A 143022-nucleotide genomic window follows, 5' to 3' on the forward strand; every position below is an offset into this window, starting at 1 on the left:
TTAATTCATTTTTATAAGCGAACAATGTAAAATACATGTTACACAACCGATTAAAAATATCAACCAAGCTTAATGAAACGCAAGAACATTGTTATTAATTAATGCGAGTATATAGAGTTTGCTTAAATAACAAGCATTTAATAAAATATTCAATAAAATTGTTACAGTATTAACGTTTTTGCAGTATTTTGACTGCAACTATTTAATTTGTCAGTAAATGAATTACAACTGTTCTCATTTGTCCTCACTCGCTAGCGGCAAACCGCTGTTCGTCCGATAACGCTTCACTACACACTATTTAAATGAAAACCCTAAATACACGCCCACACACACAAAGCATTCGTGTAATCTTTTACATGTCACAGAAATGGTGCATTGCCGATCGGTAATCGATTTTTGAGCGCTGTTTGATCGGAAATAAATTTATTCCTGCTTCGGTAACATGAAATTGACCTTAATCCTACCCTTTCGTTCGATGTGATGTCACTGCCTATCGTTTTACGCTCACCTCACCGATGTCATCGGCTTTAGGGCTGACTCTATACGAATGTAGGTACCTACATTCTAGAGTCATGGAACCCATTTACTAAGCCCAAAATGTAAGTATTTACCGAAGGACGTCTCATCTAGCACATTTAATGCTAGATGAGACGTCCTTCGGTAATACTAAGGTCTATCACAAGCTCTTCTAAGTTCTAACTCAAAACTTGATCTAGGAAGCTCTAGTATTTGTTACCGAAATAAAAACAATAAGAGCGTTCATTTCCAATCGCTTTTGTTACAGTAGGAAGTAATAAATCTGTTTATACATGGTATACAGCTTCCTATACGTATATAGTACGTAGTGGACTATCCCGGGACCACAGCGCAAACATGCCTTCCAGCGGTTCCAATTCAGTTTGTGTTTATATAACTCGGAACCTTTACGCCCAGAAAGCTAAAGCACCGCAGCGTCTACAAACACAAATAGCTTCGATTGCTCGCACTGAAGGCATAAAAACCACTCGTTCATTAGTTCCCTATAGATACGAATGTGGAACATCTTAAATAAACTGAGAACTGAGCTGTTTAACTTTCACGAAACTACAACAATTCTGTCGCTGAGTTGTCGTTTTATTTGCACGAAGTTTTTCTACGGATTGTTTTATGTGAAACGTTCATTTGAATCTCAACTTTCATATTCAAGATTCTTAAGTTCATATTCTTATATTACGCCATTTATTAATGAAAACGTTATTTTAGTTTCTTTTTTCATTTTAAACAACAGATAGAGTTCCTCAACTAAAAGTTCCAAACAATTTTCAGTATTTAGTACGCAAATTTATGCATCGGTGTTCACGTGTAAAAATCCTTAAATTTTATCGTTTTATTTTTGATATGAGCACGAAATTACATCACGTTGCCTACGTTAATTTTGGAGGCAGAATTATATTAATCAAGCAGGGAGGGATATAAATGTAGCATGTGTATGGTATGCCAAGCTGTTTCGGCTTGTTCGGTATGTGTGGGTTGGTAAAAATACTTATATGTATAAGAAATATACAAGTGCGGAATAAATTAACTCAAGATAAAGATTTTAGGGATGAACAATTAGTATAATATGTATGTCATAATGTTTACTTTTAACTGTAGTAGATGGTCGTTCATTCAATTTTGACGTTAAGAATTGTAAGGTAATACAAGATTGACTTTTTAATTGCAAAAAAAATAAAAAGCAAAATATATAGCCATTTACGTGTAATTCAAGCAAATAGCAGTCACAATCCCTCAATATTCAAATATTGATTCCATCGATATTGGTATGAGTCAGCTTTCAAAAGAGGTTCGACATCTATAAAAGGGTCCAAGTAAGCGTTTCAGTTTTCTTTTGATAGAACTTTAAGATATACGCTATTTCAATGACGAATCGTTCTTGGACTAAGCGATTTTATTGCCTTAACTAAATCAACAGAAGTGAACGGAAGGTGTTTCCGACAGGTCTGTAGTTAGTTATTACTTTCTGTGGTTTGTTACTTCATATCCAATCTGAATAATTAAACTTAAGGAAAAAGCAAAACAAGACCACAAGAGACGTCACAGGAACGAGAAAAATGGACAACGCTACACCGATGCCAAACACTTAAATTTTATGAAGCTTGACAAAGTCTGACTACTCGTTCCCTATCACATAATACCTCTTACATTGCAGTTTCTTATATCACCAACGGCCATTTTGTGTCAGAAAATTTCCAGTTGGCACAAACATACGCTGAAAATCTAAACACGAAATTCGTTATGAACGTCTCTGAGATAATGTTTATGATGTTGCATGTTCCTCTCGCGGGCACGACGCAGAACGGAATCAAATTATTTTCATGTTGACATTGCTCGCGACTTGGTATGTAACGCTGGAGTGGGGTTATTTACTTGATACAAGACGGAGTAGCTAGTAGGTAAATTAGTGACATACGAGCACTGTACAGAGGTGAATTCAGTTATTATGGGAAAAAATATTGAAGACTGACTATTTCATGTCACTAAAACCTGAATAGGAGTTGAATCATGGAAATAGTAAAGTAACGTTGGGAAAATAAATGACATTTCAGTTACTTTTCAAAAGCGACTATTAGTTAAATAAACGAAAATTATTTATTCTCATAATTGTCAGTTTCCCTTTCCTCAATACCGTTGCTAAGCCCTCTCCGAGAAGCGAAAACGACCGTCTGAAAATCCAATTGAATATAAAACTAAATCAAAAACAGCATCCATAAAATGAAATTACAGATAATCAGAAACTCATCATGATTCAATATTCAAATACTGTAGGAGCCTCAACTGCCTCAAGTTTAAATGTATATTGAATTAAGACTTAAAGGCTTTAAATAATCGTTATACGAAGTAATTCACAACAAAGTACTCACTTAGTGCGTGTGAGGCTCTCAGCGTTACTTATGGCAACAAGGATAATCTTGAGTGGAAAGTTGTGAAGACGGATCGAGAAAGCTGCGTACGATTTAGTTCATACGTTGACTTAAATATGAAGTTTCGAGTTAAATACTTCGTGTATTTGAGAAAACTTCGAACTTTGAAAACTTTGTTTTGATTGGTTTTGAAAAGTATTTATATATCAGAAACATCAATATTGGTAACAATAAAATAATACCAGCCCTTAAGTAAACCGTTATTAAATGAATAAAAAAAATTGCGTTACCCGATCAAACTTAATAAAAACATGTAATATTGAACAGGGGCCATTTTGTACTGCTCAATAAAATAAGCCCATTGGTTGAACCGGCTGAACTCAGTATTTACACAATAAGCGGAACCTTCTAACTAAACTTCTAATAGCTTCAAGAGAAAAGTTAAAGGTCATCCTTCGATCATAACTTAGTCATAACACAGTTGCTCTAACTAACGTTAAGAGTGATGTTACTTAGTGTTGCTTGTATCTCTTGAAACTACTCTCTTTTTTCAGGAAACCCTGTTGAATTATTAAGTTTTTATTATTACAAGGACGTTTTAATATCAATGTGAACTTTACGAATCAAACGCTTTAATATTTTATTCAATTAAAAAAACAGTACCCTTTGAAGCAAGCGAACTATTAAAATTGTACCATAAATTGTTAACAGGATTAAGAACCATTTAATGTTAGAATTAGATCATTAAATTCTCAGATTCAGATGTCAAATACACACTTCAAGTTAGACAAATAAACGTAGTAACTCAACGGTCATTATTAAACGTGTGTTTCTATTAATGTTGAGTTGTCTTTTAAAAATGTTTAGATTTTGAAACTGGTTTTGTTTTTGATTCTATAAAATAAAAATCGGTTCTAAAATGTGTTGTTAATATTGAGCTGTCGATAAAGCGTAGTTCTAATTCCTGCTATCGCCCGATTTAGTTTAGAGTCAGGTCCTAAGGTACCTACTGGATCTCAATTCGATTGAAACTAATCTCCATTCTGTTGGGAACAACCCTACGAAAGGTAGACACATGTACTGTAGGTACCTCCAAGTTTCCTTTTGGGCGTATTTCCTAACAATATTTTCGTCAACTCATTCTTATCTGCAGTATTCTACTAAGTAACCAATTGTTTTGGGTAACGTGACTCATGTAAAAACAATAGCTGTGACTGTTGTTGAAGGTATCACTTAAATATATTTCCTTCTGTACAGTTAACTCCTCCATAATACAATATGCCTCCTTTTTCTAAAGAAAACTATATAGCAAATAGCTTAGAGCTCTGATAATTTGCGAGGACGTTTAATATAAGCAGGCACATGGTACAAACGTGAAACCATTAGGTAGCTTTCGTCAGCGATTACGCTTAGTTATTATGCTATGCGTAGTATAATGTTCACGCGTAGTATAATGTCTACGCGTAGCATAATGTCTACGCGTAATACAGTGTCTATGCGTAGTATAATGTCTACGCGTAGCATAATGACTACGCGTAGCACAGTTACTACGCGTCTCGCGTTTGAAGAGAACGACAAAGAAAATAAATTGCGTAACTCTTGCTCAGTCAGAGGCTGGCTATATGTTTGGTGTAAAAGCAGAATACAGTAATGATTTCTTTGAATAACCTACTTTTTCATGTCTCATAATACGGAATGAAGTATTTACCCCGAGTTATCTTAAAGGCGCACATTTATTACTGAGTCGTTAAACGCAACACGACTTCAAGTCGGAAAATCATAAAGTATGCTTATATTGGATACATTACCATAAATATTTGCCCATAAAATATATTTTTGAAAATTTAATGTTTTCCGCGTCACTGTGTGAAACTCGTAGCGAGAAAACATGTCGCGTTTTTCCCTTTCTGAATATTTTACTCACACTCGGATTCAAAATATGTACCATGTCAGTTATAATTAATGCGAACCATTGCATTTTCGTAAATTCTTACGTTGGACAGAAATAAAAGGAAGTGAAGATTAGAAAATGCCGAAACCTTCTGTTTTTACTTTAAATGAAATTATGATTAAAGTTTCAAGTATTTATTATAAAATCTTAAACTATATTCTTCTACTCGTATCACAATGTATCTGGCACGCATTCTTTGAGGCAAATCTGTTTTCGTTGCCGCCGCAGCCTGAGTAAAACATTCTCATGCATTGTCGCCTCACTACATCATAGAACCACACAAGTTGCATGTGGGTACATGGTCCCTTGCTTGGCACTTGATAGCAATTGTATGGCATGTTTCTTAGACTTGAAGGAAAAGGGCCATCCACAGGGCCTGTAAAGCACGGAAAACTTTTATATTACAACAATCATATTAAATATTTCGCAATGCTTTCTTTGACTACAAAAAGCAATCCCTGTGAGTCACAAGTTTCAAAAGATTTGATGCACTTGAACTGCTTAGATACTACTTAAACTCATGCTTTAAGAAATCTCAGAATTAATATAAATTTTAGAAGGTAAAGCCTCAACAACTGGGTTCTAGTATACAAAGTACAAATTCTCTAAAAATAAAATCCACTTACGTCCATCCTTAACGTAATCATGAATATAACTCCTAAAACCAGCGGTCGTGATCTCGATGATAGTCGCTAAACAAAGTAATATGCGAGCCGTCCGCATTGTCTGATCCAATTACGTCTTCCCGATCACGTGGTCCAAATATGGCGGCACAGCAATCAAACACAATGACAATTAGGGTCATCACTCATCAATTTCAATTCTCATGGAATAAAGTTATTCATCAGTTTCGTGTACGGTTGCTTTTTCAGTCATATGGGCTAAGTCATTTGTCGTATATAAAGATAATTTAGTACTGAACACGACATTTCACTAGTACTTTACAAGGTAAACGGTATCGTGGGACTACTTTCTGCAAACCATATGTATAGCTCCAAAAAAGGGCTGTTTCATGGCTAATCTCAATATAAATCATGAAAGCTGTTGTTGCTGTTAAAAAACGCTGCTTTCTCTGTACTTTAACGACAATTTCACAATTTTTGTTACTATGTTCCGTCTATAAGGCAGTTACATCATGCATCTTAATATTTATTTACGAATTCCAGCGAAGGCAACCCTGGACGCAATCAGAAACAATCAACCGTTATATTGATGTTGCCCGTTTTATTACCAGTCTGTATGAATTTTAGATAACGGGAAGATTGCTCTTTTATTGCGTTCTGTATTTACACAACTTGCATACAAAACCACTCAGTTTTCAATAAAAAAACGATTAATAATTTCAGTTCATCTTGGACGTTTGAACCTTCGACAAAAGTAAGTTAAAGTTTTTCTTCTTGATGTTGATTTCTTTGTATGCTTTTTCAGAAGATATATATCTTAGAGTTACTGAAGCGAACAATGAAAAGGTATTTCACGTTGTTGTATATGGAAGTTTGGACTGGACTTTTAATTAACTTGATCAGTTTAAAACACGAAGAATTTAATTGTTTAGTTTTTTATTTTAATTTTCATTTCAAATAGTAATTTCACATAATAGGGCTTATACCACAACGCATTATTTTAGAACAAAAACAAAAAGGTTTTGAATTAAAAATGATCAGAATTTCAGGTCGAATGTCGAATAAATGCGAACGATTTATAAGCAGAATTGATTACACAGAAATTCTAACTTCAAATACTGGAAATTAGTTTCAGCGAACAACAGAATTACATGTGAACCTTCTACATAAAGCTTCATTTTCCAATTTGCTTGTTATAACAAAGGCTTATTGTAAAATAATAAAATGCCGATCGATGGCGGTATATAAGCAAACACCAGACACTTGGGTGAAGTGCCCATCCAAAAATCTAATAATGTAGTTTATTTGATAACACTCATTACGTAGTAGTTCTGAAATAATACCTTATACGAAACACGACAATTCGTCGCACTAAAGACATCGTGAAAAGACTAAAGGAACTTAAATGAAGCTGGGCAAGACACGTAGAAAGACGTGATGCTGGTAGATGGAATAAATTTAAAACTAAATGACTGGGACGGCGATGTCCCAGTAGGCTGAGGATGAGATGCATAGAAGATATATAAAAGATAGCAGGAATAGGATGGATGCGGAGGGCAAGATAGAAGAGAACAACATAGACAGAGACCAAATTTAAAAACTGTTTCAAATAAAAAGAAAAAATAAACAATCGACTGATAAAATGTGCAAAAAAAGACGAATCTCTTCACAACAATTACGTGTGAAGAAACTATTTGTGATAAACCAAAACCATTATCTTGATTAGAACATTAAAGCCACAGCAAAAACACCAACAAACAAGGAATCCACAAAGCCGTTTATCAAGGGTAACATTTTCAGCAATTAATCAATAAGACAGAATCTGGGCTCTTCTGTTGTCATGACAACGACCATTCTCTCCAAAAATAAAATGAACAAACGAAATTGTGGGGGCATAGATTGTGAGTCGCACTAATGTAGTGATTAAAAGTTTTCTACTCGAATATTTTATACCTCTTTAGTCCCGTTACCTGGAGTTGAAGGCTCAACGTTCAGTTTATGAATAAATGTAGTTATAAGTTGGCAACTCTCGCCCTCCGCCCACGCTACCGCCGAGCCCTTTTGAGGTCAAAAGAATTTGTTTCGCTGAAGCTTATTCATCATACGTCGGATACAGATCTTATTCATCACACTTTTCATTTGATACATTAATGTAATTTGATCGACATGAGCACAATTTAGAAGTATGGAAGGACCTTGTGGTAGGGCGATTTCATTTTACAAACAAAATTTAATTATAAATTTGGTCAGGTTAAAAAGTTGTGTTAATAAATCATTCAAATTAGCCCGAAATCCATCAATTTTATATTAGTCTAAAGAGTGTTATAATTTGAAAACTTGAACAACCCTTATTCGGTAGGTATTGTTATACATTTGTGATTAAAACACAGTTACTTTTTTACATTGGCATTGCACGCCACTACAGGATTTTTTGGTTATCTTATTTTTCATTTAGACAAAGCAGGACTTGACTTAACTAAATATTTATTATAAACCTTGTGGGATTAAGTTAAGGATCGTAAGTCATGCTGCCAGTCAGTGTCTGCAGTATAGTACCTTGTGTACCTACGTATGTCTGTAGCAACATAAAACCTTTAATCTTAAAACTTTTTCGTAATCACACGCTGAATAGTTCAAACAGAACGTCGAGATAATTGGAATACTTCATGAACTAAACTAGTTTAATACTGGTGTACGTGTGGATACGTATGTCGGACGTAAAGTTATTAGTTCTACATATCTTTGCTGCTCCGAGTTTGTGATATGCCACTTGAAACTCAGGTTATTAGTAGTTGTACGAGTTTGTACGAATAGTTTATATGTAGGTACAATTGATAATATTGTGGAGAAACGCGAGCGCGTTATTTATCCATCATTCCTACTTTAACGATAGTGAATTGAAGTTAGAACTTAATTGTACTTAAAAAACTGTGATGTTGTACCTTAAAATCAAAGCTCTCAATTAGATATTCATAATTCGTTGCAATCTCGGAAACGTAGTTTAAGATTATCTTGCACCACTGTCTTACTCCTGGAATAATTCGGGAATACAATTATATACGTGACTCAAATAAATCAAATTTCAAATAAGACATGTTTATTCACGATCCAGACAATATGTATCTGTGCGAAATCATTCAACTGGGAAACAGATACGCAAACATTGTGCAAATTATTGTGAAGACAGACTTGTATCTTGTTGAAGATAATCAGGCACACTTGAGAGAGCACTAGACGATAAATAAGAAAAAGGTTTTACTTATTTAAACAAGCTTATAAATAATTCTAGAGTACCTATATTTCCGATTCTACGAAGGTGTAGAAATTACATACAAGGATTGTCAAAATCAGCAGTAATAGCTTAGTGGTATGACCGTTCGTTTATCAAGTCCCAGTTCGTAGGTTCGAACGAAGGAGCACGTCATGTACCAACGACTTTGAATTTGTGCGCATATTAGGTACACAACATGATAAAGAAATCAGCACATCGGAATTTTTCAGGGTGTATTATGACAGGTGTGCGGTGTTAGGGGCCTTAACTCAGGCACCAGAATTAACGTCAAACTATATGAAAAGAAACAAAATAAAAGAAAAAATCATACACAAAGAGTATGATATTCATATGCGAGAGATGTGGCACTTAAATTTAACACAAAATACGTCATCACTTTAACAATTTTAGACTGGAACGAAACAAGATCCGCTCAAATTTCAAAGACAAAGCATAATTGTAATCGTTAGGGTAAGAAACTTTGTGAATGGTTGGTACGTCAATCAAGTTTGATAAGGGCTTTCTTATTATTAGATTTTTGAGTAAAATTATTTTACATTCAACTCTTAAATTCGTTTATAAATTTCAAGTGGCTCATCAGTCTCGTCACCAAACCTTTCGAGTAATGTGATTATGATTTTGAATTAAAAGAAAAACCGGTCAAGTGCGAGTAGGACTCGCGACACTATAGGTTTCGTATAAACATAGTCTAGATGTCTTTGTTCATGTGGCTTGAATGTTTGTGAAACCTCTAGCAACACAAAGCGACAAATACAAAACACAAATTTCTTACACCAGGAGCCGTTTTTTTTTTATTTAAAAAACAATGGCTGCAAAACGTTACGTCGGTTAGCTGACAAATTTGTGGGAACCGAACAAGTTAATGATTTTGATACGTTATGCCTAACCTAGACCCTTATTTTCAGTTACATTTATTTGTTGTTACTGTAAAAATTATAACTTATGTACGTTTTACCCTTTGGGTATCGATTCCTACAAATGCGAGGCATGGAAGTCATGGTTTAACTTTACCCATCTGATTTGTAGAGATTTCCTCTTCAGGGCGAATTAAACATATGGAGGGAGGCGACAAACGTTTTTTAAGACCACAAAGCTGCCCTTTAATAACAATAACAGCGTACATAAACCTGGCAAGTTGTCAGATAATTTAATAACGAGCGTACCGGCCAACGGCCATGGTCGTAAAAGCAACAAGGTATGAAACTATTAGTAACAGGCCGTAATGTCACTTACCACTTAGTCATATTTGGTGTTACTCGCATGAACCTACCGGTAATGTACAGGACAAGACAGTTATAGACGATATAAATCCTGCTTAATTTAATAACAATTGTAGTCAATACTTCAGACTAAAATTTGCTGTAAGAAATTTCTCCTAACGATATTGTAACAGAAAGAAAATTGCTATGACTAAAAAGGTTGTTTAGAGTCAAAGAGAATTGAAAAAGTTCTAGAAAGCATTTGAAAATTCAACAAAGCGACGAAGAGAGAAAAGAATAAGAAAATTTTTAATAGAAACGAAGCAGAAAAACTGACAGTGTCATTAAAGACACGAAACTAATTACTAGAGCGTGAATCACCCTATTGGTTCAACATCAGTGGTGTTCGGACAATATAGTACAAATTACCAAAGATATACATCTTGATGAGCTCCGAAGCAAATAACTTACATAATAGGATCGAAGTCGTGACCAACATCAGGAACGCAAACGATAAATGAGGTAACACGTAACTAATATACATACATACCTACATATATGTATCTCCTATCTTTTGCTCGCGACTTTCCCACTTGGTTGTTGGTTATATAAGAAAAAACTAACCATTCTGTAGCGACGTCAGATAAAAGTCTAAGAATTCATTAATTTTGCATATACGAGGTGTTTACATCAATTTCATCGAAATTGGTCTAGCCGTTTGAACGTATAGCGGTAAAAACTATACAAACACACTCACATAATATAACATTTATAATATTGGTGGATTGAGTCTTGCATTTTTTTGTGGTGGATCTCGAAATACTGAATGAAGACTGAAAATCCCTTCTTTCCAAATGGCTGTTTTTTTTTAATACTAATTCTTTATTTCTCTGTTCACAAAGGTTCACAGTACATTAGTCAAGACTTATAGCTTGAATTTGAATAAAGACAGTGTCAGAAATATAATAGAAAATCTTCTGAACGAAAAATCTAATGTCTAAATTTCAAACTAACATTAATAAACAAGATTCAGCGTGAAACATGTTAATGTCTCTCGACACTTAAGAACATAAGCGACCTTTGGCTTGACCTTTGGAAAGGTTAGATTCTGTCCTGAGTTTACCGCAAACCAACAGAAACATCAGGAGTAACACGTTCCTCTAACATAATCTGTCAACTGTACAAAATATCACCAGAGAGATATAGAAGATTTGAAAACAGATTACAGAACTTTTTAAAACTAAAACATGGCTACTATAAGCTAAAAGCTGTTACTTATGCTGTTAACTATAGTTTAACTGTTCATGCCTATTCAAAAGAACTTACAAAATTTAAATTGTATGGAAAATTTAATATTCCTTTATTTTTTTGTTTTTTCTTTGATCTTCCAGATAATATGTTTCGTGCAGTCTTTCTTAGATGTCAAGCTATTTAGAAAAATAATGATGTCATATATCATACAAAGTGAAGTTTTGGCTCACATTCGAGGAAAGTTTTTATTGTGTGTGGCCGTTTTCGCTCTTCCATTGTCGTTTTAAAGCTTGAGATAGTGATAGAAGCTTGCCAAGGAACTATCTTATATCTTTCAACTAAGAGTTATAAGGACAGAGATAGGTTACTTTTTATTTTGTTATTAGACAAGAAAAATATTCGCTGAAGGTATTAAAGCAAAAATGAAAACTCGCCAATTCTTCTCCTTACTATGGGAGTCGTTTTTTAAAACGACTACCTCAGTGAGGACTTAATCCTTGTATCACGGGTTTTAGAAACATAAAAATCACGTAGGTACACAAAGACACCCAGACTCAGAACAAGCATTCGTAGATCACACAAATGCTTGCCCTACTCAGGGATCGAACCCGTGACACGATGCGCACATTGAGTTTGGCGTGGTGACCTCAACCACTTGGCTATCCGTGCAGTGCGTCATTTGTTTTGTGAACAATTAAATTAATACTCACATAAGCGTGAAATCAGACTAATAAATTTTATGCTGTGGTAATCTGTGATATGCCTCAATAGTTTGCCAGAATTAGGCCGGCTTTGGGAAAAGCGAAATCACTGACTGTTAGTACAATATGATTTCATGAAAACGAGAATATTTCATTGTTTAACAAACTAATTATATATTTTGTTAGTATTCCAAATAATAAATAAATAAACGAGTGATATATTTAATTTGGTAATCTTTAAGGAAGTAGACACAAAGATACAGAGTTGATTGATATAGTGAATGCTGGACAAAATCTATTAGTATAAAGTACCTAAACTGTGTTCATTAAACATAATGCATTTTAAAAGATATTATGTTTTTACTATGAAGCTATAAAATATCGAAAATATCTACGTTTTGATACGTAGATATATATACGTACTACAGCCATACAAACCAGCATGAACCCAAACACATTAAACTGACACAAATAGGTAGTCAGGTAGTAACTGTTACAAAATTAATTTTACATAAATACCAATGTGGAGTAAACATATAACGACTATTAGATTAATAAGCACTAAAAGGAAATGTACGTTAGCGACGATGGCGTAGCTTTCAAATTTCCCCCGTGGTTTCATACAGCTTCATTAAAATTTCACGTAGGATACGAATACTGGTTTTATTAGTTGACCGTAGATTGGAAATGGACTTGGAACGAACGCTAAAGAGCTTTACGGGCAAAGCTATGAATTTTACGTAAAATAATTAAAGATTTTAAAGTGGACTGCACAATACCAAGAGTAAAATCGCAGATTAAAAGTAATCTTTAATGTATATTTGACATTGAAATATTTGGATTTATAATAATCAGTACTTGCATAATCTTTAATCTAAATGGTCATCTAGAATTGTGAGGCACTGAAAACGCCCATGTGAAAAAATTTGCATTTTCAGACTCATCATCATCATTCCCCGCTCTTATCAGATTTTTATTTTGGTGTCGGCGCATCATTTCTTCTATCTGACGTCATCTCACAAGAGGCACTATTTGCAGCTACATATATCGTCTTTCACTTAAGTCTAAATTTTCAACTAACAAAAAAAAATTGTGAAAGCTGAAGGCACTTCACAAACTAAAATCCATCGAACCGTTTAGCTTAGACGGAGTGTCAAAGAAATATACAAAACTACTCGAAAACATGACTTTCCTTTTGGTACTGTTGAGTAAAAAATAATAATATCGAATATACTTTTTAGAACCCTACGAGTTTCTGAATTCTCGATATCACAGATTTTCTTACATAGCTTCATTGGGTTGGGTGGCTAAGAGCACTAGTCGATTTCATTATAGTAAGCGACCCGAAAGGTTCTTAAAATATATACTAGATATGGATCGGTACGATCAATAGAGACGTTCTTGTACGACTTAGTACAAGTAGTATAATAATAATAATATTTGAGAATGAGAGTTACTTAGTCACTGTGGTAGCTGTTTTGAAAGGTTTAATATATACAAGATAAATTAAAGAAGTAACCTGGTAGAGAGTAGACGTATATCAACGGCAATAGCATACGGCACAATCCAAACTAATATTATAAATGCGAAAGTAACTCTGTCTGTCTGTCTGTCTGTCTTTCTGTCTGTCTGTCTTTTCTTCACGCCTAAACTACTGAACCGATTTGTGTGAAATTTGGTACAGACATAGTTTGAAACTTGAGAAAGGACATAGGATAGTTTTTATTACAAAAAATAAAAATAAAATTTATTACGGACATACTATATAATAGTGCCATCTATTGGTCAAATGTCGAGCTGTTCCTATGCTCCGTAGATAGATGGCGTTAATCGCGCAATGGTGTCATTACACGTGTTCGGTTCATGTTATTGTTTTAATTCATCGGAAAATCCACCAGAAAAATGTAAATAAACAGTAAAAAGGTGTAAAAAAATAATATTAATATAATAAAAGTTTTACTACAAAGAAAATGCTCTAACGGAGTATAGATAATTCTATTAGTACTACGCGCAATGGTGTCGATCGTTACACGAGTTCGGTTCATGTTGTTTTAATTCATCGGAAAAAAGTAAATAAATACTAAAAAGGTATGAAAAAAATAATAAAATAACATATAAAAAATATAATACTACTTTTAGTACAAAGAAAATGCCCGAACGGAGTATAGATAAATAATCCGAGTTGTCACTATGGTCGATAGATGGCGTTGGGATCGAAATAGATCGCGCTATGGTTTCGTTACACGCATTTGGTTGGGTATCGGCCGAGCGCTTCGGTACTGTCGTGGTAAAATTGTATTGTCGGTTGTATGGTCGTTTATGTGGATTGGTCCTGTTTCGTAAATTCTAAATTGAGAACCTCCTCCTTTTTTTGCAGTGGGTTAAAAACTTTCTGCTCAAAATAAATTTACGGACGAAGTCGCGGGCAAAACTACCCATGCTAAAAATGCGATAATAACTCTGTCTATCTGTCTTTCCGTCACGCCTAAACTACTGAACCGATTTGGATGAAATTTGGTTCAGACATAGTTTGGAACTCGAGAAAGGACATAGGATAGTTTTTATCCCAAAAATCCTGCGGGAGCGGGAACTTCTCAAAAATCCCGCGAGATCGGGAACTATGTGAGTAAAACCAAAAATCTGCCGGAAGTCACTGTTCCACGCGAACGAAGTCGCGGGCAAAAGCTAGTGGGTAATAAATGAAACAGACACTTCCTTTCCTGCTCGCAGTCTTTTATTTTTTGGAACATATATCATGGGTACAAAAAGTATCGGCAAGCAAGCCATGAAAATCGCTGCTCTGTCTGTTTACCTTAAGGATCTGACCAATAAGTGCAAAAAACCTTCGCAGAGCTACTGTCTAGTAACAGTCGTCTTTATTTCATGTCAAATATACTTCTACACATTCAAGTATTCTTATAAACATAAAAATAACAAATGTATAAAAATCTCATACGCAGTTATGGCATTATAACAGTTAAATAATATTCGTTTATACGTAATACATACACAGGTAGACTCGACCAGCAGTTATAAAATTATTCTTTTCATTTTTAGAGTAACAATAAGAATCTGCGTTTTAAGCAAATTTCATCCAAGTAAAAAGACATTTTATTTAAATTCTTTCTTTTGCATTCAATATGAATTTAATACCGAGAAGTGCATCACCAAAGTTATTGAATAATTCAACTTTTTAAAAGGTGTTATTGACCGATAGACTACTTCGAAGACTTTACGTTTCATCAAATTGAATCTTCATAAAAGTTTTACGTTGAATTCACTGAAGACCAATTCAAAAAAGAGCTTCTCTCTCGTATTTACAGTTTATATTTCAGTAAAATCTCGCAATACCTAAAGCGTTATCTATACTTCTATACTAATCTATATCTATATCTATACTAATATCTATATCTATACTAATATCTATACTCTATACTAATATATAAAGCTGAAGAGTTTGTTTGTTTGATTGTTTGTTTGATTGAACGCGCTAATCTCAGGAACTACTGGTTTAAATTGAAAAATTCTTTTTGTGTTCAATAGATCATTCATTGAGGAAGGTTTTAGGCTATAAACTATCACGCTGCGACTAATAGGAGCGAAGATACAATGGAAAATGTGGAAAAAAACAGGGTAGATATAAAGCATAACTTATACGAGTATCTTCTACCCACAGGACGAAGTCGCGGGCAACAGCTAGAGTTTTATAAAAACTCTGAGGTCCTATAAACAAAATCACTGCATTCAAAATGACATGAGTAGAAATTAATTAATAAAATTAATTTTCAATTGTCACTCATTTTCATAGTAACAATACGTTGTGAAAAATAATATACTCATTTCACAATTAACTGGTATCAGGCTTTGATACATCTGTCATCGAAAATCCAGTTATAAATAACATTTGTATTATGATTGCCAATTTATTTTGATAACTTTGTGACTGGGTATTGTTAATTTCAGACCGCATTTATTTTTACTCATTATTCATAGCCACATTTAATTTGAGGATTAACATCATTACACAAATTAATATAACGGTAATTTAATTTAGTTGAAATGCTTGTTATTGGAAGGTTTTGGTCGATTTTCTCTTGTGAGACTATAGTGTTGAAGATTTCTATTGATTCGTTATTATTATTTTCCTCGCTTCGTTTCTTCGTATTGAACACGGAACGTCTTTAGCGATAAGCTTTTCTTTTCCTTCTCTTTAAAAAGCAATTTTGGTTTCACAGTAGCTATTGCCACATACCAGTCTCAAGAAAACGTTAAGAAAGGATTATTTTAGCTTCACGCACTTTTATACGAATTTGATTTCAATGAATTACTCATTTTGTATTTGAATTTCGTCGTTACGGGACATTTATTTAAACTGTCGAGAAAATTTGTGAAAGTCTAATTGTAAAAATTTGATTCAGATGACTGAATGATTAATTTATTTATAGGAAAATCAAACTTTTGTAAGTAATTTTGAATATCAAAACTCATTCTGAACCTTTAAAATGAAATGTTTATCGATTTAACGAATGAAATGTTTAAATAATGTTTGAAACTAAATATTGTAATACTTTGTGCTACCGGAAGCTATAAATAGTTTCATTTATAGTCCATCCTGACGCAATCCATCCTCATACGATCCGAATGGCTTCCTTAATACATCAATCTCTCTACATTATGTTATATTATGTACTAAGTCCCCATCAATCAAGAGCAGCTGCTGTACAACCCTGGTATCATATTGGAATTATATAATACGATCAACTCGAACGACGAGTTGAAAAATTTCGGTGGAAAAAAGCACACTGGCTTAGAGTAGGTACTGTTATTGGAAAATACAATTTTATTTTTAGCATGTTGTAACATGATTTTACAGTAGATACATTATTTACCAATAATGATGACCCTCAACAGCAAGCAAAACTTTTATGCTGTATACCTACACAAAAAAAACATATAAATGCTTATCTCCAGTAACAGGAGTCATCATGTAAATCGAACCATTTGTCGTGTTATCAAAAATTGGGGAAAAACTTCCCGCGCGAGTATTACGCGGGTTATAGGATATTTTATCATCATCTTTGCGTCGAGCGAAGAGCAATCGCGAGATGCAAATCTGTCATTGAAAATGTGCTTTCCTCCGTCGAAGGCATCCACTTGTAATAAATTAGGTGCAGGTGCCGCCACCTCGTGACTCGGTTTCGCAAATTGTTCGCGCGTTCGACTTAGCTCGACTGATAGCATCGACTACTAAGTCAGCATACCTCATACAGAAAGGATTCATCAATCATCACTTCAAGCAAAAATGTCACGTGTGAAATCTTTAGTACTAGACGTAATAAAACATGCTATTGCACTGTTGGTAGTAAAAATACTTTTACGAATAGAACTCTGCAAGTAGTAAAGAAGACTAATATAAGGTACCTGTGAATGTGCGGCACAATACTCTGGCGTTGGTTGCCTGAAGGGGCTGTGCACGGGGCATGAGGTGGCGTGCTGCGCGTGCGGCGCGTGCTGCATGTGGTGGGCGTGCGCGTGCTGGTGCGCGTGCGCGTGAGCGTGCGCATGGGGGGGATGACGGTGCGCGAGCCGCGCCGGCTGGGGCGCGTGCCTCGCACACAGGTGCGTAGCGCTGCCATGATGCTCCGCGAGCGACAGCGTCGAGCAAGATGGCCGCCAGTAGCCACCCTCCTCCATGTCAGGCCCAGGGGGGCATCGCGCCGCGCCGCAGCACGCGCAGCGCCGTGCACACGTCAGCGCATGCCGGCGCGCCTCGTGCGGGCACCAGTCGTCGCGCTCGCGGCCCGACACCCTTTCCGATCGCCGTAACCTCTCCCGCTAGCGTCTCCGCTGAGCGGACAACCGCCAGTCGCGCATCCTCTCATTCGCACAAATAGGCCAGAACACTTGGAACTCCTTTTCTTATTACACGATAATAGTTCCCACTTTTTGTTAAATCACTTCACTAAGTATATTATTAGCGAGTAGTTCTTTTATCGGCTCTGCATTTCAATACAGCACAATTTTCGCAAAAATAATCACAAGACTCCATCACTTAATCCTAATTCCGGAATCGTGTCGACCTTTTCAAAAACAGCAAAAAGTTTAGCTTTAATTAAATTTTGGTAACATTTATAAGTTTGGCTAATTTCTTAAACGGTGCAAACAAAAACCAAGTTCTCAGGTAGTTGCAAATTACATAGAGAACCTAATAACTGCATTTCATGTTCTGTTCACAATGACTTCAGTTTATCTTTCCACTCGAAGAAGCAACCGCGGAGACCTGTTTTAGTTTGGGGCAAACAAAATTCGCCACTATGCTTCCAAGTTTCTATTCGAGAGCATGAAAGCCACAATTTAGATTCGATATCAAAACGTCTAAATTAAGTTAGTTTAACAAGAAACTTTGAGATCTGAACTAAAATCTCAAGATCGCAATTTACAGAAGAATCCTTGAAAGTTTTAATAAATTATTGTATTAGAATTTAAAAACGTTCAAATATTTACGTACCTACTTTAAATGCACATGAACTGTGTCACATAAATGGTAATTATGCCGTTAGTTCTAAGAGCAATAAGTAATTATTTATGTGGAACGTACAGGTGTGCGAAATATAAAGCATTTATTTCGAAGCCGGAGCTGTATTAATGAGAATTTAGGCTCCGATTTGGCTCAGGATTTTCACCCAAAGTTCCAAAGCTTCGCAGCTATCAGTTTCGTTTCCAACCACGCAGTCATGGGTCGTTATTCTACATTACGTACAAATATTTTGGTAGAATGGCTTTTCCGCTTTAAAGATTATAAAAATTGAAGCTTTGTCATAATATAGATGGATTTATTACTTTCGAAAAATGACGCACTGATATCAAATCACAAAATGAAATAAATAAATATCAGTTACAAGTGATCCTTGTTAACTTAAGTGGAAAATTGAGTCTTTGGGTGATATAAATACAATTGACAGTTGGTGGGTCTTTTAATATCTTTCACGAATTATGAAAAATGAAAGAAAGTTCAACCGTGAATGAAACTTACTATTAAGGAATTAGACTTTTCATCAAATCTTTCTCCGATAAAAGCTAAGCTATAAATTAAAATTTGAGACGAAAAGTATCGATAGACACAGTAAGTCTTTTTCAGGTTGTAAAACCAATGACCTGAGGCAGTAATGTGAACAGAGCTGACTCAATGTGAACGTAGTCCAAAGTAAAACTTCAATCACAGCGGGCGTTTAAAAATGTATCGAAAGGTGAGAAGAGTAGATTGCGCAGCACGTAGTTTACGCACCAAATTGTTGTTACATCAGGCTCGGTCAATAAATAAGGGACTCACGTACGCAGCAAGTGCGATAGTGGAATAATAGGGTATGGAGCGACGAGAGTCCCCCAGGTACTCGACTAGCGTGCGGTAAGCCGCTGTTTAGGACTAAGTAGTAGGCCTACCTGAGGAATCCAATTCCCTTTTTGATATAACTCCCAAGAGCGTTACCAGCTTTACAGATTCGGTTCTTGTTCGTTCGAAGTAACACAAATACTTTCCTAAAGTTAACCATATAATCATGTTCCATTTAAAATGTTACAATTGTTATGAAGTGATGAGAAATACATATCTAGAGCAGTTAAAAATTTAGGTCAAGTAATCAAGGCTAAAATCCTCAAAATCGCATCCTTAAAATTCTAACGGACAACACGAAAGAAAAATCTTAACCACAATGGTTTAGTGCACCTAGCATAAATTTCCCGCGAGACTGCAGGCATAAAATATTTAAGTCGTGAACAGGCCAAAGAATTCGCTAACGGTTCACGTTTTTTAATTGGGAAAAGGAAAACACTATAACAACCATTCCATGGACTTAACGATCAATATTAGGCAATTCAATTAGTCGATTTGGAATTGTCGCTGAAGTGTAAACACTAGAGATAGCAAAAAGGAAATTTGATCTATTGAAAACAAACATTCCGTTTGAGCGAAAACATCACTGGGCGGCTTCCGCTCGCCCGCAGAAAGGTCTTGGCTACGTTTGACCAACCCGACCCGTACTTAATTGTTTTCTGTAGTACACTTTACTACGAGAACTTATGAATGTTTAAAACAATAGTCTATTGTACTGGTCCAATTAAAGCAATTATCCATATTCCAAAATTCTTGATGCAAAATTCAAACTGAAGTGTCGTCGGTGCCTGTGTAAACGAAAGCCTTGACCCGAATGTGGTTCATTAAATTTCACTGCCTCGCTTATGCCAATTGCTGAATGACAATTAAAGGGAACCTTGGAAGTAATGGCAAAATGGAAGCAGTCTTTTTTTATTACCCTCATACACATTTTTATGAGGTCTTCAAATACATATTTTGATGACGGTAAAACATCAACGTTAACTGACTTTAATGTAAGTAATATTAATGTCATATTCAATGAATAGCAAATGAACTTAACCCTCTATTATGCTCACACTAACGTTTAAGGTCTTATGTGTCACTTCAAGGATTTGTTAATCTAAATAAATAGACGATGCTCAAACTAAACCCATATCCCAACATCGATATTATAGAATAGAATTTATTTCTCAGAAAAAAAAAATATAAATAGTTGTATATCAATCTGGACAAAAATAATAAAACTAAACAAAACATACAATTCTGGAAACAATAAATCACAACATATCATATGTTTTCGTTATATGACAAAGTTATCATACATCAACTCAAGTACCTACATCATCTAGCCATTGAATAACAATATTAAATTTATAAATGAATAAACAAACTAAACCGCCCTCAAAACAATATAAATCATATTTTACTTTTTATCTTGTAATTGATCTATGAATTCATATTGTTAGACGTTCGCTTGAATTGGATCCCGAATAACTTTTCTTTACAAAAACAAATGCCGATTTAGTATAAAATATACACACCGATATTAATAATGTTGACAGCAATTAAACAACTATAAATATTACGTGCATAATGCTTACTGTTTAATATTCACAGGTTCTAATCAACTCGGTGAATTAATGACACAATTCATTATTAATGTGTACTAGGTATAAGGGGATGGTTAGTGACATAGTCGAACAATGTTATCAGCATGGGATGTTGATTTGATTTAGGGTATAAGGGCATTCAACACTTTTCGAGGTCATGGCATAAATGATAGTAAGAAGAATAAATTACCAAACAAGACATGGGGACATACGAATGAATTATTTTCACTTGGATTTACCTAAAACGGCAAAATATCTGATGTAAGATTATTTTAAGAACTTTTTGAGGAAACTCATTTACATAAATACGGGAGTTAACAAGCAAGAGACAATAGCTTTCCTTGGTAAACATAAACAGTTATAATGAATGCATATTCTTATTAATATCCATGGAAACAAACATGTTTACACGACTTCAGCGAGTAATTGAACATGTGAGCTAGAAAGGGAATGAAATTCAGAAAACGCGCGTGTTATTGGTATTCCCGTAGGTTTCTTTAATATATGAAAGAACTCCTTTGTTTCAAACGACCACGAAAAACAAACAAAGACTAATGCAAAAGATTAGGCAACAAATGATGAATATTTAATTCTCCCAATTAAAATTTACTTCCTACTAAAACACCGGAAAATCCCCTGAAGAATTGCACAACATCATGAATATGTATTAGTTGGGTGGGAATCACTGCCAGAACTCGAAACAAATAGTAAGGTATACAGATCGCTGACTGCTGCAGTCCAGAATTGGGTCAGTGGGTCATCAGTTCGCAGTTGCTGTCATACAATGAGATATCTCTGCAGAGCCGACCGGGTTTTGCATCAGCTGTCCGTTGCCGAATTCCCCTGGCTCTAAGGGTAGGAGGAAAATCAAACTTGCGACAGACGGTGGCTGCTGCGATGAAAATTGAAAATTTCTTAAACGTCGATGACAATATTGGTTTGTTAATTTTAGTCACGATTTCCTTTCTAATCTGATTTGGCGAAAATATCGCCCGCGGTACTGCTGAACACGATATTGGAAATAAATCAAGGTGACGCGGCGTGGCCGTGCATCGTAAAACCTTCGATACGTGCTCGGGCCACTTCGGCGAGCCGCGGAAAAACCGCAGTCACCGTTCACTGTTCGAGGGTTAAGTCAACAAGCTCTAATGGAAACATAATACACCCATGAGGTATGAGGTCCCTCTATTTCTGGGTCGCGACACAAAAAATGATGCGGGTTGTGTTGTTTCTTTTATTTGTTCCCATTGAAGTGCGGGTTCAGCATTTTTCTATACATAGGGAACTCTTCCAGACATTTTTTTTCATAAAAAAAAAATATTCTTTGATACTATGATATTCGTTCCATTATTTCACATTAACTTGAATTGAACATTGTTGTAAAAAATAACAGCGCAAAAAATCGGGGTGAAATTGTGAGTAAGTACCTACGTGTAGGTATTTCTGGCAATGGGCATGATTTCACATAAAAGCAATAAAGGTAAATATCAGAGTACGAATTAAAGCGCTCATTCCCAGTTGTGACACATAAAAAAATGATCCTACAGGTACGAAGGGTACGGTAAAACTTTTATTTTTACAGCAATGCATAAAAGACACTTTATGTCGGCCGCGTATTGAAAAGGGGGTGTCACCTCAGGCGATAGAGAAAATAGGTCATGGTCCATGGAACAGTTAGGTAAATGTACCATCAGCTGAAATAATAAGATACAATGAAGTCAAAGATCTTTTAGGCTAAGTAACTCTAATCCTGATTTTATAGTGATAACTTGCCATATAATAGGACGTCCACAAAAAAAAGGTTTCCAAAAACTATTATTTAAACGAAGGACCTAATGATGGTAAAGTAAACAACTACAACACATATTGTAATCACAATAGCTTCATGAAGCAAGAAAGATAACAGACGTTGTTAGTATTAGCAATGATGTTTTAAAGAAATTGAGGCAAATTGGTTCAGATAATGGCGGCATATACAATTAAGGACGAATTAGGTGTTTAAGAAAATATAAGACTAGCCGCCTACGTCGATCCAGCTTTCCATATACCCGTACATATTTGCTCGGCTATTGGAAAGCTATTTAATTATAAGCTAGTTTTTTTATTTAAAGTGGTACTTTTTTCGGTTCTTCAGCAATAATTTGTTCATATATTAATTAAAGGTAGAAAACGTTTTTACAACTCTCAAGCAAAACGGATCAATTGTTACAAAAGTAATAATCGAGATAGGTCCTCAAGATTATAATCTAATTAAATGGATTTGCGGAGTTTTTTGGAAAGGAACGTAAAATGAATTATTTTCTTTTGTTATATCTATCGAGCAATCCTTGGTTTGCAAACTAAGCCAATTTAATCCGACAAACGGGCTCACTCGGGCTAACTAAATCCTTTTCAATTTCTCCAACGCTTATCGCTTCGCTGTAGCACTTGGGTGAGGCAAGAAAGCGAGTCGAGCGAAATCGTTGCCCGATAAAAAAATTCGTACGAATTACGTTTTAGGAAAATTTTGGAATAATCTATGTCGACGAAATTTTATCAAATCTTAAGCCAGCATTGCCATTATAAGTATCGTTTTTAATGAAATCTCATCAACTGGCTTTATTATTTGAATAATGTAAATACTTTTGTTATAATTTAAAATCCATAAAGTTTACATTAGAACCTGGAGTACCTAGAACGGGATAATGGAGATCTGATAAGTTTTGTAATATTAGCAAAAAAGGATTTAATTCAAGGCTTAGCGAGCTTCGGTCTCACTTATAGTTGAAATTTAGAAAATGAGAGGACTTAGATGGGTCAGCATTAGATTATACCTTGAAAACGTATCAACGAAAACTCTCATGAAGAGGGTAACGTAATGAGGTTATACATTTGCGAGCAGAATTAAGTTTGCTGAGGAATGTTAATTTGAAAATGTAAAGTGCTCGTTTTATAGAATAATAAGGAAAATGTTCTTGTCAGTAGTTTCTTTTTTCAATCTTCGGTAGGCTTTAAAGCCTTACTAAAAATTCAACTGTAAAATTAGCCAAATATGTCGATTTTATCAATCTATTACGTTGGTGTTATATTTTCTGAGTATCCTCATACTATTCCTACACATATCAAAATTACGTACCATATTAAAGTTTTCAATCGATTGACTTCCCGAAGCAACAAAAGTTCCACAAATTCCCAAAAGGCATATAATATAAACTAGATACGAGCTTACACGACGGGATTACGGTAGTTAACAGGGACTTACAGCCGATCCCGCCCGATATATAGGCGATCTACAAAGAGAGTACCAAATGTCAGTGCTTGCCAACTGATACAATTACCGTACACGGAGATTTATCGCTTATAGGAAGAGTTATGAGGTTAACAGAAGCTATTGAAGGAGCAAGAGGAAAATATATTTGAGAAAGAACATCGTTTTCAATAAGAGTAATGACCCGCAAGAACAGCTTATAACAATTGACAAAGCTTTCCTTTTGTAAGATAAAGACGACGAAAGGACGTATTTTGAAAGCCAACTTTTACGGTACATTTATCATTAGACCCTTCTATGCAATTTCAAAATAGTTCAGCTAGTCAAAGATCTATCGTTAGCTCTTTAAAGGGTTCTAATACACCGAATTCGTAGAAAGTGAAGACAGTTCTAACAATCCACGTGATTGGCGCGCACACAATTGTAGCTCACTGACATCGCCTTCGCGACGACCTCTAGACATCTCAGGTGACTACGGACAAATTGTATATAGAAAATACATCACATTTCGCCACGGCAACGACTGTAATTGCCATTTAACGAACAAAAAAGCTATAAGAAGCTTTAGCCGGTAGCGTAAACGTTAAAATTAATGTTTTTGAAAAGGTCGATACGATGAAGCACTTTTGAAATCCAAATTTTATTTGTTTGCAACGTTACTTACAATATTGAAGTTTAGTACATATAAATGCCACTATTGGTTAGTTGAGGAGCGTATTATGAGCGGGTAGCGCGTGGTGGTGCCCGCTTGGCGCGACGTCGACTGGCAGGAGAGCGGGCGCTTCGGAGGCTGCGCGGACCTGCCGCCCCCGCCTTCATTCACTCCACTGTCGAGGCCCAGCTCAAAACAGCCGGACTTTTAATGCGGCATGTGCTCTTTTCACACAAAACAGAGGTCCAACTCGTGTCAGCATTAGACATTCGTGATCAGCTAAATATGATTTATGATATACAGATATTTTAATAATACAAAGCCATTTTTTTATCAATATTTTAGCCAACTGTACAATATGCACAGCAAACGTTTATTATTTAAACAGTTTTAACAATCAGATAAATAAAGACAGTTGCCATAGAAATGTTATTACGCAAGTGATTGTTTAGTCCCAAGTTAATTATTATTCGGCCTTAACCTCATTTCAGAAATTACGGAGCTGAAGATTATGAATACTTATCAGTTCACTTCTTGATTGAATTAGATAATATTAATGGTAAAGCATAGTCTTTTTTTTTTAAATGACTTTAAGATAACCCTCTGTAATTGATATATCTTCTGCATTAGTATGGATCCATAATTAATTACAACAAAGGTATAAATTTATTTACGCGAACTCATCATACGCAATGAGTATTGTACTGGTAGAATTGTTATTAAGAACGCAAAATATCGCGCAAGAAAATACTTATTATTATTACCACCGTGCACCTAATGGAGTTTTCTTGCTTTTCAGTGAGAGCTCCTTCAGCCCTTCAACCGCAACTTTCTGTTAAACAGTTTTCCGTAAAATTTTACATATTTTATAACCCAATACATACCCGGGTTCGTGTATAAAAAGTTCGACAGCATCTGCTTGTTAGATTCAATAAAAAGAAAAATCCAAGCAGCTGACCCGATTACTGCAAGAACTCAAGCTCAGGCCCACAAAAACCGACAGGCGCCGGCGCTAGTTCCATATAAATCAAATGTTCGTTATAACACCGTAACAGGGCAACTATGCAAATTGCGTATACTACGATTCACGTTCATGGATCAGCCGCAGGGGGGAGTCGGGTTGGAAATAATTCAATTTTAGGGCCGATCATACGAGCGGGCACTCTCTAACCAACCCCCGATTTATTCATAAATAAAACAACAAAGCCGCCACCCCGGTACATCGAGCGTTACGTCTAAAATGGAGGTTTTAGTGCGATTCGATCAGGAGCGCGTTGTGACGCTCAATCCTAGCCAATGAGATATAAATTCCATTTTAGTACAAATATCCTATAATTTATTCTAACACCCGAGACGTATTGGCTTCCGTTGTTTTTGTGATGTCTGAATATTGCAAGACACTATTCTTCTGGTAAAATTTATACGCAGTAAGGTTACATAGTGGTTTCTTAGGTTTACGCGAATATTAGACATTGAAATGAAACTACTTTTACGGATTTTATCGCGGTTTAATTTTAGATTTTAGTTCCCGACGTTTCGAAACCTTTGCAGGTATCATGGTCACGGGCAGACTGAGATGGCGTTCGTCTTGACAGGAGATGTTGCTCGTTCTACCTTCATATTTTAATTAATTATTTGTGATCCGACCTACGCAGTATGAGCTCACTGTGTCTTGATGTCTTGCAGCGCTGCTCTTGGGTTTGGCCTTGAGTTTATTTATTATTGGATCCCAAGTAGGTGATATCTTCCAGCCATCTTCTCTATTGAAATTAGGGTGTTTTTTAATCTCAATAGCCTCGCGAAACATCCTAGGTAGGAATTTGGATTCTTTAGCGAGGATCTGTGGTTGGTCAAATCTAATATAATGGCTGGAACCTTCAGCATGTTCGGCGACTGCAGACTTCGTTGAGCGGCGGTGTTTCACGTCAGCTATGTGTTCTTTAACGCGGGTCCCTAACCGATGTAAGAGAGGCCGCAGTCACAATCTAGTTTGTACATCGGTCAAACCAAACGAAGCATAGGGACCCGCGTTAAAGAACACATAGCTGACGTGAAACACCGCCGCTCAACGAAGTCTGCAGTCGCCGAACATGCTGAAGGTTCCAGCCATTATATTAGATTTGACCAACCACAGATCCTCGCTAAAGAATCCAAATTCCTACCTAGGATGTTTCGCGAGGCTATTGAGATTAAAAAACACCCTAATTTCAATAGAGAAGATGGCTGGAAGATATCACCTACTTGGGATCCAATAATAAATAAACTCAAGGCCAAACCCAAGAGCAGCGCTGCAAGACATCAAGACACAGTGAGCTCATACTGCGTAGGTCGGACCACAAATAATTAATTAAAATATGAAGGTAGAACGAGCAACATCTCCTGTCAAGACGAACGCCATCTCAGTCTGCCCGTGACCATGATACCTGCAAAGGTTTCGAAACGTCGGGAACTAAAATCTAAAATTAAACCGCGATAAAATCCGTAAAAGTAGTTTCATTTCAACGCAGTAAGGTTCTTACTGCGTATAAATTTTTGTTTAGTAGAAAATGTCCTTATACATATATTTTACTGTACTATGTATTCAGACACGCACTTGACTCTATTAAAATTAATGTTTACACTGTTCATGCTAAGCGTATTTCAATTTAAGCTCTTTAAAATTCCAGCTAGATGCTATAAGTCTTAAACTTCAAAAGATGTTCTCCAGGATCAAGCATTAAGATTTCAAACGTGCGCGAAAACGGGTACTTTAAAGCACTTACAAGACAGGTTTATTTACGCCTACGGAATTAATTAGCAATATATTTAGACAACAAGCAAGCTGTAGGTTTCTTGGCACCTTTCACCTGTTTTGCATTAACATAACACTGCTTTTATTCCTCGCTATCATTTATCACTTTTCTTGATTTGCTGCTATAAATCATTTTAATACGAAAGAGAAATATAACATCTGTTTCATGTTTTTCTTTTGAACCTTTTTACACGATCGTAGTGGCGATAAACCGGTGAAGAAAATCAATTTCCCGGATAAAATGTCAACTTCCTATGACTAGCTAGGATAGAATCCATCAAGAACAGAAAACAGAATATAAAATTATTTGTGAACATTTTTTTGTTACATTTTAATATGACAGTTATTCTATTATAACGATCTGTATTAAATGAGCTACTAATTTAATCTCAAACCTTTTTCATATTATGGACTTCAAGTTTTATCTTACAATAGAAGAAAACGTAAAATGTACAAGGTTTTAGTTCCGCTAATTGCAAGTGGAGATAAGGGGAGGATCCTATTAAACTATTTCTTGAAACATACTTAGGTAAATTAGACATGCACTCGAATTTCCCGGTCGCGATTGCATTTGAAATAGGACTAACTGTACCAGGTTTTTGTTTGATTTCGAGACCAAGCGGAGAACGAACATTGAATAGGATTATAAGGGGCACGGTTACCTTGACCTACATAGCCCGGAGACTAGCGGTTGACCCGTGATGCACTCGTTACAATTGAAGGGAACGATTTGCTAGACGGAGTGGTCGGCGAAATTTCCGTGAACATGACAATTATGGAAAGGCCACCAGTTTATACTAGAGGGAGTTGTTTTATGGTTGTCTCTTGAAACTGTTAGAAAAAAAAATACAAACTGGAACAAAGATAACTGATAGATCTCCAATTTAAATATACCATTTTCACGCGTCACAAACATTTTCAATAACGCGATACGACTTGTACGAATCCATTAATTTACCTTTCCACATCCTGGCTGAAATACTAAAAACAAAGATACGTGCCATGCCCCAGTAACATCTAGTGGTTAATAAACTTAGTAGGTACCTTACACGTAATTTTAAATTAGTTGGCAGAGAATTTCCAAGGACTGGTAAAAGTTGTTGCGGAATTTTCAGCGAAATAGTAATTAAATTTATTTGTACGTTAAAAACTTTAAATGGGAAATTTGTCTTCAGTTTATTTCATATAATTAAGAAACACTATTTTGCCGATTTTGTTATCTATTACTGTCTTTTGGCTATTTTCGAAAGCTTTGTGGAGATCGACTTGTAATCCTTCAGCTAACCAGCCGTTGCGTAAAACAATTTTTCATCGAATTCACTGAATATCCGACCTCCACAGCCAAATTTTCTGGGAACCAGTCTCGATACAGTATCCCAAACTAAGCTGGTTGTCGGAATTGTAATATTGTTACCATGAAATGTAGTAAAACACTTATTTAGATTCAGAATAGGATGTCATATAAAGGTTAATATATGAGGCGATGAAGCGAAAGTAAAATCCAAGAGAAAAATAAGGGAGAACACTAAAGGTAAAATACATTTTAATGCAAAATATTCTCCGAGGTGGAAACTGTTATGTTAAATATTCATAGTGACCTTGAGACCTTCCCGTGTGGCGTGTCATAATCTTTATTCAAACCACCCAAAACTTAGTGTTTTAATATTCAGTGTAAAGCCGATTACAGTAGTTTCAGACACATATTCTCTTTTCTTTTCTCTGTCTGGTAGATCTGTTCATTAAGCGATATATGATCCAGATGACGCTTTTGGGGTGGTTAATCGATTTAAATTATTGAATCAATCGTTGGGAAACCGTAAATATCTAATGTTTACGTATAAAGACCAGTAGTGTAAGACAGCAATGAAATAGGTATACGTGCTTCTTCAGAAGCATCAAATTCGCAATGGCTATACGGCGGATTGAAGATATCCCACTTAGCTAATTAGATTTGATGCGGACAACTTGCGCAATCTTATCTTTAAGAGAAAATCATATCAAATACTATCAGATAAAATATATCAAATTATGGTTTTACGGGGATATCTTGATAATGCTTGTGAGATATGGGGTCAGTAGCCACGACAGTCAAGTTATTGACACTGGACCATAAAACTAATACAAACGAGTTTTATAATACATTTATAATCGATGAACTATGTTCTTCTTAACGAGTTGACACTTTAGAAATCGTTAAGTATTTGAAGAGTTACGGAATGAGAAACAAATTTTAACAACAGTCATATCGAATGAATATTTTACTAGTTTTGAAGTATAGTTACTGAGTTTCAATACAAGAATAGCAAGTTTTCGTTTAACATTCGAATTAAGCAACAAAACTTTTAACATGGTTTAAACACGTACTATATTTTTGTATCCACAAAGAAAGCCATCAACAAAGTACGTTGATACCGTTACAGCTATATCTCAAGCATCCATGAAAATTTACACCGCGTACACTGCGCAAAGAAATCATTTCCATGGCATTAATTCAACGTTCATGCCTCCACGGCCACACCCAACATTCATGCGCAGGCATAAGTGTACACCGTTCTATTGTGAAAACCACTGCACTATTCCCATTATTTATACAGCACCACTAATTTCTTACCTTTATTTTATTTTTCTTTGTTCTTATTTAACCTCAAAATTTTCTCACATTATAATTAATCTTTCACGTGTTCTAAAACAAGCGTTTGAGAAGAAATTCGTTGACTGTAGGCGGATGAGATTATGGAAGATATTTAAAAACTTTTGACTGATAAGGCAAGTATTATGGGGAGCAGTTTACGCAAAGTGAATTAATTATTTGAGCTGAGCCCGTCCCACTGAAGAATAAAGGTCTTTTAATTAATTGGGAACATAATGTAGACGAATTTTACCACCCACGGTCCGCGTAAATATAATGTGAAGAAAGAATTGTTCTGTTAGGTCAGTTTACTGAGGAACAAAGCCACTCTAACAACGAACTATCGTGGAGTGTTAAACTATTAAATATAATAGGTATAAAGGATATATGAATTAGAGGCAACTGGCGCGCTATTGTGAAAGCCACACACGAAGTTACCTCGTAAAAATAACTTGACTTCTCTATTGCGGCATGTGGCGAACTTTTGTGGGAGCGGCGAAAGTGCGGTCTCATATCCATGGTAATGTTAGGAATATTCACAAGTCCAGAGCGCCAGTTTAGCTTAAAGACCATTCTGTTTTAATTGGTCGCTCTTTTGTTTGTCATTTTCGAGCGGAAATAACAATTATGCAGTACGACCTAGGAACTGCATGAGGATTTTCTACGAAAATTATAAAGTAATTTTACGTTCTATTGTATTTATTCGTTAACCGTCGAAGTTGAATAAGTCACTCATTAGCTTGTACAAAATGAAACAACTTCTAATCCACACATAGTATTAACATATATAACATACCGTTAAAAGAAAAATTACTGAAAAAGAAGACTAAACATGACGTGTCTTTTGTAAGTGATAAAGGAAAAAATCAGCTAAACATTACTTCTAGTTACAAAACTGCAATGTTCACCGTCGCCGCGTCGGGATTATCTTTGTAACTAATGTGTCTGCGAAACTTAGCATGTACTTAATAATAATCAAAAAGTTGACATTAGCAACAACATTTATAATACATGATCATAAGATTCTCAAAGTGACTTTCTTAGAAAACAAAAAAACCTACCGTACCCAAAGGGTAAAGTCGGAATCCTCATACTAAGAATCTGCAGTCCGTTTCCTCAAATTGTATCTCATGAATTGTTACAGGTGGACAGTTGAAGTTCTTATGGATGAAGAACAGAAAAAAAAACAATATCAAAGTAAAGCAACGATGGTTCGGTTGTGAATTTAAAAGGTATGTTTGTTATTCTTAATCCTTTTTATACGGAAAACTGTCACGGGTCCGTCTCGCAATTGACAATATTTTTAAATTCATCCGGTAAAAGGTTCCTAACATAAAGCGCCGTGTACAGTGTATTTCGTAACATACAGCATGTACAAAATACGACATTAGCGGAATCTTTTAACATTACTACTTGGAATACCATAAGGCGGTGTATGTTTGCAAGCAATGCGCAACATTTAATTTATAAATGGTTGAATTTAAAATATATGCGAACACGTAAAGCCCGAGGTTTCTTACAATGTTGAAAAACGCGGCCGCCGTTTATTTTTACAGTAAGAACATTCTAGAACTTCCCTTAATGCTACAGATAATATAATTTAAAATAAGATTACTAGCCTTGAGTCGAACACTCGAAACCAGCATATTATTGTCAAACAGGCTACTTCAGATGACGACAAAATAATGTTAAGCTTGACAGTTCAAATATTCTTCAGCCGTTACTCAGAACTCCTAAAACGAGACAGTTTCTAATGTGAAAGTGAGACAGGGCACGTAGTAACTTCTTGCTCTTTCAACTACGAGAACACCAATCCTGCTATATGAGCTAAAAGTAAATGTGCAAGTACCTCACCTTGCATATAACAAGTGTAACCTAATCTAATAAACCTATATCTAAAAATAGGGTAATCAATAACATTGTGGTTACACAAACCGCATTACCGATGTACGCTTTATTTATTTACAGCATTAAATCATATTGTGGTTACTAACTAATTATCAACAAAGCGTTTATTCAATGTTATTTTCACCAACATGTCGGTATTCAAACACGCGCCATTAGTTACTTTACCAAATGATATTAGTGCTCGGTTTTTGTAACATGCTGTATAAGCACTCTCGTATAATTTATCTAACATGGAAAATAAAACATGAGGACAAAATTGTGGGTACGTTTCTGAATGTTGTGAAATTCAGTGATTTTTTCTAACATTTTTTTTATATAAATTAGAGTGAAATTCGATCTCATAACGAGAATGTGAAGTCAGCATACGCTCACACACACTGCGTGGCTTCAAACGACACAACAAGTAGCCCCGTAAAATGGAAATACCGAATGAATATTTCTTTCCGTTTACGGTATACTGCGGTCAACTCCCTACAAGCGACGACGAGCGTAGTCCACAATACTTTTTTGTTTGATAATGGAGTGCCTTCATAATGGCTGATACCTAACTTGAATATGGGTTCTCGTTTTTCTGAAACTTTTTAGCTTTGCTGGCAAAAAGTTGTTACTAATTTCGCTCTAAATATCCAAGTTGCGAAGTATTTAATAAGCGAGTAAAAACTACTAAGTAGTAAGATTTTTATATTTAAGCATCACAGGGCAAAGTTTTCAAAGCTGTCTAGATCAAAACACATTTTTCCAGACGCTTGAAAACAAAAGAACGTCGTAGTTACGAAATATTTATGAACGAACAACCAAGGCGCTAGAATAACTAAAACAATGAGGATCCCGTGGGAACCAAACGTGCCAATGCTCAGACTGATTCGTATTTCAGACGACGAACAAACTGCTAACTCAACTCAGTCTGTACACAACAAAGTTAGGATATATTTGAATGTTCGAAGCGAGCGTATTAAAGTGATCATTAATCAACATTCATAAAACATTACGCGGAATGTGATGAATGAGGCTGATTACGCCAATTAAATGCTCGATTTTAGACAGTTCCAATGCGAGCGCGATAACTTTATTGTTGCTTTCATTTCCGAGTGTTATTTTGTATTCGAGATTTATATTAAACGGGCTGAACTACATTAAATGTGGAATTATTTTGTACTGATTTTAAGATGATTATGTGAAATCAATTTTAATGGTCACGTATGTAATTATGGGTTGTAGTGTTAACGGAATAAATTAAATATGTTATGGAAATTATTTTGTATTAATTAAATTACACAATACACTAACCTTGGTAATTTTTTCAATGCTTGCTTTGGTGTGTGCAAAATAATTTCGATTTTTAGGATATTATATGGTAGGTCAAATCTTCATATAAATAAAAAAAATTGGTTGAGTATCTAAGTAAAATAAGACGGCGATTTCAGGTATAGATATAAATAGATGATAATTCCTTGCGTAATAAAAATAAAGACAAGGAAAACTCTTAACGTAATAAGCAAGTCAAATTCGCGAGTGAACTACATCAAAATCAGACATTCATCAAAAATAAAATCCCCATAAGGGAAATTCATATTCACGTTGTTTTCTCATGTGGAAACCGAATGGCGGCGGGCGGCGTGAACAGGTGAATTATCATATTTATTGTTGGTCGTAAATTCATACATTAGATATTTCTTGACTTTCTACCAGTTGTCAAGCGAATAACATGTATGTGAGAAACCTGAGAAACAATATTAACATTAAAAAAAGAGCTATAGATATTTAGGGTAGACACAAACTGGTTCCTTTCTAGCCTCTTTCTTCGAAAGATCAGTCCAAAAGATGCTGTAATTAGTTGTTTGATATGGAAAATCTGCATACAATGTCTGGACTTTAAATGTGGCGATGACCCCTGAGTTTGTTTCGATATTTCTTTTCAAGGAAGCCACTTAGGAAATGCCAACTCTAACTAGCTTAAAAATAATCTGTTTAAGTAGGTACGTCTACTCTAGAATTATTTTTTTCATTCCTATCACACTCATCGTCTACAACGACTTCGCTTTCGATAAGCGTATTACTATTGTTTAGTTTATCACACAAAATCTAAGTCTAGATACATGTGTCTCCAACTAAAGTGTCTCCCGAACTAGACTGTTCGAAGGATACATTTCATTTAAGAGAAATGTCCCAATACGTTACTTTAATTAAAACGTTCAAGGGTTTAAATATCGATATAAATGCTTGTGCTCATGGTACTGCGAAATTAAGATTTTTAGGACAAAATAATTACATTCTTCCCTTAGGGTTCGTAAACGTCTTATTAATGAAAATTCACGTTATTATTTGTTATTTTGTTCCTTCTTAAATATCTTGAAAATACGGCTTCCAAACTGACTATGTACTACGATTGATTTACTTTGAAAATTATTGAAGTTTTAATACAATACGATTATATTCGAATGTTTAAAGTTTAACACATAATTATTTTAATGGAAACTTTATTTTGATGACCAATGAAGAATTTTGTCAAATGACTACATATGACAGTTGGTAAATATATCGCTACACACGAAAAGAAAAACAGTTTATATATTTACCTACATACATTCTGTACATACATCTAATTTATTTAAATCTTTCTGATGTCTTTTTCCGATTGCAAGCCATTTCTCATATCCGCGAAATGTCTTTGATCTTCACAATTTCGCAAAAAAAGGTAGAGAAATCGATTCCTTTAAAATCCCATGTTATAACCATGGGACTTAAAAGGCCGTTTCGGTAAAGGTTGATTAGATTCCCAACGGCAATGAAAACCGAGACAATCCAATATTATGTTACTACGTGATTGTTCCGATTCGAAATTCTGTTTACAATCAAACGTACTTAGATATAAGACACACTTTTGTTAGTGTAAACAGTATACTAATTTGAAGGTATAATATAAAAATAATTTATAATCTTATATATCTTAATTATATAAAAAAAAGATAAAATCCCCAATTCTTTTATTTCAAATGTCATTGAGACATATGTACCAACTTATATTTATTGTTTTGTATATTATTTATTTTATTAGTTTTCATTTATAAGTTCACGCCTAACCCCATCCATTTTTTTTTCTAAATGTATAATATAGCTACGAGTTAAAAGTTTTCTACAAAACACTAGACATTTGCAAAAAACTAGTATCAATATATAAAAACCAACGATTACCGTTACAGTACAAGAAGTCAAGCTAGAGCATATATTTCACGGCCTTGCTTTTGTGGGCTTGTGGCGTGTCTCCGACATCCGTGACCCTCATCAGTTTCAGAGGTGGATGTCAGGCCGACGGGTATAACGCGAGCTCTGTACTCTGTATAGTCAGCAACGAAGTACATGGAACGAAAATGTTGAAAGAACCAAAATGTTTGACATGACAGACGTTTCTGCAACCAAAAAAATATTGTGTTTTACAGTGATATTGGGGTTTGAATTTTTGTTTTAGTTAAATATTTTTGTTGCCGACTGTACCCACCGAGACATGTATTATATGAAAAACTTAGCTATTAGCTAATGCTGACGTTTTTGTTGGCGAATGTGACAGTTATAACCTTACGACGAAATGTAAGTAAAAGTAAGGGTTGCTTTAGTTTTTTGTCATTTTAATGGAGATGTAATTTATGTATGTCTCGGGTTAATGTTACAATGGACACATTGTTAAGTTTGTAAGTTTGATGGGTGTTGATTACTTCTTTAATTCTCAGATATTTATAAATAACCAGCGAGACGGTACAAAACGGTTTTTACTATTATGTACAACTAACAATTAAATCTAGAAATTCGAAGAAAAAAGATGCAGCAAGATGAAAAAAACGGTGTCTCAACTTTAAAATCATGGTGAATCACACCAACCTGATACGATAAAAGAGACAGAGCGTCCGAAGCAATATTAAAGCCAGGACTTCGTATTTTATCGACTGTTTACTAGCAATAATCAGGCTCTTAAAAAGGTCCACATCGAAATTAGCTTTAAAAAGATCAGAACGACACCATAAAAATAAATGCACTGGTATGGACCAAGCATTGGTCGTAAAGTTTTATCTAAACACACTCTCATTTGTCACATCACTGGTTTTATAACTTCCACAGACGAAGCTTTATAAATCAAACTGTCTTTTCTGAGATGAAGTTCTCCGATTCCTCTTGGCTATATAGATTCTAATCAAGTAGGTTTAGTGAATTTGGTAGTAATAAATTCGTTACAATACTCTGCAAAGATAACTTAATTTCGTTCGAAATTACGAATATGATGTGTCCAATTTCGACCGTCGCAATAATAATCGGTATAAACGGACTCCCGGACATAGTCCCGTTCCATTTAGATTATGTTTTAAAGGGTCCCCGCTTTCGACCCATGTCCCAACGTAAGCTTACGACAGACCGCGTATCTTCACAAAGAAGATTTACTGAAAGCAACACAACGACAAAAGTAGAAAAATATAGAAAACAAAAACAAAAATGGTCGATTTAGCGATTTATAAAAGTATGAAGAGGAAAATATAGTCAGCGGAAAACATTTGGCATACCGAGCGTACGACTTCGTTAACGACATGGCGCATTAAACGCAGCAATTAGTCAATCGAGCTCCAAATCCGACATCGAGCCGACTACGGATTTTAGGGCAATTTGTTAAAAACATAAAACCCATGGCTTTATAGCACTTCATGCAGGCTGTAGACTACGGGCCTACGTTAAAAGATAACAGCAAAATCTGTTCTCATAATTCGATTATGAGGATGAACAACAAACTAGCAACAAATTTATTAATGCCTCAACTTCGGCGTTGGATAATCTGACCCTAAACTAATAGGTGGCACCGGTGTTGCATACATAACGTCATTCATTAATCAATTATTCGTAGCGCTGCACAAACTTTGAGAAGCACAATTTAATGTTCACGATTACTAAACAGCGTCGGTGTTGGATCTAACTTCATTTCAATGACAGTTCATTAAATCGTACAGTATGTCTGACAGAAGTACAACTGAGAGAGAATAATTTGTGTTATGAGTATCACACGTAGTCTTCGTAAACGTTTTGTTTATGACAGACGTATCTGGGAATTGTATGTTGGTGGAAATAACTTAAACTGGAGAACAATAACAAAAATTTTTCGAAGCTTTTTCATACAGTTCGTTGAAATATAATCTACGTAACCTCTGACAAAGAAAGCAATACATATGCATAATGTGAAAAACTTTTAAGAGCCCCGCGAGATTCCGAACATAATCTTAATAGCATTTTCCAACACAATCAAAGACTTTGGGTGCTACAATAAAATTCCTTACTTATTCTAATTGCTAACATTAAAAGATATCCCTAACAAAAGGGGCCTTCCGTTTGTAAGAACCGGCATTAAAAAGGAAAAGTGATGATCATAAAACCCAGGGGAGAGCTTCACCTTAGACCCTGACTATATGTTTAACGAGCACTTCCAGTAATCGAACGCTATTCCAGATATTGGATCTTGGTCTTATTAGAAAGCGCAAACTCATCTCGATGTGTTAAAAATCAATATTCCGCCCTTAGGCTTGATGACTAAAATCCTTCTCGTGACATGGGTTTCCCGTAGATTCCCTGATAAAATAATGAAATGAGGGGGAAATAGGTCCGTGATTAATTATGCAGAAGGTTGCTTCTAAATGTCACGGAAATGATTCATATAAACGAGACGGACAGCATTTCTACTGCTCGATAAATCACAGCAACGTTATGGTATGTTTTATTTTATCTAAATCAAACTCGCCATTTTAGGTATTCAGACTATTTGGCTAAATAAAAATACAACAAATATTTTTAGCTGTCAATTCGAATTTCGTTCGTGTGTATACCAACAGAAATTATTGCGCTATAGTTCATCTCTGCCAGGTGGTTTAAAATGAAATAGTGTTTCCGCTTCCCGTTGGTACTCATCTAATCCTGGTCCGAGCTGGCGGTAGTAACTCAGCGAAAATACCTGGGGATAACCAAACTGGATACTTTACTACACCTGGGTATAAATCCGAATGGATATATCATTATGATTCCTATCTATATACAGATATTTGACGTCATAAATCAAAGTATTGAAAAATATTTAATGTCAGCCAAATTGAGCTACCTTCGTTAAACGGAATCACGAATTGAAAGAGGGTCAACCGACAGCTGCCTAATGCAACCTGTCGATACTGGGATCAGGCATTTTTTTTATAAATTGCTTTTTATCTTTCCAGTGGACGGATCACGGTAAGCTTTGTAACGCAATCAAGCTTAATGCAACATTGATTAATGCAAACATATTTAATGATAATGATGGCACGAATTGAACGATGAACGTCGCAACGATTACGAAGTTCGATTATTTTAATGCCAATGGTAAAAGTTTTTATTTACGTTTTTTTATTTGTAAAACGGGACCAGTAAAATAATTATTTTCAGTACATTAGAGCATAATTTCAAATTTATAAACATCACTCAGTTACTTTTCTCGTTACTTTGCCCTTCGAAATAATTTATCAAAAATTGAGTTGGTAGCCTACAGATTTATTCAAACAAGATGACCCTTTGAAGTCAATCAAACTTTTTGAATCAAGTCAAATGATTTACTAATGCAAATCGTAATTACAACGAGAACTCTAAAATGAAAACACAAATGAGTTTTTGAAAAGTGAACTATCCACGGCTGCGACCTACATTTTACAGGCAAAGGACCACAAGCGTTCAAAAGGCGAACATTGCGACGCAACTACTTCACTTATTACTAGAGTAAAAAGGACAGAGATAGAACGAACGCATTAGAAGCAGTAAATTCTGAAAGTATTACAAGTATTTTCATTTAATGCAAGAGAGATGAGGATGCAAAAATAAAAGAGAAACTTTCATGTATCCATTAGAACACGGAACAAGAAATGAGGAAATAATGTAATACGAAACTTTACAAAATGGTAATTTAAAGATGAAATATTATATGAGTATATTTTATTTAAGTACAGAAACAATTTGAGTGGATTCCTCTGTTTGAAAAAAAGGTCTCATGTTTAACTAACTGCGAGAAAGACAAATAAGTAAGGGCATCCCAACAAATCGGTTCCATCAATCTGTTGATCGAATTACGATGTTAACGCCCCCTTTAATCACCAAGTCAACCTTTGGGAACGATTTAATACCTCTAAAGCCTAAATCCTCTAAGCACTACAGCCATTTGATTGCTGACACTTAGTTTGTAAAATTAACATTCGATTTCCTATATCAGTTCAATGAGTTTCATACTTCATTTTTTTCAAGAAAAAAAATAACTCGAAATAAACTTATAACGTATTTAATGCGAGAAAACATGTTAGTTAAACAAAAACGAGCTCGGAGCAATCTAGCGAGACATTTTAAAGTGCACTATGAAATATGGCTTCGAACTTGCCATGTTTCTCGTTACAGGACATCGTATAAACTTATTATAGTCAGAAATTAAGTTTATTGTAGCTTTCAACTTAGATTACTTTTGCATAACATGGGAGATCCACGAGTTTCAAAATAGAGCTTTAGCAGATAACCAAGATTTTTAAACGTCTTTTTCATTACATACCTATAAAGAGATAAAGTTTGACAGTATCAAGGTTTTCTTTAAAACGTCGCTACGGGCTACACAAATATATCAAGTCACATGCACAAGACACCCAGCTTGGGATCACCAGATCACTCAAATTAATGCTTGCGCTACGCGGGGATGAAACCGGCGACACGCCAACGGAGGGTTTGTCTTGAAGACCACTCGGCTACGTGTGTAGTAAAATGGTGTTAAATACCACATAATTTCTGATAAATCCATTTCTTTTGTACTGTATGTAGTGTATGTATACAGTATGTACCATATTCTCTCTACTGATTACTAGTAACATATTATTATTCACCTTGAACATTCTCGTACGAACTTTATACCTCACGCCGAGGTAACTTGATCTTGCAGAGAAAATTACACAAGATTTTACGAAAATACTTCGTTCAAAAATTAAGTAAAATCTTTAGTCAAGAGAAACCTGAGATTACTGGTATGGAACAATAATGCAAATGAGATTCGCCTTCAGTAAATACAGAAAGGAAAGCTAATGATTCAAAATATACAAACCCTTTCTGATGCTTATTAACATTTTATTTTACTTTTTGCTCAAAAAAAGGTAACGCTTTGGAATTGAAGAGGTTTGTGTTACTACCCAAAAAATATATAATTTTACTCAAGCGATCTGAAAGTTTGAATATGAAACTCAAAAGTAGCTCTAATCACACATCTTGGTTTGATCATTTCCATGTTATCGGTTTCCCATATTACAGAGAGAGTACCGACCGATATTCTCGAATCCATGTATATTTATAGGGTTTGCTTTCAACCAGCCGTCTTTGTTCTTCGATCGCGTCGATGATATACGTTGAATTTAGTGAGCCCGGTTCGTACAAGGACAGCGTTTCATTAGCGTTCAGAATCTTAGTGCTCTAGGACATTGTTCAGATGCCAGGAAGCCTGAGGTAGATTTGTTGAGCGTTGAACATGCCAAGGACATAACTGAAATTACTTTTATAATTGATGATTATTTAAAAACGGTATATATTTATTTAGTAGACTATCTGACCCAGCAAACGTTGGTTCGCCATTGGTGCAGAAAGAAAGGGAAGTGAAAAAAGTTGTCGATTCTCAAACTTAATCAATATGCACAAAATTTCATAAGAATCGGTAGAGCTCTTTTGGAGGACTTCAATTACGTAGGTACACAGTGATACGGGAATTTCATATATTACATTAATCGCAACATGTTATTAACGCAAAAAGTTATCTTAAATGCGGTGTAGCAATAAGTTTCCTGACAGGAACACAATCAAACCGTTTACTAACAGTGACTTTCACTTTCCCTTGCACACGGCAGAAATGGGGGCAGCGAAGTGTTACTGCCATTTCCCACACAGTTGGATGAAAGCTATCCACTAGTATAACCAGTTATCGAGATTTTCTTGAACATTAAATTGTTGCGTTTTAAAGCCACACGTGTTTCCAATACGAGACCTTGTATTTGTTGAGGATAGCATAAGCCACAAATTAAATGTTACGTTACAGGATTATTTGTATGTCATAATCAGTACTAAGAAATATCTAAAGCAAGGTTAGAAAGTTTGGCAGATATCCAAATATAACGTAATGAATTAGGTAAGTATATGGTCGGTAGGTTAGGGGTATGATAAAAACAAAACAGTTCATTCCTGCTTTAGCAGACGTGGTTGTAAAATTTGTGTGTACCGACCATAAAGTTCACGAAGAAAATGTACAGTACGCCTGTGGTAAGACTTCATCACAATAAGTAAAAACATACGAAGGAACCGATCGTCTTTGGAGCATAATGAAGCATGGGGAGGACCACAGAAACAATAGATCGTAAAACAAAAGGCTCATTTCGCCAGGACGCGCCGGCACATGCAATATCTATTCCTGAAATATATATTCCTGTAGTCGTTGAGTTCGGAGGCCTGAATAGAGGCCCGTATGTTTGCTGAGACTGAATTGCGAGCGCCTCGGGCTCTAGGTCGCCTATGTTAACCGCGGACGCGAACTCTTTAGATGTGTAGACGATGATTTTTTTTTCTTCTTGCCGACAAATTGGAACAGAGGAGGAGGAAAACAATAAGCAATGTTTTTGAAACATGAATATTTTACGGATAACATACCCTAGATGTTTATTTTGTGACTAAAGAACTCTCACTTAATTGTAACAGACATTCATACTGCCTTCAAACCTACATCATAAACAATACAAGTAATATACTCACTAAATCTTATGTAACAATTAATTAATGTTACATAGATCTTACACAGTCCCGTTTCAGAACCATAATTTACAATCTCATTTAACAAACTATTAGGATTACACGATGTATGTCATGGCTTCAGGTACCCATGTTTAGTGCGAACCCTTGTCGTCTGTATATGCATAGCAAACAATTATAACGGAATTGAAATTTCAATCTATTTAGGCTAAACAGGTTAACGTTGCTACAAGGGAGTTGAACGGAAGAATTAATGGCACCATGCCTGAGATGAGTTAATCCTTTTCGTAATGACCTCATAAATAATAATTCGCGATTATCCATGGAGATGAGATCATTTAGGATCAAGTAAGAAATGGATTTTTAATACAATTTAATGACATCCTTGAACTCTCATAATTTAAAATAGAAAATAATTTCATTTATGAAAAATCTTGAGATAATATTACTTTATTATAGTTGTAAAATGTATGAGATAGTACTAAAATATTCTTACCGATCCCAAAAGCGGAATCAAAGTGACGGTATGTTAACGATCAAATCGTTAAAATATAATAAAAGCATCGAAATCAATTTTGATAACGGGCGTCATTTGAAGTAATAGACTTCTTTAATGGTTTCTGGTCCGCTTTTAACGTTTCACTATGGATCGACGGTTTTAATGAATAAAAAATTGTCGTACTCACCGAACGGCGACTGATGGGAGACTTACCTGAAATAAAATAAAAAAAAGGGTTTTTAAAGGAATAATAAAATCGTTTTCCATTAAAATTCAAAAAGAATACGTTATTATAAACCAATTAAAAAGAAGAGTTGAAGCTTTTTGTGTTCAGCTTTGAATTTAAAACAAACATTAATTGACAAAGAGCTTAGAATTACTTTACAAAAACACGCTAGTCATTTAAACATTAATACGTTTACTACTATATAAACTAACAGCGACTAGTAGACAAAACACAAGAAAATAAACCGAAAGAAAAAATTCGATCGAGACAAAAAAATCATACTAGGACCTATAGGTCACTGAAAAATAGACTATTAAGAAAAAACAAGTGGAATACAATTTTCCAAGCATCGAAACTAAGGCAATCTCCACGTTTATTAAAAAGCTAGCTAATCAAGTGAAACCGACAAAAATGTCCAGTGTCACGAGCATAAAACTTTTCACAGGGTGCCGGTACTATGAGCCTATAAAGCAAGTTTGTACCCATTGTGGAAGCGAGACGGAGCACTACATTAGGCGTATCGGCATCTCTCTCCCACAACAGTAACAGTTTTGTTAAAAAAGCTTATAGTAGACGTGTATAACTTGAATGAAGCGGCACTGCGAAAAAAATCCTCGAAGCATGTTTCATTGCGCTGTTTTTTTACGTTTTTACTTCGTGGTGCAATATTTTTTAGACTGAACATTCTGAACTACATAGCGCTTTGGTTGCAAAGCTCCTTTTCACGCGGCGAAGTAAGGCCTGATCATAATGAATATTGCACATATTTTAAAGGGAGTAATGAATCCGTAAATGTGTTAATAATTTATTTTTCACAGATATTTTGTTTGGGTTTAAGTCATTTTAATATCTGTTTGCTTAGCAGCTTACTTCACTTTACATTTTTTTACTTTAATCGACATTTTTAACACATATTAATTTATAACCTCATTACGCAAATTCTAGATCTTAATCTGCGAAACAAGAAAATCAAAATAAAAGCAGAAAAACCGAAGTAAAGCGAAATTAATTTACCTAAAATAATTTGACATCTCAATCTACTTAAGAGACCTTTTCACGAGTATAATTACATTCAAATTATGGTAAACTTCAAGATAATAAAGTGGAAAGAGGAAATGCGAAGAAAGTTCTACAGACCACAATACAATTTAAAATAACGCCGCCTTTATGATTCAGCTCTTACGGAAACGTCTTAAATAAAAACCCCTTTGTCACCCGCAAACAATTGTCTAGTACAATGGGTTGGCAAAATCTTAGTGCTAGCGAAGACGATCTCGCCGTTGCAAAAATAGTTTTCAATACATCGAACTTGGTTTTTTTTTTAAGTGAATGAAAGAATTTCTTAACGAAGTCGAGTCATACTTTTATTCAGTCATATTATTATATGGTGCAATCACTGATATGGTTGATCTTCACGACAAAATCGTATGCTTCATGTGCTATAATAAATCAGTATATTAATGTAGATGATCGTATCGAATGATTCATTTTTTTTCCTAGGGAAACCCCAGCAACAAGTTATGACAAAAAGAAACAAATTTGATAGTGAAGTTAGAAATTTATTTGAGACCACACAAATTCATGACTGTTACAATCGTGGCTTAATTTTAATCTTATATTTTTAGTTTTAGTTATTGTAGCGGCAACTGAATGACATCTGTGATAATTCGATTTTCACTTGTTCTATTAAGACGATTGTGTGTCGAGTTCCTGGCAAGCCTTAGGTAACGGTTGTGCAACGTTAAGATCGCCCAGTCCTGCTATGAAATGACCGGATGAGGTATGCGAGGGGCGCAATGAATGTCATTGCAAATTCCTTTCGTGATGCTTAGGTTAGAAATGGACTATCAGATTACTTATAGCATTTCGAATATAGGACATTCAAAATAAAATCTTATTTATTACCAACGCTTAATATTGTAATGAAAAAGTAATCTCTTCCCGTAGATAATTTAACTTTTGCGATCATAACCATACTTCTGCAAAGAACAGAAATTACGTCCGGAACAGTATACAATTACCCAAATCACCGACGACATTCTTTTATAAAACATGAGGCATTATTAAAGAATCAATATAGATGGCTTATATCTGCTCTTCACACAGCTGTAATCCTGTGTCAAAGGCGGAGTCGGGGATCCCTGATATAAAGCTAATAACGTTATATTGGTTACTACGAGCCTGTTTTATGATAATACTCAATATTTTGCAAGTAAACCGGGAAGAACATCGAAACCTTGTTTTAATATCGGTATTGGCTGATAAAACAATATATCGCTTGAAACATCGAGGTTAATTCAATTCTAAATCAAAATTTAGAGTATATTAAACCACGTCGAAGTTAAATGTTGAACAAAACATTCAAAATCAAATACAAACGAAATAACATACATTGTTCAGTTAATTACCAAACAACGGAGCGCAATTAGGTTTATCAACACACAAGAAAGTTTTATTAACTGTGTAACTATTTGCCATACCTGTTTATTTCATTTGCAACCCTCACCTATTTTTTTCATAGAACAAATAAGTACCGTATGGAGGGTGAGTTATTTGTTTTCTTGAGAAACGGCATACTATTGTTGTGCATTGTTCCAGCTAATGGGTCTAGTACACAGCTTGTTCGTGTTAATTGATCGTTATTATAATTAAGCTCAATACCTCACCTCCAGTGATTATGCAGACCTTTGATGACAGGTTTTGTTCTCAAATCAAGTGTGCGTATTAATGTGGTCACTGGTACACTGGATTGCAATTAATGTTACGAGCTGTTTGAGCAGGGCTGTTGCTGTTTCTAGAGCGAGAAAACACTACAGTACACCTAGTGGCGTCTCACTTCTACAAAGGCAACATAATATTTCGAAGCTGAAACGAAGTTTGTTTAGATCGTTAAACGAGGATGACAGATAATAGGTTCAGTCTACTTACTCAATAACAATTTCTTTAATAGATGACCGCATTACCTAAATTAACTTCACAAAAGATTTTATCAGCATCTACCTCAAACATGTCTCGAAGAAATTCGGTATCGGGTATCGGTATTTCAATATTAAAGTACAAGGTTTTAGAGCCCGGAACGAGAATTCATTGCCTTAAGATCCTGTCTAGGTAAGTTTTACGACGGTCTTAAAACAAAAACCGATACCTATGCGAAGTAACACTATATTTCTTGAAGGTTTAAAACACGTGAAAGTGGGCGAAACTACTAAAAAGGGAAGACTCGTAATGTTTTCCAATAGATTTAGTGTTAAGCTTTTATACGCTTGACTTGCACTAAACATTTCATACATGATTTTGATAAAACGGTTTTTGGTGAGTTTTTAATAAGTTCTATATATCATGATTTGTTTTAAAGGTTATGCTGATTTACTTGAATAACATGAATTGATTCCAACCTTAATTGGTTTCGATTCCAGTTAAATCTTAATTGAATGAAAACGCAGTTGAGAAAGGATCAATTCGATACCAGGAAGTAAACATCGACAAATAAACTTTAAACTTATTAGCCGAAGTTTAAATAAACCCATTGTGTATAAGCAAAAATCCGAACGTAACAAGTGAATCCGATTACAATGGACGAAACTTTTGCATCGTGGATTATACAAGCTTCCTGTTTGTGTCACGTGGCTGTATCGATGAAAGAACTTTGGAAAATTATTGGCGTTTCGTTCAAACGAATATACTTCGAGATGAACATGCGCTTTTACTTCATGAAGTTCAGTTTTATTTATGAGAACTTTTGGCAATATTGCTGTCTTTGGCAGGGTTTTTGTGCAATCAATTTTATTTGCATACATTGAAACTTTTGAAAATATAAGTAAATATTTATGCAAGACGTAGTTTTGAGTTCGCCTCAAAACAAATGTTCAAACACGTTAAGTGATTTAATGTGAGCTGAAAGTTGATATTGTAAAATTTATATAAACCTATCATTAGCAAAAAAAAAATAATTAAATCGATTCAGCAGATAATGCAGCAGAAAAATGGTACGATAAAAACAAAATAACATATCTGACTAATCATAATATATTTTATTTGATTCACCTTAGTTTACACTCCAGTCTAACTAAACGCACCCTAAACTTTCAGAGCGGTCACACTAATACAAGCAACCCTCCATTACCATCCATATACGTAGTGGAAAGTTTAAAAATTGAATTTCCCCCGACCCAGTTCATATTGTTCGGTTAATCAACGTTAATCTTGTTAGCAGTCGACGCGTACCTCGTGCAGTACATTTATCATGGCGAATCTAGTTAGTGTCTCGTCTGGGGAACAATGCTCCCACATATTAATACCATCGCGTCTTCTTCCGGGTTTTCTTGGCTGTAAAGCTGCATGCATAAAACGTTGATAAGGAAAGATCCTCTTTGTTCAAATCGTCTCATTTCATCTTCGTTTCAAGTTTTACTAAAGATCTAACGGTTGGTTAGCAAAAACTGAAATTTGTTTTTTTTTTGTTTTCACATTGGCCTTATATCAGACCTATATTTCCTTGATTCACGTAATGAATCAATTACAGCTTAATATAATTACGCAATAAATAAGACCCATACAACATATTACCTAATAATTATACCTACCCACCATTAATTATCTACCTAATCCTTGGATTACATTAAAACCTTTAGTGCCTTAAGTTGTAATTTAATGCTAAACACAATTTACTTAGTTATATGCTTAGTTTTAACGGGCATAGTAACAAATTAAGCAATCAAAGAAATACGTAATACCTATTCAGTAAAACTTTTATGTGATCATAGTCAAATTCTTCCGACGTTTATTTGTCTGGGCTGTCTACCTGATGCTATCTCCACATACATTAGCTTTGTTATAAAAGTTCTGACGGTTTTATGATCTCCCATAGATCCATTTCCGTTCCATATGAATATGACTCCATCATAACTACGATTATCATCCTAAACCTAGTGCTGAACTTTACCCTATCTGCTATGACTAAGTATTTGTTATCTTTATGAACAGCGCCAGCCTGCTTTAGTCACTTCATTACACCGAGCCTGCGTTTAACGAGGATCGCATGCAAATTGATGTTTGCAAGAAGAATTCCCTTTGCAATTAAAACAGAGTTCTTAATAGTTCCTATCACCACAAAAGCTAGGGAACGTGGTTACGTCAACGGTACTCCTAAATTCTGATATATGACCATTGAAATTGCCTTTGTATTGTGTCTCGTACTCTACATTTATCATGTCGAATCTAGCTGCCGACATGTCCCGCGAACAAAGCTTCTTATTTAACGACGCTATATTATTGAAGACTAGCTATAACCCGAGCTACTTTGTGCTATTTTCCCGTTATTACATAAAAACCGAACAGCGAGTTAGTGTAGTTGTTAAAGGAAGTTATGACAGCACATTTACCGTTGTTACTTGTTTTGTTTTTATAGAGAAACATTAAAATCATCATATTGTTGTATTGACTGGGGGTAGACGGAATATTGTTGCTATTAAATCATGCTCGTTCACTTTGAGAGATTGGCAGCTTTACATATCCTCTAGTACTTATCCGATGGACACGTTTGGATTTGCTTACAGTAGCGGCCTGTAGGGTAGGCTGATGTTCAGATGTGTACATTTACAGGCTGATTCATACGAGGATAAGAGCCCATCGACTAGGAAGCACCACATTAACCCGTTTCCCGGCAAACAGCGCAACAACGAAAATAGAACTAGGAAACCTAACGAGAACTCAGGCATTAGTGCTTATGGAATTTATGGAAAGAGCTTAATGGTAAAGGTTGGTAAGTTAAGACAATGATTGAAAAGGTGATTAATGGAAGAATTCGTGGAAAAATAATACCTTCAACCCTTGAACTTCCGAATCAGTAACGAGCACCCAACAAAGACAATCCTTAACTGAATTGAATATAAATTCCATCCGGTTCACATTCATCTCCTTCGAAACAATGACCGGCTGTGATTCAATTAAAATTAGATTTTAGTTTGCTAGGAAACAATTAAATGAGAGATGGCAGTTCCCTACCGCTTCAGTTACATAAGTCAAATTAAAATCAATTAATTGAAAGGGTTCAAGACCATTTACGGTCAGAACTTATGTCAAGGATTGCTTCGAGATCCAATCAAGTTGATTACAACGAAATCAATCTATACCATTAAGCTTATAATATTTTAGCGTTATTTAACTTTGAGAAAGTTTTGTACAGTAATAACGAAGCTTTAAAACGTAACTGTTGTAGAATTCAATTGGTTGAAAACAAACTGATTTATGTTCATAGATGAAAATATCTGCAGTGGCGGTAACTTTGTAAATAACTTGAATCTATAATTTATACGTTTGTTCGCAAGTCGTACAAACGGTGACGATTTTCAACATCACAAAGAAACTCGCTCAATTTAAGTTCTACAGTTCGAGATGGCAAACTAATCTCGGAGTGCATTTAAGGCGGAGTCAAACGCAGTATCTAAGCTTAGGTCAGCATTCAGGGCATGTGGAGGCCACAATCTAAAGTCGTTAGCGTTTGATTAATGAGCCGGCGAGCGTTCGGATTATGCGCTAATTCCGCAGAAAAAACCCTATCTCGAGTTGAAAATAACCGTCGTCCAAGTCGTTTTTATTTGAAACTTTTTAAATTTAATACGAAAGAATGTTGAGAGTTCTATGCTTAATTTACAGGATGGAGTGTCGGTTGAATATTAAACAGTTGAAATTAACTTCGAAAGATGAATTACGTTTGTTTTATTTCTGTAATAAAACTTACGTGGTTTACATTTTTAATTTTTGTTAAGAATTACTTTACTCGTTTCGCGAATTGATTTGATATTAACAAATGCATTACCAAACATTTTATGACACGAGTTCAGTTATATTGGACTTTGTAACACATTTTAGAACGTACCATGTACATTTATAACAAATCAATGAAAAATGATAAAATAATAAAAACTATCCACGCTCTACTAAGTATCCTTATCCAAAATATTATCCATATAATGTAATACATCAGAGAAAAGCATGCAAAACGAAACAAATGCAATATTAAAACGAAATCCACTAAACGTAACATCAAAACTGAAATTTCAAACAATATAAAAGTTTGGAAAGACGTAACATTTCTCAACTCGCTCCTCTAACACAACTGAGACACGAGAATCCAGCATATGACGCACTTCAAGACATATTTCTCATGGACGTGTTACAAACAGATGCTGCTTGGAATTTTTTAACATCCCCCTATATTCTCTCGTTGAGTCCAATACAGAAAACTTCATGAAACTGCTGTATAAATTAGCATGTCCTATGTTCTTGACTTGTGATGATAATTTGAAGTGATAACCTTTATAAGAACAGGTCTCATTGAACGTGCTATGTATGCCAAAAGAAAAACGATGCTATCATTTCATTCTTCCGAGAAACCTAATTACATTCGTTTGGTCTTTAAATTGGATGATTACCTTATTCACGACCAGCCTTCCGTAAGATTGTTGGCCGCATTTCAATATCCAGAAAAACCTACAAACACGCCCCATTAATTTTGCGGGGAAAACTAGGTTAAGGAAAAACTGGAACTGTGCTATACGAGTACTAGACTGCAGTATTTTCTGTAATGTTTGTGAATAGTATGATATTTCTACTTAAGTATAAGTCGTCACAGTAATAACTTGTCTTGTTTTTACAGCGTTTGTGGGTCATGTTTTAGGTCAAAAGGTCGTATTAGAAAATCTCTTAATCAAACTAGGAATAATGGTTGAAACACAAGGGGACAAACATTTCATCAAACGATAAGGCTTCCAAACTTGATCCCATTCATTAAATGAAATAGGGTTGACACTTCGGAAAGTTTGTCGGATAAATTATATTTGCGGGGAACGAGTGAGTGCAGTATTCATTAATAATGTGTTAAGTTTAGGCATACAAAGGAGGCTTATTTTAATTGTTTGAATGTTTTGTTAAAAGAGAGAAGCATTAATGAATTGTTGAGGCACTTTATATCTGCTTAGAAGGTTTATCAGGTACAAAGTTTCGTCATGAAATCCGAGTCGGTTGGTGATGTGTTGACTTGTTTTCAAGACAGTAATTGGCTTTAAACACGGGAATGTGATCATGTCAGTGTCTTTAATTGAAGTTGTTTTATAAACCCTTGGTCGCGAATTAAACATCTAACAAGGCATTTATGAGGAATTCCACGCATTGAATTACTGTATGTGATACGTGGAGATATTGCACCTACCTTTGTGCTATAGACATTAGCCGTGAATCCATATAAGTATAGGACTTATAGGCCAAATAAATTTTCCGTCACCTGATATAGCACGAACAGCGTATTACTTAGGCATAATGACTATAGGTGTCTGAGTATTGTTCCTACCACGTATTGTAATTCAATTCAATGAGCCATTCCGCGCGAACATCTGCTTTACAGCGCGATACAGGTAATGTACTGAACACAACGTTACATCACCGTAATATATTTGGGTACTTTATCAAAGGAGGATTGAGTGAGCTTTACCTGCACAGAGAATAGAATCCATGTACACCCATTGAATGAATCCTCGTATTTTCTACATCCATTACAGAGAACAGGGGACGTCGAAAGGCAACGAGACTATATTCGGACGGACTTACGACATTTCAATGAAACTCGGAAAGGTTTATTTTCCTTTTTGATAAATATTCATTAGTTCGAAACGAACGGGGATTTCTGTGGCAGAATTTGATTAACATTTTGTAGAACAAATTGTAGCAATATGTTCCGTAGAGTCCGGCTTTTACCGAAGAATAGCCGAGCACTCTGGGTGTAGGTATCAAGCGACTAAGGGATTATGTCACGTAAACACAACACGCTGAGCGCTAATATCACAATGGTGCGAACACCAATCTCTTTGTCTAAACTAAGACCGTTAATAGAATTGCTACATCCGTAGATCCGTGTTGAGCGGAGAACACTTTGTCTTGGCTTAGATATAGATACTACAGAGCACTGGCTGTAGGTCTCACTTTAGGAGAATACTATTTGGATCTATTTTTACGGTTCCTTACCAAAAGGGTAAGAACGGAATGGAAATGAGGTTCAGCTATCTGTCCGTCCTTCCATCACCACTCATCTCACGAATCGTAAACTAGATAGTTGATATATATATCAATTACATACATAAAATACTGTTGTCGCTATAATAAACAATTATAAAACAAAGATCTTAGTTTAAAAAACGTTGTTTCGGACAAATTAGAAGGAGAGTATGCAAAATTGGTAAGTCAACAGATTTGTTTTCTTTAGCCTACGGAAATCTGTGTCGCGAGTCCGACTTGCATTTGATCGATTGTTATGTGTATTGTGAGAGTAAGCTCGCCGTTAGTAGACGACTAATTACATAACGTTGACGTTTTATATCGCTAAATGGTTTAATTACGCTGCAGGTCGTAACACTTTTATGTTCCAAAGCATAGCTAAACTATTAATTTTAAAGATGATTTATTTTATCTACATCTATACTAATATATAAAGCTGAAGAATTTGTTTGTTTCAACGCGCTAATCTCAGGAACTACTGGTTCAAATTGAAAAAATATTGAATTGGCCATTAATCGAGGAAGGTTTTAGGTTTTACGCTGCGACTAATAGAAGCGAAGATACAACGGAAAATGTGGAAAAAACAGGGCAATTATACATCATAACTTATATCTCCTTACCACGCGGACGAAGTTGCGGACAACAGCTAGTTCTATAATAAAATTCCACAACTCTTTGCTCGTACTCTACTCATCCTTCACATCCATCCACCTTTTCTTTAGCACCTACTAAAGAATTCTCAACAGCACCAAAATTCAAATATTATTTTTCAGGAGTTTTCTCGCTGCGCTTAAAATTCTGGCACTAATTTGGTCGACCAAATTGAGTCTCAGGCAAACGACATCACGTTAAAATAAAGGCAAATAGTCCTAAGCCTGATGTCCGTTCCACCATTCCTCTTTTAGAACAATAAATCCCAACAGTAACCCTCGATTTTCCTGTTTTAGGTCCACCCGCAGGGGAAACGTACTCTTTTACACAATAAAATCTAGACTGATGCGGACGCTCTCGGCCGTAACAGGCGTACGGGCCCCATCCGCATGGGAGAACGAATCAAAGGGTTCCTAAGTGCATAGAGGTGTCAATAGAATGGACTACGAAATGTAAATAAAGAAACAAGACTGGGATAGAAATGCGCGCTAACCATGCTCCAGTTGCGTGCAATCCATTCTCTTTATTAAACTCGTTTGGATTGTGAGACTCAGTTCTGTGATGACTGCACGAATTTATTTCTAGAATATAACAAAATATTGGTACCTTTATTTATTAAATAATAAAAAAAAAATTTAATATAAATTCTATCGTTGTCGATATTTTGCATCCTGTTATGATACAAAATCCTCTGAGTTACCAACTATTGGTTTCAGGACTTCAGGTCCATCAGCTTAACAGGAAAGTGACTTTTGGGCAAAGCTGAAACAAAAGAAGCTGCTTCTCCGATAGTATTAATTAGCGTTTTTTTAAGAACCGTGGCCATTTCAGCCGGCTTGCACGATCCATATTATATACATTTTGCCAATATCCTATAAATTACTAAATACTTTGGTTGCCCGGTTTGTTACTAAGCTAGCGGAGAGCTTTTCTTCTCTTTAGACTAAGTACCTTCTTTACAGGAACATTTCAGCATCAGCCGACACTTTGTGCAGGTTTATTTGGTACGTTGAATTATTTTATTTATGTATTTAGTAGTTTATTTACACAAACAAAAAACAGAACATCAAAGAAAATATGTACGAGGACTGCGTAGTAAAAACTCTCAGTCAGAATTGCTATATTGTAAAGTGAAGAATCCTGCTACAATAAACAAAGAAATACTATAAACTATGTTCATCATGAAACACTCAAACGAGGATGGCACTAAAAATATAGCGCCCAATTTAATGAAGTATAAAACTTCACATATTCATGGCGAGATGAACAACACCCGCTTTTATCTACACTTTAAAACTTTCCAATAAAATCGTCCAATATTTTACAGGTATCGCTGCTGTTGTACTAGTCAATAGGGGTGTAAAACTTTATGATACTTTTATCACAACAAAGAAAACGAGGCCAATATTCAGATTCACAGCCACGTCCTAGACTTTATATTATATAGATTCAAGTCTGTCGTGCAACCATGAATTTTGAAGAACAGCCCCGGTTCGCTTTGTTGTTTGCAAGTCCGGTTTACATTGATAATAGGAATCGTAGAGAAATGCTACAAGTCCAACACTACAGACGGTAGAATTTATTTATTTATTTACAGTTCCTGTACAAAAAAATGTCCAATTGTGGACTTCATGCCAGAGCCATTCTCAACTAGTCAATAATTTTAAGTTCCCAAAATTTCATGGACGATTGACATGTATCTTTTAAAATACATGTAAGTACTATCTATGTTAGAACGCATGAAATAAAACAACGCATTTTAGAAACCGCTGCAATGAAAATTAATGACACGTAATTAGTGCTACTAGCTCTACGTCACGTCGCGTTCTCGGCCAAAGTTAAAAAACAACAAGACTAAAATAATTATATAGTTTCAAACAATTTTAAAATTTATTACGCCTTAACATACACGTGGTTTTGTGTTACAGCTTTTTTTTGAAGAAGTCAGAGGATACTCAACATTGGGGTTTTCGTCAACTATCTGCAGTTGACCAAAGAACCATAAAGTTAGAAAACACGAGTGCAAAAAATAAATATAGCTTTTAGAGCAAATAAGGATATAAAACCCTTACAATTCCCATCCCAATAACTAAAACGGCGACATGCCCTCAATAAACCCTAAAACCATAAATACAAAAACCCTGAAACTAAACGTATAGTTTGATCCTTCAATCTCGAACGATGCATTTCCTAGCCTTTTCGTGAATAAGTAAAACACGACACCCAAGAAACCTGTCCATCATTGTGAGCTATGTGGTGACCCCACTAAAACATGCAAATGACGAAGTACGGGGGTACAATATGAAACTTTCACAAGGCCGCCAAGTAAATATTGTACATACAAGGTATGATTTGATACACTTATGTGAATTCGTTTTCCACGCGCGTAGCTTTGATATTGTAAGGAACAAAATGTTTTTTGTGTACCTGTGCTTTTCGGGCTTCCTTTTACATTACGATAAAAGAATGTATTCGTACATCCTTTTTTGTATAAGAGTTATGTTTTAGTAATATATTCATACTAAGCTATTCAGATACAAAACCCAAAGTGATGACGGCTAGCCCATTTTTGGAGGTCACCACGCCAAACCCACCAACGCGACGTGTCGCGGGTTCGAACTCGGTAGGACAAGCGTATGTGTGATTCACAAATTCGTCTCCTGAATCTGGGTGTCTATGTGCATATGACGTGAATGTTTGTGAAACCCCCGTGCAAGAGTCAATCTTTTCTCTTGAACCAAAAAAAATGCTAATTAGCTTTCGTACCGACACATGAGAAAACTAACTAAGTAGCACATGTGTTTGTTATAAAACGTCATATAAAAACAAAATGGAGGCACCCTTAACCCAGTCAGGGAACCTATCAAAAACTATCGTTCTAAAATTCAACATACACGACGGAAGAGCAACTTTCCACTCGTAAAACTTTCAACTCCACACTCTATCAACTTTACGTACAAAATAAAGACTATCAGTGGGATAGTTACCTTCGAGACCGTTTCAACAGAAATCTATGTTGTTTATGCTCTCAAGTTATAAACAACGTAGGATATGGATATTGAATTTTGTTTGAATAAGACCAGCCACCAGCCACCGGGCTCATTCAGAATTCCCGACACGCGCGGTCTAATAAAACTTTTGTAAGGGGATGAAATATTTTGTAAATATACGTAAGATCAATAAAATTGGTTCCCTGTGTACAACGATTTTGTGGTGGACGTGACGCGTGAGCTAAGTTAGTCGTGCGAAGGTAGTTATTGTTTTATTTGAAGGTACGGATCGTCTTTGACTAGTGTGTACTAGATTAAAGGCTTTTCAGTTCTATAGCAGTTATTATTTGGGAGCCTTATAAATGTAAGATTCAGCTGCAGCAAAAAAAAACTGATATCATGAACGATATGAATATATAATTCTCGTCGACTCCAGCTTGCTTCACAATTATGAAAGTGATGACGTCTATTCTATTTTAAGAATAAATGTTTGTATTGGTTTCGTTTGGGTGACAAAGCAATTCTTGTGTAGGTCCCCCCCCCCTTTATTTTCATTTGTCAACCACTATCGATTTATGAACGTAACGTTGCTTAACTTCGATTTATATTTAGATTTTCCTGCCGCAACAAATACATACATCATCATACAGACGGACAGTACGGACAGACAACAGAGCCTCAGTAATAGAATTTCGTTTTTACATTCCATTCGATTTCATAACCCTAAAAATGTACAATGTAAAAATGTTATTGACGTATATGCATTCTTTGAAAATATTCCAAAATGAGACAACGCATCTAACTTACACCTCACATACATAGCAACCTTTTTACAGTAGACATAAAACTTGGCAAATACATTTTATTACATACAGCTAGTTTTTCTGTTAGCTATTTTAACAAGGCAACAGGTGGTCCATATCACAACGGTTATATCTCTCTGACACCTTACGGCTTTCGAGGTATTTCAATATTCGATTCGGTTGTGCAAATATTTAATAGAGGATTGTGGTTACTTTTTGCGTTAACGTAACTAAGGTGTAGGTATTCATGTCAGTGTATTTTACGTTACATTGTTATTGGCCTGAAATGGTAATCGAATTACAATTTAAACGAGATGGTATTCTTGGTTTGATGTATGGAACTTTGAAGTACTACATAATACTTTTTTTTGTACTCATACATTGTACTAGACCATGTTTGGTGGTAATAGGTTCGTATATTAAATGCCCTCTATAAAGTGATTTGACAGAATCAAAATGCTGTCATAGTTCTGTTTTTATTTGTCTTTGACAAAAAGGATGAATCGCGAATTATATTCTTTCCAATATTTAACACCGTATAATATATAAAACGATAGAACTATTAAACCTTGGCACTCATACTCGACCTTAAGTACAATATTTAGTGATTCAGCCATAAAACAATGCGTTTACCTATACCGTGTTTTTCAAATTTCTCAAAATTTGTTCTGAATATATCCTCTTGATTTTCTTATTGCTGTTGGTTGTGATCAATTGAAACACATGACGCAATTGACCATATGTAGTGAAGTACTGGTGGCTAGCGAATCTTAAGGATATTAGAAATTGTCCCGAAGGTAGCGAGAACCCCGTTTTTTTTTTTGAATAACTTAAAAAATAGATTCTTAATTTACGAAAGATCTATAAGACGCCTCAAAGTAAGGTAAGGTGTCTGGAATCAGCATTGCCATAAATAGCGCAACGAATAACACCTTTCTAAAGCGCGATCCGCATTCACGATCCGCACCACCCATTAAAAGCCGATCTCTGTTCATTCTAAGGCATATGTTCTCTTTTTTTCCCGAGGAAATACCTATAGACTCCGCCCTGGGGAAGGCGGAGAGGTGTGCCGGACTCGTACCGGCTAAAACCTCCGGAGACCTTCACGATTCCCTTGTACCTGAGATCACGGGAACGCAATATAAGCTATTTCGGAGGGTATTATATTCGCCTACCTTGATATGCGGCAGCGCCAGCAGGCGGCGCAGCTCGTGCACGGCGGCGGGCGCGGCGGGCGCGGGCGCGGGCGCGGCGCCGGGCGGCGGCCCCATGCGCAGGCGCGCCGCCGCCTCCAGCGCCTGGCGCCCGCGCGCGCGGCCCTCCGCGGCCGGCGCGCGCCCGCTCGTCACTACTACTGTGCACGCGATGCGGTCGTATATCTACAGAGAGATAATGTATTGTTATGAGTGTTTATTTAAAATATGAGTGGTGGCCAGATAGTTAGATAATATAGAAACAATGCTTGAATATTTGTTACTCAGTGACTTTAGTGTGATTCTGTGATTTGCGACCCCGCAGCGTCAGCTCATGATAAAGGACTCCGGTTGGGTCCAAAACTAGTTGGGTAATATCGATAAATACGCGTCAGTAAACCGTTGCATCATTGGATAGTGATTGAAATACTGTTTATTGTTGAAAAATAAACAGTTTGGTAAGCATATTAACAAATATTGAACGTAGAGCTCCAAGCTGAATAATTAATTACAATCATTGCATTTAATTACAAAAAAACAGTCATGGATCTATTTTCTATTCTTATGATATATTTATTTTTACTTTATTACTGATCATTATATAAATTTACCTCTAAAAGAGCTCTCAACTGTAGGTCATCAAGCACGCTGTGGAACAGATCAGGATCCATAACAGTCGGCCCGTCTTGCAGAACCGATACATCGTCCAAGGACTCCACAATCAAATTCACAGCTGTAACAAACAGTCATATGAAAATAGAGCTGAAAAAAAAAAGCACAAATCCTAAGGTTACAAAGCCGTTGTTATCGTTTGTCTTGTTCACCGTCACTAGATGGCGCTATTTGAAGTAATAGTCTAAAACAGCGCCATCTATGATATTTTAAACCAACTACGAAGACGACTCGTGTTTCTACTTTGACTCTCTAGTTTATCAACGTCGCCACGTTCGGCGGATGTAGTCTTACCCATTAACTATACCATTTTTTGTATACAATTTCACAACCATTACCTTGAATATAGGCCATAAAGATATTCAGACTATTATAAATCCACGAGTTTTGTAATACACTACTTTCAACAACAGCAACACAGTATACAGATTATATTACAGTTTTTTTTCAATGAACACTTCCAGACATATTTTTACTATAAATAGTTGATAGACTACGACTTACCAGCGGCATTAGCCTCTTCTAGCAACACGGCCCGTCTAGCAGGTTGTTCTTCATCTTCCTCATCATCGGCGGCGGCAGCGGCTAACGTAGCGGCGCGGAGTCGGCGGCGACTGTTGAACTTCTTGAGTTCTTCTACAGTACCCGCTAAGTGAATGCGGTTCTGTTTCTCGCGGTCCTGTCATAAATGTTCATTTGAGGAATAAGTTTGCAGTATTATTTTGTTAAGAGTTGGTTAAACTGGTACTACATTGTAAAAACTTCTTCGGTGTCTTAAAATATCTCAATTATGTTTGCATCTTATATAAAATCCTTATGAAGTATAGAAAGAAAATATATTTACATTAATTATTTTGTACAAACTAGATAACATCTGCCACTTCCAGTTGAGACAAACTGAAAGTGTAGTAACTCATACTTACGAACAACGAAAAAAGATAGCTCTTTTTTCCAGTTTGTCTCAACTGGAAGTGGCAGATGTTATCTAGTTTGTACAAAATAATTTCTCGCTCGGATTGGATGCGTAAGACTGGGAGATTTTGGGCAACTTGAAGGAGACCTATGTCCAGCAGTGAACCGCGATAAGACCGTTGATTGATATATTGAACTGTTGGTACAATCGATTATCAGTGTCGTTCATACGTACCCTTATCCATCGATGATTGAGAACTTCTTGTATATTGATTCTTTGAGTGTGGTCTACAGTTAGCATTCTCTGGACGAGATCCTTCGCGGCATCGCTGACGTCATCCCAAAGAGGAGCATCGAACTGTTACAAACAAAAACACGTTAAACGAGTAGGTAAAAAAGGTCTCGAACAAATAGTTTGTAAAGCTTTGCGATCTCTGCCAAGGAATTTCATCCGTGCGTAGCGGGATGTAACATGCTCAAGACGCCCCGACTCAAATCAGGTCACACAAATGCTTGTCTTAAGCGAAACCGCGACATGTCACAAATAGATTTAGCGTGGTGCTTATACCGCGTGTAGTCTATTAGTATAAAATAGTCGTTTAATTTAGTCTGATCACGTCTTCTTTAATGTAATAAATATAATTTGTCATTGGTGACTTTTCAAACAAAAAATACAGACACTATTACTACATCTTCGTACAAGACTTCGTCCTAAAATATTACTTGGATCTGTCTTTCTACGTCCAATAGACAGATCCAGGAACTTGTAAAAATATCTTACCCTCAACCGTCCCCGACAGATAGCTTCAAACAATCTCTCCCTCGTGCCAGTAAAGGGTAGATACCCCACCAGTAGGACATGCAATAGTATCCCAGCCGCCCATACATCGACCGGCTTCCCGTACAACTGGCTCGACACGACCTCCGGAGCCATGTAATGTGGAGTTCCGATGCGACCTGGAATATCATCAAGTTTAGGATAGTTTGTATGGATATTATGTGTTTGCGAAATGGGGTAATGTAAGCTGGGGTAAATATGATCAGAACAGTGAAAATATATTTTATTTTTATTTTACATACAGATTTATTTTTATTTTTACATTAATACAAAGATACCTATTTTTTAATAAACCCGTTTAATCTATTTCGGTAAAGATAATCAAAAGTATTATCGTTTTACCCCAACTTACAAAATTGTGAATGAATTATTATATTTTAGTAACAGAACCGTTTATATTTACAACACCAAATTCTTAGTAGCCAATGACAGAACATTTTAAACGCCAGTGGCGCCATTAGTTACAAATTCCCAAATAGTTTTCATGCTCTAGACCTTCACCTAATAGTTTATAATTTTATATTTTTAAATAACTTCTTCAAAATATGACTTCTGTAAAGTTTCAAGTTGCTTAACAAATATATCCGACTGAAAACCTTAACTTTTATAATATTGACTTATTAACACAATTTTCTATTTTTACCATATTTACCTAGGTAAAGGGTAAACTTTACATACTTAAAACCATTGAGTAAACTTACCATATTCTATAAATATTAACAATTAACCAACACCAGGATAAGTGTTATAACTAATAGTAAGAAGTTACGTGATAGTGCATCGTTTATCTTGATACAGGATTCAGTGCAGAATAGATTTACAGCGTGTCATTACACTAATATATTAATATTTATTTAACATCATATATTGAATTTCAATTTATTTTAGATCTATATTTTATGGAAATTACGGGATTTTTTCAATACATAAGACTTTGCAATCTATTACTTTTTGCTCGTTACATCTAAATAGCTCTGTATCACATTGAAATGGAGAAGAAATACTAATATTCGAGCTTTAGTTATGCACAAAGCATGTGCGTTAAGCAGGTAGGCGTACACATAAATAATGTTTTTATAATGACACTACTAACTACTTCAACATACTCTACTAGCTCTATCGCGCCGCAAAGCGACTGCAAGGAGAATTCTGATATTCAATTCCTATGTAACACTTACTTCCAATAACTAAAATTATTTTTACACACATTTTATTTATAACTTAAGTTTTATTAGTGATTTATTCACAGCATTTTAATATGAACGTAAACAACACCAAAATTATAGAACGGGGTAAGAACGATCAAATGTGTTAATATGAACAAAATGTGCCATTACTTGAAAATCGACTGATACTGTGATTGGAAGCGACTGTCTGTCGTAAAAGACATTATGGTGACATCACGAAATAAGGTACTGGTTCCACTCTAAACAATTATGGGCAAACATCAACAGCAAAATTGGATTTTATGCGCTTTGAAGTGTTTTTTTTTTGCCTTTGACAAAAAATTAGACTAATTATATAAATGCGAAAGTATGCGAGTGTGTTGAGTTTGGGTGTGTGTTGGTTACCTCTGCACGCCCAAACGGCCGGATCCATTATCAATGAAGTTTGTACGGGGGTGTCGGCTGACTGCAGCTGACCCCTTGAGTATACATATGAGCTCCTTTAATCCGACTTAAAGGAGGGTTACCTACATCCAGGCGGCGAAGCTACAACAAAACTAATTTGACATAGAAAAAAAATCCTTACTTAATTAAGTACGGCTAATTATCATATTTTTCTAGGGTTTCATGGAGACGTATGCAGGTAATTTTCTTTGACATATCAAATAAAACTAATGAAACACCCAACACCAATAAAAACAGCAGTCTGAAGAAGTGTAGAGGGATGAAGGGATGATTTAAGTTGATTAACAAAGTAAAATTGTGAGCTTGAACGAAATCTATTAGTAAGAAAACTTAATATTGTAGAGAGTGGACCAAGTACCATTATATTAAGTGTGAATGTGAGACACAGTGCTGATGGTACCGCACATGTCCATGCATTGAGGGCACTCCAACCGGACGTCTCACCGTACTCGTCTGATTTCAGATAGGCTTGGCCCATCGGACCCATTAGCGGGCGAGTGTCCATCACCAGTTCTGTATAATACAACCTACTGTCATCAACTAGATACTGTATATTAATCAAAAGTTGGTAAATAGTAGTTGTAGGTGGTAAAGTGAGTTTTAATGTTGAGTATTTAGAGTTTTGTTTTGCCTAAACATTTATACAGCGGACAAAATAACTATTTATCACATATGTAGAGCACACAACCAATATTATTCAAGAATTTCTTGTATGCTTAGGCCAAACACGTTTAGATAACAGTTAATGGTTTATGTCGGTGAACTAAAGTCGAAGAGCACGAATAGAATCTTTACTTTACATTATTCAAAATGGATAAACTATTAAATTGATTTTACGAAAAAAAAATAACTACAAGCACAAATAATTGATGATAATATATAATATAAAAAACGCCTACACTACGTGTATATTTGTATGACAAGCGAAACATCACTTATTCGTGCTTTGCCCATTAGATTAAACTATAACAAACCAAGCTTATCAAAATTATTACCCTTGAACATTACTAGCGTATACATAAAATAAAAAAAATAAGTGGCAATGACAAATTGCAAGTAATGTGGGTTAATACTATTCTCCTACTATTTTACTATATCAAACAATTATGTTTTATTGATAATTTAATCTTTCTTCTTAACCACGTAGTTAGCCTGGTTTAAGGGACTATCAAAAGATTAAATCTTTCACGTCCTTAAATATGAATTATTTTAAATGATCTTATATCCTGTCCTCGCAAAAACATCTACTGATCATAACCCCAATCAGTTTGACGAAGCAAAAACAACAGGCACACCTTATTTAATAACGTTTTGAACTACTTATTATAACCTAAATTGGTTTTAATGAACAGAAGATTCAATGAAGTTATTAAGTGATGCAATGGTTTACTCACGCATATGTATTACGATTGCCCAACTAGTTAGTCTGAGTAAACCATTCCATCATTCAATCATTAATCAGACTCACGATGCTTACTATAAAAAACGATTTATAATGAGGTTTGACCAGTCACTCAATATCTTCTCCCATTCATTAATCTCGTCAGTTGTCCCCACTATAAGCTAGATAGTAGGGTCCTTATCCCTGGCCACTTAATATTTTTCTCCAGTTTATTCATCTCGTCACAAAGTCCCTTGTATTAACTAGATAGTAGGATCCTAATCCTCGACCCCTCAATGTCTTCTCCCATTCAGTAATTTCGTCAGTAAGTTATCCCCTGTCCCTACATTGGCCGTGAGTACGTACCGGGCGGCGCCCTGTGCGCGGTGGGCGTGGGCAGCTGCGCGGCGACGCCGAAGCCGCCGAGCTTGACGGGCGCGCAGTTGTCGCGGCCCGCCAGCAGCACGCAGTGCGGCCGCACGTCGCGGTGCACGATGTCGTTCTCGTGGCAGTAGCGCAGCGCCTCCAGGATCTGCCGCATGTAGTGGCTGCAACCACACGACACATGCTGAGGCCCAATAGCTTAACATTTAAGGGATGGAATGAGATATGTATGATATAATCCGGGGAAAAGTCTAATAGGTGCTGTTTGCTAACGCTCATTCAGTTATACAAAGGTTAAAAGAAAATATACTGGGGATTTTAAGTTTCTTTTTTCTTTCGTCTTTGACAGTATAGATATTGGGCACAAAATTTTGAGACACTTTTAAATAAAATGTGTTTTTTCATGTCATAAGTTATTGTTTTTTATCTTGGTATTCTAATAAAAAAATAAAATAACCTTTGATAATTTTGACCAGTATTCATTAATTAGATTAGATTAGAATAGATTAGAATATTCTTTATTGTACACCATGGAATTACAGCAGTGATTCTTAATACATACAATGTTAGGGTACAATGGCGGTCTTATCGCTAAAAGCGATATCTTCCAGACAACCTTTGGATGGACAGGAAAAATATCAGTATGTACAGAGGTAGGTGGTGCACTATTGTTAAAAACATGTAAAGGTATACATAAACATACATAACATAGAAATAAGAAATAAAATGAATACATACAATAATCAGATAATCAGTGTTTATGATGACTTTAAAGAAAGGATTAATACCAGACACATAAATAAAACTTTTGGTAGTACAAATAAACGCCAACAACGACACTGTATAATTAATCTATTAAATTGAAATTACCAACCCTAGCATTCATCAGGTCATAAAACATCATCTATTACTCACCATGCCACAGCCTCACTGTAGACGAAACCAGCGGTCGCTCTTCGAACAACTTCGAAGCAGAGATCAGAACCATCCATGCTGAAAATAGAAAGCAATACATTAAGTCTGCATACTTGACCAATTTTACATTTCTTCCTACTAGCTACATTGCAATACACACTCTATTACCTTTAAATAAGTATTGAAATGTATTAACAGACTACACACTTCACTAACCTAACATTTCTTTCTACTAGCTACATTGCAATACACACTCTATTGCCTTTAGATAAGTATTGAAATCAAATCGAATACTAATTTCCTGATACCTTATGGGGACATGTATGGGCCCCTTGAGATTACGCCATGAATATTAGCAGTAATAAGTGACTTTACTATAGAAAGAAATATCTTTTACATACAGAATGCCATTAAGATATACCTAACACAACTTTTTTACTTACTTGATTTGAATTTAACTGCAATTATTAGATCATTTATTGTTTAATAGTCATTTTGTATAACATAACAAGGGTCTATAATCTATTTAAAAAATACTGCTCTGTTTTTCTTTTCTCTCTTTTAACTTTTAATATTGTCATATTTTATCAAACAACAATAATTCATCTAAATGGAATTGTATGTATTACAAATTTTTGCAAAGAAAGCTAAGAAATAACTAGATATGATTCATTTTTCACTGAAAAAAATAAAACCGCAATTTCAAGGACATCATCTGACATAACCAAGACATGTTGCATCAAAATGACACTTAATTTAACAAGACTACTCAATCATATCTTCCTAAGTAAACACTTCAACCTTTATCTCTTTATAACCTGCAAACTACCTCTTGTAAAAAAAGAGTATTTGAAAAAACTTACTATTCGAACACCATGTATAACATTCCCTCCGAGCTGTATGTCTCCAACAACTCCACAATATGGGGATGCTTCAACATATGGCATATTGTAGCTTCTCGTTTCAAATCTGTAATAGATATATAATGTTTTGTTAGAATAAGAATTAAATATATATTTAAAAAATCTACTAAACTTTACACTGTTTACATTTTTGTGTCCTTCCCACTGTGTCCCCCTACTGGGGAAAAGAATCCCCCAAAGCCTTCCACAACCCTCTGTTTCTTCCCCTTACGTTCAAGATACTTAAAAATATATTATCAATTGTCCAATAAACAACTTATTAATGATCACCTTGACTAAGTAACCAATTAACTGGACTGATAAAATGTTTTGATGCGCTATAAAGATTTTGAGCAGGATTAACAAATACTTGTAGATCATACTTGAACAAAACAAATATGAAGACACGAAAATATCATTCATATCATGAATCATAATTTGAAATATCAATTGTCATTTATTTTCAAGTCATGCTCGACACACACATTATAGAACCGATGTAGAAAGTACCAATGTAGCATTAGACACATGATTTAAAGATTATTAATTAATTTCTGACAAAGCTATTAACAATTACCAGACAATTTTATAAACAAAACAATAGCCATTGTTAGCCATATTCAGCAATAAACAAGAATACATGATTTGCTATGAACTACTACATTTAAAAACAGAAGTTGTACCAATAAAGTTTAAGACACTAAAATTATTAAAATGTATTGAATAAATTATATTATCATGAATGTTTGAGAGGCCTTTGGATATTTAATCCGAAAAAGCTAATTTGTTTTGCAATCTCACATTACACATACAGTTGATAAACATAATTCTATACTGCACAGTACATGAATCAGGTTCTTAAACAGAAGGTGCAAGAAACATGTCATAAAAATATCAAAATGTCTAAGAAACAATCATATAGATTAATACAGATTACACATTACTTTTCAAAATAAATGTTGGTACATATGGGTAATTCTTATCTATCTAGTTTCAATGGTATCATACACTATTATGTACTACTAATATACAAATATAGTATAAATTACCTGCGGTACTAAGTCCAGGGCTGGCAGTGAAACGGGCCACATCCACAATCTTGACGGCAAACTGTTGGCCTGTCTGTCTGTGTACACAGCGACGCACAAGACTGAAGGGTCCCCTAGAAAGTGTAGATAAAAATCATGTAGTGTAAACTCTTACTATCTTGCTCACCTAAGAAATCAGTCTGGATTTTAAGACATTTAGGCTTTGGAAAAGTACAAGATATGATTATAATCCATGTGTTGATACATAGATTTGGGAAGTTTAAAATATATTATTTTTAAACAAGGCTTGTAAGGTTGTTTAGCCTTTCTAATTAAAACTCCTACAAAACCTTACAAGATAATGATGTCAAACAAAAGCATTATTCTGGTACTATAATATTCTTATTGGAAAATTCATTTAGCAGTTGACAGAGTCATTAATAACAAATACATTATGTGTATAGACAAACACATTGAATTGTTAGTTCTTATTATGTTTGTATTAATTTGAGATAAATTCTCAAGTCTTATTCAAAGTCTCGTTTTAAAGACGATTAACAAATTGCACCACCTGATTGATTCACTTGTGCTGTTTTTAGTATTTTAGATTTAAGTTGAACCAAACTATAATCATCAGAATGTTAGTAGTGATACAACTAAAACTGTTTTTATTTTAAAAAGTGAAAACATTAAGCTTTCAATCAAATATTTCACAGTTATGTTTACAAAGTGGTAATCGGAATCACATAGCAACATTTTCAAATCGTTCCAATTTTATAATTTTTGGAGGTAATCTGTAGTTGAAACTAAAAATATTCAGTATAATTTACTAAATATTATGTTATGATTTTAAAACTAACTATGTTTTTTTTATTATTTGTGTTAATACAGTTGGGTTTTGGTATATTTTCAATAGATTTAAATGTAATTATCAAGAAACTTTATTGTATAGCTAGTAATACATGAACACTAGCTGTTATCATGATGATTATGTTTAATTTAATCATGTCTATTCTTTCTGAATTTTCTATGATTTTAAATAATATCTAGATCAACTTTACTATAATGCATTACATTAATAGTTATCCAGTACCAAAAAAAAGAACAGACAAAAATATTCATGGATTAATTCCATGCAATTTGTAATTTGATACTTTTCATCTTAATTTTGATACAAAATTATTTGAAATTTGTTTTTTTCATGAAAACTCATTACAATTGGGAACAATTATCTCATTATAAATGTGTAATTTTTGAGTTTTTAGCTGGTGATAGCTAAATTATGCATTTGACAGAACTCGTAAATTAGAAGGTGCCTGAACGCGAGTTTTCCTCGCGCATTATTTTCGCAAATAATAATTAAAATATTTACTTACTTGCCAATAATCTCACACAATTCGTACACATCGTCGAAAAGCACTTCGTCCTCAGCCATTTTTCACACAAACACAGTACGCTACGTTTCAGAAAATATTATAAAATATCATTTTAACACAGCCTTCAAACCCGCCTGAGCAGTGGTTACGCCCAGAGACAGACTATTCGCACGTTTTATGAGAACACTAAATATTAAATGAACACGCAATGATATTTCAGTAGAAAGTCTTGTAGTTGGAACTGCAGTAGGATATTAATATCTTTGCCTAAACATAAAATGTTCATTTTACACAGTAAAATGATCTCATTCGCGATATTTTCCAATAAGACTCGTAAAAGACACTATTAAATTATTCTAATGTTGTGGAAGATAGTTAACAATAACACAATAAGTGCAGGTCAGTAAATTTTAGCAAAAAGTGCGATTACAACAATATAATTTATTTATTTCACAAAATATTCTTTTTATTTACTTTTGACATTCTGAGGGTTGCAAAAGTCCAGAATGAAGTTAGCAGCGAATTGTTAGAGATGTATGACCAGTTGTTGCCAGAGTAAAAAATATTTTACCCGACTCCCCGACTTTATTTATTAAATTGTGAATCAGCTCATGTGTACTGAACTTTAAACACTTTTAATTTATTAATATGTCTAAATACTTATTAGAATATTTTTGATGTTAAAACGTTTCGTCAGTATTGATTGCAAAATAAATAAATAATTATTTTATCATTTTGATTGCAGCGAAGCTACAGTCTAACACTGCAGCCGGAGTGAGGGTGATGTATCGAAAACTGCTTAAATTAAAACAGGTAGCTGGCTCAGTGGGTTCGGACTTGGAGGTGGAGGACCGGGTGTTGAGAATTTTGTGTAAAACAATGCTTTGTTTTGCAAAAATTTAACTGTATAATTTGTGTAATGCGGTTAGGTAAAACCTTATAAAATAAATTGGTTATGACACTCAACTCTTTATACTTAAAAGTTACTAGTTTTTATCAAAGTATTTTATAAATTTCTAGGATTTCAGAATAAAAAATATTTTCACTTAACATAATTTATTTAATAAATATTCTTTAAAAGGAGGTGTGTGTTCGATTCACATTGATTAATTTTTTTTCGCTTAATAATAATTTTCAATTAGTAATTTTAATATAATCTAGTTAAAAAAATTGTAAGTACACTTTTTACAATTTCTAAGTGTATTCTATATCTAATCAACAATTATCATTACACAGATAGTTTATAGGTTTACAAACACTTTTATCCTAAAATAGTTAAATTTAATGTTTTCCACAGTTAAAAAAACTTATTACTTTGTTTTCAGTCAAAATTAATTTAGTTTTCTTGTGTTTTTATTATGATCAAGTTTCACATGTCATCGTATTATTTGTGACTTTTCGTTTGAAGTATTCACAACTGGGAACATTCAAAGACAGCTCAGAATCGGGTCTTTTCCCTCGTGGCGAAGAATTAACATTCACTTTATAGCTGCATTGGTACTCCAGCTCGTAGAGTTCGAAAGAAGTTTGCTGCGAAAAAAACAAGGTATTAAAAATATTGTAAAACTGTTGTTGATGATGACAACACTAAAATTTTGCCGCACTTTTCATTTGCTGCTAACTTCACTATGTCATTTGAATTTTTATTTTCTCGGTCGACTTGCTGGGCAATATAGTTTTATATTTATAGAATAGAATAGATGCCAGATGGCAGTTCAATATCTTTACACCGAATGTAATTAAGATTTAATAAATAAAATCTTTAAGCAATAGGTTTTGTTATTACCATAGTAGTAGCAGTAAGACCTTCTTTCCGTTGTTTTTTAGGGTTGTTGCATTTGCTCGCCTTCCAGTGCACGTAGTACCTAAGCCGATGACAAATGAGCATTAGTTATAACACATTCACAAATAATTATGCCCTACTTTTTATAGTTACTTAGATAGTAGTTACCTACGTAGATAAATAAATGGATAAATGCGACCCTTTCTTTCAAGAAGTTTTGTTTTACTTAGTCGGATTTTGCAAAAACATGTTAGAGTCATCATAATTTAAGTATCTGTATTTCTTTGGCTGTAAAGGATGCAAACTCTTAGATTATAATAATCCCTACTAATATTATAAAAGTATAATAATATGCAAGTTTGTTGCACTTTTGCGCGGAAAATACATTCGAAATAAGGCCTTTTAAAATTCCTAATAAATGTAGAAGTCTTTTTTTGTCTTAAACTATCCGTATGCCGTATATTTATATATAAACGAACATAAGTGTAGCAGTAAAACCATAAAGTCTTCTATAGCATTTTTATTTCCACTGAGTACCAAGAGTAGGTGTTAGTTAATAACGCTCTCTCTGACCTTAACTCGAATTAAATCAACACAGCGAAGACTAAAAGGGTTATTTAGTTAAAGTATTTGCTTTACCTTCCCGGTTGTTCATACACATTGGGTAGTGGTTGCCATGAGATCCTTGCTTTCAATTTGTTATTATACCACACGATTTTCTGCAGGCTCAACCCCTTTATCTTTTTAGTGTCGCGTCTTTGAAGCGGCTCTGGAGCGGGATCTGAAAGATAAACGGGCTATTTTTATATGGCTGATCAATAATTTACGCTGTGTAAAGTGAGCTAGATACTTGAATATGGGCGAGTTGTTTAACATTTTAGGAAGGTCGAAGTGGACTTGAGAGGTTAACTGATAGAAATTAGGTGTCGAGGAAAGTAGTGAATTTTTGGAATAGGTTTGTATTTTTTAAGGCTCTTTACCTAATTAAAATTAGATTTATGTCTGTTGGTCCCTAGTAATTTAAATAGCTCCGTGCTCCAATTAAGGCGAGTTTTCCAAATTATTAAGACCCAAATAAATATAATTAGGTAATTACTGTAATAAGGTACGCTTTGCTAATACCTACACGTGAATATTTAGTGTTTTAGGTAGGTTAGGTACCGCAGTTACTTTAAATTTTAGAGCGACGAACGACCTTGACAAATACCCTAAACTTCTTTAATACATTACTTACTTTCGAACGACTATCTAAATAATTGAAACAGCGAGAGACCAATACGTGGAAACATTTATTGCACCGCCAGAACTGGGTCAGAACGAAACCAACCAGAGTTTTTCACTTTATTTATTTGTACTGTAAAGTGTGATGTAGGCATTTTCTGGAAAAGTCTTCGTTTTATTTCAATTCAATATACTTACCTATTCCGAGATTGAAATGTAGTCTAAAGAGAGCAAGTTTTGCAGTCAGGTAGGTAGTGAAGGAACGATTCTAAGTTTCTTAATTGGAAAGGAGCAACGCCACACAGTTAAGAAGAAGCCAAGAAGTTTTGGTTTGAAAGAAGACACCAAACGATCCTATAACGAAGTATACAATGAATTTTCCTGATCAATAAAAAATAATACCTAATGCTTCATTCTTTAAGCCTGTGAATCTAATTAGGTTAGACCCATAACAAGTTTAATGTAACTATTTCTTTCTTAGTAAAAAACAAATTCAGCAAGTCTAGAGTTCGTGAGTACGAAACAGAAGCTAAGCTTAAAATAATTGTTAAACTGATTTTTTCCTACCATCTAAATGAAAAATGGAGTACTTAAACAGGTATTCGTTAATTTTACAGTACCAACTCTACAATATAGACTTCCAGCGAAAAGCTTGTGCGCAATAAATCAAACAATTCCTAGAACAAATATTTTATAACATACCATTCCGTGTCGTATTCGTCGTGTTGTAGAATATTGATGCTTTATCACTTCGTAGTTTTCCAAGACCAAATTGACTAATCGTTTGTACTTGTAAAAAATACATTGAGTTCGGCTGCAGGTCTTTTATTTCGATGTAGTTTTGATCCTGTAAAACAAATAAATAGAATTAACAATTATTCATATACGTAAAGTCGCAATTTTGGGTAGTGGGGGCCTGTGTGGAAGGGAGATGCCAATCTACGCCCAGACGTATGTATCTACTTAATCTTATAGAACAAAATTTGCTGTACATAAATCTGATTGTGTTTTAATTACGTACCCCTGTCTTTTCCCGACTAAGGTGACTCCCGTACTAAAGAATTCAATCCTTGTGTCGCGAGGGGTTGGACAAACATTCTAGTCACATGCACAAAGACCAGGACCCACCACCCAGACTGCAAGACAAGCATTCGTGGATCAGACCAATGCTTGTCCTTCGCGGGGATTAAGCTCGCGGCCCGTCGCGTTCAGGGGGATTGGCTTGGTGACCTCAGCCACTTGGCTATCCGTGCAGTCATTTCTGTATCGACTTCCCCTTCTGAGTGTACCGAGTAACGAAAGTATACGTAATAACCCTCTTCGTCTTACCTTAGGCACAGTTTGATGGTTGACAAGTACAGAATCAAGTTCTCCTCCCAATCCCTTGACACGACGGCTCCAAAACACTTTGTACCGCATCACAGGTAAATCAGAACGAGGTTCTTTCCATTCCAGTTTGACAGTAACAGTTCCTGCAAAAGCGAAATCCAATTTAGAAAATGGCATTTTGACATATCGTACAGTCGAGATTTAGACAGGTTTCAGCTAACGAAGTTAATCAAAGTTGGTTTGAATATGTAGAGCTTGGATTTTGCAAAAGATTTTAAGAAGAAGTAGGTTCTCAATTCGTCGGATTTGTTTCTTTGTTATCTCATAATTTCGAACTCGATGATCCGATTTTGTTGATTCTTTTTTATTTAAGTTGGATTTTAGTTAATTTGGTCCTTATTTCATCAAGTCTGTACGTTTTTGTTCTTAGAAAACATTATTAATTGTATTTTTAAAGAATCTTGAATGTTTTTTATCTCCTAAAACTAACTTCTATCTCTTTAAATCATGTCATGAATGAGGAAAATCAGTTCTATGTTTGCAGTATTAGAAAAAAAAATCTCGTCATATAAAAATCTTCGTCTTCCGTTACCTATTGAAAGTGGATTTACGCATTACGTAATATAATGCGTAAATCCACAAAGGTCGTATATGTCTATAAAGGTCCTATAGAAATGTCTATCTCTTTGTCTCTCAATGATATTCCCAACAGAGACACCGAGCCACTAGTAACATGAGCATAGAATATTAAACACTGAGCAGTGGGCACGCAGACAGCCATACAGATTAATTATGAAACATTATTGCAAGTGTTATTAAGATATCATTTAATTAGTCCTCTCGTTTCAGACAAATGAAGTGGTCCCATTACTTTTATATCCCGACAGTCAGATAAGATTAGAATGGAATTAATGTTACATATAACGATTATATAACATTGCAAATGATAAAAAAATATCAAGTGCGAGTCAGGCTTGCGATGTTGGGTTCCGTCCTAATATGGTAAAGAAAAGCCATCAAAATTAAATAGCACCATAACAATTGTTTCTTAGTAATCTTTGTCTTAAGCATTTGTTGTCATAGCGGTAACAGAAATGCATCTTTTGTGATTGTGAACACATAACAGTTCATGAGATACAGCCCGGGTACAGGCGTACGTTCAGACAGCGGTGCCTCAGTAACTTGCCGTTTTTACCCTTTGCGTAGGGAACCCTAAAAACGTCTATGAAAAGTTCGCGGTCATGCTAAACCTAAATATAGAGCAGGTGTGACATCATGTGCGTTCTTCCAGTCTATTAAACATCCACTCTTGCGAATAGTAATTAATAATTGTAAAATATGAACACTGAGGTACATTGGATTACTTATCCAAATGTGTTTTTATAAAAAGTTGTATTTCAATCAGGTAAATTCAACCAGCTTTACCAAGGGGTATCGTGTTACCCAGGTAACTGGGTTGAGGAAGTCAGATAGGCCGTTGTTCCTTTTAAACCACTGGTACTTAGTTGCATCGGGTTAAACTGGCAGCCGACCCCATCATAATTGGGAAAAAGCTAGGCTGATGATGATGATGACTCTAATTTAATCATGTAATTTTACCCTCGTTTTCAGTCTACTAATTAGATAATATAAGTACCCAAAATCCAATATCAAAATACATGAAGTACCTATACCAGATATTCTTTCTACTCTGTGTGCTAGTATCCCAAAATCAGTTTAAGGTCGACTTTCAACCTAACCAAATTAGACGATGCGGTTAGCATCTGACCCTCACATCCCAGTTATGGACGAGGCAAAAGTTCTAAAGTTAGACGGGCTGCTAGTGCAAGATGATGGCAAAGACAATTGGGATTGAAATTAAAAGTTCTTCCTGACGATCAAACATGTACATTACATTCTGGGTACTTAAGCTGACATCCGTTTGGCAAAAGTAACTCAAAAGGTTCTTGGTCTCTTACCATTACTATTCTGTCCTAAAGGCCGAACTCTAAGCTTCTTCGGTGACGGTGGTGGACGAGGTCCTCTCCTGGGAGTGAAGGGTGGACTGGGCGCGGAGAATCCTCGTGTGCCAGAGGAACTGACGGCGGCAACTCTAAACCGGTACCAGCGACCAGGTTTCAGGGCATTACGAAGAGATACCTTAGTCCTGTAGGATGGAAAAAGCAAATATGTGAACAGTAACAATCAAAATAATGACGTGGTGGAATTGTGGTTCTATGTTGTTGTTTTGGGCACGAGATGCAGGTTTGATACCAACGCAGGCAAGTACTAATTAAATCGAATGTTTTTATTGTGCTCCATAGAATTAAATCCGTGAAATCAGTAGTATACAGTATTATAGTACAGTGCAAGTCGTATCGCGAATAGCGATATCGTCCAGAGCACCTTTGGAACGTGACTTTTTCAAAGTTATATGTACTTTCTTAGTTTTATTAAGGTCATTTGTAAATACTTATAATCTTCTAATATATAAAATTCCCGTGTCACGATGTTAGTTACCGTACTCCTCCGAAACGGTTCGACCGATTCTTATGAAATTTTGTATACAAATTGGGTAGGTCTGAGAATAGAACAACATCTATTTTTCATACCCTCAAGTGACAAGGGTTGCCCACACAAAAAAAATATTTTTTATTTTTTGGACCAATTTTTTTGTAATGTGGCATTAAAAATACATACAACTAGAAATAATTTAGTAGGCAAAACAACGTTTGCTGGGTCAGTTAGTTGCTTTATATTGTGCTTAGCTTTCAACAATTGAATTTGGAAAGAAACTAACCCATTTGATTTTATTACAAAATTTTGTCTCAGAGTAATTTAAAATGTAACGTCAGATTTTAAATGCGAATATTGTGTGCTCTAGCGAGCTCAAAAAAATTAAAGCATGGGATAATAGTCATAATACCCGACTAACAGAATGAATAATTTCATTTGTACATTTCCCGCTCACTATATCCCTAACAAATAAGGCCTTTCAGGGTTTCCTCTTGTTACGTAATTTTCGTTGATTTCATCCCTGTATCATGATGCCCAACTGTTTTTATAAAACCTTTAACCTTTTTGCTCTACATCGATTTTCACATTTTTCATTACTTTCCATTAACGTTATTTCAAAGAATGTTCAATCCATTTAACTTTTTCTGAGTTCGAAAGGTCGTGGGGCGCGCCGTCTGGAAGCCAATATTGTACTCAGTGTTTTGACTGCTCTTATTAAATTTTGTTTAAATTACTTTTGGATTCCAAAAGTACTTTAATTTCTCTTTTAATGTTAAATCCACGTTTTTAAAAGTTGTTTGTCTGTCAATGTAGCCTTAGTTATAGAATAAACTTATAGATTTTTACTAGGTTTCCAGGTGGTTTTCTCCAGTATAGTCTTCTGTGAGTACTAAATCTAATACGTAAACATAATTTTTAATTTATTTATTTACTTATATGGATCACCAACAAAGAATACACCTTACATGCTATACAAGAGAAAAAGAAGTTGCAGGGTTCTTGTGCTTCCTTAATTACAGGTGACCACATCATGCATAATAAGCCTTGTGAGCTAAGATAAAGGAAAAACGTGGTAACTCATACAAAAAATGACAATTAAAATAAAATATGTGTGATATGATACGTAAGGAGGTACTTATAAGTCAGTAAAATAATTGTTTATTTTAATTTTTTTGTTGTTTTTAATTGACAATCATTTAGATTTTAATTTAATTTTAGTGTTCAGTTATTAGTTTTCTGAATACACTTATAGAATTATAAAACAAACAACATTTTACACTGTCTTGAATTCTTATCATAATAAAAACTCTTCTTTATAGAAAGTTTCTACCGTGGAAAACATTTCCCTACATTCATAGTTCCTTCATAATGCATTGTTTATAGTTCCTTCTGAGTAGGTGTTAATATTCTTTTGTTTTTATCCCTTATAAAGACCACGAATACATGTAACAATCTACCTAATGTTTATAGATAACTCATGTGAACCTAGTACCTAGTCTTTGGTAGATACGTAGACATATTAAAAAACAGCTTTAAGACAAGCAAATAAGGTTTATAATTGTTTGTGCTCGTCGAGGTTATGAAAAAATACGGATGTTTTCACTTTGAGCTTCTGAAGTAGTTGATTGCTGTAATTTGTTGGTGGAAGTTATGTAGGAAGGGAAAATTGCTCTACTTATAGCGTTTAATCGTTAAAAAACCTATTGTTAATTTTTGTAAAATTTTTTAGCATACGTTCAGGGTTTTCCGACAAAGCGATAGTGATAAAAGTACGTTTTTTTAGTTCTTGTTCTTTAAGTAATTTTTCTTATTTAACGGTTGAAAATCTGTTATTATTGACGTAGGATATGATATGATACATGTATGATGTTATGATAGTACGTTACTCGAGACAGATTGATTACTAATTACAGAAATTACCTACTCTCAACTGGCAAACTATCATGTTTTGGGAGATATTGCCTGGTGGTGGACGGACTGATAGACAGATGAACAGACATCTAAGCCTTGGGAATCGAGAACAGTTTATCCTCTCGGTCACCCTTTAGATTCTACATTGTGGTGCCCTACAGGGTCCATAGTGTACTATACTTATATTTTGTAACACCTTTTCTACACATGGAGTGCAATAAAAATATTGAGTATTGAGGTTTAGAACTTAAAATAAAATCTAAACGAAAAGTTATTTTTTTACATAATTAAAGTTACATCATGAACTTTATGTAATCTGAACTATTTCAATTTTACTCGTATTTTTAAAGGCGGTACAGTATTACCGGTTACAATTAACAGTATTCTATAGGTACACAACATAATAGTTCGTTCAATAGCTTTCTCTTTCGTGCTAACGTTACGTGATATAATAGATAATGAAGTGTATATCTTACATAACCGACTGTTAATACGAACCAAGAGCAACGTACTTATAATTACTACGTATGACTGTGATTTTTTTGGAGTACCGTTTTTCATAATAAGAAACGTTATCGACAATGTAACGTTATGCTTACTACCGAATACAGTTAATACAGGGTGCTAGCTACTATTTCTTGTTAAGATCTATAACGTAATTCTTTGTGATTGAGAGTGATGAAGTAAAGCTAAGGAACACATAAGTACAATGTCATAAACTTATGCCTGTATGGTATTAATGAGAGACAAGCTCATGTTAAAATATAATTTTCTTTAGTGTACACCATAAAAGGACAACAGAAAAATTATTTAGATAAATATAATAAGTAAGGGTAAAATGGCGGTCATATCAATGACGACCTCCGTGGTCGAGTGGCGTACGCACCAGTTTGAAGGTGTCGCTAGCTCTGAGGTCCCGGGTTCGATCCCCGGTCGGGTCAATGTAAAAATTCACATTTATACATTGTCTCGGGTCTGGGTGTTTGTGGTACCTTCGTTGTATCTGAATTCCATAACACAAGTGCTTTAGCAACTTACTTTGGGTTCAGAACAATGTATGTGATGTTGTCCGCATTTATTTATTATTATTATTATCTCTAATTCGTCAGTGTAGTATTATTAATAGAGTTCATCTTTGGCCTTTGTCTACGGAACCTTAACAATTTCACTCTTACACGCCAATAGACTTTCATTCGACAGTAGTCTTTGTTTTGTCTTTTCGTGTTCCGGTTGAGCGTCTGCCTTACAATCAAAGACGGTATTAATTTTGTCAACACAGTAATACATTGTTCCTTATATTTTAAAGAATAGACTCATCTTTCCCTAAGCTACAAACACATACAACCTGGTAAAGGCTACCTTCTGATTACAGCTTACGTTAATACTGCTCTACAAATTATCCAACAAAGCAGGCCAGTAAATTAGGTCACGACACCTCGACCGACGTTGATTAGGAGATCATAATTATTTATAGAAGATTATAAATGCAGGTGGAACCAGCTAGGCAGGTTTAAGATATAGTGTATTTAATTTACTACGATATGAAGAGAGTATGATATTATTTGAAATTTACGATACGATCCAGAAAAAGCACTGGAAAATTCTGATATTTGGATCCTTATTGGGATACAAAAGATGCTTCAATTGTATTGAAAAAAATACCCAAAAAAACGTTACTTGACTTTTAAGAAGTAAACCAAAGGCAACGAAAGTCCGATTCCCCCGAAAGTCTATAGAAAACCAGATACAAAAATATCGACAAAAATAAACACTTACTTGTTTGTCCTCAATAGTAAATTCCATTCTCCTAATCTCATTTCTTCATACTTCGGACCTAGATGATGTTGTTCCTCTAACACATAGAACACAGGTCCAGGTACCGCCCTGGCTGCGTCTCCAACTCCATCAGACCATCGGATAACAATGGCTCTCTTTTTCTCCTTCGGTTCTTCAATCGTTGGCATTGCTGGGAGACCTGTATCACATCCTCTATTAGAAATATGCTCAAGCTACTCTCATAAATCATTGTAAACTGGAGCAGGTTCATAAAGCGAAACTAATCAGGGTTTATTAGTTCCCTGATAACATGTAAGGCTAGTGAAACCGAAAGGATTCTCGTAACAAAATATTACGATGCGTCTTCATCATGATTTTTTGTAGAGCCATAATTTGTTTCGTTTTAAATTAAAATTGATTAATGGTTTTCGTTTCGGCCTATTGACTGACGGCCTATCTCAACGCCCTATGCGTTGGGATATGAGGCTTTGAGTCATCACGGTTTTTTTATTACATTGTGAGAATATAGTATTTTGTATTTCACCGACTTGAACGGTTTTGTGAGTGACTTTTTTCCGATAGATCTTTTTTTCTTCAGATATAGGCGAAGAAACGAACTACAGTATTGTTTTTTCTCTAACCACCAGTACTGGCGCCTTAAGATATTTGATGTTATTTACGGGGTTAACTTACCAAACAAGTATTAACAAACGGGAAAAGAGCTGTGAAAAGTCAAGGTAGCAAAAGAAAAGGTAAATAAAGATATAGGGCTATCAACGACAAGAAATTACCAGCTATTGTCAACAGGTCCACAGGTTCACTGCAGGTGGACCCACAGGAATGGTGGCAGCATCTCTGAGTGCCATCACACTGGGAGTCGGAGTTGCAGGCCTCCACACACGCGGCTTCCCACTTCGGGTTGTCCGATAACGGACAAGTCCCTGGCTTTTGCTCGTTGGAACGGCATTGTGATTTGCACTGTGGAAAATAATTGAATGTGGTGAAATGAACTGAACGTGTAGACATTGTGCAGATCTTATGTCTAGACACATCTTATATAGTATTTTAGTTACGATTGCATTCTTACAATCTTCAATTCAAGTCATAAATGTAAATTCAAACCTAGATTTTCTCAGTCATAGCGTCTAAAAGTTATTCAAGCTCTACACACACAATTTTTCAGCAGATTAGATACACAAAACATTTTATATAGCGCGTTATGTTACGTTGTTCTAGACAACAGACAAATTGTTCCATAAAAAGAAACATTTGTTGAACTTTTTCTGAACTGTCTGGGTATCTAATGTTGCTAAAGGTCACGCCTGAATATGAATAGGAGCATTCATTTAGTGAAGTTCAGTTACTTCAGACTCATTAGTGACTTTAAATAATTAGCGACTACACAATAGTTGCAAAATAACGATGCCTTTACGGTCCAATGATTCATAGTTCGTGTGTTAATTTGTTTAATATGCATGCAGTGTCTTTCTTCCGTTCTCAGTACTTCGGTATACTACGAAAGGAAATTACTTATGTGTGCCAAAGAGTAATTAACACCAGCGCTACCTTTGGTGAATGCTTTAGTATAGTAGTTCAAAAATAAGTAGCTTAAAAAAACAAAAATGCTTTAAATTAGGCAGCATCACATCCTTCAGCATCTATCGTAGCATTTTATGTATTCTTAATCTTAAATCTCTCTAGTTACTTAAGTTCAGTTTTATGACTTCTGGTAAACAGTTTACGAGCAAAAATAAACGAAGAATAATCTCTGTTTAACTACTGTTTACTCATAAAAATCCAGCTCAGGATTCAAGCCAGTTAACATCCACATACGAAGCGATCAAAATGCGATTGTCTTTTGACAGTACATCATGTTCGACTGAATTTTTTGCTTCACTTTGGATCAAAGCTCACATAATTCCTTTTTGCAGGCTTCAAATTAGCACAGCATGCCCTTTTGGAGCTGATTCAGTTGTGTCCTGTTTGAACAAGTAATCTGGGAACGGGAGAATACATTTTGTTAATACTCGGTGCAATCTTGATCGTATTCCGTTTTATGTCCGTTTCCAATTTTTTGCGCATCACGTTTGTTCTTAGTTCCGAGAATATCCTGAGAACTTGTTGAGTCGTGATCGTTGTGACAGCTACCTTGTCAAACATATTTTTTTTATCCTATTATCGTAAAATATTGTATGTTGTACAAATTGGAGTTTTTTTGTAACGTAAGCATGCATTCGCAAATCCCTAGTACGGTCAGCGAAGAAAATCTTTGAACAAGTGCAGCTCATAAACTCCCAAAAAACGCTAATTAATTTTATTTTTGTGGTCAACAACATCTCATTTAAATTCGTGTGAATATTTTCTCCTTAGCCCAATGCCAATCACAAGTCATTATATCTGATTGTACTTCTGTCTTGCATATCTGATACTTTTAATGAACTTTTGATGTTGATTGTACTTAGATCATTCTTAGGATCGTGGGCTCATTGAACTGACATGAGTACGACATTTTCGAGTATGCTTTTGTTGTGTACCTAGAGCCTGGGATTTCCCACTACGTAAGCCATTGATTGCTATTACTGATTTTCCTCTACTGTTTTATCACGTTCAATTATTTCTTTAATTATGTTTCAATCGGGTTCTATTGCTATTGTTCAATATAAGTTTAGTATAGTATTTCGTTTTTTGGATTGTATTCAATTAAGTATGTATAAAAATAACTATTTGAAATTGTGTGAAGATGAGTGAAAGTTGAAATATATTTTTACAGCCGCTGTGGGAAAATCGAAGAAGTTTTTCTTAGATTAGAAAATAAACTATATATCTTGGGGAGAGGTTTTTGTGTTAATTAGAGCTTTCCGATTCATTACTTCTGTGGATACCGCTAAAAGTATTTAAGCGAAACGTAATATCAAGGAGGAAAGATTTGGGGAAGGCCTTTGCCCAGCAGTGGGACACAGAGGACTAGAAAAAAAATACCAAGTTTTCATGTAAATATTTTTAGTTGTTAATCATTCTTACTCACAAAGAACTTGTTGTGTATCCTTTTATGTATTCGTTGACAACTTATGTAAGTCATTAAGAACATAGTTATCATTGTTTTTTAATATAAAAATGTTAAAACTGGATGATTTTACAACTTCGACTTACAGATTACCGTCGTACTTATGAAATTAATTTACATAATATCACGTTTCATCTATTTACTACATTCACTGCATTCATCGACGTAGTTTCATTTAGTCAACCTGACTATCAAAAATACATTTAATAGTATTATAGTACTAGTAGCAGCGAAGAAAGCACCGTCATCGCGTCATTATTTATTACGCTACTTTGACCAAACTTACTGTCAGTCAGTGACGCTATCATCGAATTGAGCGTCATTATGGTTATTTCCAAAAAACTCTTCTAGTATTACACTGTTTACTTAAAACTTTATACACACACTCTGCCTATCAGATTAACGTCATTCTGATTAAAAAATTATCTACGTGTACAAATATTACATATGTTTGTTTATAATCTCGATACGTTTACTAACATAGCGTCATTTAGTTCAACGTCATCATTACTACTAAGAAGAATCTGGACGTAAGAGTTCTTACTAGTTGAAACAAGCGAGTTAAATGAATGAAGATTGAACCATCATTGCCATTTTTAAACACAAAATTCTCGACTTATTTTTGTTTAGTACTTAATACATCCATTGACCTAGCGTCTCCCAAACAAGCGTAATCATTTAAGGTAAAAACGACTCCCGCTCTAAGCCTTTTGTCGATGTGACATTAAAATTTCACCAACATTTAAGTCACATGCACGAGACACCCAAACTCAGAAAAAGCATTTGGTTAATCACAAAAACAATTTTCTTACGCAGGGATTGAACCCATGATACGTCACGCATAGTGATTTAGAATGGTGGCTTATACTAATCAGCTATCCGTGCGGTCAAAAGTTCACAATACAATCATACTTCAGTATAACATTATTAATATCAACCTATACATGTATTCACATAACACCATTACATATAATCGTCCTAGCCTTTTCCCAACAATTAACCCCTCAATTCAGTTCCTGGGGAACACTTAGTCAGACTGGTAAGACTTTCTAGCTTCTGACTACTCGTAACGACTGTCAACGGTGTGTAAATAGTTGTGATGGGTAGTAAACAGCTGGAACCCCCATTTTTTTGCCTTCCAAAACACGGAGGAACTCATTATACATATGGTAACGACCGTGTCAAGAGTAGCCTATGATCGTTCAATTTCTGCCGTTGTAGTTTAGCCACGAGCTCCTCCTAGTATTATATCATCATAATTAATCAAAAAATTGACTTACGAGAGCTTTAGCATCCTTACTCCTGTCAAGACACATCAGATCACACCTGATCTTATGCAGGGTGTTGGTTTGTATCTTGGAATACCTCCTCGTCCTGGCAAGGGCTGAAGGCATCAGCGTCACCGCTACCAGAACTATTAACACTTTTGTATTCATTTTGATTGTCTTTTCTTTTATATTGTTCAAAAACTTTGTTTAAACTTGCATCTGGAAAACACACTTTTGTTGAGTTTTGGGCTGATTTTTTATTGACTTCAGATCGTTTTTTTTTTGTTTGGGTGTAAGTTGTTTTATGTCATTTTAATGTTGTAATGTTTACTTTTGAGTTTTAATAGTAACTACTTATTTAACGTATTTACGTACGGTTTCGAAAACGGTGCAGTGTTTGTTTATCTTAGAAACATTTTTTTGATTGATTATACTATTCTTATCAAAAAACGGTTAGTGGCATAGAGGTTATCGGTTATTATACTTATTAAACACGTTTCAAAAATGTTGGATTACAATTTTATCAGATAGAGCGTCATTCATTCATAATGAGTCAGTTCGTATTCTGATTAATATTCAAAATGCAACTCATGTAGGTATATTTTTTTACCGTTTTATCTAGCGTTTTAAAGACATAATTTTGAATTTCATTATTTTTTTCAAAGAACGTTCTACAATATTTCTCTAACCACTTCAATTTAAAAATGTTACAATGGACACAGGCAGTCTCGTCTATAATAAGTTAGACCCAGATATCAATAAAAAAAACAATACACTATTCGAAAACCAAGGAAAAGTGCAAATCGAAACAATCGAACAGTTCCCATCCAATTAACTCCACCCAAACAAAACAAAACACTGCATAAGATATCCACCTCAGCAAATCGATCATCAATTCGAGAATCGATTAAAACCGTAACATATCGAGTCCTTCCGAACTTGTGTCATCGACCTGGGTTTTTAGTAAATACATTAAGATTTTTATTTGCAGTTCGCGGGTGTATCGTTTGAAATGCGCGGTGCGACTGCGGCGCGCGCGCATGGGCCAGCGATCGTGCGGCGTGCGTCCGCGTCGGCTACATTATACACATCTATGATGCTTTCCTGTCTGTTGATGACGGAAGGCTGCTTTTACCAAGCCGGTTTCCTAAATTAAAAAAATATGCGCCTTCTTCCTTCATTGTATTGTTATTCAACGCGTCATTAAGTCTGCGGCCGTTTTATGAATTGTAAACAGTTCGTTTAATTACTCTGTGTACATGTATATAATTAAATACTGTTAAAAAATGAGTCGTATGCGTTTGCGTGTGAATTGATAGGTTTATTAGCGTTGACGAAAGAAGGTTTGCTGGTACTTTAAATTATAAAGTTGACGGTAATTTCTTTGTAGAAAGTGACGCACAAAAAATATTTCGGCCTTTCAGTCAATGAAATGAGTTGACAAACAATTGAGGGATTCGTTTATGATAGCAGGGAAGGAAACTGGAACTGGTTTAGGTAGACTTGTGTAAATCTGTGAAGAGGAATACAAACTCTTATATTCTTAGGAGTAAACCTGGTACGCATATAATATCTTCATTTTTATTTGATAATGTTTTATCAATAAATCTATTACTTAGTGTATATTTTTCTATAACACGCGAGGTTTCCTTTATTAAAATGATAATATAAAATTGTAATTATGAAGAAAAAAAAACAAATACTTTTTTTAAAGAATAGATGTTTTATTAGATTTAGTATGGATAAGAAAATTATTTACGTCTCTGTCGCATTAGGCTCAGATCCTGTAAAGATAGATGAGAGTGTGAAATAAATAAAAGAAAATAACATAAATTCGCTTCGCTTCCTAAATAACATAATTTTTAATTTAATTCGATAAATTAATATTATTGACAAAGTTTTTTCATAAAAATCAAATAAAATATAACAACACACGCACTTGCGACATTAAGTTTATACATACACATATTTGTAGAAAGGAAATCTTTTTGTTGTTTCCTCTTTAGCATTATTTTTACGATTGTGTTTTTTTTTGTAACGGACACCGCCATTGCCGGCCGGCATTTGTTTAGATTCGAGCCACGCGACTTCACCGAACCGATCCAAAACAATGGATTTAATTAGGCGTCCGTTGAAAAGTTAATAAAACAAAATTGCTGAGATAAATCGTTCACAAAGAAGCTGGGGAATCAACGACCGGTTGATTGCTCTGTGCGTTTGCACCGGATGCCCTTCAAGAGCTTAATTAGAGTTTCTGTTGCAGTGTACATACAGGGTGGTGTTAAAAGAGGAGTTATTTAAATGAAACGGGGTGATTTATGCTGATGTTTTAATGTCTTAAATGTCTGTTATGTATTATTGTAGAAACAGTTTTTCTAATGTCGTTTTCAAAGTGAGCAATAATTGAGTATGCAGATCAAGAAATTCGGAGTAAATCGAACTATAAATCAGTCATTAAAATTAATATTTCGAAGTAACCCGAAAAATAAATATGTTTATGGTTTTAAAGACTGTACAGTTGTGTACATTTTTAGTAAATACTAGTTTTATTTCTCGTCTTTTCAACATTGACAGTCATTAAGTGCCAAAGATTTTAATATAACCAACGGCCTTTAAACTTGGTAATATAAACGTTAAATGTATTCTTTAAATAAATTTGAATTTAGGACCGAAAAAGCAATTCTAATACTCGTTAATTTTTTTAGTGTTTTCACATCACCCTGTACGCTCATGATGTATCTGTACTGAGATTAAAAATGTTTAGTAGAATGATGTACTGTGAGGAACAGAAATAGTTGACCGCTCATAATTCATGTGGAGATTCCTATTTCAGGATTAGATGCAATAGTAACGTTTAATTAAAGCTCAATACTCGTATTTCATCATTATGTACATGTAGATAAAATATCATTTATGACACGTGGTTACAGTTCTAGGCATGGATTTGTATTAACGATTTTCAGGTTCGATCTCAACGTAGGCAAAGCACCAATGTGGCTATTTCCACGAGAGAACATAAACTTTCTTAATTATACTTAGAAGCCGATTAAAGACGGTGAAGGAATCACTCAAATCACGTGATGAGACTAGGGTTTCAAATATTGGAATCTGAAATCGTCAACCCGCAGTGTGGTGATCGATGATCAAAATCTACCCTATAGAGGTTGGGCCTGCAGTGGGACTGGTTTTATATTTATTATTTACATTATCTGTTTACTGTTTTTAATGTCTCTTATATTCGTTTTGGAACTACCTTCCATAGCAATATAGTAGAGACGGTGACAGTAGGCGGGTGATTGGAATATCTCCTAACAAATGACTGAGAGTAGCCTGAGAAATTGCTGAATGCCGAATAGATGATGAAATAATCAAAAGACATGAATCAAATAAAAAATCCGATCACCGCGCCGACCCTTTTTTTGCTGCTTTGATTTCGGGTAGGAAATCATCATATGACTCTTTCTGTTTTGGGTTGAGCGGAAGGGAGTGTCGGTCGTACTAACTAAACTCATCGTTGTACCTTCCTAACCCTGTCAAATAAACTCGCTGACGCAGCAGGCCTCAACCACATTGGACTCTACTGAGTTTGCTAACATCTCGCTGGGGCATGTAATACGAATAGAAGTAGTTCACCCCGACCCCTAATAATAAAAAGCAGGTGCACTAAAAGGCTGCATCAAGGATTACAACGCATTGCCATACACCGGCACAAAAACGCGGATTTCGTAGCACGGCGGTTCAGGTTTAGTCAGTAAGAGTCTGACACTACCCATTTCCTCCCCCGTGGGATTGGGTGTCGATGAGCATTCTTAGACACCCTTACAAAAAAAAGGTGCACTAAAAGGCGTAGATGGTCGTCTTTATTCCACAATCGCAACAGTCATAGTTGTAGTAAGTATATATCAATCGTACATAAAAGGCCGGACGCAAACATGAAGTACGAAATCAAAACAGGTATCAATACATGACGCACTCGTATCTGTTATGGAAAAATACATTTGAAAAGAAATAAAATGTAACTAGACAGGGTATTGTACTCATATTTCATTCAAAACAAGTTCAAAGTTATTAAAATAATTACTGAAACGACTCCGTTGTGAACGGCCATTGCTGTTTAAAGTTCAGATACTACATAAAGAATTTTTTATAGCTGAATGTGCAAATAACTCTTGGTTCAATTCGAGCGTGAGGTAATAAAATCATGATACTTATTTATTGAACTGGTTAAGTCCCGTGATCTCACCTGCCTTTGTTCGGTTTTAATTGAAACAGCTCAATTGCTGTTGTCTTGCGATGACCTCTTACAATTTGTGGCGATTTATGACACAGATTTTACCTATGACACCAGACTATATATTATGCATCTACAAAACTTTAAGTCTGTATCGATCTCTTCTGATGATGAGAAAAATAGAGTTTTATTAGATCTGTTTATATGCAGATTGGGGGTTTCTAGATGTTTTTGGTGTAAGGTACCCGTTACAAAGTTACATACCCTGATGCTTAGAACTATATCAAAATTCGTCCCACCATTTTCAACTTTCTCTGGAACACCGAAATAAATAACGATAAAATATATTTTCTTCTTTCGACGTGACAAACAGACTCTTCGATAACACTAAACTGTATATAATGGTGCTGCAATATTAACGCAGTGCATAATAAATAGTCGCAATAAAGTTAAGAAAGACAGTTTTAATATTCATAGATTAATTTTAAGTTTCTCGTTACGAATCATTATAATCATTTGGTAATTAAAAATGAAATGTGTGTATTGATTTGTTATCTAATAATAGTGTATCGAATGGGTTTTCCTATAATTCGACTGTTAGTTCAGAATTTAATCTGTTCTAGTAGTTTTATTTTAGATTCAATATTTGGACTAAGATAGCTTTTGTGAGTGAGATGACTGAAAAGCAGTAGGCCACCTATTAAGTCAAGCTGCATACCAAACAAAATTCTGATCAGAGGGCTTGAACAATGACAAATCACACTACAATATAAAACTTTTTTTTTGGTATTTCAAGACATTGGAGCGATCCCCAGCCCTAACGCTTAAAGAAATCTGTGGGCACGGCCGTGCCCCCACCAAGTAATTTGTCGAGAAGGCCGAAACTTCAAAATTTCAATCGAAAAACAAGAAATATGACTGACATTCACTGAAACACGTTTATTACTCCTTGTATAATTTATTCTTGTTTACGTATATGCGTAAACTTGAATATAAAGTTGATGCTTGCATTAGTAATGTTATGCGAACGATTATGAAACAATGTGAATCAGATTAACAGTTATAATTTGTATCACGCCTGAGTTGTTCCGTGCTTTGTTTGTTTTGCTAAAACAGTCATGCTAGGAAAAAACAGTGAGATTTATGAGACGGTAAATAAGTGCTGTTAGGGTTCAATACACGAAGAGTAAAAAAACGTTATTGCTGAAACTTTGCAGTCTCCGTCCGTCACCAGGATGCGTTCCTGATGAATAGTGATAGATAGACTGTAAAAAAATAAGGAGATGATAAATTTCTACTTCTGCTTTTACAAACTAAAAATAAAGATCGAGGTTACGTTGCGATTGTTTCGCATTTATATTCCGTTATATCGGTTTCACAACCGATTTTTTTATATTTAACCCAGTACGGAACCCTCAGTGTCGCGAGTCCGACTCACACTTGACGGCTTTTTCATTACACAGTTTTTACCGTTTCTATTGAAGGTATAATCATGATAATATTTTGCGTAGTTTATTGATTTATCTATACAAAATTGTCATCATGACACCTGTGCGTAGCTGGGGTCATATAGGTTTACAAATTCGTAAGCTGAACAAGCATATTTAAAAAAAAACCGCTCTAAGTAATTTAAAAACGTATTTACGAATTCAAACAGTCACCAAAACATTGCCTAACTATTCAATCATGTACCTGCTTGCGTCAGATAACAGTTCATAACGCATCACCTACCTGACATGACTTCAAAGTACCCAAAACCCTTGCCAGTCCTTCGTAACAGAAATCCAATGATACTTTCATTCGCGTGTTAGGGATTGTTTCCCAAATTATAGGGCTCATTGACATATTCTGTTAAATAAATGAATGACGGATTTCTTTGATTGGTATTTCCTGGTTAAAAGGCAAGGTCTATTGATACCTAATCACAAATAAATAATGTTTATTGGTAAACGACGGTATCTCAGCCAACGCCTTCACTGCGGTTAACTGCATATGTCTAAAACAGACAGAACAGACAATCATCAATTTGAAACATGGGAACCGTAAATAGTAAGGATTTCATATCTAGGAGAAAAGTGGATGAAGCAACAAGCAATTCCAGGAGGAGCAAGGATGGGCATGTGTAGCAGGCTAACTTATTGCCAGAAAATTACATATTAAAACAGTTGCTGGAATTTAGACCTGCAACTATGTGCATAATAATTCAATCTTTGAAACCCAGTTCACATAAATACTTAGACCTTTGTTTAGTCCTAGCTACCGCATTAGGTTAAGTAACCTGTAATGGTAGATTAGTGTGATAATCAAATAAATAAATAAATCATCATCGGCTTAGTTTTTTTCCTAACTATGTTGGGGTCGCCTTTCTGTTTCGCCGGATTCAGCAAGGTACCAGAGTTTTACAAAGAGCGACTGCCTATCTGACGCCCTCAACCCAATCACCTATAGAACACGATACCCCTCAAAGTGTGAAATTGACATTTCCTTTCGAGTGACATGCGTTGGACCTGTCATTCACATTCACCACGATTCATCTAACATAAATCGGCTAGTTGACAAAAAGTAATACATCATTGTCGGCAACTTAACTCATTTGGCTTATCTCTATAACCCTAAAGGAATTTCGAATTTCACACTCGAAAGAGGCAAGAACTCATAACCAACGTAACGTTCCCATGGCAATTTGTGTTTTGTACACGTGTAGCCCCGTTGAGTGGATAAACTCTGTAATTAGGGCATATAACATTATGTAAATGATAAAACCTCCTTGCTTTATTATGGTTATCATCTTTATTAGGCTGGTAGTAAAAAAAATATTTTTGTAACAAAATGACGGGGCAAAAATTTGAGTGTGACGATGTTTTAAAGTTCACTTGGTCAAGTTTATTTAAATTTTTATCTTCACATTTACTAAAAAAGCTTAAAAAAAACTTTTTTTAGACGATTATATTCTATTATTTTTAGGGTATCGTACCCAAAAAGGTAAAAACGGAACATTCTTACCTTGGCTCCGCTGTCTCTCAGTCCGTCCATCAGTCACCAGACTGTATCTCATGAACCACGATAACTATATTGCTCAAAAATGCAAGCTATTGAAACTATTATTTGTGTGACAGTGACACACAAATGAAAGCTGTATTGTTACACGATGTCACTCTATATCAACTAGATTTACTCTCTCAATGCGACATGCGCAAAGATGATTTGAACTATGGTAAGACCCGTGATCTCACCAGCTTTTGTCTGGTCTACTTGAATTGCAAAGTACACAATAAGTTGTCCTGGGAACTCGTGTGGAAGAGAAACAGCGTTCTACTCCAATTAGTGCGCTATCACGCTTTCACACTGACAATAATTATATTTGAAACTATTGCCTATTGTATATCAGTTCGCGGTAGTTTGCGACAGCGTTCCCGCTTGACTGGCGACAGGGAACGGGGAAGCATTCCAAAAGTTTTAGCCGGTAAGAGTCCGGAACACCCCACCGCCTTCCTCAGGTCGAAGGAAATAAGGATTTCCACTAGGTAATAAAGGGCATATTATACATCTACCTATCTATACTTACCATTAAGACATGGTAAGTACCCGATGACGCGTCTGTATACAACGTAACAATCAGAGCACCTTACTGTTAAGTAGTAACTTGAGAATTTCGTCACGCTGTTGAAAGGTAAACTAGTTTGAACACCGGATTTACTCGTTATTGTCTTGCATGCTGCGAACGCATATTAACTGATGTACCTGTTTGTAAGTGTTTTTTAGGAGTTATCGTTTAATTAACGGTTAACACTTGTTGTTGCGTGAGCTTTTAAATGATAAATGGTTCCCTTTTTAACACTGACCTAGGAACTGGTTTGGAAATGTTCATCTATACTAATATATAAAGCTGAAGAGTTTGTTTGTTTGTTTGTTTGAACGCGCTAATCTCAGAAACTACTGGTCCAAATTGAAAAAATATTTTTGTGTTGAAAAGACCATTAATCGAGGAAGGCTTTGCTCTATAAACCATCACGCTGCGACTAAAAAGAGCGATGTTACAATGGAAAATGTGAAAAAAAACATGGCAGGTATAAATCATAACTTACATAACTTCTACCCACGGGGACGAAGTCGCGGGCGACAGCTAGTATTGGATTAAGGTAAATAGTGGAAATTAAAAGTTCTAACATCCATTAAGCAATCTTTACTTCGGGTACAAGCTAAAAATACGCAAAGGACAAGGAAAATTTGATTTTTCGTAACATGAAACAACCCCAATTTGGTGGAAAGATCCTCATACATCCGAACTTTTTCGGAGGAGGAAGCGGTCAGACTTTTACTGACTGAACCCTTAACACGGCATGTCTTCTTAGAGTAGATAAGAAATTATGACTTCAGCTTTAAGGGGCAAAAAAAAACCAAATAAAATGTAATCTCTTACATACAGGACAAACAATTAAATTTCGAATAAAAGAGTTCTTGAAACTAATCTTTCTTCATAAATAAGTGCACTAATAACACCTTGAAAAATAACCGACTTAAATTCTTTATTGCGTACTCAATACAAACAAACTATACAGCAATTCGCCATACCATGTGTTCGAAGGCCTCATATGGTGCTAGCCATACGTGACAGGCATTCCAGATCTTTGAAGAGTCATTTATTTGCTTGGACCGTGACACAGATACCGCCGGTTGTATTGTATGACCAATTGCAGTTGAATGTGTACTTAATTGTGTCATAGGTACGATGTAGTCAAATGGATTAGGTGATCACGTAATTAGATTTATTTAAGGTTTTCGGAGGACAATTTCCAGCACGCTTTTTTCTGCTTAGACGTTCGATGTTGGCTTCTCAACCTTATATGGGTAAATGTTTTTCTCCCTTTTACTACAAAATCATGCTAGGCTAAGAATGAGTAGATACGTTTGGGTACTATATATTGAATGTAGCTACGTTGACACTGCGTGTCACGACACATTTTACTGGGTATTATGGAATATCATGATAAAACTTTCCTTATTCAGCTTCCGGAACATTTTATACCCAAATAATTGTCTGTTTAATCTGTTTGATTGTCCGTGAAATGGACACGTCGAATTTCTGTTAACGCTTACCAAATAATTCTAATTCTTTACCAAATATCTTTCTAAAAGATGTCATAATTCAATAGTTGTCTGACGTAATTCAAATAATGTATTTCGATCACTCGAAACCAAGAACTAATTAGGTGAAGGAAGGAGGGCTAATGAAGTAAATCGATTCATTTATCTACCAGCACTTAATGCGTGAATAGTTTCGCTTTTAAGTTCGCAATAAACATGGCCTTAACAAATGATCTAATTAAAGGCAATAGCGTGCATAAATGTATCAACAGTGCTGGTGTTGCGTTGTTCTGATATATGTTTCCGGTTTCAATTAGCCAATACGATGCTACTTCTTACTTAAATACGTTAAACCTAATGTGAAGGTAGAAAACGGGTTGTTTACCACTGAAAAGATTTTAGGTCTTCAGGTCAGACTCTTTAAAGTTTTTCAGAAATTGGTTTAGAAGCATGCCCGTTTTCCAAAATAAAACACTTCTTTTAAAATGCATTCTGCATCATATATTTCACGTTGTACAATTGTACATACATGTATGTACTTAAAAGACCTATTCTACAGAAGAACTAAACTAATATTGTTATTTAAACCAAAAATAATATGACAACATCACAATTGTATATCAAAATCAATAAGAGACTTTCGTTTAAGTCATGCTGATTTAAAAAGCATACTTGAGTCCTATCTTTGTTCATTTCTCGTTCTGAATGATAAATTTACATCGAGTTTAAAAATGAATGCTTTTAGAGCACATGCCTTATTAAATTGTAATGAAATGCTAACAGTTTAAAATGCACCATAAATAACACGCCACCAACTAAAAGTGAAAACAAAACACTTTCGTATGACTAGTCCCAATAACTCCAATATAAACGGTAGACTCATAATGATTGATGACAATTAAACTTACTTTTTAATCATAATTAATGACTAAAGTAAATCTATACAACAAAGAATCGAAAAGAAAACAAGATGTTGTACTAAGAAGGAAATTTCGAATATGATTTTTGTACCTCCTGAGGCAAGTCGAGAGCAAGACAATCAACGACGTTTCCTCTGTTTCGCTTTTCCGCGCCTTGCCGCTCACAAATCTGGGGATGCGACTATCGCTTTTGCAAATATAAGTTGTTCATTGGAACAACATGAACGGGCAATGACTGGGTTTCAAGACTTTCTTTCCTTAGGTGAATCGAATTGTTTTCGTTGAAACTCAAAAATTTCTTGAGCAGCACTTGAGTATAATCAGATTATTGTGTGTTATTTTAGTACAACATCTCAGGTTTGTAGTTATAGACTATTTGCCAGCAGCTGCCGTTGTAGGTGCTGCTGTTGTTGCAGCTGGCGTGGTAGCAGCTGCTGGTGCCGGAGTGGCTCCTCCAGCTGGCGTTGTGGGATTAGCAAGAGGCATTGGTGGTGGTCCTGGAGGCATGCCACCGGGAGTTGGTGTCGCGGTGTTGGGGCTGAAGTAGAATCCCCACCAACCTCCTTGACTCGGGTTCGGATTTGGATTCCAACTTAGATTCATGCCGTTACCACCTGGAGCTGTAAAGAAATAATAATAATAATACCACATCACATTTTAGATTGAAGTTCTTAAACGTGTACGTTAGACCCTAGTCCCCGTGCACGCCTTTAAAAAGGACCGGGTCTCATCCCATGAAGTATTCCCGTGACCGAATAGTCCCCGGAGTCAATACTGTTCTCAATCATAACATACCATCTGTGAACATGTAACGAAGCAATAAAGACGTAGTATTGAAATGCGTTGGGTTAAAAAATGAAATGAGATAGATTCCCGGTTGTAATTACGGACAGATGTTCTGCAAGTTATAGCATTAGATGGTATGTTTTTATCAAAATCGTTTAATTAGTTCTGAACAGTTTAGTGGCAGTTGTATTGTACAGCTGATCTGGAAATTTCCTCAAAAGAACGTTACTAATAGTTATTAGATCACCTATATTATCTTAAGCTGATTTCAATAATAATACATTTAAATAGAATGCATTATTATGTAAATGAGCATTCTTAATAATAGTTACTTTTATTTTTCCTGTCAATCATGTGTTTGAAGTTATGTTTACGTTAATGACAAATGAAGGATGGCTACAAAAAGTCTTAAGTTCCTATTTTTATTTTTATTATTACAATATAAGAAGAAAGATATAACAATATTTTGTACAAAATTAACCTACATATTTATGTTTCAGTTGACTGTTGTGAGACATTTGAGATTGGATGAGATTTTTATGGTTAAACGAAACTCGATTAATACTAAATAAACTAAATAATTTCTAAAGCTGTTGAAGAGAAGGATGAAATTAAGCTTGAAGAGAGGATAAAATGAAGTTGCACTATATGTACCTATTGAAAATGATGATCTGATGCGTTTGTTGATTACACAAATTCTTTCCCTACGCGAAGACCGAACTTGCGACTAGCATATTCGATTTGGCGAGGTGACCTTTATCATTCATCTGTCAGAGCAGTCAGCCAGTACAGAAAAGAGGAAAATTAAAAAAAAATACTTCAATTCGAAACTAAGGCATATGAGGTATATACAATACAGGATATATTGTATATGTATTTATGTGCGTTATCAAAGGAATTAAATACGAAATGGAAGTCTACATTAATTGCCGACAGGCATGTGTAACATTGTTGTTCGTAATCCGTCAATCAATCAATCAAATTCATCAGTATTTATTGCGTTTGTGCACTTAATGAAAATATTTGGTTTTCCTATACAATAATACTAATTGGTAGGTAGTCATAGTAGTAATACCAGCGTATATGAGTCCCACTGCTGGGCACACTTCACAGGCCTCCTCGCATACAAGGAAGGATTGATACCACGATAGCTCTCTGAGGGTTGGCGATTTTACATTCTAATATTTGAAATCCAGGTTTCCTCACGATTTGGTAAATTATCATAAAATTTAGAAATTTACACAATTCGAGCATGATGTATAGAATACATAATAAAAAAGAAAGATGATCAAGACTTGGACGGCAAGATTAGAATATTATATAATAATAAGATTGACTGACAAAAAGGACGAGGAAAATGGTGGACGAGAAGGGAAAGAACTATCTAGCAGAGGGCTGTTTAATATTAATAACGATAATAATAATTAAATGAATAAGAAATAAGGTGTCTCTCATGCAGAGAGATAGTATATAGTAAAGGCACTTTTAAAGTCGCCTTAAAGCTAATAGAATTGCTTTAATGTGTGGGAATCATGTCTCAGTCGCGAGGTTTGTCAAAAATATTAGACGTCCATATATTTGAGTATTTAAATCAGCGCTTATAGTTGCCAGCAACTAATTTGTCTAAGGGTAACTTGACTAGAGTAAATACTGTATAAAAATATTCATTTCATTAGAAGCTATTTACATTTAATTAAGATGATTAAGGATCTAAGTGTTTTAGGCTTACCAAATTCCAAGAATTAAAAAAAAATATGAATGCGATTATTAGTACCTAATATTTTCAACTAATAAATGAATAAAATTTTATTATTATTAAATTCCATCTACCGATAACTACTTTAATGAAATATCACGTAATACCGCACTACCATGTCATCATTTCCTGGAAACCAAAAATAAACTTACGAATCATGAAATTGACAGGCGGCTGCATGGGACCGAAAGTTGGAGGAGCTCTAGTAGTTGTTCTTCGTCTTACAGGACAATCTGTACACCAGTCGTAGTAATCCTCTTCACTTGATACCGTTGTAGTAGTCGAAACATCATCATCGTCACATAGCAAGTCGCACCAAAATCGAGCACCGAACAATGGCTAGAAATTTAGAAGAAATATTTGATGAAATGCTAAAACTATATAGGAATTTTTTTATGAAAATTTAGTCTTTATATTGTCAAACTTGTATCCAAAATTTTAATGAAATTCATGAAGAAAAAAGAAAGTAAAAATAGCCCCGAACGAAGCTAAGAAATATGAGATTGATTTGAAAATGACTAAGGATAAGAAGAAAATAAAACTAGATAATATTGATACTAACCGTTGCTATACCAAATTGGAAGCACAAGAGAATCACTGAAAAATATACACACGCTCGCACGTCACCCATGTTTGTGATATTATCATGAAGAAACCTCCGCACAGCTCCTTACATACTAATAACGAAGGCTTTGCGCAAGACGCCTGAATTACAAATACATTGCCAAAGAATATTTACGTATTATTTTCAGTGGATACGCGTTAAGGACGATGCGTACTTGTTCAGGGCTGAAAATAGGTGTCATTCATTGTTTCGATGCTTTTGTTCGATTTCATAACATCCTTTTCAGTTATATTTACAAGTAATTGAATAATACATTCAATTGTATAATGTTGGTCTTCTAAATTCAGTTTCATTAGGGTTGAGAGCTTCAGAATGGACACATTTTCTAAATTAAACTTTCTTGTAATACTCGGTCTTTGACCAAAAGGTCCTCGATTTGTTAAGTAACTGAAAAGTATCGGTAGCTGAATTCAAAACGAATTGGTTTTGGGAAAGGTTTTCAATTCGTCAATTCGTGGGGTTTTCTATTATAGTGTTTTAGCACAGAATTTTGGAATCATGAACAGATTTCGTTAATATTTTTATATTTGACGTCAAATAGCTGTCATTTGGTCCATTTCATCAAGTTTGGGGCAGTAGTTTTTTTTATTATTTAAAAGCAACTCTATATCATTATCAGTTTAATTAAAGTTGAAAGGACTAGTAATTAAACATTCCTATTGAAATAAGAATATTTTTGTAACAGAGAGCAACAATCCTTTTACTTCCTATAGGCCCTTTAAAACTCTCAAATATCAACAAAAAAACCTCAGCATTCACCTCATCAGGACGAGTTTGAAATTTGATTTTTGAGGCCATTTGAAATTTCGTAACTTGAACTTGTCTTTCAATTTGAAACCATGCCTCTGACGTCATTCGGAAATATTATTTCTTGGTTATTACCGGCAGTATTGGACACGGTCAAGTTTGAATGTCATAACATGAGTCTGCCTGTATTGTTTAGTGTGTAGACAGCTACGCCATTGCATACTAAACGAGGCATAGAACAATGTGCATGCCCTATCAGTTCTTTGAAGTCATTCTTAACATTGAATTTACAATAATTGGACTGTGAAACTATAAATTCTTATAGCATTCTGTCGGCTGCAATTATTTTTATTTATTTATTGGCTTTGGTGTCCTAGTTTTTGTAACTAAGTATTAGTAAATATGGTTTAGTAATAAGTTTATTTAATTATGTAAGATTTTTCTGTAATCGACTAAGCTTTATTTTAATTTTGATATGATCGATTTACATTCAAAAGTTATAAGACTCACTTAAGGAGAATAAAGTGAAAAATCATTTCAGCTTCGGATCCTCACAAACAGCAGGTTATCGTAGACAATAAATTAAATACTAAAGATCAATCCCAAGGACTCATAAATTTCTATTAAAAACATTAACACGTTATAACTTCTAAGACGTAGATACGAGTTATTTGTAGAAAATGTAATATGTGTTCGAAAATACGAATTGTGTTCGTGTTTACGAATTCATTTACAACGAATAGAGTCGACAAATATTAATACAGGTGTTAATGCAAAAGAAAAACCCAAATCATGAAATAAAGACTTTATTGTTTCATCGTTAGAAAATTGCTTCGCTTAATGCACCGTAAAATTTCACAAGACGTTCTACTTGAGGCACATTTCGTTTTAACATAGATATAATATTATTACTTCGATCTTTCATCATTCATCATTTTCTTAAGGATACGTTAATATTTCAAATGGTTGCTTAGGTATCTTGGGGCTGTTTTGTTTTTGTGAAAATAAAATATATGTTAGCCGAAATTGTTATATAAGATGATTATAAAAAATGTTTTTTGAAACCGTAGAGACGATCATTGATTATATTAGTATAAAGCGTCTTCTTTGCGATTCATATATAAGTAACAATTAATGCGTTAATGCCAATCGAAACTTTAGAAATAACAATATTATTACGAGTCACGTTATATATGAGACCGATACGATCTCGTTATTTTGCATATAATTCTCATCTCCATATTACTGAAAAATATGAAAATAAGATCATTTTTAACACGAGTCACGCTCAATGCGAAAGAGAGATTGGAACATTGTCAGCTTGTATGTCACTTATCTAGTCTCGAAAGTTAAAGTGAACTCTTTCAAACACGTTTCGAAGCTATATAAATCTGAAAAAAAATAGTTTTCTCAAAACTTAATGGCCGAAAGCCACTTTGTAGCTAACGCCAGGACGTTTTGGGACTTTACTGCCGACTTCAACCAAAATTGGTGTGTAGTCAAATCTGGCTGGTTTGGTCGAACAATCCTTGTGTGGAATCGGGAACACGTAGTTAACATCCACGTCGTATCTGGAATTAAACGGAGATGTTAATCAAAGGTTTCAGAAGTTAGGCTGATATATTAGGTACGTAATTGCTTGCTGGTTTGTTTTAATAAACTCCAACTAATTTCTATCCAAGTGTGTGTTGTACTGCTTTCATCTCTTTTACCACATTTTTGAAAAAAAACAAAGATACTTTATTTTATTTGAGAATCGGGTACATTGATTGATTAATTAATTCCAAGAGAGCAATTCGCACTATCTATATCTGTCGATAGGAGTACATTTATTTCTGATAACCAACGTCACGGAAACGATATGAAAGAAAAATATAATAAGGCATCATCGATAATTGGTAAAATCTAAACGGTGATAGGCGAAGCTGATAGAAATAATTCTCTCTTTCCAAATTGCTAGTGTAGTATTCTGTCCCATGGAACACGAATCCAATTTTCGCTTTCAGGTGTACAGTCAAAAATCAAACAAAACGGCACTTCAAAAATCCGATTCCATACTAACCCGGTTAGCCAGAAAAGCTTATATCCATTTAAAATGTACCTAACACCTTTCGATCATCCTTTAAAACAGTGTTGTTATATTTTTAGGAAAAGGATTCCACACTAAAACCTGTGCTAGGTTTTAGTTATTTTTTCCAATAAAAATATTTGAATATCAATTTACAACGCCATTTACTCGTAATTAAATGATGTTACGGTTAACTACTGTAGCCCGACTAGTTCGACGCGCGATCCCGCCGCGTCTGCCGAAAATAGTCGGGCTATCCTGATAAATACGCGTGAGTAATCCGTTACATTATTTAATAATGTAAACGCAGTTTCAGACTAAGCTAAACTTGTAGTATAAGTACTAGACAATTGATAAACATAAATACGTAAGTAAGTAGATAAGTTACACACAAACATGGAACAAATTTCCGTGCTCATCACTCAAACATTTGTCCTGAATGGGAATCGAACCCACGACCTCCGGCATAGCAGTCAGGGCCACTAACCACTAGACCAAAAACCCAGTCTTAATGTTTTCAAGTTAACTCGAATCCTGATTACCATGTTATTGTCGGATCGTGGTCATGAGAAAACGTTTTGATGAAAGTAAAATGATGGCTTTAGAATTGGTAATCGTTCATTATGTATTGTAATGTTTCTATTGTTTCTTGCCTACATGCGCTGTATGTATGGGATGAGAGAATTTCAATTTAACGTTTCATCGGTTTTTGCTGTCATACATAATTATGGATGGCGTTATGCCTACTCATACATTTATGAATTACATTGGTTTCAGTATCCAAATTGTTAATTTTTTTATACAACCACGCTCCCAAAAACATACGAATCTCATGCAGGAAGATAAAAAGATTCAGAAAAAATATTCTATTATCACAAATGATTACACGACAGAATAAATGATTTCACGTCTACGTTGTGTCTCACTACGTAACTCTATCACAACTTCCCATTGCACCAATATTCTGATACAAAAGTTACCCAGTAGAAATACAAGTGTACATAAGTACATTGCATACTATCCCCATCCATAAAACCATTAGGGTATTACCTCGGCAGTTTATCACGTAAGTAAGCCATTACGTTCTTCGGTAGCGACGTCGTTCTCGAAAGGACGAAGGCACTCAAGTACCGAGCTCCCTCCGTCTGCTCAGCGCAGTGGAGGAGGAGAGCCCAGGTCTTGTACTCGGTGTCTAGCACGTACGTGTTGTATATGCCGTCATCTGGAAGAATAAAGATTGGAGGTAATATAGGTAGATGGAAATTGGGATTGAGAAAAAATATCTGGAGATATTTATTGCTGTTTTAAATGTGGGTACGTTATTTGGCTTATATTTTTTTTCGTAGTTTAATAAACAACAACTCTTCACTTTCTGTAGATGTTTCTGTTTTCAAAAACAATCGGTGATAATTTGAAAGGTACTGTATGCGTAATATTCCTTTTTCTTATATCTTAAAAAAACAATTCGCGCTGGAAGGAATTAAGCCCATGGGGGTTTCACCAACATTCAAGCCACATGAATAAAGATACCCAGACTCAGGACAAACATTTGTGGATAACAAATAACGTTTGTCCAATGTTTGGCGTGGTTACCTCTACTCAGGTAAAGGTGTGAAGTTGTGTTGAGAATTGATTGATAGTCGTTCTTGAAAAATCTGCGAATACTTCCATGCCTAGAATGGATACTTAATTAAAATATAATCAGTACTTCAAATAGACATGGTGCAAACAAGAGCGGACGGATTTAATGTGCTTCACCACATACACAATAATACCGCCTACTGGCAAACGTGCAAATTCCACAGTTATAGTAATTATCATATTCATAATAACTGCTTAGCACCGGTTTGCACTGCCCACTTCTGAGCAAACACTTCTTCTGATATGGAAACAATTATTGATGGCCACGCGTCTTCATTACTAATTCATCATCATTGACCTAGCCTTTTCCCAACTATGTTGGGGTCGGCTACCAGTCCAAACGGGTTCAGCTAAGTACCAGTGTTTTACAAGGAGCGACTGCCTATCTGACCTCCTCAACCCAGTTACCTGGGCAACACGATACCCCTTGGTTAGACTGGTTGTCAGACTTTTCAAGCTTCTGACTATTTTGTAACGACTGTCAAAGATGTAGGAATAACAGCCGGGACCCACAATTTATCGTGCCTTCCGAAACACGGAGGAACTCGTTATGACAAAGATGGTCACCCATCTACGAACCAACCGCGTCAAGCATAGCTTAACCTGTGATCGAGTCACTTATGCGGTTATAGCTTAGCCACGAGCTCCTCTTTATTAATTGTGGGTTCATAAGTTCGTTCCTATTTTGATTAATAAAAGTTCAAACGAATTCTGATATGTTTAGTTCTCAAGATGTTATTTCATTGTTTTAAGCATCTACAAAAACTATTTCAATCCCACGAATATTACAAACGCGAAAGTTTGTATGTATGGAGATCTGTTACTCTTTCACGCAAAAACCACTCAACTGATTTAAACGAAACTTGGTATACAGATAGTTTATAACCTGGATTAACACAAAACATAGTTTTTATATCGATTTTATGTTCCCGTAGGATCATTTTCGATTTGTAGTGGGCGGATCCGCAGGTAATAGCTAGTACTATGTAATATGTATATAAGTATGCGGTTGACGTATACCCCTCAGAATCTGTTAACTCAAGCTCAAGGTCTATACTTAGCGTAAGTTCTTTATTAATGATTAGCGTTAAACTTCCAAGACGAGACCCTTCAAGCACATATCAGTAAGCATAACTTCGTAACAGCAGACCCACTCCAAATCACACCTTAACTACATTAATAAAAGGTCGAGATTGAATTGACGTCATGTTAATTAATTGTCATGTGGTGAACGACCAAGAATAATGTGTTGCGTGTCGTGAGAGACAAGTGAGAGATATCTGCGAGTATAAGGATACTGCTAACAGATTGCTCGGGACTTTCGTTATCTTAGGGATGAGAGGATATTTATTTTGTAAGGAATAAGGAACATCTCACAATAAGTACATATAACTGTACTTATTGTGAGATGTTGCTTGTATTTGTGTATACGATGGTAGTTGTATTACATATGTTAAGGGAGAAATCATGAGATTAAGACACGTTTATTTATCGGTATCTCCCGATAATAAAGGGACACTCTTTGTGCCCTTAATTTCAGTTGGGTATTACAGCAGTTCAAAATGACCGGAGACGGATCAGATTTGTGTCTTCCAAAACACGGAAGCTGTGATATTTATATCTGAAACGTACATAAAATTCAAAAAGTCAGTACGTACTTTGGAATCGAACTCAAGACCATAAATTTGGCAGTCTTGCCGTCTTACCCCTCGATTACCACATCGTCACGTTACGGAATATGTCACAACGGATTTCCATGTTGCTACCGCTTATTTCTTAATCATTCTCGTATAACATAAGCCCGGAGTTCCGGACGTGGTCCGTCAAAGAATAATATAATAGTGTACCTTATCCAAAAAAACGAGTGGAAAATATTTTTCCTGCTCCTCATAATGACTTCTTCTATTAACTTCGATGCGGGTTCCAAGAAAGTAAATCGTTCCTCTGGGACACACCAAGCTCAAGTGGTATCTAGTTTTTGTTTTTTATCTTTATTGATCGTTGTTTAAAGGAGTTGCAATGACGGGCACGCGTGACGAACTTATCCAATTAAAAAAATACCTGTTGCCAAGTCTCATCCAGAGAATTGCTAAATTCTGTTAGTATTCGCCAATTACCCATAGCTGCATATTATAGGCTTAATTATTTACTATTTTAATAAAGCAATTACATGTCCTCTCAGCATGAGTCCAGTGTGCCGGCTGGTTGAGGTCCACTCGCCAAGTGATGTTGCCCAACAGATTCTCTCCTAAAGGATCATCAGCGAAACGGTATGTGAAGTTCATTGTTACTCCTGGAGTCCATTCTATAGAGCCATCTGTAAGTTAATGGATTATTGTAAAAAGGTTATAAGTTACAACCATCTTCAAAAAGTAGAGTCTGTCAATTCATCTGTTTTTAATGTTTGTTGCTTCAAACCTCCGGAATGGGTGAACCGATTTTGATGATTTATAGTTGAATTCAGAGCTGGAGTCTGTTTGAGTTGAGGTGTTACTAGGTAGTGCCTCGCAGTTATACTTTAAAATATCAAAAAGTCTTTCAGGTGTCGCAGTAAGTAATACTACCTTCGATATTGTAAACTAATTAGTTAGACTAGCAATTAGGAGTTGAATGTAAAAAAATAAGTCTATTATCAAATGAAATAATTAGTAATAAGTGAGTAATTATCGATGCACAATAAAGCTCATTACAAGGGTATACAAGATTATCCTTACTAAATACTTGTAAGTCTAAGCAAAAATAGTTTTATACAGACCAGCGGTCGCGACGTGGTCGTCTTCAGTGAATACGGCTTTCATACAGCTGTACGAAAGAGCCTCTTCAGCACTCGCATAATATTCCACTACGAACCAGTCTCCTAGCATCTGTAAACAAAATTGAGTTTTAAACTCTGTGACATAAGCACTAGTTTTGCTCGTATTAAGCTAACGTAATTTTGCGCCTTACTTTATCGTATTTCTAAGTTGGTATAACGTGATATTGCTATTAGTTTTTAGTCAGGCGCTTTAACTAAAGCTTATTGAAAAATGTTGAGGTTTCTAATCTGTTATATTGTATACTTAGTTCAAACATGCCATAATGTTAGTGACAAAATTATTGCTTTTTGATAAGCGATTTCTATTGCTATACGCTTATACATGATTTTATATTGTGTGAAAGCAATTTACTGCTTTAAGTTTCTATTTAAGATAGCTCATGTTTAACGACAGTTGGTATTACCATAATAGGCTATTTATAAACATATAGCCAGTACTTAAATAAATGTTTTGGTCGTAAAGGAGCCGCATAACATCGTCATAAAGGGAAATTATGAGTACCTAAATCCTATCCTAGAATCCGCTTAGCACAAAGCCTTCAAATTATTGTCCTACTTACCTGCGTGGCAGTATTTATAATAAGTTTACGTTACGTTGCTAAGGATTTTTTATTTTTCAGACAGAATAACATTAATTGAGGAGTGCCAGTAAACATGCATTTAAACATTTGCTGTTTCAATTATCTTAATTTGTTTATTGGAATAAACTTACTTATCCAACTAAGTAAAATTATAGATTCATTTATTACATAACTTTATGCTAAATGACAATATCAGATAAACAATTATCAAATATAGGTCTTCATAAAACATTAAAATGTATTTCATTAGCAAAGCATTAACGATAAAAATTATAGAGAGTTTTCGGAAATTTCACTATTGCAACAAATCTTAATTTTAGATAGTTAATTAGTTGTTTGATTCATTAGTTTAGTTTGTTTAATGCCAATGCTATGAGTATGAAGCAGTGTATGAAGTATTTAAAATTAATTAAAATTATCGGAAAACAATCTATGGTTTCTTTTTTCCATAAAATAATTACAATGATTTAATCATTTTATACTACACTTCCACCCCTTGATTGATCGCACAGAATTTTGAACACATACTGTATAACGTGGTATGCAAAATGAAATGAATTGACTTTACAAATTTTATTCGTAGAAAGCTGAATTGTCATCTGAGTATTTGAGCATCTGAACTTTGAACGTCAAAACGAGGCAATGCCAGACGTTATGAATTCATTAGAAAACATTATCCTTGTCAAATAGAAAGTGAAATTGAATGCTAAGTGCCCATTATTGAAGCATTAAATATTGCTTTCAAAGTATCATTGTGTTTCTATGTAATGGGCGGCATTCAGTTGTCAAGGAAGAAGCACTTGTCTTGTGTATATCAAGACTTAATCCGTTTGTCAAGGCCTGTGTTGTGATTGAAATGAAGACTCGTTGGAAGCCTTTTAATCTTTGCTTCCGTTGTGGACGGTGTTATAGATAAACTGTGTAGATCATCATGGCCGACATTAAAATGCTTTCGACAAGTTCATTAATTTAAGAGCCATCATGTTATTTTTATAAGAATTGGTCATACAAATTTACGAAGGGTTAAATTGATATTCCGACATAGCACGGCCGTTTACATTAGGTCAGTAAGAGTCTGATACTACCCTCTTCCTCCCCAAGGGGGTAAATAGCCATAAGGATTCGAACGACTTAGATGAATAGGAATTTATATTTTTTTGTAATCGACTCCTTTGGACTTGAATTGTACCGACTTCGAACTGTCTGATTTCATTTATTACTTACTTACTATAGGTACAAACCATCACAATTTATTTAAGTTTTGTCCCTATTGAACGAGTAGCGTTGACTTTTTATCAGAAGCTTCCGCCACCCACACGATTAATGTTGTTAGTATATATCTACCTATAGTTACAATTTATTTTTTATTTATTTAATAATTTATGTACACACACAAGAGATCTTAAAAGTAACATAACATTATAAACATAAATGATGTACAAGGGTACTGCTTATTTCTTAAGAAATCTCTGCCAGCAGACCCGCGAAAGGAGAAGTCGTCAATATTGGCAGTCATGGTGTGTGGCTCAATTAAACTAATAAAAATTAAACTAATAAATAAATTGACACTAATACATACTACATATAACTAACAATATATTATAATATATAAATATATATATGCATACATACATAGGTATAAATACTATAATATATATATATGTATATCCAAAATAAGTCAGTCATGAGAGAGATAATGCTCTTTGACGCGTTTTTTAAAGATATGAAGAGATTTGGAATCACGGATGTTAGGCGGAAGCGAGTTCCAAAGTCTTACTGCGTGAATGGTAAAGGAGTAGGAATAGAAGTCAGTGGAGTGGGATGGGCAATGCAACAAGGATTTTATATGCGATCTGCAAGGGACATCAGGAGGTCGGGTAAAGGAAAAGCGTTCACGCAAGTAAGAGGGATACGAAGGATTGTGCAGGACATTGTACAGTAAGCATAAAATGCGAGTGTTCCGGTGAAGGCGGATTGGGAGCCACTTAAGCTGCTTACGGAGGTGAGACACATGGTCATATTTGCGCAGGCCGAATACAAAACGTACGCATAGATTTTGCAAGCGCTCAAGTTTATTAAGGAGCTCCTCGTTAGCATCCAGATAGCAAACATCAGCATAATCGATGATGGGTTGGATTAAAGATAGGGCTAGTGAGATTTTAGTTTGAAGAGGTAGAAAGTGTTGAAGGGATTTGAGGGAATGAAAGGAAAAATGGGCTTTACGGCTAACTTCGGCAACTTGAGGACGCCACGAGAGATTTGTGTCCAATATAATCCCCAGATCCTTTACGGTTTCCGAGAACTTGATCGGGATTCCATCAAAGTACAGGCGCGATAACGATGATAAATTTAATCGGCTCCCCAAAGACCTGCTACTTATGATGATTGCCTGTGACTTTGATGGATTCACCTTAAGACCATAAGACTCAGCCCAAGAACAAACGGAAGCCAGGTCTTTATTCATGGCAGCAATGGCAGAGTCTGCCTCAGCAGCTGGAAAGTGGCGATACAGCTGCAAGTCGTCTGCATAAAGATGGAAGTGGGAAGCAATTACTCTAGTTACAGAGTTGATGAAAATAGAGAAGAGAAGAGGAGAAAGGACGCCACCCTGGGGAACACCCGCCGTGAGCTCGCACCAATCAGAGTGAGACTCTTCAAGGCGAACACACTGCGAGCGACCCCGAAGGTAAGAATCTAACCATGCTAGGGATGTAGAAGAGAAATTTAGAGATTTTAGGATGCCAAGTAGCACATCAAAATCTACCGAGTTGAAGGCACTGCTGAAGTCAAGCAGGACAAGGACCGTCATCATCTTTTTCTCCATTGCCCAGCGGATGTCGTCAGTCACCTTCAACAAGGCAGTGACGGTACTATGGCCAGAACGGAAACCAGATTGGAAAGAAGAAATAAGAGAAAAGTTATTGATTTATAAAGTTATTGATGGTTAATTTTAAAATTAATTGTTCGAAATTTGGTTTAGGTTCGACCTCTAAAATTAGAGATAAGAAGCGCAATAATTGCACTGAAAAGTGGTTCAAATTTTGATCCAAATACATAATATTGTAATGTGTAAATGTACAAATGTGACAAAATAGTTCGTATAGATCAGCGAAAGAAAATAAGTAAAATATATCTACAATTATAAGGAAACATAAATTAATTAATTTCATAGCTTTCATTTGCCAAATAAAAACAATAGTCTATTCCGGCAATCCCAAAACTAGGGATGTTTGTTCTTCCTAATTGTTAACTCTCTCACAAAACATTGTTACAACGGTACACAACGGAATTTCTATTTGATCCGGTTTTCACTTAATTTTCCAACGGAAATAGACCCAGAATATTATCACGCATATAATTCTTAGAGTAAGACAATAAACGACCACTTTCGGACAAACTTTCTGTTTATTTATATACACAACTAGCTGTTGCCCGCGAGCTCACCCGCTCTAAATCGAAAATTATCCCTCGGGAACAAAAAATCGGGATAGAAATTACCCTATGTGTTAATCCTTGTTGTAAACTAAGTTTCAACTAAATCTGTTCAGTGGTTTTTGTGTGAAAGAGGAACGAACATCTATACATACAAACTTTCGCGTTTATTATATTCGTAGGATACTTCAAGTTTTTACCAAACGTTTTCTTTAACGAGACGCAAACATGGTAGATAGCTTAAACATACTTAATACCACGTTTTAGGTAATTCCACTTACCGATATAATAACAAAACATAAAAGCAACATAAAAATACATACCCTCGGCAAATCGAAATGCGGTACAGCTCTAACTTCGGGACATTTTCTTTTATCGACATACTTCGCCGATATCACATGCAATAGCACTAAGCACATCACTACATAGAACACTTTTGCCATTTTCAAAGTTTGAATATAGATACCGATTTCTTTTTACGTAAATCTTTCTTAATATTTTTTAAAATTGTAATCCTCAAATGTAGAACGAAAGAATTCGTTTGTTTTTAATTCTGAATTATTTGACACTTGATTTGGATTCGATTTTTAACAAAATGACCGTTAAACGTATTTGTGTGGCAACCGTTGGTATCGCACTAACAGAAGGGAATTGTTATCATTTTGTATGGGACGCCAGTAAATGGGAATGCTGGCAGCATACCATTATTATCGGTGTGACTCATTTATTGTTTTGTTGTAAATATTTAATGGTTGTAGGCATGTCCAAAGTTAATGGGTTGGTATTTCGGTAGTTAAAAGGATTGGGGTACCTGTTCTAAATGTCAGATACGCTTAAATTGTCGGTCGTGATTCATTTGAAAAAGAAAATACTAATAGCCCGCCAAACAAATAAATGACGTCAACAACGTCGACAAAGATTGTTTTTCTACATTCGCTGAATAGTTTTATGAATAATATTGGATACGTACTGTCTCTGTCTCTCGAACATATATTGATCAAATAATAGTAAGTGCAACTTAAGTAAGCCTGACGTCATTTCTGTATAAAATTGTTAAGATAATAACTAAAGCGCTTAACTTCTAAGCAACTAGTCTCATCTTTTACTGTCCATATATGGGCAAAGCTCGCAGCTGATTATGTTTAATTATAGATAATATCTCTCAAACCGACTAAAAATATTTTTACTTTTTAATTTTTATACTCACTCGTCATTTGGGTTCTCAAAACCCATGTCCAGTGGCTAACATAATACCTACTTTATACAACACATCAGGGACCACGAATGCTGCTGAAAGTTGAGTAATTGAGGCAATATCTCTTCATGATCCTTCAAGTCGGTCAAAGCCAAAAGGTACTTACATAATTCCGTTTCAAAGGGGAGAAATACGTCATGACAAATGTTCATGTTTCTATTTTCAACTAGAAAATTGTTTTTCTTTTTAATGAAAATGGAATTGCAAGTGAATCGGAATGGCTTCTTTTAATTAAAGCCTCGATCGTTTCCTTTGAAGTTAAGTGCAGTATTTGCTTAGAAGAAATATGAATATTTTTGTTTTAACTGCACTTTAGACTTTCTGTTTTGTTTATTAAAATATTGGTTCAAATTTAAATGGTGTATCGGTAGGGTACGAGGACTTTCTGTCGCGTCATTGACGCGATCAGGAGTGTGATTTAAGTAACGATATTTTTTTCTCCAATAACTTACCATATATACCAGTATCCTTTTAAAGCATATGATCTCATAGCCGTCATCCAGATTATTAAAAGCCCAGCCCCATTTCGGTCACTTTTGCCTATTTTGAATTTAGTTTTCATCCTGCTGTCATAAAATCAATAGATTCTCCTTGGTCCACTCAATGGTCCATGTTCTAGATTTACTCTATCATTTCAAGCTGTTTTTCTAGCAATTGAAGGAGGTTCCCAAAAGGGCCTCAGGCCTAACTGTTGATACGGTGTTCGACTTCGAAGACACGACACCGTTACATGGCGAAAAAATATTCGCTACACCACACCCCAAGGCTAAAGTTCAATCTATTGAGTCAACTGTTCTTATTAATGGCGTTAATGCCAATAGGTGTGAATCAGATCGAAGAACAGCGAAGATAGTATGTCCCAAATTGAAAACAGCTGCAGTTCCAATCGACCTAACGATGCATCTCTAATCAACTCGGATATCACTTAACATCTGACTAATCATCAGTTTCCCATCAAATGATTAATGACCAAATTATCAACCAAGAAAAGTGTTCCATTTTTACACTACAGTATGTCAGACAGAGGTACACTTGCCTTGATTAAAACAATTTCGTATAACATTAAATACATCAATAATGATATATGGCACCCAAAAACAAGTTTTAATTATTTATTTGAGCCACATACTACAGGTGTGACCTAAGACTGGTTATTTATAAGTATTGGCAAAATTTGTTCCGTTATAACCCGTTTTCTGTTTCTATAGCCGACATTTGATTCATGGTTGTAAACTAATCGTGGGTAAGGTATGTCGAAGAAAGTTATGTTGTTCCTGACAGGAAAATGCCACACTTTCCTCGCCTGACGGTATCATAAAAGAGAAATAAAGATTTGATACATAAGTATAGATATTTAGTGTCATAGGCAAGGCAATCCATTGACTTCATTTTAGTAATGGTAGATTTGAGAAAAAAACCTTAAGGTGGATAATTAAGAACGTATAAAGTTGTTGCAGAAGTAAAGAAAGAAAAAAAGAAGGAATCCAAAAAAAGAGCATCATGTGTAGTTGTAGAGCTTAAAAAGTTTACAAGTCAACAGTTCTTGTAGTAACAAACTTTTCATTTTTTCATCGGGACGAAGTCATAAGAGTAAAAAATTCCTACACATTTTCTATTATTTTCAAGGATTATATTAGTCAAAAATATACTTTCCGTAACATCATGATCTGTATTTGTCACAACAACATTACTTCAGACTTTGATGATAGACCACATGTCGATCCCATGGAGACATTGTATTACACATTTTGTAGAATAAAATCGTTCTTAGCTAAAGTGAGGTCGACTTATAGTCTAGATACGTCTAACAGTAATTTACACGGAGCGGAATCAGTCAAAGAACCTACTACGTATCTCTAAATCTAATAATGTTGCAGTTGTGGAAGCGTGACAGCACTTTACAATGTAGTGCGGCATCTCTTTTCCTCATCTGCTATTATGATTCTATGAGATCTGGTTGTAGGTCCCTTGATCTCTAGAACACGATTAGTGGGAAACACCAGTATCTAGACGAGACGACAGACTTTGCAATTACTAAATTATTAATTCTATAAGAAGAAGACTTGATTTATTATACTTCAAATAAACTTCAACATAGAAGTTAATTTATGTCATTCCATATGAACTGAACTAATCATCGTATTAAACTTGAGTTTTGTCCAGAGATTATTAATGTATTCTAATGAAAACCGCAAATGGTAATAATTACCATGATAGTAATTTTTCTCGACCAATTCTAGAAAAATCAAGATTACCAATAATTTGATTGTTTTCAATCAGACATGGGCGAGTCTAGACTATTTAGGTACCTATTGTCAAACAATCTAAATGCAGTTCAAGGTTTCGAAGAATCGAGTTGTGACATGATTACAAAAATAGCCCTCTTTGTGCCAAAACTTTGAAACCTACCCACATTACAAATTGGATATATTCAGACAAAGCAATGATTCGGAATTTAACTCCTTTTTCGGCTTCAAATTGTCAATTGCCAATAATGTATTCAATAACATTCCGGCATGGGCATTATAAATAAATTACAATAATCACAAAGGCGACCCGATTGGCACTGAGCTTTCGCTAACGGGACGTAGGTCACTTGATTTGACTTTTAATCTATTAAACATATAACCCTTATTTAATTAAATACTTTTTCGAAGGGAAAATGAAGAATATTATGGTAAGATTAGTTTCGTGCTTGCCATGCGTATTTAGTATGGATTCAATCTCAACACAGGCAAATTAATGTGTCTTTTTAAAACACGTACTTTCTTAATTATTCGAAGAGACTATTGAAAAATGATGAATTAAAATGGGAGTAGACTTGGATTGAAAATATAGGACCGTGAAATCTTCAAGTAACAATGAGTGAGCAGAAGCGGTGATCAATGCTCAAACCTTCAATAAATATGAAGGAGGTTTTTATCAAAAGGATGGACGGATAGCAAAATAAGCCAGAATGTTGAATATATTCTTCGAGGTAGGTATTTATTTTCCCCACATTTTTATCATCTATTGATCCCTTCTATTCTTACACAAGTTATTTACTATGAGTCATAACTTGACCTTACCTTTTGTTTTACGTATTCGCATTCCACATATACCCGTTGTCTGTAACAATGTTTAGAATTTTTGCCGTTATTATTCACCCATAGTTTCAAAGAATAGATCTTCCTTTTTGAACGGTATACGCCCTTCAGTCTTGTAATTACTTACCTACATAATAGCAGATTAAAAGAATTTTAAATTACTTAGCCTTCTTATTCTATGCTCAATAAATATAAAATTGTTTCAGAAATATTTCGTTCCAAAAATTGAAAACAACGTTATAATAATCCGGATTTATAATTCCCTTTGCGAGCTTAATATCTCATTGGTATACTTTGTATTCCAATGGGAAAGAACATAAATCAACTTTGGGCGTGATAAGGGCAAAGCTGAAATAAACATCATCAAAAATACAACAAACGAGATTTTTGTCAACTACTACGGTTCTCTTATCTTTCCAGTTCAACCTACACGTTACGGAATATGTCACAACGGATTTCCATGTTGCTACCGCTTATTTCTTAATCATTCTCGGTATAACATAAGCCCGGAGTTCCGGACGTGGTCCGTCAAAGAATCCGGATGGAAGCGGACTTGCGGCCTACAAACAATATATATACAGAAAGTGTTTTTACTTTTCTCGGTCATTGTACAAGTTTTCACCGATTTGTCTCCTTATCTCAAAGCGGTCAGGGGAGCGTTGATTTTATTATTCACGCTGTTGCTTCCATATGCACATTTGTACGTCGCCGTCGGTTTCAATTGAACTGTTAAAAGTTTAGAGCCGGCAGACTTGTTTTATAATTCACTGGTTTGAATTGAAACGTAGTTCCAGTTTCTTTACATTTTTGGTACTTTTAAATAGGTTAGGTCGTTTCATTTTGCCAAGGTTTTGGAGATAGCAACGAAATGATATTATAAGTTCAAAATATTTTTCTATAGAGAACTAATTATATTTCTATTTGGCCTTGAAATATGTACGTCCCGGCAAGAATATATTATTCCAATATATAAATACTTACCATTTCAACCAAAATACTTACATGGATTTTAACACAAACAATGCCATTCCGTAGTTCAATCAATACTTTTTCCACATAATAAAGTGCTTTTTACAGCTTTAGCAGCAGATAAGCATGTAATTCTAAAGAATTAATTCACCACAAACATGAAACTGAACCATAAATTGTCCAAGTCTAAACCTACCTAGCCTGATCAACGCCGTCTCAGAATCTTCAGAGAATCTAAATTAGTTTGTGCGCAAGGAATCACAATCGCCAAGTTTTTGTACCTCTCCCATGGTAAACAGAGCACGTTCTGGGGTTACTTGCACACTTTCCTAGCATTCCTATAGTACGTGAGGCTTACCTCTTTAGCTGTTTCCGATCGTTTTGTGTTTGACTTATTTATTGAGGTTTTGATGGTGTTTTTGATATTGTTCCTTATTGAACTATTAAAAACATTAAAAGGAGGTTATTGCTTTTGAAATTTTTCATCTTGTAACATTTTTGTCACATGGGTTGGTGGGGTTTTACAAAATTTGTTTTATATAAACGTTCTCTGGCACGCATTCGTCTGCGACATTCATGAAACCTAAAATGGAAATAATTGTGTTATGATTAGGTAGGTACATTATTATTGCGAAGGATAAATTTTCTGCTTGTGTCGTTAAAGCATAAAAATACAATCGAAAACATGTAATGACACCGATCGACACACTATGAAAAATATTCAAAGTTTTGAAATTTCACCAATTTTCAAACTAGTGATAATCGAGAGAGTAATAAAATAATTAATCATTACTTAACATACAGCAAGGAATCAATAATTTATTTTAAAACTTGATACTTCGACAGTAACCTCTAATCAGCTGTAATTTATGAGCGCAAGTGTCAGAATATTATAGTCTTGTAGTTATGATCTCGTAGATAAGATTAATTAATATTTTCACTTCAATTTGAAATATAGGTATTTAGGAAAATGTACTTTTGAATTAAGTAGTTCTTACGATATTACGATAACAGTGATAAAATGAAACACTATTTAAAAACTCTTATGGATTTTTAGAGGCGAATGGCGCGTCGTAGATCATGGCAGAAAAATGAATTTGCCAGTATTTTTATCGTTCCCTAAGTTCCATAACATAACGCTTCAGCTTTATGCTCGAAATGTCTTTTGATAAAAATAAAACTGCGTAGCCGTACTCACTTAAAGGTATAAGGTACAATGAGGCTAATGAAACTCAGGCGTAATCCTATTTAAAACAAAACACAACTGCCATCCCTAATAGACCTAGTATTTCTACCAGCTTTTTCCTAAACCGTAATTCCATTTTTCGTGTTTATAAAATGTAGAGTTCGGGCATACAAATGATCTCATACATTTGAAATGTTCGAGCGGGTCGGCGTTGAATATGAAATTAGTAGTGCAAGGTCGAGAGACAGTTCCAACGTTTTTGGAAATTAGTCGGAATGGTGGAATGCTGTGAGAAGAAATATTCCTTTTAAAGGAAGTCGTAAATAAGAGGTTTGTACACAATTTGTTACGAAAAGGAGAACTAATGAATGTAATTAATTAAGAAAGGTTATTGATGGTGGCAAGTTACTGACTATATTAAGAAGATACCCAATTCAATGCTTGTTCATTTTCGATCAGTTAGGCATAAAAACAAACTAACAGATGGAAATATCACTGTTGACCCCAATAGCAAGAAGTAGGAGAATTTGGATTTTTTTGGAGTAACGTGTTGCTGTTGGTGTACAAATTAATATGAATTACGTTTTCTCGTTATGGGTTATTTACAGCTAGGTATAGAAAACAAACTAACAGATCGGAAAATCAAAATAAAAAGTATCGGATCCACTATTTTTGCTTGGTAATATTAGACATTTAGATTTTTTATTTTTTTAAAGAAACAGCGCTAAAGGACTTTTTTGACCATTTTTTTCTTATAAATATGGATGACATAAAATATGTCAATCTTTAAGTTGTATGGATTTGTCAAGTGAGTTAAACTGAACAACCTTTTTGCGAATGTCTACTGGAAATGATAATACCGAAACAGTTTATTGAACTTTAATTCAAATATACTAAGTCGCTTAATATCTACAACTACTTTCCTTAGCCACCTACTCAATAAGTTGACTTAAATCCAGTAAGTTACTGGGATTAAATGGAGTATGTTTAAAAAACAATCCAAGCTCAGAGCGATAGATGGCCGTCCACATACCTAAGTGGAGGCATCCGGCATCCAACTTCTAGGTTAATTCAGGTTAAGAAAACAACCAGACTATGCACACCTATCTGATAGTACAAATTTGTATGGCTACACAGCTCATGTGGAGCTGGTAATCTCATTATATGTTAACGATGCTGTCCTACGTTTTGTGGAAGTTGTAAAATCCTTATGCCAGCTAAATGTGTTAGGATTAATATTCTATTACAATAATTCTAACGGCTATCACATACGGTTGCAATAGTTCATTAAATAGAGATTGAGATTTTGAACGATAGCAATGATAGAAAATATTCTTATTGCGTGGTTAGCAACTAATTTTGATTGTTATCTAATTGAGATTAGAATGCTTTTATATCTAACAGGATATCGGATTATTTATTATTCCCGCACCACAGGACCGACTGAGTGAGAAGTGTCGCGGGTCCAATCCTCGCGTGGAATAGGCATTTGTAAGACTATTCATGTCTGTGTCCGTGTGCAATCCACTTTCGTCATTAATTTTAGAGAGAAATGAGAGAGATTCAGAAGCCTATGTATCATACGTCTAAAAGTAGTTTGGTTCTGTTCAGATCAAGAGATTGATATAAAGATTAACTTCACAAATCTATTATCAACACCGATATATGCACATACATACCTTAACCATCAAGTACCAAGTTGAACCTATTTCTAGGCCGATATTACTGCTATAAAAACACGTTTAGTTTATTAGTAAAGTTAACCTTTAGTTATATTCCAAAGCCGACGACAGCATGGCGTACTAATTAACATTTTTTATTAACTTCTAATTTATTTTGTAGGCGTGAGCTAAATTCTAATTGCAGATATTGTCCCCTACGACTGAGGGCTTGCTATTATTAGTTTCTTGTTTATTTATGGTCTTTTTTGGGATTTTTCATTTAGTAGAGTGAAAACTTTTTCTTCAAGAACTATTAATAATTTAAAAAAAGGTTTCAGGATTCACATCGATCTGTTCTAGATTTGACTTATTTTAAGACCGGACCGATGGCTAGAGCAGACGAGTCCTTGAGTAGAGGTCAATAGGTCGGTAGATATACCCAGTGTAGGACTCCCTCTAGGCCGATGGGCCGGTGACTTAAAATTGTAGCTGGTTTGGTCTTGATGTGGAAAGAAAAAGGCTTTTAGGTACTTTGGCAAATTTTCAGGACGCTCGTGTCGTACTTTGAATATCGGGACAAATAATTTCAATTACACATTTATCCATCTATCAATGAACTCTACCTACAACGACAGTACATTATACTTACATTATCTTTTGAATACATAGATGATACGATTCATATCAACTCTGTTTCATACCGTAAAAACTTATGAGAACAGTAAGAACTTACATTGACAGTCTTTTGTTTTCCACATCGATGTTTGGCTAATTAGCTAGCGTATTGTGAATAGCGTTATTTAAGTATGAGAAACTTGTCTTCAATGAGTACTATGAAGTGATGTGAAGCGTGCGATTCTTACTTTTTAATTCAATTATCCATGTCAATGGGGCACAACGGGCGAACTTGACCAACTGCCCACATAAAGCAATTCTGTACACTGTTGGCCGGGAAAGGTGGTCAACACAATATGTTTGTAAACGATGGAATACATATATCAACACAGTAAATAGGGAAAAACCATTTAAGAATATTGTCTGTTTTACAAAATGTTTATTAAAATAAATGTGTGAAAGAATGTTCTGATTTCTTGGAATCAGGGATAATTTACATGGTTAAAGAAATCGATCGATATGAATATCAATAGTGAAATGTACTATATTACATTTTTCAAAATATAATTATTAATACACGGATCACGCGTCATCTACGCGTAAGACAAGCGTTAGTGTGATGCACGCGTGCTTGTCCTAAGTATTTGTGTCTTCGTGCATGTGTCTTGAATATTTGTGAAACCCAAGAATGAAATTCCGTAATGAGGGAGTTATTTAAGAACAAGCAAAAAATCTCCATCTTTTTCTAATAAGATTAGCAAAACCTCATACGTACAATGTATCATCATAAATTACGCCTGTTCAAAAAGAGCTCTATTATATAACCAACATTATCGTAACAAGATAATTTCGCCATTGTGTACTGTATAATAATCGAACACTTTCGTGTCAAAATGAAAACGATCTCATTGTATTGTGATTTGATTGATGATAACGCCATCTTAGAGAGCAAGGAGGCCAGATAAGAAACTGCGTTGATAGGCGATAATTATTATTTTTTTATTGTTGTTGAGGCCCGATTTTTGATACTTTGATCCATTGTAACTATGAATTTCAATATGATATAATACGGTTATCATCCTGTTAATAATAAACTCATACTCAGTTTTTTTTTTAATTTGTGTAGTTAATTTGACAAGTCGCTAATGTGAAACGCGAAACTGGTATGAACTATTTTTGTCTGTGATTTCTCAGTTTGTTTTCCAAAACTAAATTTTTCCATGACTAAAATTTAATCTGCTCGTCCTTAAAATGTCAAATAACTGACTAAAATAAAAAATGTTCTATACCCAATCATATATTGATGGAAAAGTATTCAGATTATTCAGATATTCACAACATAAAAAAGTTTGCTTACTCCGAAGGAAGGAAATGTAATTATCATAACATACGTGTAGACATTATATTATTATCTGGGCCCGGATAAATGCGATTAATCAGAGACTCGAAAAGAAAGGTTCCTTAATAAATTGAATTTATGTGTAATGGTGCGCGTAAAGAGATAAGACACGTTAGGCTGAGTTAGTAAAAGGAAAAAATTAAATTATCTCCTGCCTGTTTAGCCTGGTGACTATTCTTCTACAGTCTTCTACAGTCGTTATTGACAATAGAAAGCGATCGATTTTATGGAGATGACAGATCAAATTCACGTGCTTGTCGAAAATAAATGTCATTTCCACACATTCGGGCGCTTTTCATTGACGTTAACGATTGTAAAAACGTCACTTGGCAAGAGGATGAACCCGGATTACCTCTTAGATCTATATCTTTACCATTAAATCTGAATCTAACATAGCAGTACGAGATTTACCAGTGTTTCAAAACTAAGTGAAGTTACCAGTGTTTCAAAGGGAAGAATAAAAAAAAAAACAAAATGAAATAAGTGTGCCATTAATTTGACCGCAAGTGTATAAACGAAAAACACGATTGACACTAGGGCGACGTTGGCATGCGTGTAAGAGAGTTTAATTAGCATTCTTTTCCAGCCGGTTGGTAATTAAGTTTTGAACAAGCGTGGGCGGGCCCTACGACTTCTTTCAACTTTCCTATCTTGCTTAAGGAAACCTTCGTTGATAAGACTTTGTCCGCATTCGTCGGACATAATTGGATGGAAAATTGTTCAGCCATTTTTGCGTTTGCCATTTTTTTTAATTGGGTCTGTCTTTTAGAGATATTTTTGTTCTTGTTCAGTGTGCGTTTTTTTCTCTCAAAAGTGCTGGTGCGGCGGGGTCTAGGTATTTTTGGACACATGTCTAAAAATTTCGTTACCAGGTAAGTTAAATGGCGAATTAATGAACATTGAAATACAAAAGCAATGACTTAAAAAAAGGCGGCCGACTTCTAATCACCTGCAAGATTTTTAACCCTCTGACTACTTCGATAAACCGTTTAGATTTTAACAAGTGACAAATTTTCATCACATAAGTAAAAGTTTTCCCTCAATACACACGTTTATCGTCAATATTGTTTCTAGAGAGTTAAGACCCACTTGATTACCATTTATTTGTAGTTAGAAATTAAAACAAACTTGAGAAGCCGTCTGTACGATTAGAAAGTATTTGTAAAGAACATTTTTAATTGGTATGTACCGAGCATCTTTGACTGGTCTGTGGATCGTTTGCATAAACTTTTATTTCTAAGTAAACTGTATTGGGTATGACAGAAAGTAAATGTGCAGGCTGAATAAGAGATGACAAAGAACTGTGTTGTGGCTTAACAAGTAGCTAGATAAGGCAGACTTCGAGAAAGATTTATGAGCTGTTGAAGTGTTTATAATTTTCTATTATTTTAAACTAACAACTATTATATAATACAAATAGTGTTGCGTTTTGACTGTACGGATATCCGAGAAGTTGACGTCACCACTCTGCGTGACGAAAAATACTTTCATTCTGTAATCATAGTTCCTTTTTTAGCTTTAAGTTAATTTATAATGTGGCAATTTATTGGCGATATTAGCGCTTTTTGTGTATTACAATCCTACCTCATTCTGTTATTTACAACGACCAATGAATGAATGGCAGTATTCCTATTCTCTTAAGCATATTGCCTCCACAATAGTTGTAATTCTATGTATTGACCATGAGTATTCCACTCCGTACTTAATTTCCAATTATAGTGTTAGCAAAAATGCTTACAAAAATAAGAATAGTAATCCATTTGACATTTATTCATTGGCCATTGTAAATAGCAAAATCGGGGCCCTGTTATACCCGGTCATGTTAAAGTTACATAATTGTAACCACCATACGAAATGTTAAAAGCTATAGGATCTAGTACGACTTGACATATAACCGACTTTATCCATGGAACAAAACTTCGATATTTATCTCAGTAAGTAATTATCAATACAACATTTACTGGAAATAATTATCCTGTTTACTAAACGGACAGATTGCAACGCACGATCGTTACAGACTTCATCAATCAGAGAACATTATACGACTATTATTGTCTATTCGTTTGTTTGTTTGTTTGTTTACTCAATAATGACTTGTAAATATTGCTATACTCGCTGATACTGACGGGTATTGATCGATTATGAACACTGATAATATATCATATTTATTTCTAGCTCGATTTAATATAATAATATGTTGTGAAGACAGTTGCACTGGTTTACTGCACTTTATTTGAACACGAGATGTCGTAGTAATATTTATAAGCTTTATTTCAGTAGCATAGAAATCATGCATCATAAAATCAGTTTATTACGTCGCACTCGCGACTCTGAGCTTTCCGTAAAAATAGACATAGGCCAGACAAACAAACACACATAGGATCCCTAAAAAAAGATAGCTTAATCTCCGAAGGAAAAATAACAAATCAGAAGACAAACAAATTGAGGAATTTGCTCAGTTGTGGGTTACTCTGATAATATTCATGATATAAAAACAATAATGAAATTTTACCTAATAACATGTACTTTCCACATGTAATTAGGTAAAATTTCATTAATAAATATTTTTGCGAAGAATAACACACCCTATATTTTATTGGCAATCTGTCCGAGTTTGTTTCGACATTTCTTCTCAGGGTAGTAAGATAGGGAAAGTCGGCTCCAGCGTTCTCATAAAAGACATGTAAAAGTGATGAAATATCCTATTTGCAGAATAAATGATTTCATTTCATTTCATGTACTAAATAGTTTTTTTGTCAAAAACCCTATTGTAAACATTAAAACGCTCAATGTAATGAAAATGACATTTTATTTCGAAAAATCACGTAACTTAGAACCGTCATTTCTATCCATGCAAGCGTTCTTAACACGTCTTAAAGCCAGTTATTCAACCTTCCATAAATGGACCGATCGAACGTAAACGTAACCATCAATAAATCAAATAATTATTACCACCCAATTTCAAAATACGATAGGCAGTACACCAGCGAGATTTTCTAAGAGAAAGTAAATGATTTTGTATGAATACCTTCAAACAGGTTGTATGTAATGGGATCGCAATTTTTACTGGCGGATATATTTCATCGAACTATTGATTACGTTTAAAATGATTAGTGGTTAACTTAGCTCGTAAGTACTTGGAATAAAGGCTATAATCGCGTGATTACTTCGTGTAATGTAGCTATTAGGGATCGAAAGGTACTATTATGTGTGTTTATTGTATCGTTTCAGATTTATATTACGATAAGGAGTTGTTGCATGTTCGAGAGTTTTAAGTGTTGATAATTGTATGATAAAGATTCAATTACATTTTTGTGGTAACGCGTTGGAATATCAGGTTAAATGGATCATAAGAGTGATTTGAACTATGGTTGAAACTTTTTCTGAAGTTTATTGCAATTTAACCTTTGATCACAATTTTTTGATGAACAAGTTTCGTCTTTCGAAAGGATATTTATATGACCATGAGTTTTTGATATCATAAACACATTAAATACTCCTAGTTTAGTCAATTATTAAAAAAATCGCGCATATAATTATTTAAGTCTAAGACTCAGCGACATTTGGTTGACAACATTAGACAAGATTTCCATTTTCAAATGAGTTGACCATAGACACCCAGACAAAGGACAATTGCTTGTCCTTTGTCTGGGTGTCTATGGTCACATTTGTGCTTTTCGCTTCAAATAATTGTTCAACAGCTTTAACAAGGAGTGCCATACCTAATAAAACCTTACCTACATAAATTCGAAAACATCGAATTACAAGTATCAATTTAACGTCTATAAATCTTCAGAAAAACATCCTAAGAATGAGTTCGGCACTTGTACTGTGAGCTCTTTCATTGAAATAGTAGAAACGGTACCTCACTTCCAAAATTAAAATAATATAACTGCAATGAAGATAAAGGTAGTGTTTAGCTTTCAAGAGTGATGGCACTGTAAAAATGACGTGTGTAGTGTTGTGTATAAGGGATTGCAACGCATTGCCATACAACGGCACAAAAACGCGGATGACGTAGCACGGGCAGGTTTAGTCAGTAACAGTCTGACACTACCCGTTCCCTCCCCCGAGGAAGCGAGTGTCCATAAGGACTTCACTCCTTGCTAAAAATAATGTTCATTAGATAGCTCGCTTCCACTAAAGAGTTTCGTTTCAAAACTACATAGTACAGGCATTTTTATATAAGTAACGCCTACCGTATAAAAGGCTGTAAATCTTTTCCGATACATCCAATACTAAACTCGAAAGCAGCTCATAAACTGAGGAAAATACGACTCAAAGTTAATTTGCAGATGTTGAGGATAAAAGATCTCTTTTTACATGAGATTATTGGCTTTTGATGTCAGTTTTATTTGCCACGTAAATTGTATAGAATAAGATGTATGGGACTTTTATATATTTTTTTCGGTTGGGAAATCATTTTGATAAGTTTTGAGTTCAGCGTAAGGGAGTGCCATACTTTTACTGCCTTAAACCCGACCAAGCTTTTTTCGTTGCCTTTTCTGTACCGGACCACGGTAACCCTTTCGGATCCTTTTTTCCCACGCTAATCTCAGTGTAGGTATCTTAACATAGTTTATGATGATTAATACAGTTTTTCTTACATAGTACATCATCTTACGTACAAATTAAAAGAGAAATAAAATCTAAGCAGTCAGTCGGCAGTCATTAAAAAATTATTTTAAAACATCAGCCATCCAAAAACCATCAAGCTTCTTAAAAGCCCGTTAAACTATATTAAGAACTACCACAAAAGTGCGACAAAACAAGTCTTAGAAATCTATAAATCCGAAGACCTAGATTGCTATCGTTGACAAAACCGTTTGCTAACAAGTTTCGTGATACCTAATTCATCACATGAGTCTAATAGCTGGCAACGAGCGGCGAATACTTAAATACGTGTAAATAAATAAAATTGCGCGGCAACAAAAATGTGTGTCAGTGTGTTGAGTGCGAGCGTCGTCCGGATCCGAAGGTACTAGGGCTGCCGCACAAGGTAATTATTGTTGTACTTAATGAAAACATTTAATTGAAAATTGAACCTGTTTATGCAGGCTTTCCTTCAAGATGATACTTTACTCAACCTAAAGTTAACCAAAATGTAGGAGATAAATAATAAATAATAATAAATGCGCGGACAACATCACTTCTGAACCCAAAGTAAGTTGCTAAAGCACTTGTGTTATGGAATTCAGATACAACGAAGGTACCACAAACACCCAGGCCCGAGACAATGTAGAAATGTGAATTTTTACATTGACTCGACCGGGGATCGAACCCGGGACCTCAGAACTAGCGACACCTTGAAACCGGTGCGTACACTCGACCATGGAGGTCGTCATTGAAGTAGTGTGTTTTCTTCTTTAATAAAGATGAAGTTTATTTCTTAGATGCCATAAGATTTATTTTGTATAGCATTTTTATTTGTTTTAAATATTAGATCTTAATTAACAAAAAATATTTCTCCGTATTGACAGCCCTCATATCTCGCCCTATTGAACGGACAGATGTTTAGGTGCCTTTTAGTTCTCAGATTTTGTCGTTATACTTTTAATACAAATAATCTGAAAACATTACAAGCGAAACAAAAATGTCATATTTGATTTAGATCTTCGTGTTTTGGTACAGTCAGCCACAGAAGTCGTTTGACATATCATATTCATAAGAATAAATATGGTTTAATAACATGTAGGAACTGGTGTCTAGTGGTGTTTTTACCACAACAAGTCCATTGAATTTGATTGAGTACAGTTGTTTGCAAAATCTGCTTGTGTTAGTAAACTTTTTGACTGAGCGTACTTCGAAATTTGTTAGTGTTAATAGTGTTTATTCAAGCCTATTACTATTATTACATTTCGCGAAACAGCAAATTACTGAACGTTAAACTTGAAAGGAACATAAACATAAATATTTTGTTGAACACTATTTTATTTGTTCTCTCAAATTCAGGCTTAAAAGCAAACAAATAACGAGTTTGAAGTACCGCTTAATTTTCTTTAGTTGGTCAAACAACAATATTGCAGATTAGGAGAATTCATTAAGGGGTGTAGACGCAATCAACATTCAATTACAAGCTATAACGGCAAACGTTGTTTCGCCATACATATGAGTTAGGTAGTAAAGAAAATGGGATTAGGAATGGGGTTTTCCGATTCTCAGACCTACCCAATATGCAAACAAAAATTCATGAGAATCATTCGAGCCGTTTCGGAGGAGTTGAATTTCGTACTTCGAACTTCGACTTGACATTCTTTGCTGTTGTGGTAATATGAGAAGCCTGGGTTTCCACGGAGTAGGAATCAGAATTTATCATTCAGTTTGGTCACTTGCCGATTGAGCATTTCAGATTATATTCTAGACCAAGACATCAAAATAAAGTTTTCATCTTCAAGATTCCAATTCTCTTACTTGAGGTACCGATCAGGCCCCAATTCTGCTGTAAATAACGGCCGATGAATGAATGAAATTCGGCTTAAAATGTCAATTTTCGTATTTTCTTAAGCATTTTTCTACACAATAATTGGAAATTCAGTACGGGACTTTATACTCCAGGTCAAAAAAATCGACTTTCAATAATTGTATTGGCAAAATGCTTAAGATAATAGGAATAATTTCAAATTTATTGATGGCTGAATGAATAGCAGAATCAGGGCCCAGGTGGGATTACTCAACATCATCTTATTTTTTATTTAAATAATGAAAAATCTACGGAATTTCGAATACCGATCCTCAATAACCAGAAAAATCGACTTTACCTTATAATAAACACTGCTCAGATTATAAGTAAACTTAAGTTTCCCTTCAATCCCATGCTACGGTATCTCGAAACATCTCAAATAACATAAGCGGTTCTCAATTTTAAATGTCAATTAACATCGTATATTTTTTTTTCTTTAAAGTTTTGGTACTGATTCAATTTCAGATTGCTGTGCGTCTTTATATTTTTAATTCTCGTTTTGACGCTTTGAGAATGACAAAATTGTTTTTAATTATTGTTTTAAGCTTTATGTTCTGTGAAATGAAAGTGTGTATTGTTTTGTTATAATACTTTGCTGTATGTCACTGTTTTTGCATGTTCAGTGGCAAATTCATTATTATGTTAGGCGATATGATTGACATAGCAAAGAGTGACGAAGACATTTTACGAACCCATTTATTTGTAATTACCATCAATGTTAAGTTTGAATTCCTTGAGGAATGTCTGAATAAATATAATGAAAATGGAAAAAGGAAGAGGAAGGAAGAGTTTTGCCTTGCAGTGGGACTCTTTGACTACATATGTAGTTTATGAAGAAAATATTAATGGATTGATTTAACAGAATTTTAACTATTTATGTTTTTTTGTTCTAGTTTCATTTTTTTTGCTTGAAGATTTACAAAACAAAATGTATTTCATTCATGTTACACAGTGTTACCGTTTTTTTTTCAAGACCTGAATCGTGTGAAATGAAACGGCTGAAAGGCGATTACTAGTAAAAAGGATAAATGTTCGCGATACAAAAGCTATTAAAGCTCTCGTAATCCAAACACTTGACGAAAAAAATCCAATTACAGAGCCGTTTCATGTCAAATAATAAAGAGCAGAATCTTGTTTTCAATTTCATTTGCGTTCTAGAAATCTGTCGATAATATTTTACAGAACAAACTAAGGTGCGGCAAGACGTGCCCTTGTGTAGTAGGTACAAACAAATTAACACATCCAACGAAAGTACCGCGTCATACGTTATATCAAAAGGAACCCAGAAAAAAGAATGTTCAAATAAGCAAAGCAAACAAAACAAGAGTTTCGGTCACAGATAGCGAAAGCTCTTATTGACACGTTGGAAAGTAGCCGCTCTTGGGAGACCTTACCATTTTTTTTAATAGCTCCGTCATTCAATTCTGACCCTTATGATCTTCGAATTAAGGTTTTCGTGGATTGCGTTGTGAAGTTTGATGAACAGCATCACACTGTAGGCGGACCTTATCGCCTATTGGACATTTAGGTTGAGTGCTCGTCAATAAAATTCCACGTACTTCTTCAGGTGCATCAATCTTTTTGTATAACATTCGAGTTGTGACTTTGTCATCCATTTTTTGTGGCTCTACAGCTCCCATCATTATTTTTTTTTATTTCTTTTACATGTCATATCTAGTTACTTCTGCCTCTCCAGACCTTCTGTCTATAACCGCTGTAATACATTTTCTATTGTATGGTGTCTCTCTGTTTTAGGATGCACCGTAATTTCCATTGCATTATCTTTAAATGTTTTACTCAATTTCTGTTCTACAAAACGCCATTATCATGTTAAATCAATGAGTACATTAACCTCTTCACACTTACTTGCAAACATACATAATACGCTTAGTATTTAGTCCTTTGACAACAGTATTGCCGTAATATATTCAATGAAAAATATTCGTTCTCCCCTTTAAATACAACCTATTTTAGTTTGTTAACATTTCAGCAGCTTCCATTTTAAGACCAACACTGGTAATTAAAATTTATTATTAATCATTGAAATATGGGCACTAATGACTTGATTTAAAGTTCATATTAACACGTGTGTCGTTATATGAGTTAAGCCTGATACCCATCTATCTCATTATATCGGCCATGAGGCTTACGTCAAGCCTCACGTCGCTGGAAAAGCTGAAAGCAACTTTATGTGACGGGAGTAAAGTACATTTTTGTATTTCGTTATCCCTTGTGGTGTGGTCTGCCGTATTGAAACAAAAGTTGGTCGCATCAACGTCGTTAATAAACCGGATCCTAGAGATTCAGTGACAGATCACATCGTATATGTTCATTTCGAAGTTGATTCAACATGACATTTGTGAATTGATTAAAAAAAAAAGTCCTCAGCATACGAACAAGAAGGCTTAATTAATTTAGTTCTATGTATTTTAAAGCTTAATTCATGTCATTCATTTGTCTAGCCTTTTTTTAATTATATTTCTAACTACTTTAAATACTCTATTCTCAATACCAAACTATCATATTTACAGACAACCTAAGGTGTCAACATGACCAAGTAAAGGAAACCACTACACTACGTACTCTGGGTGGTTAATGGCAATCGAGTTGGCCATTTCATACTATCTACAATTAATACACACTTCTTAATATATTTTTTCTTTCGGAAAATATTATTTTGATAAAAGTATGTTACAGAGACGAAGTTACTTTCCTGTCTTGTTTTTCTGATTGTCGCTTCAGTGTCATAAGAAAAACCGTAATTATATTACTACTGTCGACCTCTAATATGTGTGACAGGTATCAGAATATTGTTTGCTTCAGTTATGGCATTAATATATTTTTATTAATAAGAGAAGACTTTGTATCGAAATTATTTTTTCCTGGTAATTTAAAAGATAATGGTCATACAAAGAGGAACGCAAGAGGAAAACGTAATAGCCAAAAGTGGCAGAAGACCAAGCACCGAGTGATTTGAAAGCTGATAATAATATGACGCACAAGAAGATGCTATTTGTATCTAACACTCCTGATGAAAAATGTATTACCAAATATTTCAGTTATTTCCACTATAGTTAATTTTTGATCGTCAATTGTCTATGAGGTCTGCCCCCTACACAAGTGTCCTTTTACAATTGCTAACGTCAATAATGTTTAAATTTACGAAAAAAACATTTTGATTCGATAGGTCTCCTGAAAATGAATTGTCATCACACATTCTTGTGATTTGTTTTGACGTTTCTAGTCCTAGTGATGCCATTTTCTTTCAGGTGCTGGTGTAAGTAAAGATACTCATATTAAAGTACTGATTTCTCTAAATCAAATCGAGAGCCTTACTAAAGACGTCATGTAAGTGAGACTCTACTTTTAATTTCTTCGTGGGAAACAAATTTGGATCCGTAAACTTTCGAAATATTACGTATTCAAATATCAAGACAAGTGGTTAGCAATTGATGACACTCAGTAGTACGATACAGATTACAGCAGAAGGATAAGTTAAAAATGTTTTTGAGAATGCAAAGAGTTGATAGATTCAACTAGTCGATCGGGATGAAAAGATTATTCGTGAGTGAGTTTCACAAGTGGAATAAAGAAGTTTTTCTAGCGTGACTGGCCTTATTTTTGTCACAAAAGGTACAGATGGACGATTCATTATCTGTCTATTTATATAGTTACACTAAAAGAATATACTCAACAGTCGTTTTTAAGTGCGGAGTACGAACAGAGGCATTTTTGGTCTTCTTTAAGTTTTGGTCGTTCAAGACAATATAAAATAATTATATGTATGTAGATTCTCAAGCAATTAATAAAATTGTGTTAAAGCAGTTTTATGATAGCAATGCATGCGATAAAAAACACCTTTTTCTATTCACCTCTCAAAATTCTATTCACATTATTTTACGGTACGTTACTTTTACGGATAAATGTACTTTGTTTTTCACTATTCATCAACAATCCATCAAACATTTCAACAAATTATAAGTTGTTTTTCTGAATACACAACTTCCCTGTGACGTCAAAGTTTACTTTGTCCACTTACACCAAGTGCATTATGAATTTGCTACTTGACACTACCGTAACCTTTGGGGTTAAGTGAAACTCGTTTGCTATCCTTACGATGGCATAAAACTCCGATATCAGTCTCTATAAAAGCTGAATGGAATACCGAATAGAAAATCCAAAAATATTTTATCTTATATCGAAAAGCAAAAATGCACCTTATGTTTCGAATGTCAGAGTTGAATTTTCCATTAATCTAATTAGGCCATTGTAATTTATATTGATTTATGTTTTTTTAAAGACTTGTTTCTTCACTCAGATTAATTTTCCAACGTTTTCCTTCCAAATACGAACAAAAACGATAGAAAATGGAAAACATTCTAAATCCAAGTATTCCAAATGTTCATTTATTGCGTTGTTAAGTACAGAAACCCCGAAATTCCACATAAGTACATACAATAAATACATAGTTAAACCCTTTACAGCGTTAATGGGCAATGGCGGACATTTCCCGGAAAATTTATTTCAAACAATACTTCAGTGTTAATGTATTGTATTATACTAATTGTGTCTCGCAGTTTTTCTTGTTTCAGGGACTTTATGCTTTGGAAGGGTTTAATAAGGCTTATGCTCATAATAATATGTAAAGTATGCGTGAAATTTCCTTTGATAATTATGACTTCTACTAACTACCTAACTGTGTCTCGCGATTTTTCTTGTTTCACAGACTGTACATTTTAATAGAGTTTTTTATCGCTTATGCTCATAAGTAGCCGGAACTTGCACAAAATAGAGAGGTGTGGAAGAGAGAGGGAGAGGCCTTTGTCCAGCAGTGGGATCTAAAGCAGGCTATATAAAAAAAAATGCTCATAATTTGTGAAGTATGCGAGTGAAATTTAGTTTGATAATTATAACTTTTCAAATATACATACATCTTGATTTTCGCATGTATTTAATACCTATCGTATAGTTACAATATATGTCCTACATCAGTGACTTAAAGCTGCGATAATACTTGTATTAGTTGGAAAGGTTTATACAAAATGCTTTGGCCAGAAAGATATTAAGATAACATTTGAACGAAACTTTCCCAAGTGCAAATGACAAGGGTAGGGAGACGTGACAAACAAAGACTCTTTTGCAAGTTATTCAACAATCTGGATATCTTTTTAGGGTTCCGTAAGCAAAGTATAAAAATGAAGCCCTATTATTGAGACGACGCTTTTTTTGTCTGTCTGTCCCCAGGTATCTCATGAACCGTGTTAGCCAGACCATTGTAATTTTCACAGCTGATATATTTTTATTAAAATCTATTTCAAAGTTAAGCAACACTTCCTGTGGTCATAAACTTGTTAGGCGACAGATAATTTAGTGGCTCAAATTTGTTCTATCCCATTAAAATTCATCTAGTTAGGCTTAGTAGTTATATTTGAAGTGTTTCGTTATTAAAACAATAACATTATAAGTTTGCCTTTCTGTACTTAAATTACTCATTGAGATCTTTTAAATAAAATAATGTCGGTCATGTTTCATTTATCATTGACAGCTAGAGAATACCTCTAGGCAATGTTCTATTAGACCGTTTTATATAAAAATGAACTGTTTATAATAAACAGTTATGTCAAACAATAGTCACCATTGCTAAAACTAAAACTATTGTCGAAGGATCAATTATTGGGCATGACTTGCATTTTTATGATATTTTTTTATTAATATTTTGTACTCTTTAGATCATTCAAGGTTTGACTTCTCTTTTTTATGTATACCTTTTTCCGGAAAGCGCAAATGACCTCAACCCGCGACCAGGACATGGCGCTGGGATATTTCGGAGTTCCACCGACTAAAAACATTCTGGGACCCTTCATCATCGGCCTAACCTTTTCCTAACTATGTTGGGGTCGGCTTCCAGTCTAACCGGATTCAGCAAAGTACCAGTGTTTTTACAAGGAGCGACTTCTTATCTGACCACCTCAACCCAGTTACCTAGGCAACACGATACCCCTTGTTTAGACTGGTTGTCAGACTTTTCAAGCTTCTGACTACCTGTAACGAATTTCAAAGATGTGGGAATAGCAGCCAGCAGGGACCCACAATTTAACGTATCAAAGGTACCTCAAAGATTATCATAATTCAAATATTACCTACAGTTTAGACTACCTCGACAGTTGAAAAACTCGTTTGCAATAATAAGACAGGAATTTCATTCACTTTTTTGTCGATTATAGTTAATATGGTAATCATTCAATCAGAAGCATTCACTCGTGAATGATCAATTTTAGATACTTTCATCATTCTACGTTCACTGACGCATTATTAAAAAGTTATTGAGTACTTAAATAATGATCGGGTTAATTAGGTATATGATAAAAAGGAGTGTTTTATTTTTATCTTTCTTTTATTTAATCTTATTTTCATTTCTTATCATGCCCAACACAATTTTTAGATCAAACACTAATTATCATAACTTTGCCTCAAATTCTTATTCCTCTTTTACTGTTCACTTATTTTTGTTTATGCTGTATTCCAAACAGTACTACTTATACTTAGTATGTTACACATTTTCAGCCTATGTTGAAGGCCAATCTATACTAATTTGCTGAAGAGTTTATTTGTTTGTTTGAACGGAACTCAAGAACTACTGGATCAAATTGAATTATTATTTTTGTGTTGAATAGACCATTCATCGAGGAAGGTTTTTTGTAACTATTTAGTAATCTGTGGTTTTAGGCTATATACCATTACGCTGCGACTAATAGGAGCGAAGATACAATGGAAAATGTGGAAAAAACAGGGAAAATTATTCATCTTCCAGGGTTTCTGTTCAAAAATTTCTAACTTATATCTTCTAACCACGCGGACGAAGTCGCGGGCAACAGCTAGTAAATAAATAAAGCAAAACCTTACCTTTTTAATAAGCGTCGTGTACAACAAAAAATAAGAGCCCATACTTTATAGCCCCAGTTTTTACTCCCTCCGTACGCAAGTCGTAGGACTAAATTACTCCAGTCCGGAGTAATAGCCGTGTGCGAGCGATGAACGGCAAATTAGACCATGTTTCAATTTTACTTTGAACCACATCATTTATTTCAACATTCAGTTCACTTGAGTTAACCCATTTTACTTTAAGTGACATTGTATTGGAAAGTATGTTGTTACTTGTTTTTGAAGCTGAATGGAATGTACTACTATTGCTTAATATAATATACCTACGACTTACATCAAATTAGAATTTGAAACTGTTAGCATACTAATATTAAAAGCGTAAGAGTGAATGAGTTTGTAAGTGTCTAGTACGAATGTTTGTTACCTATTCGTGCTCAAACATCTGGACCGATTTCAAAAAAAGTTGATATGTAGGTTAACAACTTGGATTAAACATACATTGCTTTTATCTGACTGCGTTAAAAGAGAGAGAGTGAGTACATGGAAACTAAGTTTTATATATTTGTGTATAGGTACCAGAATCTGGTTTATGGTTACAGTAGATCAGTTTTTTTTTTCATTTAAGAGGTAAAAAGAATATGATCAATTTCATACATGTAGCAGTGAAAATTATCGGTCGGCACAAAAATATTATCTCATAAACGAACCAAATGTCTGATCCAACTGTAACATAGTCATAGTTTAAAAATACATATGTATATTTTCATACATTTGCCATACTTGCATTAAAAGTCTATACATTCATACGCACGTGAATCAAGCCGCGTAGGATCTACAGCTATAAATAAGCATGAAGCTTTAACGACTCAATAATGTACTTGAAATGCAAGACAAAGCTACATTCTAGATGAATCATCACAACGTTATGCGGTGAAAAGAGAGAAAAATTAGGAGTGGTAGACAACTAGTACTGATCGTCATGCTTGAATACCATAAAGCAGCTCAGGGAGTTGATTGAGTATTGAACAATATGTTAAGGTCCATCTACACATAATAGGGCCGTGCTTGGGATGTGAACGGATCTTAAATGTAGAAGTTACGCGACGTCCAGGATTTTGGCGTGGCCTTGATATATGTGGGTGGGCATTTATAGTTTTCAACCAATAGGTTATTTGTCTCGCTTGTGAAGGTAGACAACTTCTCTATAGAAGACTTTTAAAGATATGACACCCATTTTTATACATGACATGTATGTCATTCCTCACATTGTGAGGAATGACATAAGAAACTTTACGCAGAAATATTTCGCAAACTATTACTTGTGTTGTTATGAGTAACATTCATTTAATTTTATACGCTTCCGGTCAGGAGTGCTTTAGATTTGCTTAAGTCTGTAGTGAAAGTTGCAAAAGATGAGAGTCTTACCTACAGTATGATGACAAGGGTTGTAAATCACAATGACGTCACACTTAACTCATACGACTTTAGTCATCGTCTATTTGATGAAGAAAATAGACAATCATGTAATGATGAGTGGAAATCTTTTGATGTTGTACAAAACCTATAATCACTTTAAATAGAGTAGAAACGTAAAAACTGCATGTTATAGTTTCAAGGCATTTCAACAAACCAGCTTGATTGAGCTCGAAACTCGAGCGATAAAGTGCCTGTGATTTGTAAATAACGACGGACATAAAGAAATAAGTGTAATAGCACTTGATAGGTAGCAGGATAAATAGTGTGGTCTCCTAGAAAACCATGTGTCGCATCCGGGGCGGTGGGCACGCGACGAACGCACGCGCAAGCCTATGTATGCGGCGCGCGCTGCAACAGAGTGCGGCCTTTAGTTCACAACATTTTAAAGGGCTTTATACAGAAAACGTACAAAAGTGGAAGACATGTAAAATTTTGCACATGTCCATAAAATTCGACATGTGATGTAATGGACAAATTTGAACTCTCAGTCAGTGACCTCGTTAGCTAATAAAGCATATGGATCGTTTTGTCAGGAGTACAGGTTGGAGTCCTGATTAAAGTTTTCCATTGTTTTGAATTGCAAATATAAATTTTGCAGCGCTTTCTGAGTATTCCGAAATAAAGATACCTACATATCAAATGGATTGTATTATTTTCGTCATTCTTACCTACTGTTGATTCGGTTTGTTTTCTTTACTAAGAGCCGGTAAAAATATGTTAGAAAGATCTTGACTTTAATTGATTTTGCTTGTATCGTAAAAAAGAAAAAATATACGACAAACATCTAGTCGAATGATCACAATTAAGTCTTAATTTTGAGATATTGCTTTGCTTTCTAGTGTTTCATAGTAATTAGACGAAATTTATTTCCGGATACGCTTCAAATCTTTAGTTTTTTCTGCCTGTTTATTCTCGGCAGCGTAAAGGCATTTACATCATTTTTATATTGAAAAATATCTTATATCTATTATTGATCTAACAACATTGAGATGACGTTATAGAACAAATTTAATGCGAGATGATTAAGTAAAGTTTATCTACGAGCAAATAAGTTAATGTTCTTTTTGTATGGGAAATCATCAAATGGCTCCTTTCTGGTCAACATAAAGCGGAATTGAGTATCAGACATGTTACTTCTCTTGCCCTTCGTGTATCGGGGCCAGGGTAACTATTTCGGACCATTCCACCGCCCAACAGGAAATGCGTGGAGTAGACTACGTACCCACGTTTTTATACAAGTACTTTTCTAGTTTGCCGTTCCGGTCGGATTTTTGCAACTCAATTTTGAGGCACTTCCCGATAAGCTAGTAAGCTGAAATTTTCAGGGAAGCTTCAAACCTAATGACAATGCAATTTACAACAATAAAAACGGCTGTACCAATTTTGATAAAATTTTAAGTTAGTGAAAAATATTTAATAAGGGTTTCTTGTTTTTTTTTTATCTATTAATATTAAATGTTAGTTACAGGTCATAAAATACAACGTTGCACCTGTATTGGTTGGACGAGCGTGCGCTATACATACGACGAGTGTCTGGCAGTGACAACAGCCCACTTGCACATCCTACTGGCGACCTTGCCGCTCGGCCGACATGCGACATGGCTCACAGATTTCACTTCCTCTTGTAGCACTTGAAAAAATTTGATCAAACGCGCTTTGATCTGACTTAGATTAAGTGTGCCTCGACATTAATGCGGAATGACTAAGTTGCTGCTTCATATTTGTATCATTAGTAATTTTGTGGTTAGAATTTTATTGGGGAAATAAAGAATACACGTTTTTGTCAGTAGTACAAAAACCACAACGTTTAAGTTAATTCTTTAGTCAATTAGCAGTACTGATTAAGGTACCATTCAGAATTAAATATTTTTTGAAAAGTTAATAAAAATCTAAACGCCCAAAATAAAAATCAAATAGGATGTTTTCAATAAGGAATGAGAAAATCTCAAACGAGAGTACACTTTTGTTACGAAAATTTTATCGAGTTAATTAGTTATAATGTGTTATGACTTACAGGTCAGTAAATAAATTTACATTTAAAAATAATTTATTTAAACCTTACTTGGTTTGTAACACTTTTCTAACATCAAAGTTGACATATGAAACCACCCACCAAATACATCGCTTCCTAGAAAAAAACCTCGCAACAAACTCCACTCTACTGTCTTTCCATTTCACTTTTAGAAAGTAAGAAAAATAACTAAAAGCTATACCATAGTCCAAGCATTCCCATTGTTACCCAAAGGAATCGTGATATAATATATTAAGAAGAATAATTACGTAATAGAAATCAGATCGTCACAGTTCTCAACGGATAATTAGGTCAAGCCTTTTCGAAGCCGTGGGTATTATGTCAAATTGCCGGGTAAATGTGTAGCATGCGCTAATGACACTGCGACCTCTAATTAGTCTGAGAGCAATACCATCTTCTCTCAAAGCTGTACTGTTGCTTTAGTGGAAGCGAGATGGCGATACATTCGATTGTAGAGCACTGTCTCACTTCACAAATGCAACAGTTTTTGTTCAGGAGGTAGTGGTTGGGAGTCTGGATGATTACAGCGATATTCCCACGAACGTACATCCTTAGAGTTTAAAATGTTAAATGATAGATATATGAAGCTGTATTGTACTTATTTTAACAAAAACGTCTTTATGCTCGTGTCTTGAGGGTATAATTTTGTAAAGCAAAAGGTAGATGGGAAGGCCGCATAAGTCCGTATGAAATTTGACTACGCTTAAGTAACATTTTCTCTCTATCCGTAAATTTTGAATGCACGGGTAGCACAGTGGTTGAGGTCACCACGCCAAGCTCATTGTGCGTGTCGTGTCGCGGGTTCTGTCCCCGCCAATCATTTGTGTAATCCACGAATTTTTGTTCTGAGTCTGGGTGTATTTTTGCATGTGACTTGAATGATTCGGAAACACCCCGCGACAAATGGATTGGAATTGGATTGGAATTTCTAAATGCGGAAGTTGTACAAAAAAAAATTATAAATGTAAACCAAATATTACATTTGGGAGCTATAAATTTATAGTATTTTTGTAGCCCGATAAATATAGTTCTCAAAGCAAGGACATCGTTTGTTAAAATAGACCTATATGAAAATGAGTAGATTTTAGCGGCGTTGAAAATGAAGCCGAGATTTCGCTTCATGTTTGCAATTTGCATGTAACAGAGGAATAAATTTCCTAGCTATGCATAATAAGCTTCTGAATTTTTTACACACGGTAGGTACTATATTGTATATCCCTCGTTCTTTATATTTTGAAGTTTTCTGATTGAAGGTCATCTTCCTATATTTTAATATATCTGCAGATGGTGATATTTGATTAGATTCGAAAAACTAACACAAATTCTAAAATGTTCATATTTCATAAGTTCATAAGTGTGTTAATTATAATAATTTTCAACTGTCTTTTCAAAAGGAGAGATTCTCAATTCGTTTGCATTTCTTTTTATGTACTACCTCAGAATTGTTCAATTTCAAGCTCAATTTCTCAAACGCGATTTATGATAATCGAACTGAAATCTCAAAAATAAATTCCTATGTAATCTGTGCTCAAAATAGTTTATTTCTTCCTTTACTTATTACCTTTCAAGGAAAAGCCTCTCTAATCCTTATACCGCCATATTGTGTCACGTATACAAAGAAGAAATTTGGACAAACACACCACTTCCGGAGAAAACGTGTCCTCGGAACATGTATAGACACGTGGGAAAATATCATGTTTATTATATAAATAACCTTAGTGCTTTGACTGATTAGGTAAGCTTTAAGTTTTGGTTGGGTGTTTACTTGTAGTGATCCTGAACTTTTAAACAGCCTTCAATAGGCATTATTAAAGATGAAACAGAATCAATGCATGCACACGTATCACACTGATATCAATAATATTTTTTTAAAGTAAAAGTTTCACTCTCGCGGTGCACTCTATATCAAAATTCGTAGAAAGATTTTTTATTTTTTTATTCTCAATTCAAATTTCATTATTTTTTTAACAGTAAATGACGCAGTACTGTATAATATAAGAAAGTAGTCATATGAGAAATGTAGACGTAAAATAAAATAGGTATTGATTAGGTCATATTGTTGAATTGTAGGAATCAGAGTACCTCGTAAGACGTAGCGACTCGCGTACGTGCCTTTTATCGGGCCTGCATTCTTTGATCGCCGCTTCCTTATTTTGATGAAAAGGGGAAATAATCGAGAATCCCTGAATTCTTTTCGCTGTAGAGATAAATACCATTTGGATTGTTATTAATATGAGATCTTAAGAGCCAATTTTTGCAAACGTCATCTCCCAACTTTTCCTAAGCATTGGAAAGGGTATATAGGAAAATAGATACAATAGATGTGAATATCTTTGTAACCATAGTTTGGTATCCTGCTCCTAGGGGAGCAGCACCACGTCTTTAAGTAACATTATTGCCGGTGCGGAAGAGAGATGCCACTCTATGACCCGCAGTGCTCTATCTCTTTACACCGGCAAAAATGTGACTTGAAGACGTTATAGAACCTCAGCACTGTACCTGACATTGCAGGCGTGAAATGTCACAAAAAAAGAAAAATGTATAACTCACTCACACAGACGATTTTATATCTTTCTCCTAGTATTGAAGTAGGAACTTAGGCATTACATTACCCCATTAATGTAAATTCATCTCAATGAACAACGTACTACGCTCACGTTATTTTACTACGATATTTTTCATGACTTGTGTTACCCGGCAATGCTGTTACCTACCTACATTACTTAGAATAGTGAACAAGTAGTGTACAGTGTGCTGTTTTTAGTATCATAACACATTATTTTGCGCGACAGGTGGTGTTCTCTGTCCTACTTAGCGTAAATAGAAACACCCTGTATGCTTTCTAACATTTTCATTTGTTTGCTTTCGAAAAGAAAATGGAATTTAATAGCAGAGATATTCAAGATAGACAGACATGAAAATTGAACATTGAAGATTATGGTTGTATTGTCTAATTCTTATATTCGCAAAAACTAGTCTCTTACTTTAGCAGCTACACTGGGATAAATTAATGCAAGGTCAAACAAATTCCTAGAGTCGAATGTCTCTTTTGAACGTTTCATCAAAGTCTGTTCTGGGGTCTAACTATAAAAGCCTAACAGACAGAACAGATAAACTTTTTCATTCATCAGTGTAGTATTTCAATTACCTAGATCTTTAGATTTATAATTTCTCATAAGCAAACGGCAGCACTGAACACGCGCATTATTACGCTTGTATACGACAATGACACGCAATGGCGCTTTAGAATCACAACCACATCTAAAGTAAAATTCGCAGGCGTGGGAGCGAGAGAGCGCTCTATAAGGCGTAGTTTACCATCTCGCTTTCACACCAAGATTCCATTAAATGAACGTGGTAGGCCCGCTGCGCAGGCGCAGCTGTGAACGTTACAATTTTCACGGATCAATGAGCGTATGACGGAGATTGTGATACAATGTATAATAGAAACTGTTTTTTAGAGATATATTTGTAAAATGGTGGTTTAGATTTTACTTGCTTATGATGAGTAAGCCAAAAACATATACTACATTTGGAATAAGTAAAAATAATAAAATCGTTAGTTTTATGCTCTTGATAGCAAGAGTTGTAAACATTTTTTTTAATAAACCATATTACCTGCATATGGCTTATCTATAAATGTTTATAACTAACTTTTAACCACGATATATTTAAAGATACACTTTCCAAAAACAATCTTTTCGAAAATCCGACATTTTCAACCTGCATATTAAAATTAAATAATCGACAGCCATTTCTACTTTCTCGTAATAGATACAGCAATCAAAATCATAACAAATTTGATAACAACATAATCACACAGGATCTTTCAAATTCTTTACATAAATATTATTCAATAAAAACCTCCGAGAAATTCCAAGTTAATTGCTCAAAAGAATATTACTACTTCTTTACTATAAATGCCTAAAGCAAGATACATGTCGATGTGAAAGCGAGAAAACGCTACGCGTAGTGCGGTACTTTGTCTCGCTTTAGCAATGGAGACAGTAACGTTTTAAGATCTCGTGGTACAGGCACTGTTGTTCAATAGGAGCCAATAAAAAATAATACTATCGATAACAATCTATGAATGTGGAATGTAAATCATTGTTTCTTACTTTTGAATATAGTAGTCCTACTATGGATTAAAATGATGAATGCCCTTCGATCTAAACTAACGAGTCTTGAACAAAAAACATCTTCTTTTTCATGGAATGACCTTTTAAAATAAATCACCTAGTTTTTAAAAAGGAAAAAGTCTTCAATATGACAAACATTAATTTTTGACTACCTTTTTTTTTTGGTTAGGCGGGGGAATCCTCATGGACACCCACCTCCTCGGGGGAGGAAGTGGGTAGTGTCGGACTCTTACTGACTAAACCTTAACCGCCGTATTTTTGACTACCTGCGTAGCTGGCCCGTGCGTAAGTTTGCCGACAATTTTAACTTTTATCATTCAGCAAGCTGTACGGCAGTACGTCAAGGACAAATTTACTCAGAAATAAAGAAAAATAGGTCCATAACCGCCACTTAAAATAGTACTCAGGGTAAAAATGATAACAATTCCAACAAGACTGATCTTCGGCCGACCCTGCCTCGGGTATCTTAGATCGGGGAGAAAGTGGTGCTTTGGGTTACGGCGGTCCTTTGACCTTTCGTGTAGGAGCTAGGCTATGTAGAATATATTTAATTACATTTGATAATTTTACTCACCGCATCTACTTATCTTAAAAGGTGTCGTTCTATTTTTAACCTTTTAACAAATAGTATAATATATATAATTTTCCTATTTCGTTACCGTGAATTGGATTTCATTTGTTGAGACCACATGTTTTTTCATAGTTTTTATTGAGATGTGGCCAGTGATTCCGGATTCAAATTTCGATTCGAATTCTGACTTTATTAACATTTGTGTCTAATTTATTTATCACTAGCTGTTGCCCGCGACTTCGTCTGCGTGGTTAGAAGATATAAGTTATGACTTTTTCTTCGCTCCTATTGGTCGCAGCGTGATGATATATAGCCTAAAACCTCTCTCGATGAATGGTCTATTCAACACAAATATTTTTTCAATTTGAACCAGTAGTTCCTGAGATTAGCGCGTTCAAACAAACAAACAAACAAACTCTTCAGCTTTATATATTAGTATAAGTATATTAGTATATAGATGCCAACGATATCTTCGCTACGTTTCATCGATTTTTAATTTCTCGCGCGGAGATTTTAATATTACGATAACTCATTACCTATTCACTTTTTTGCTGTAGTGTAAAAGGCAATTTTGTTTTATATTACATGTATAATATATCTAACTTATTTATTTGGATAAGGATTAATACTGTATTGTTAAAAATAGGTTCGTAAATAACCCATAATTTTACTGTATTAAGAAAACACATAAAAATGGTTATTGTGGGTTATCCTTGGAAGATAGACATATACCACCACGGACTTTTTTGTAGATTTATTAAAGAGGTACAAACCCGCCATACATAGTTTTGTTGTAACTCAAAAGGTTTTGGCAGCGTTCTCGAGGAAAGCTCTCGAATGGCTTAATTTTTTCCGACATGTTTAACTAATATCGTTGTAATATTGTCAGTTTACACAAAACCTAAACTTATTATACACTAAAACCTTCCTCAAGAATTGCTCTATCTATTGTTGAAAACCGCATCAAAATCCGTTGCGTAGTTTTAAAGATTTAAGCGTTCATAGGGACATACAACATGACACATGACAGAAAAAGCGACTTTGTTTTATACTATGTAGTGATATCTTTTATCGTAGCTACTTACCAATGTCTTTATATTATTGTTCTGTGTTATTAATTGGTGCATTTCGACTTGAAATTCAAAAAACTCAAAGTTGTATTACAGAAAAATCCGATATCAAATTATTAGGTCACTTTTACAAGTAACTTAAAGGGCGTCACCGTTGCTAACCAGGAAAGGCGTATATAGCGTCCAAAGCGCCATTAAACAGCACTTCACGCGGCATTTGCTCAAAACTCAAGAACCTAACATTACCTACCTCTTAAGTTAAATACTCTTTTGAGCTGTTATAGAGGTAAAGCGAAAATTACTAGTAATGTTTTCACAAAGTAATGGCTTCATTAGTTATTGAGTAATGATCGCATGTTTTCATGTCAAAGTTAAAACGCATGAGATGTTCTAGAACATTTTTAGAAAAAGAAAGTTTTAATAAATCATTGTTCACCTTTTTATTCATAATTTATTATGGCCTTATCGAGAGAAACATTCCCAGGGGTATCAAATTTATCAAAACAATTGAAAGTCGCTGTTCAGAAGCAAGTTTGACACCAATTATATTGTTCCAATTAAACAATGAAACTTTTTCCTATTATGATTTACGATAAACGCGAAAACATGAAATTCGGTTGTCAAAGATAATAATATAAACGAATGTTTAAGATAAATCAATATAATAAGCATTGTCAAATTTCTTGTCGCATTCCTGCATAATACCATACATTCCGGGAAAACGTTCGACAAAAAAAAAGCCAAGAGTGTATTTATAAGTTATTTGTTGCATTAGCATATTTTTCTAAAAATAAACTAGTTAATTCATAAGTTGATTGTATTTATAATTAAATAGTTGACCTGAACCCACACAAAACGGTTAAATATTTCAGTATAAATCATATTTGTAGTTGGAGGAATTTTGTCATAAGAAAATAACATTTGAATAGGTCTATGTTACGTATCTGTTAAATGAAAAGCAATAATCTCTTTATGCACAATGACTCCCATGGACCATTTCCATAAGTATTCCATAGCATAGATATTTGACTGCACGGATAGCCGAGTGGTTGCGGTCACCACGCCAAAACCACTGAACGCGTCGTGTCGCGGGTTCGATCCCCGCGTAGTACAAGTATTTGTGTGATCCATGAATGCTTGTTCTGAGTCTGGGAGTTATTGTGAGTTGTATGTTTGTGAAACCCCCCGCGACACAAGGATTAAATTCCTTAGTGCGGGAGTCGTTTTTATAAAGAAAAGAATAGATATAGTCTTTAAAAAAACAACATTAAAAAAAGACTTTCGTTTCACACTAAATAAATTAAATTAAATATATTAGAGAAAAAAAATACTATTCATCAATCAAAAAATGATAGATCAGATTAAATCATTTATACATACGATAAAATCTAAATAATACCTGCATACTTAACCTTACTATACCTACACCAGTACACATGACACTAATCTCTCCAAGCTCTCAATTATGATATTTTTTGTAAACCTGTCACTGAACACAATGCTTAAAGAATTATTCTCGGTATTGTTTAACAATTGACGGGCGATTGTTTTTTGTGACTCTAATCTCGGTAATGTGTTGGTTTACATAGAGAAATTCTTTTAAAAGTAACGGTTTGGGTGAAGTGTCTTCAATTATAAGCTTCTAAGGTGTTTTTTTTTATATTTCGCTGTACGTAATAATATTCAAATTACAATGGTTATAATTATGTTCGTCTTTTTTAATGTTGTGATAACGCAGTATGACGTATAAATAATAGAGTGTTTAATTTGTGCATTATGGATTATGGGTTGTAGATATAATAACTAAATAAGGCAGCTTTGCTTATGACACGTTGCGCGATTGTAAAATAGCATCCCTATTGAGCTGATGCTCGTAAAATGAAAATAATATAGAGAACATACGTATTTATACTCAAATGATACAACGGTATGCCTTCAAAATGTATCAGGATTGAAAGACTAGTTAAGTTCGTCTCTCAATCCGGGGCCGCGCCACAGCTTCAGCTCACGATTAAAGGACCGATGAAAGGATTAGGGCAACCCCGATAAGTACGCATGAGTAAACCGTTGTATCATTCAAGAATGTAGAGAATAACGTTCATAGAAATAAACCCATCTTATACTTAAAGTCATCTATTTCCCATAAATTCTCACACTTCTATAATAAAATACATTTCTAAACGATAATTTTGACATATTGCGACAAGATATCTCTTCTATACGGCAATGTTCGGTAACTTAGCAAAAGCGTGAAGCGATTAATAAAATATTTACTACAGGTTAAATATTAATGACTATGTATTTATCGCGAGACTCGGGAAAATGAAAGCCGGATCATATCCAACACTCAATATTAATATGAGGATATGGGTATAATTCATCACGTACTAAGTAGCTTAACGATTGAGTGAAGAACGTTTAGTTTTCATGTACTTTGTGTCGTTTTTTTTGTAGTGGTAACCTCATAGATAACCAATACGAGCTCTAAAATATTCTTATTTTCTGATTTAAACAAAACCTCTAATTCACATAATTATTTAAACATTTCAGTTTTTTGAGGAGCTCGTGGCTAAGCTATAACCGCATAAGTGATCCGATCACAGGTTAAGCTATGCTTGACGCGGTTGGTCCGTAGATGGGTGACCATCTTTGTCATAACGAGTTCCTCCGTGTTTCGGAAGGCACGTTAAATTGTGGGTCCCGGCTGTTATTCCTACATCTTTGACAGTCGTTACAGGTAGTCAGAAGCTTGAAAAAGTCTGACAGCCAGTCTAACCAAGGGGTATCGTGTTGCCCAGGTAACTGGGTTGAGGAGGTCAGATAGGCAGTCGCTCCTTGTAAAACACTGGTACTTAGCTGAAACCGTTTGGACTGGTAGCCGACCCCAACATAGTTGCGAAAAAGGCTAGGCCAATAATGAGTTTTTTGAAAGGAGTTTTACAAAAAATCGAGTCACGTATACAAAGATATCCTGACTGAATAAGCATTCGTTGATCATGATCATTGAGATGTCTTGTTCTTGTCTGGGTGTTGCGGGAATGTGTTCGCTCTTCCGCATAAGAAGACCTCTTGCTCTTCTATTCAAGTAAAATATCTTCAATTAACTTGATGGCATGTATAATTCCCATGACTAATCGAAACGAAATGCATATACTCGTAGATTTCAGCGTCTCCTACCATAGCTTTGTTAAGTTAACAATTGGCTTGAGACACGGACGTATAACATCTTCTCTATAACCTTTCTAGGTGTAATATTTTTTCAGCAGTATTAAATTGCACAACAATAGCCGTATTACAGTTAAAGACATCT

At 34.9% G+C, this 143022-nt stretch overlaps 4 protein-coding genes across 5 annotated transcripts; all 4 read right to left on the reverse strand.

Annotated features, from left to right (window-relative positions):
- Positions 1-17612: 17612 nt before the first annotated feature.
- LOC113496741 (peripheral plasma membrane protein CASK-like) lies at positions 17613-67975 on the reverse strand. Its single transcript, XM_026876060.1, has 12 exons — positions 67377-67975; positions 66022-66134; positions 64934-65039; positions 64071-64148; positions 63138-63319; positions 61835-61903; positions 59703-59878; positions 59157-59279; positions 58514-58688; positions 57949-58070; positions 57320-57523; positions 17613-17792 (listed from the first exon to the last, which is right to left on the reverse strand). The coding sequence occupies exons 1-12, from the start codon at positions 67433-67435 to the stop codon at positions 17613-17615; spliced, it is 1587 nt and encodes a 528-aa protein (XP_026731861.1). The 5' UTR covers positions 67436-67975.
- Positions 67976-68415: 440 nt separating this feature from the next.
- Positions 68416-83496, reverse strand: LOC113496821 (anosmin-1). Of its 2 annotated transcripts, none has more exons than XM_026876182.1 (10): positions 83100-83496; positions 82237-82443; positions 78684-78870; positions 77893-78091; positions 73668-73855; positions 71710-71852; positions 71083-71227; positions 69799-69940; positions 69163-69241; positions 68416-68906 (listed from the first exon to the last, which is right to left on the reverse strand). In XM_026876182.1, the coding sequence occupies exons 2-10, from the start codon at positions 82390-82392 to the stop codon at positions 68739-68741; spliced, it is 1407 nt and encodes a 468-aa protein (XP_026731983.1). In that variant the 5' UTR covers positions 82393-82443; positions 83100-83496; the 3' UTR covers positions 68416-68738. The 2 variants fall into 2 exon arrangements, with proteins under 2 accessions (XP_026731983.1, XP_026731984.1); XM_026876183.1 differs by having other exon boundaries at positions 82237-82455.
- Positions 83497-92018: 8522 nt separating this feature from the next.
- Positions 92019-95674, reverse strand: LOC113496884 (classical arabinogalactan protein 9-like). Its single transcript, XM_026876261.1, has 3 exons — positions 95565-95674; positions 95155-95341; positions 92019-93080 (listed from the first exon to the last, which is right to left on the reverse strand). The coding sequence occupies exons 1-3, from the start codon at positions 95631-95633 to the stop codon at positions 92833-92835; spliced, it is 504 nt and encodes a 167-aa protein (XP_026732062.1). The 5' UTR covers positions 95634-95674; the 3' UTR covers positions 92019-92832.
- Positions 95675-97164: 1490 nt separating this feature from the next.
- On the reverse strand, positions 97165-107557 carry LOC113496701. Its single transcript, XM_026876004.1, has 5 exons — positions 107235-107557; positions 102839-102947; positions 102254-102400; positions 99493-99664; positions 97165-97945 (listed from the first exon to the last, which is right to left on the reverse strand). Exons 1-5 carry the CDS (start codon positions 107352-107354, stop codon positions 97792-97794), a joined length of 702 nt encoding a protein of 233 aa, XP_026731805.1. The 5' UTR covers positions 107355-107557; the 3' UTR covers positions 97165-97791.
- Between the last annotated feature and the right edge of the window lie 35465 nt (positions 107558-143022).

Source organism: Trichoplusia ni, chromosome 8, assembly GCF_003590095.1.
Source record: "Trichoplusia ni isolate ovarian cell line Hi5 chromosome 8, tn1, whole genome shotgun sequence".
NCBI classification, from domain to species: Eukaryota; Metazoa; Arthropoda; class Insecta; order Lepidoptera; family Noctuidae; genus Trichoplusia; species Trichoplusia ni.

Excerpts from the sequence above, each read along its gene's own strand:
- LOC113496821 (XM_026876182.1), bottom strand. The coding sequence starts at position 82,392 with ATGAATACAAAAGTGTTAATAGTTCTGGTAGCGGTGACGCTGATGCCT. Across the intron at positions 78,871-82,236 it reads GTAAGGATGCTAAAGCTCTC|TGCAAATCACAATGCCGTTC; the intron begins GTAAGTCAATTT and ends TATTTTCCACAG. Across the intron at positions 78,092-78,683 it reads GGACCTGTTGACAATAGCTG|GTCTCCCAGCAATGCCAACG; the intron begins GTAATTTCTTGT and ends GATGTGATACAG.
- LOC113496701 (XM_026876004.1), bottom strand. The coding sequence starts at position 107,354 with ATGGCAAAAGTGTTCTATGTAGTGATGTGCTTAGTGCTATTGCATGTG. Across the intron at positions 102,401-102,838 it reads CGACCACGTCGCGACCGCTG|ATGGCTCTATAGAATGGACT; the intron begins GTCTGTATAAAA and ends ATTAACTTACAG. Across the intron at positions 99,665-102,253 it reads GACTCATGCTGAGAGGACAT|ATGACGGCATATACAACACG; the intron begins GTAATTGCTTTA and ends TTATTCTTCCAG.
- LOC113496741 (XM_026876060.1), bottom strand. The coding sequence starts at position 67,435 with ATGGCTGAGGACGAAGTGCTTTTCGACGATGTGTACGAATTGTGTGAG. Across the intron at positions 66,135-67,376 it reads TTGTGTGAGATTATTGGCAA|GGGACCCTTCAGTCTTGTGC; the intron begins GTAAGTAAATAT and ends TACACTTTCTAG. Across the intron at positions 59,280-59,702 it reads TCTGTCGGGGACGGTTGAGG|TTCGATGCTCCTCTTTGGGA; the intron begins GTAAGATATTTT and ends TGTTTGTAACAG.
- LOC113496884 (XM_026876261.1), bottom strand. The coding sequence starts at position 95,633 with ATGGGTGACGTGCGAGCGTGTGTATATTTTTCAGTGATTCTCTTGTGC. Across the intron at positions 95,342-95,564 it reads TCCAATTTGGTATAGCAACG|CCATTGTTCGGTGCTCGATT; the intron begins GTTAGTATCAAT and ends CTAAATTTCTAG. Across the intron at positions 93,081-95,154 it reads GCCTGTCAATTTCATGATTC|CTCCAGGTGGTAACGGCATG; the intron begins GTAAGTTTATTT and ends ATTTCTTTACAG.